At 43.5% G+C, this 144,179-nt stretch overlaps 4 protein-coding genes across 5 annotated transcripts; 2 read left to right on the top strand and 2 right to left on the bottom strand.

Annotated features, from left to right (window-relative positions):
- Positions 1 to 10,137: 10,137 nt before the first annotated feature.
- LOC307086700 (cytokine receptor common subunit gamma-like) lies at positions 10,138 to 13,331 on the bottom strand. Its single transcript, XM_079752001.1, has 8 exons — positions 13,247 to 13,331; positions 12,666 to 12,756; positions 12,268 to 12,437; positions 11,875 to 12,011; positions 11,404 to 11,572; positions 11,201 to 11,306; positions 10,825 to 10,903; positions 10,138 to 10,599 (listed from the first exon to the last, which is right to left on the bottom strand). Exons 1-8 carry the CDS (start codon positions 13,305 to 13,307, stop codon positions 10,423 to 10,425), a joined length of 990 nt encoding a protein of 329 aa, XP_079608127.1. The 5' UTR covers positions 13,308 to 13,331; the 3' UTR covers positions 10,138 to 10,422.
- Positions 13,332 to 36,668: 23,337 nt separating this feature from the next.
- On the top strand, positions 36,669 to 49,967 carry LOC307086956 (uncharacterized protein; the record flags this gene model as incomplete). The annotated part of the gene is made up of 10 exons (XM_079752302.1): positions 36,669 to 37,407; positions 37,531 to 37,693; positions 37,870 to 37,931; positions 38,213 to 38,302; positions 38,387 to 38,549; positions 38,651 to 38,686; positions 38,851 to 38,901; positions 39,126 to 39,193; positions 39,439 to 39,477; positions 49,809 to 49,967. The coding sequence occupies exons 1-10, from the start codon at positions 37,198 to 37,200 to the stop codon at positions 49,965 to 49,967; spliced, it is 1,041 nt and encodes a 346-aa protein (XP_079608428.1). The 5' UTR covers positions 36,669 to 37,197.
- Positions 49,968 to 72,013: 22,046 nt separating this feature from the next.
- On the bottom strand, positions 72,014 to 124,035 carry LOC307087346 (protein phosphatase 1 regulatory subunit 37). Of its 2 annotated transcripts, XM_079752887.1 has the most exons (11): positions 122,728 to 124,035; positions 121,048 to 121,148; positions 113,377 to 113,422; positions 111,669 to 111,769; positions 111,251 to 111,370; positions 108,479 to 108,626; positions 104,337 to 104,492; positions 103,111 to 103,223; positions 100,254 to 100,395; positions 97,194 to 97,360; positions 72,014 to 72,969 (listed from the first exon to the last, which is right to left on the bottom strand). In XM_079752887.1, the coding sequence occupies exons 1-11, from the start codon at positions 122,873 to 122,875 to the stop codon at positions 72,817 to 72,819; spliced, it is 1,395 nt and encodes a 464-aa protein (XP_079609013.1). In that variant the 5' UTR covers positions 122,876 to 124,035; the 3' UTR covers positions 72,014 to 72,816. The 2 variants fall into 2 exon arrangements, with proteins under 2 accessions (XP_079609013.1, XP_079609014.1); XM_079752888.1 differs by lacking the exons at positions 100,254 to 100,395; positions 103,111 to 103,223.
- On the top strand, positions 124,003 to 135,235 carry vrk1 (VRK serine/threonine kinase 1). Its single transcript, XM_079752889.1, has 14 exons — positions 124,003 to 124,017; positions 124,105 to 124,244; positions 124,981 to 125,140; positions 125,352 to 125,407; positions 126,202 to 126,271; positions 126,919 to 127,006; positions 127,487 to 127,595; positions 128,597 to 128,689; positions 130,220 to 130,352; positions 130,968 to 131,088; positions 131,366 to 131,424; positions 132,392 to 132,570; positions 134,527 to 134,620; positions 134,902 to 135,235. The coding sequence occupies exons 3-14, from the start codon at positions 124,981 to 124,983 to the stop codon at positions 135,006 to 135,008; spliced, it is 1,269 nt and encodes a 422-aa protein (XP_079609015.1). The 5' UTR covers positions 124,003 to 124,017; positions 124,105 to 124,244; the 3' UTR covers positions 135,009 to 135,235.
- The last annotated feature ends 8,944 nt before the right edge of the window (positions 135,236 to 144,179 follow it).

Raw genomic sequence — 144,179 nt, 5'->3', positions numbered from 1 at the left:
TTGGAGACAATTGAGGGCAGGCCAATACTTGAGGCCCTTGGGGCCCTTGGCAGCATTATCTCTCTAGCACAGAGAAGATGCATGGTGCGGATTTTGGTTTCCCACATGGTTAACCGATTTGGAGAAACGTAAGTATTACGTTGTGAGTGTTATGATTTTGGGATTTTTTGCTGGCCTCTAGTGGCTACTATGACCTTGTGTTTCATGCTTCTGTTTGGGTTCGGCCATCTTGGGTTTGCCACCTGAGGTTAATCTGTTGATTATCATGTGTCCAATTAAGTGTGGGTACTTAAACCTTGTTTTCAGTCCCTGCTGTGCTGAGTTTTTGTCCCAAACGCCCATAGTAAGCTTATGCTAAGAACTTTACTCTGTTTATCGTATATTCGCCTTTTTGGCGAATATATGGGCACTGAACTTCTCACCTTAATTCCTGGTCACCTGGTACTCCAAAGGAAGGCAACACCGCCCAGCTACCGGCTTCCTGGAGGAGCGCCTCCGAAATATTCGGAAACGAATGCGGTGACTGATTGATGCATGGCCTCGGAGAGTGGAGCAGCCACCACCCCAGCGAACCATCCCAGGTAGCTGCAACTATGAATGTTTACACTGGATTATTTCTTTCATTTAAAATTACTTAATAACAGCATTTTGAAACTCCTTTTTTTTAAGACTCATCCATGCCGCTGGAGCAGGTAATGGAGATGGCCGAGTGGCTGAAGCATAATGATCAGCCACTCATCAAGGTGGAGGAGTTCATGCGAGACACAGCCCTCTACAGAGCACGGTGGGTGAGGGAGAACTCTGGGAAGAGTGTCCATGATGTCCTCCAAGAGTTTCCGCAACTCATCACCCCCGGGATGGAATGAAGACCAATGTTTTCAACATTATAAAGAACAAAGTTCTGTAGAAATAGACAATTGTGCATCTACTGTCAAATTTACTAGATATTCTACTCAAACATTATCCTAACAAATTTCATGTCTCTATTACTTGGTATTATTTTACTTATTGAGCAGGGGCGGATGGTGTATAGGGGCATTTGGGCGACATACTACCAAATGGACGCACTACCAACAAATTCTATCACAACAAAAGTAGTTTTCAGTGTTCTAGACATATTATTTGTCATTGTCCAATCAGAATCGTTAGATTCAAGTCGCGTTTCAAATGGTACCCCCTCTCTGGGCGAATTCATTGATGTGGAAAATCGCCCAAGCATTCTCCCATTGACTGTCATGTTAAAACAGGTTGTTTTTTTTCAGAAAATAAGCCTTTAATGCATTCTCAATGGGGATTTGGGACTCGCCCTAACGTGCTTGCGTCATACGTAACTGAGCAAAGAGCGTGAAGGGATATCTTCGATCAAGTCACTTGCTAATTTCAACATGGCTGCTAATGTGTGCAATTCCGTTGTGTCTCTGAAAGAAGTTCCTTTTAGTCGACGATCCAATTCAGACAAATTGGCATTAAAACAATCAGGACCTCCAAGACCAAAATTAATAATTAAACAAATTTCTACAAAGGGGGGAAAGTCCTACAACCGAGGATTTTCAACAAATTGGTACGAGAAAAAAAGCTGGCTAGCAGGTTGTGAAGAAGCTAATGCAGTCTTCTGCTACCACTGCCTACTCTTCCACCCTGACACCCAGACGACAGACAGCACTGTTTGAGTATCGACTGGTGTGACAGATATGCACCATCTGTCTGAGAAAATTAAGAAGCATGAGATGTCAAAGATCCACATGGATAGCTGCTTGAGATTTGCGACTCTTGGGAGGGTGAACATTGCCACTCAACTGGACGAGGCATACCGGCTAGCTGTTTGTCGCCACAACGATGAGGTGAGCAAGAACCGACACATCCTCAACCGGCTCATCCATGTGTGAAGTTTTGCAGAGTGTTCGAGTTGGCTTTGCGAGGCAAGGATGAGACGCTCCACAAACCCAGGTATTTTTCTTGGATTGGTGGACTTCGTGGCACAGTTGGGTGAAGTTTTCGATGACCACCTGAAAAATGCCACGGTGTTCAAGGGCACATCCAAGACGGTGCAGAACAAGCTTTTGGAATGTATGCTAGCGGTCACACGGGAAAGGATTGTGGAGGTCAAGTCAGCTCGCTATCTGGCCATCCAAGCTGATGAAACTAAGAACGTCTCCATGCAGACACAGCTGGTGCTTGTGCTTAGATACATTGATGACAACCATGCAGTGCAGGAACGTTTTTTTTAGTTTATTCCCATCTCGGATTCAACGTCAGTTTCAATTGGCAGTGTACTTTTGGAGAGACTGGCCGACAAAATGTTGTCGGATAAAATGTAACTCACTTTATTTGTTAAAGTATTTCGGTATGGTAACTATGAAGCAAAAGGAGGGAATTGTATTTCACACGCGTGGAGAGAGATACCACAGAGCTATCTTCCAGCCCAGGGGGGCTTTCCCCTGGGCTCTCAACGGGTCTGCCATATGTCTCTGACCTCATCTGACTCCCGCTCCCCGTTTGTATCAAGTAGGCGTGGCCTATGTGAAGTAGGCGTGGCCTGTGACGTATTGCCTCCGGCTTCCTCACCTGTCTAAAGGTGCTGCCATCTGTGGCTGGAGTAGTTATTGCAGCTTATATGTTGGTCCTGCTCCCCTTGTGGCTATGTATAGTAATTACAGCTTATATGTTTGATCCTGCTTCCTTGTGGCTATGTGGAGATAATGCAGCTTGTGTGTTCGATCCTGCTTCCTTGTGGCTATGTGGGGGCAGCTTATGTGCTTAAAATACGTAACAGAGGTGGAACCAGACATGTCAGTTTAGACAGATACACTAAAGTCAGCGAAATTCAACTATTGACAGAATCACTTTTCCTTCCAAACGGTTTCTGCAAGTCACTAATGCTGGAAAGTCATCATCGCAGCATTCTTGATTTCTCACAAGGCGAAGTAGATCAAATTGCACCGTGGATGACTTGTATGAGAAAAATAAAGTCAAGCTCCTGAGACTGTATCTGTACACTAAGAATCATTATCATAGCAAAGATGAAGAAGCAACAACAACAAAGGTCACAGGAAATGCTGAACACAATTCACAGTCCCAGCAACAGAACCAGAAGTCATCACGTTTGACTTAAACTTCCTACAGGACTCAGGTGTCATACTTCTGGATGACCCCAACAGAGATGCAGGGGACAGACAAGTCCAAGGAGCCTTAGAGATGACAGGAGAGTATTTCAGGATAGAGCCAGGACAGGAAGACCAAGGTTCAACAGTGGCCAAAGATGTGGAGATGCTGCTTTACAATTCCCCTGATGGTGAAGTAACTGTTGGAGCATTACTTGGTGATATCTTTGAAATGGCACTTTGCGTTCGGAGGGATTAAGACAACACACAAGTTTCAAAACACAGGCTTTGGTAAACATGAGAACAAATGTAGCCCTGTTCAAAAACCATAAGTTACAGAGCATAAAAAATAATTAACAGTATAATAAAATGCTGTGTTTAAATGTTCATAAATAAATAGAGTTCATAATAATAAAATGGGTTAAAATGTGTGCGGGTTAAAAGCATAAATATGATACGTTTAATAAAACTATTTACAGTTAAAAGATAAATTAATATAAAGGTCTTTAAGTTATCAAGTCTAAAATATTTGTGAATTCAGGATATAAAAGAGAGGAAAAAGCCGTGTTAATGTTTAACTTAACCTGTTGCCTGTCACACGTAAATCATTAAATTTCTGTTTTGTCTTTGGTTGTATTAAAACCTCCCAAGCCAATCCGAATAAAGTCTCACCGTGTAACGGGCGGGACTGGTGCAGCAGGTTAGTGTGGGGAGTAGTGAGCACATGTAGAGAAAGAAACCTGACCTGACCCGAGAGCTAAGAGGAGGCATCGTAGTGTGGGAAGCAGTTAAGTTTTATCGTGAGGTCGACTACTCGTGGTCCTGATTTAAACTTCTTTGTGACCTGCAAAAGGTGAATACGATGTGTATGCCTCCATTGTGCTATATCTAACTGTTATAGTAACGAAGAGTACTGGATGTGTAACGCGGTTAGCGACGTGCTAGTTAGCGGTAGCATTCTGTGCTAATGTGCCCGCATATCGTAGTTTTGTATTGTAACTTAAGTTAACGCAAAGCTAATGCTAGTTCGATATGAAATAGTGTTTGATATTGTGGCTCATCGGATAATATGCTTAAAGGAGCTGGACGTTGGAGAGAGAGGGGTTTCCAGCAGATGGCCCTGCCGTTTCTGTGTTTTCTTCCTTGTGACTTCGCCACCGCAATTGCCCGCGTGTGTGTTTGAATTGCCACCGCCATTGCCATTATCTTCGTGAGAATATCATCCCCCAATCCCTTTCTGCCCCTACTAATTACACCCTGGATTTTGTGAGTACTGACCTACACATGCACGTGCTTTTATTTTGAGCTCAACGCTGAGTGAAGCGGCCAGTACAGTTTTTAGGCCCCACCGCACACAAGCTTCAAATAACAGGCCTGCAACGGGTTAACCTCATTTAAAGTGTGTTGTTAATTTGATTGTGTGTGGTACATTGAGTTTGCATTGTTGTAAATTGGAGAATCCCGTGCATCTGATTTTATTTGTTTCTTTTCCTAAAATACATTCAACTAGTATTTCATTTTGTGGATGAATATGTGAATGAATACTTTTACATTTAAAATACAGTTGTGGTGGTCATTTATTAAAATTATCTAACAGTAATATATGAATCAAAGTTGTAGTTTCCTACAACGAGCCCAGGCCCAGTCTTATTGTATTAACCACTCTAGATTTATTATTTAACTACATGGGACAAGGGTTACACAAAAATTAAGTGGTCAATGAAAAATATAAAAAGGTGACTTTATCCCATACAATAAAACAGAAATGCACTTAAGCGGCGATGACACATGCTGTTACTTTATGTGGTCCGAATGATCCTGATCTATTTCGCAAGCTATGACATCGTAAGTTTGTCATCCTCTCACCCTCTTGCTGACAAGAGCAGCCTTCTCAAGTTTTAAAGTAATGCTGTCTATCCAGTACACCGTCATTCCTAAGTAACTTTTGTTGTTGGCGGACCAAATGTCCGCGGTGGTGGACACATGATCCAGGGAGGACTCAAATTATTTTGAGCTTCCATTCCATGTCGGTATAACACTTGTTCAGGTAATGGGAAAATGTTTTCCCGATGGATGTTGGCTTGCGAGTTTGGGTATTTAATCTAGTATTTTTCTAAATCTGGGCGATTCATGGTGCATCTGATCAGAACTTTACACGCAGGTAAACACGGCTCTGGTAACACAGGAAGGCGCATAACCATAGTCTAGTAAAGTAGTGTAGTTACCGATGGTTTAAATGTAATGCGTTACTTTACTTCGTCACCCAAAAAAGTAATATTGTTACTGTAACACGTTACTTTGTAACGCGTTACCCCCAACACTTGCTCCTGCAGTTTGCAGACAACAGTCATCGGCCTCATCCAGGATGTGGACCAGTCTGCATACAGGCCAGAGGTTGAACTGTAACTGAACATGCTGAAAATGGACTTCTGGAAGAGCCCCCAACCCCGTCAACACCGTACTCAACAGAACTGTGCCTGCTGGGGAATCCTTCAGGCTCCTGGGATCCACCATCTCTCCCAGGACCTAAAGTGGGCGTCCAGCACATGCTGAAACAGACTCCAAATTGGTTTGAATACAGTCTTTACCGTATCGTTGAATATAAACATAAGCATGCTGTATACACTGTATATTATACATACATAAATACTGTCAATTCCACTTACCTCATGTATATAATCATCCCATATTTATGCCAAAATCTTTACAACATGCACCCTTGCAACAAACATATTTTTTATTATATTATAAAAATTATATATATATAGTGAAAACGAGCCTCTCGACTCACTCCCCTGAGGATATAGCGGTTATTCAGCCAGCAACTAAGGTTTACGTGGAAAATAGTGAATATTTATTTACCTTGCTTGAAAAGTGATAACAAACAGTCATCTTCCCGCATCCCAATCAGGCAATGAAGTGGTACATTTCCAGGCACTCGTGTTGCCCGGGGTTCGAAATGTTTGAGGACCCAGGAGGTGAGTGAGGGCTGTCAGTGTTTGTTTATGTCGTGCAAAATGTATGGATTAACGGCAGAGAATGGGTTATGGAGCAGATTGGTGCCCTGTACTATGAACCTCGCTGAACATACCCAGGCTTACTTGGGAAAGCCTGGCTCGACAGATATTCAACTCGCGATCAGAGTTTAATGGTACGACGAAGCTCACTTAAGATTCGATTAGTCGAGCCCGCCAGTGATGACGCTCACGCTTACACGTGTTCCCGACAGCGACCGTTCATGTGCACTTTGGAAACAGCCGGTTGGGAATCTAGAAGTTCTTCACAGCAGGGTTTTTTTATCTGATAAAAACCAGTCAGAACTAAACAGAACTTCGTAGGATCAGTTTCAAGTTTGCATGCCGTTATTTCCTTGATGCCTATCACCTACTATCCTTTTGCTTTTATTTATGAGAAGCACATACAGTATTGCCACTTGTGGCATCCCGACCCCCACCGGGAGGGTCCGGGGGCTTGTGGTGGAGGGCGTGTACCACCGCCATCCACCAGCCGGCGACAGAGAGCAGCACAACCCTCAACCCCATCAGCCGGATGAGGGACACCTGGCCAGAGGGAGGACACGTGGGTGCAGACCTCTAAAAGGGGAGCGGAGGACTGACTCGAAAAGAGCGGAGATAAGGACGACACAGAGGCGCCAGAGACTACGAGGCTCGCGGAGACCCTAGCTCAGCATTACCGTTCTTATTGTGTAGCACGACTTTGAATAAACGCCGGCAACGGCTTTCACCCTTGCTGTCTGCGCTGTTCTTACCACGTACCGGGCACTTGGGGAAACGGGCTGCAACACACTGTATGGAAGGCAACACTTCCCCTTATCTAGAGCTGGCTTACCAGTACACAACGTTTAAAACTGAGCAAAGTCATGCCAACAGACATTACAACGTCAATCAATAGTAAAGTATGTGATATGATGGTTGATACTTTTATATTGAGTAAGATGCTCATGTTCCGCCATTTTCATGGGCGTCACTAGTAAACCATACTTGACCAACTGGGCAACTCTGTTATAAAAATTTGGCCTGAGTTGCCAAACGGAAGTAGAATCATAACAGCGTCATGAGGTGTCGTTCCAAATGCAGAATTATTCGCCATTAATCCCAATAGAATGATGATTTCAAAATGCGTAAGTAACGTCCAACCTGCCTTATTCTATAATTTAGGGAATTCACTTTAAATACGCCCTACGTATGAAATGTATCGCATACATTCAACCGCTGAGAGGTAGCAGCGGTAGCGTAGTGGATTAGTATAAGACCTGAACGCCGGCAACCAGGGTTCAAATCTCGCCAGTCTATCATCATGACTTTCACCCCCTTAAATGTGGTGCCAGCACGGCCTTGAAAATATGGGTTCAAGTTTGAAATAAGAACAAAAATATAATTCCATAATCTTTAGTGAATAAGTATTCCATATGCATGAGAATTGGGACTTTTTAAAGGAGACATATGGCATTTTCACAACAAGTAAACATAGTATTTGAGTTCCAGAAAACATGTTTTTGAAGCTGTTTGCTGGAAATAGCTTTTAGGAAGAAAAATCTTGCCTACCGCTAATCCCCTCTGTTTCAGTCCCTTCAGAATGTGCTGTTTCTGGTGTCTGTGGCTTTAATGCAAATGAGCTGCTGCTCATTGACCAATGAGCTGTCAGACTGAACCACAGCATGGCGGAGAAGGGATTGTTGCCGTTTGCGGACTCCTGGGGTTTTATATCTATATAATATAATATATAATAATATTGTATATGGGTATTTATATGATATTATATCTAATATAACGGCCAAAAGCTATCTGCGCCTCGGATGATATTATGACAAGTAAAAGTAAAGACTCGTGGTGGATATCTAGGCCATGGTTGAGAAGAATTGGGGGAAAGGAACTTTGGCCTTGACTCACTAAAGTCCATGAACTGCGACATGGAGGAGAAAGGGATTGTACTCCGGGAGCTGAGCTGCCGAACCGCCGCTGAGCAACCGCGCCAATCGAGGGACCCGTCCACAGCCTGCTAAAACAGCTGCAACACCAGGCTTGGCCGCTGAGCCCTGGTGGATTGCGGAACAATGCACTGCTCCTGGGGGCCTGGCTCCGAGGTCCACGGGAACACCCAGTAATGGTGACACAATTGTCAAAGGAGCTGCTGCTCACGCCAATCTAACCCGATAGATTTAGCGGAAATCCTGCTCCCGACCAGGCCCCCAGGAGCAGTGCATACTTCCTAAATCCACCAATGCTCAGCGGACAGCCTGGTATTGCAGCTGTTTTAGCGGGCTGTGGACTTGTCCATCGATTCATGGCGTCCCAGAAGTAGATATCCCCATTCACTCCAATAAAAGTGGGGAACAGGAATGTGTCCCTGCCAAAAACATCAATCAATCAATCTAGGGCTCATTATTATCTTTATAAGTTTTCTCTTTTCAAAACGCCACCTCAAGCGTTTTATTTTATTGATGTATTTTTTGCAGGAGAAGGAAGGGTGGGCAGCTGAAAAGAGTAGTAGTGAAACAAATGTTGTATCGGTCCGGCATAATAATTGTTAAATAATAATTGTTGTCCAGATGGTAGGAGGGGTGTAATTTAAATATCACATATAGAGAATCATCGGGGGGGTTATTAAATTGTACTTCCATGGTCGGTAAACAATGTGACTGTGCTCGCTTAGACCTCTCGCTTATGATGCTACAATGCTAACAATGCTAGTTAACTAGAATATTTCTACATCCGGCACGTAATGCACTAGGGAGTGGCTAGGCGCCCATGATGCGGAAGCAAGTCTCTCCTTGATGTTGCCCTGTGCCATTGAGCAGTTGTCATAGGAATGAATGGGCGCCATTTTTTAATCCGCTGTCCTTTCTTTAATAGATCCATGCTCCCGACCAGGTTTGGTTGATAGCATAAGTCACCATGATGATACAGCGACGCTAAAAGATGCATGTGTGCGTGTTGATCAGTTAAATGTCGCGGGTAGTGTCAGATGTATACGTGAAAAGGAGGGGCTGCCTTTTCACATATTCATATTACATTTATATATTTTTACACATACTACTTTAGTGCCTGTTCAAAACGTTTCTGTTCAGAACGGACACCGCTTAGCCTGCCTGGGGCCTGCTTTAAATGAAACGTCCCACTGTTCAAGCGGGGTAGGCAAACACAGTAGCCCCTTTTATAAACCAGATAAACATTGTGTGATAATGGCGCACATGGTAAATGTATAATGTATGTATAAAGTACACATGTTTACATTAAAAAGGAGCACTTCTGAACTTTGTCTCTGGTCAGAACACAGTTCGGGTGAATAGTAGATGTAGCTGAGCTCATTGAGATAAAAAAGCCCAGCCCATTCTGCCGGCGATTTGAGTTCGCCCTGCACAAGGGTCTGGAGAAGAATAATACGTTTTTGCGGGAGCCAATCACCAAGCTGGCTTTTTCCCTTGGCGCGCTATTGGCTAGTTTAACACATTGACGACAGGGAAGCGACGGCAAGCAGCCAATCATGTACAGTCAGTTTAACTAGGCCCGTTGATCAAGCCTCTTGTGCTGAAGAAAATGACGGCACCTTCCCCAGACCAACGTGCAATCTACGATTGAGCTTGGTCTGGCAATAGCCAGACTACCAATTGTAAACACTGGGCTTCAATGTTACCTATAAAACCTTCAAATGGTCGCAAAAAAATATGTTCCATCTCACGCATACTGACCTCGCATAGTTACATGCATCACTCCAACGTCCCATGAGCCCATGCTAGTTTTAGGACGTTGGGATTGTTCACAGGGTCCACGCCTGTCATTATCAACACAAATTTGGATGACCAGTAGTGCCTCCAGAAAATATTTTGTGGGGGGCCACTCACTGAGGAAATACAGTAAAAGGATTTATTAACATGATGTGCTTTACTGTCAATGTAGTTGCTATAACGTGATTTAGTAGAAATTACATCAATTCGGACAGCATTGTCCGAATTAATAGTTTAGATGGGGCATTGGGAAAAAAAAGATGAAATGTAGAATTGTTTAATGGTTTTATATTGGAAGAAATTTTGAGATTGATCTAAAGACATACATCACTGAACAATGTTACATACATACATTTAAATTGTCCATGCCAGGGGATGTCATTATCAACACAAATATAAAAGTAACATATATTTTGCACCATACAACACAGTAAGCCTAACATGTATGACTTTAATGTAGGTTGATGTAACCAGTCCCCCCTGCGTTTCAACAGGAACAGTGGATGTGTATGCAGTATGGGAACAGAAAAAAGCTCCTGCAGGTTAATTACCCGGGAGCCGGGCCAAGGAGTGGATTCAATTGGTGGCAGCTAAAGATGCAGAGCTACCGGAGCTGTGGTCAGAAGAACTCTGGTCCGCAGAGCTCTCGCTGGTGCTCTGTGGATTACGGCTGTACTCCCCAACAGAACAGACGGGCTCAATGTAGTTCACCTTGAACCCCTCCTTGATGCCTTTGGAGATGGGTAGCCACTCCTTCAGAATTGAAAATGAAATTATACCTTAAATATACTCAAATGCATTTCTTGTTTGAACGTGGGGGGAATTTAGACATCCCCCCCTCTTAAATCATAATATTATTTGTCTTGGTCCAGTGATGCGATTACTTATACAATATAAAAATGTGCCTTTGCTTTTTTATTCAATTCATGTACATAGCAATATTCCCTTCATAGACAGAAGGCCTTTATTGTTACTAACCTCTACATTGTCTTCAGCCAGGATTTTCATCAGGTTCTTGCCTGGGTTTGGGAGAACGGGTATCAGAATAACTCTGATCCTGCACAGGAAACATTGACATGTTTAATCATCTTTGTTTTTTTTAGGTATGATTCACCTTTATTACTTACGTGTCAGTCTTTTACCACGTTGGAAAAAAAACTTATTTTTGATGCATTCCAAAACAGGGGAAAAGAAAGGCAATCAGATATAAATTGTTTAGGGTGTTAGTCAAACCAAAACTAATGTTTGCCTCGGTGAACAACGTCCAGGGCACAGAGCTATCACTCAAAATGCCACCATGCTCTGTCGGTTGCACAGTGTGACTAACATCAAATGTGAAGAGAGATCAACGCACCTTTCGTGGCGCACCAAGATGATGACCAATATGAAGAAGATGATTGTCCCGACAACATAAAGGATTGTTGTCTGCACGGGAGAGTAGAAACCCGGCTTATTTGTGACTGACAAACATACATAAAAAAAGATTAAACCTTTCTCAACCCATCCAGGGAACTGATGGCTATCAATTCTTTGGTTGTGGCCCACTTGTCTTCTTACCTGTGCCATGGGATTCTCTCATGGACCCCCAGAATACTGGTGGGCTCCAGTCACTCCAGAAGTCAGATTTTCCACAAGCTGCGTCTATTCTGCCCCTCACCTGCAGCTCATAGAGGTAGCTTTTGGAGGGCAGGTTGATGCAGTAACTATCTCTCTGGATAAGGATAGTCTGGCCAAGGTATGAGGAACAACAAGGCAAAGAAGAAAAAGAAAGGAGTAGCGGGGAAGACATTTTGGAGCAGGGAGATAAAAATATAAATGATTTGAGAAGGAACGAGATGCCTTTGTTGCACATGTACCATCGCTGGTAGTCGGACAGATGGTCATGAAAGTAATTTGTGTATTACAAAAAGGATGAATGTGTTTAATTATAAGATGGCCATGCACATTGCTGGACCCCAAGGTGAGTTCATGGTAACATCCCATCATCCCAATGTTTGTATGCATTCATTAAATATAATGAGTTTATACCTTCCACTCCTTTCCGTTGATCCTGTGGCGAACTTCGCACTCTATGCAGTTAGTATTGCAGGTATGATTCCAGTAGTACCACAGGTTCAAGTCGGAGCCGTTCTTTACACTTAAGTTGACGGGGGCGTTCAGTTTGACTGGTGTTGACACAGAAATATAGAATATATGGTTTAGGTTTTTATTAGGTCGTTTGTCGTAGCATTTCGTAAATCAAATGTGTCAGAGTTTGCATTTGCCAGTATTATGTATGGAATATTTTCTGACAAAGTAATGCCCCCCCCCCAATTGTAGCCCACATATATGTGATATGTGTCTTGTTTTGAGGTACCATCACATGGGAATCTATTTGGTCATAAACACATTCAAAACATTGAATGGGTGGGGGGGGCATACCTTTTGACTTAAGTTTATGGAACTGCTCAAAGCTCCTGTTCCCCAGCTTCAGTTTGGTGGTGAAGGTAGATAGCCTTCTTTCAATTAGGTTCTCATAGGGATGATCACAGCCCACGATAGTGCTGTTCTCCAAGACATAGCTGGCACACTCCTTAAAACCGTTTTCAAACCTGAGGATGGAACACAAATTCAACAGGGAACACAGTTGCAATATAAACATGTGAAAGACGTGGACGATGATGATGATGATGATGATGATGATGATGATGAATACATTAAAAGGCTAAAGTAGGTGTATGGGGAGGGTTTGTTTTATTTTTCAACATGCTGTGGGTCAAAATAAGAAGCTAATTTGACGTGTATTTTGTGTGCTGAGAATCCATCAGGGCTTAACCCACCTGCTATAGAAGGTGTAATTAACGGCTGGGGTGGCAGATCCATTCCACATGCATTGAACATAGTCCCCGTTAACCACCAGGCACTTCACATCTGACACAAGAGGGAATGAAGGGAAACAAGGGCTTGTTATGTTGTTTCTGTATGTGTGAACTGACCAATTCCATGAAAAGTGAAGTTATAAAATCTTTAGTATATAAATGCACAATCCACAACAGTAGGGCAATGCACTCAAACATTGCTTACAGAAGCAAACTAGGACAGGAATACCCATATAAGGAACACAGACTGGGGAAATGAGCATGAGATGATTTTAAGGGGAATTCAGTGGAAGCTGCAGTTGAAATGGTTACGGTATACATGGATTTGTTTTAATAATGGATATCTGATAGAATAGGTAACATGATATGTATTTTTTGGACTTAACTCACAGAGTATCCGATTCAATAAACCATCAGTATCGATGAGCAAAATGTAGACGTATAAAAAATACAAATAGGTGTGTGATGTGAACCTAAACAAGACAGGACTATTAAGCGGCTGGAAAGACAAACAGAACAAAACAAAAGTAAAAAAGACTTACCGGGTGGTTCTTCTGAATATACAAGGCCAGTAAGGCAGACAAGAAGCAGACCTACAGCCATACTGTTACCAGTGTTCTGTTTACAGGAAATGAGTTATGTAGTTTTGTCAAAAAAGAAAGGCCCATATCATCATTTCCTGTTTTAACGTCTCATGCTGTGGTTAGGTGGTTTTTGGTATCTGTGAGTGGAAAATGGAAATGCCAGTGTATATCTCCCTGAAAACATGGCAGTTGCCAGCTAGTCACGGTTCAGTACGTACCTCGGTTTTTAAGTCACGGTACGGTACGGTTCATAGTTAAGGGGAATTTTTTTAAAAAACTGCTTGTTTGTCAACAACGGAGAATTGCCGTACATCAGCAGCAATTAAAACACCAATAAACTTGGTTATGGCATTTGCATTTCTGAATTCCCAGACAGGGGTTGTTGAAATAGTGTCGTGAGCTGGGTTTGCACAGCTCGTTTTTTTCCCACAGCAACAGTGATAGAAACACCTGGATGGTGCCTTTTCAAATGCGTGTGCTAGGGATGTGCATTTCTGGCAAAAAATACTATTCGATATTCGCTGAGAAGTATTCGAGGGGAGACAACTGACCGACCAGCCAACCAACCATAAACTGTATAATAACCGACTGTATAATTAGCGAGAAACAACTTTGCTATCTTCACAATAAAAAAAATCTTTGGCCAAATGACTCGCGTTCCACGACCACCAATCATAATCAAGATAAACCACAGCGCGCGTCCGCCTCCCCCCCCACCCCCACCATCGTTCCAGTGGACTGCTACTGAGCAGTCAACTTGTCAGCGAGTTACAGATACAAGTTTTGAGGTATGTCTAGTAACCTGACAAAAAAATGTATGCTGGATAATTTTAACGTTACTTAGGTAAATTATTAGCCAGACCAGTTCTACGTCACCCAGTTAATGCGAAAATAATACGTTTGTGAAGGCTAATCTCCACAGCATCCGTATTGTTATCTGATATTACTGGCGGCTATGTCATTGTGGTCAGATATGAGAGGCATGAAAACGTACACGTAATGAAAAAATACACATCCGTGTGTGGTTTAATGAGTAGCTAGCAGTAATGGAAACACCAACTCTTACGGATCATTAAACCTGGACGGATGCAGTTGGGTTTAGCCTTAACAAACGTTTATGATAAAAAATTAGCCCTGACCCAAACGATAAATATTCTGATGATTATCTTTTCAGAATGAGAGAGCTTAAAGAGGATGAAGCATTGTATGTAGCACAGCTTGAATCAGGGCTTAAGTGCAGGTGGAGCTGGGCTTGGCTAAAGCTGGAGGTGAAGGAACAGCAGTACAGCTTCCGCTGTCACAATATTTTAAAAGAAATCGACAAAGCGGGCGATTCCAAGTGCAGCCTTTTCGCTAAGGAAATTAATTATGGCAAAAAGGGCTCCCATGCTCTCATGGCACACTGCCAAACAGAGGTGCACCGGCAAAAAGTGTGCACTATATTAACAACAGCCAGTGTTCTACCTCATCCTGGTCCAAGCCCAACACAAAGTGCTTCCAATGGGCCTGAAGCAATGAGGGATCGAGTTAGGGTGTCTGTACCTATATTCCAGCGTGTTGCAAATGCAGAGGTGTGTATATATTAAATAGGCTTGTAGTTTACTATGTAAAAAAAAAAAAGATAACTATTATTTCACTTTTTTCATTGTAGGCTCATGCCATAGCAGTAGGCTACATTACCAGGACAAATTGTACATGGTGTGAGTCAGTTTAGAGTTAGTTTAGATTAAATGTATTGAAAACACACTGGGCTAGCAATAACAGCTTTACAGTAGCAATGGCAATTTATGAATAATAGCCAAAGCCATGGTCACAGGGTTATAATAAAGGGCAGGGCAAGGTATTAGCAAAAGTTGTACTCACAGTGATGTGAGTACGACAGTGATGTGAGGTTCACCATCACTTACAGTGATGGTGAACCTGGCTCAAGAGCTGGCAGAAGACAAAGTAGCTCTGAGGCGGCTGAAGCTGTCAAGCACATCAGCAGCCTATAAAATGGTGCATGGGTTTGGGTTTACCTTTTCTGAGAGGATCTTCACCCATACAAGGAAGTATCCATTTTCAATCAACCTCGATGAGAGTACTGCCAACGGTGATAAGAAAGTGCTTACCATCCTGGTAAGCTACTTCAACCCAGACAGGAACACTGTTGAAGTGGAACACCTAGGCTCTTTGGAGGTACTTAAGGTTAATGCTGTCAAGCTTGAGCAGTTGCTGGTCAAGTTTTTTAGGGATAACAACATCTCATGGTCCAATCTTGTCAGTATGCTAATGGACTCCTGCGGTGTAATGCGAGACTGTAAGATGGGGTTGGAAGCAAGAGTTTGCAAAGACCACTGCCCAAATCTTCTCGATGTTGATGGTGACAGTTGTCACCACATTCACAACGCTGCAAAGGTTTTTTACAGCTCCTTTCAGTAGTCATCTTGAGAAGCTGTTCAGTGATCTACATTCCGATTATCAATGGCCCACAGACCAGGTTGGTTAATAATATTACATTTTTGATGCAATGCTACTGACTGCAATGCGTTCCTCTACACTAAACTAATTTCATCTTTACATTATACATATCTGCTGCTATACTTACCTGTTGGGAGTGTGTAGGGCTGGACGATATGACCAAAATATCATATCCCGATATAGGTCATTCATATCCCGATAACGATATATATCATGATATAGCACATTTTCTGTAAATTCAATGAAAAATAAATAGTTTATATAAAATGATCACATGGAATGGCCTATTTCGTATTACATTTTGAATTATATACTCTACAAATAAAGATAACTTACTCATGATTATTTTTCTCCTTTTATTTAGAAACTTTGTGCAAATTATGCATGCAACAAAATATAAAATATGAATGTATAAATATAAAAAGGTAAATAGAAAACACTTTTTTGGTTGGTTTTCAAAAATATTTAAACCAACCAAAAAGCTTGAGTCGCGGGGACTGCGTGAGGATCACCTCGACTGTGTCGCCACGGATAACGCCACAAACAACATCCTTGCACTTTGGCTGAATGACTGGACAGCTTACAATGTTTTGGTCACCATCTTCATCTAGCCATTGGTGAGTCTAAAACAATGTAAAAATATATTTCAGCAAGAATAAGAATTTTTATAGTAACAGCCATACATGGTAAACTATGTCTGCAATTGAGTTTCTGAGCATTTAAAAGCCAGTTTAAAAGCTTAAAATCCAGAATACTCCCCTGACTTTGTAAACAATCAACTCATGATTTTTCCCACCCCCTAGTGCACACCTCTATAAAATACAGTAACAACAAAATATAATTTTTAAATTAAAATAGTGGTTGGTTTGTGGCGTTATCCGTGGTGACACAGACTAGGTGATCCTCACGCAGTCCCCACGACTCAAGAGCTTCCCTGAGACCTCTGGCTATAATTTCTCCCGTGTGGTCATCTGGGAAATAGCTTGTCTGTAAACACCGACTGCAGAGTGTCCAGTCTCGATAAAAGTGTATCGTCAGGCTCATATAGGGATGTGTCGTTCGGCTCGACCACATATCTGTTATAGCGTAGTACAATACCTTGTGGATTTCCTCCTCTACTTTGGCCCAACACTCTTGATATAAATGAGGCAACTGGACTCGAGTGAAGTATTTTCGGCTTGGCATTGTGTACCTTGGGTCGAGTGTTCGCACCAACTCACGAAACCCCTGTTTCTCGACTGTGTAAATTGTGGCCATGTCTGCAGATGTAAATTGCAATGGCAGCCGTTATCTCCTTCCATCGTCGGGAATCTTTGTCATATGGTGTGCCGCAGGCAAAAGCTTCTTGCACGGTCTGGCGTTTGTTTTGAGCACTCGACGACTGTATTTTTTTGGATTTCATCCGTAGACTCTCTCCGTACTGTTTGTCGTGATTCTTTCGTAGGTGGTAAAATAGTTTGGTGGTGTTTGAGTCTGGTGTGGGGACCGGTTTGCGGCATACTTTACAAAGTACGTTTTTCTGAAATTAATTATGGCAAAAAGGGCTCCCATGCTCTCATGGCACACTGCCAAACAGAGGTGCACCGGCAAAAAGTGTGCACTATATTAACAACAGCCAGTGTTCTACCTCATCCTGGTCCAAGCCCAACACAAAGTGCTTCCAATGGGCCTGAAGCAATGAGGGATCGAGTTAGGGTGTCTGTACCTATATTCCAGCGTGTTGCAAATGCAGAGGTGTGTATATATTAAATAGGCTTGTAGTTTACTATGTAAAAAAAAAAAAGATAACTATTATTTCACTTTTTTCATTGTAGGCTCATGCCATAGCAGTAGGCTACATTACCAGGACAAATTGTACATGGTGTGAGTCAGTTTAGAGTTAGTTTAGATTAAATGTATTGAAAACACACTGGGCTAGCAATAACAGCTTTACAGTAGCAATGGCAATTTATGAATAATAGCCAAAGCCATGGTCACAGGGTTATAATAAAGGGCAGGGCAAGGTATTAGCAAAAGTTGTACTCACAGTGATGTGAGTACGACAGTGATGTGAGGTTCACCATCACTTACAGTGATGGTGAACCTGGCTCAAGAGCTGGCAGAAGACAAAGTAGCTCTGAGGCGGCTGAAGCTGTCAAGCACATCAGCAGCCTATAAAATGGTGCATGGGTTTGGGTTTACCTTTTCTGAGAGGATCTTCACCCATACAAGGAAGTATCCATTTTCAATCAACCTCGATGAGAGTACTGCCAACGGTGATAAGAAAGTGCTTACCATCCTGGTAAGCTACTTCAACCCAGACAGGAACACTGTTGAAGTGGAACACCTAGGCTCTTTGGAGGTACTTAAGGTTAATGCTGTCAAGCTTGAGCAGTTGCTGGTCAAGTTTTTTAGGGATAACAACATCTCATGGTCCAATCTTGTCAGTATGCTAATGGACTCCTGCGGTGTAATGCGAGACTGTAAGATGGGGTTGGAAGCAAGAGTTTGCAAAGACCACTGCCCAAATCTTCTCGATGTTGATGGTGACAGTTGTCACCACATTCACAACGCTGCAAAGGTTTTTTACAGCTCCTTTCAGTAGTCATCTTGAGAAGCTGTTCAGTGATCTACATTCCGATTATCAATGGCCCACAGACCAGGTTGGTTAATAATATTACATTTTTGATGCAATGCTACTGACTGCAATGCGTTCCTCTACACTAAACTAATTTCATCTTTACATTATACATATCTGCTGCTATACTTACCTGTTGGGAGTGTGTAGGGCTGGACGATATGACCAAAATATCATATCCCGATATAGGTCATTCATATCCCGATAACGATATATATCATGATATAGCACATTTTCTGTAAATTCAATGAAAAATAAATAGTTTATATAAAATGATCACATGGAATGGCCTATTTCGTATTACATTTTGAATTATATACTCTACAAATAAAGATAACTTACTCATGATTATTTTTCTCCTTTTATTTAGAAACTTTGTGCAAATTATGCATGCAACAAAATATAAAATATGAATGTATAAATATAAAAAGGTAAATAGAAAACACTTTTTTGGTTGGTTTTCAAAAATATTTAAACCAACCAAAAAGCTTGAGTCGCGGGGACTGCGTGAGGATCACCTCGACTGTGTCGCCACGGATAACGCCACAAACAACATCCTTGCACTTTGGCTGAATGACTGGACAGCTTACAATGTTTTGGTCACCATCTTCATCTAGCCATTGGTGAGTCTAAAACAATGTAAAAATATATTTCAGCAAGAATAAGAATTTTTATAGTAACAGCCATACATGGTAAACTATGTCTGCAATTGAGTTTCTGAGCATTTAAAAGCCAGTTTAAAAGCTTAAAATCCAGAATACTCCCCTGACTTTGTAAACAATCAACTCATGATTTTTCCCACCCCCTAGTGCACACCTCTATAAAATACAGTAACAACAAAATATAATTTTTAAATTAAAATAGTGGTTGGTTTGTGGCGTTATCCGTGGTGACACAGACTAGGTGATCCTCACGCAGTCCCCACGACTCAAGAGCTTCCCTGAGACCTCTGGCTATAATTTCTCCCGTGTGGTCATCTGGGAAATAGCTTGTCTGTAAACACCGACTGCAGAGTGTCCAGTCTCGATAAAAGTGTATCGTCAGGCTCATATAGGGATGTGTCGTTCGGCTCGACCACATATCTGTTATAGCGTAGTACAATACCTTGTGGATTTCCTCCTCTACTTTGGCCCAACACTCTTGATATAAATGAGGCAACTGGACTCGAGTGAAGTATTTTCGGCTTGGCATTGTGTACCTTGGGTCGAGTGTTCGCACCAACTCACGAAACCCCTGTTTCTCGACTGTGTAAATTGTGGCCATGTCTGCAGATGTAAATTGCAATGGCAGCCGTTATCTCCTTCCATCGTCGGGAATCTTTGTCATATGGTGTGCCGCAGGCAAAAGCTTCTTGCACGGTCTGGCGTTTGTTTTGAGCACTCGACGACTGTATTTTTTTGGATTTCATCCGTAGACTCTCTCCGTACTGTTTGTCGTGATTCTTTCGTAGGTGGTAAAATAGTTTGTAAAGTAAAATAGTGATTTGCGGCAAGACGATATAAACGATAGAACGTCATATGAAACGATAGACATTTTTATATCGTCACACGATATATATCGTCATATCGCCTAGCCCTAGGAGTGTGCATTTTCTAGATGTGTATTCTAGATCTAAAGGCATACGTTCTAATCTACATTATTAGCATTTTTTCATACCTAGCCTACTGTCATTGTATGTATGTATCTTTCTTAAGCCCTTTGGGTGGGGGAAATGATGTGCTCATTCTCTCTTTTCTCAGTTGGCATACCTAAATGAGATATGCAGAGATATGAGTTCATGAGAATTCCTAGTACAGCTCCCAAAAGATTTGTTATGCATCGCTGGCTATCGGCTTATGATGTTGCCATTAGCACCAAGAGGCTTCTCCCTGCATACAAGGTTCTCTACTACGGCTTCATGGACAAGGAAGACAAGGCCCTCTACAAGGACCCTCTGGAGCAGCTATTTGCCGCTTTCAACATGAACGTGCAGAAAAAAGCGCAGAAACGGATTCCGTACTTTCACGAGGACCTCAGAAAAAAAGGTAACTTATCGCAGTTGTTTCTCCTTGGTTCTGTGATTGCCTACCTGCACTAGGTTACCTAAGGAGGTTAGGTTTTGTACAGAACCTTGTTATGCCTTTGATTTTCCAGCAATGACGCAGTTGGGAAAAGACCGGAAGAAGAGGGTGATTCGGAAGATGTGGCATGAAGCAACCATAACTGAGCTGCACCTCAGTGTTTACACATTAGTGCTGTCAATACTGAAGGAATATGTCATGGTGTTCCAGGTGAGTTGAACATTGAATGTTCCATTTATCATCAGGTTCTTCAAAAAGAGTTATGAGACTTGGATTATGATAGGACCTGGGTCTAGAAAAATAAATTATGCCAACACGAAGTCTAATAATTCATGATATTTTCTTTGAGCACAGGGTATCTGCAGTTCCTTATTATGTTGTTATGCTTTTTCATAGCAAAGTGATCCTAGTGAATCCTAATGTTTTTCCTGAGATATAACTGGCATGCATTCCTTGTGTGCTTTTTTGTGCATTGAACCACAATGTTATTTTCTTTATATGGCAGACAGACACTTGTCCATACACTGCATGACAAACGGCTGCAAGTTTTCATGAACTTCCTGGCCTGTTTTATCAAATCTGAACACCTGAATCTGATGCTCAAATCCCTGGCTACTCTTGAACTTGACAACAAGCTGCTACCTTTGAGGGAGATGTATGTGGGACGGGAGGCTAGTAGATTCAGATCAGAACATCCACAACATCCTGTGAGTACATAAAAATGAATGATTAAAAAATTGGTATCGATACTCAGTATGGTGTATCTCCATTTTAGGGGAGATACACATATACATATACATATACATATATATATATATATATATATATATATATACATATACATATACATATACATATACATATATATATATACACATATACATATACATATATATATATATATATATATATATATATATATATACACATATACATATACATATATATATATATATATCTTTATCCCTAGTGATTGTAGTCTTTAGCTGTGTTTTTACCTTTGTTTATTATATGTTGTTCTCAAATATATCTGCTCCAGTTGGAGTCAAACTTCATTTCGATTGTATGATTTTTTTTGACTGGGAAAATGTATAGAGGTCTGGGTGAATTTTCAAAACAATTCAAAACTGTTGAATTTGGATGGAATGAATACTTAAAGTCAGTGAAATAAAATTAGTTTTACAGTCTGGTACCTTAGAAAGGCCAAGAGGCACCATTTAGTCCGCCTGGACCTACCTGTACTAAAACCTCTCTAAAACCACTTTATTAGCATTTATCCTGGAACAGGGTACTCATCAGATGTTCTTATATGTTTCCCTAAAGGTTCTGGGCTACTATCCCATAGTTTCAAGGTGGTATTCACTCTAAATAATGTGTTTTCTCTAGGCGAAAATTGAAAATTGACATTTCTTACTATGTTCTAGCTGAATTTACTCTGACACAGTAACATCTATATTGATTCTGACACTTCTGCAGCCACCTCACAGGTGTTACCTTCTTTTTGAAACCAACTTTATTCATATAGCCCTTGTAGTTGTGGAGGCATACTCTATTCATTTTGGGCATGTCATTTCGGGCAGGAGGGAGACCGGATGTGCTTTGCCGTGTGAAGACGTGCGTGCGGAGGCTCCGTGTAAAAGTTGTCAAAAAAGATTAATATCGCCATACTGTTATCAGTTTGGGGGAGTGAACGGATACTGTTTTGTTCGGGTACTAGCAAGTGCGCTTTCAGTACATTTTTAGACCGAAAAATTACGACTCGAACGAGTCGAACAGGTGGAGAGAAGCAGCAGGTGGCTAGCGGCGTAGCCTCCTTAGCTAGCAGGGACAGTGTTAGCCCATCACAAGCCGACGGAATACCTCAGTGGGCTCAGGACATGATGTCCGAGATTAAAAAAGACAACGTTGCGGTTACGAAATACAGAGAGGAGACAAAGACTGAGATCGCAAAGTGTAAGGAAGAGAGAAAAAGGAAGAAAAGTGATGACAACCGAGTTGGAAAAATGGACCAAAAGTTTGGAAGAGAGCATGAGAGCCCAATCTGAGTTGCTACGCGGGGAGGTGAAGCTGGTTGCTGATAAAACTAGAAGTCTGGCTGATAGGATGGACAAACGAAAAAATGAGGTAGGTGAAACGTTAAATGATCAGTCCGACACCATAACCGACATGGGGACAAGACTGAAAGAAATGGAGAGGGAGATACTGAAGCTGAGAGGACGCAGTGAGGATCTCGAGGCGCGATCACGGCGCAACAACATACGTGTCGTGGGGGTAAAAGAAGGGGCCGAGGCAGGCAAAAAGCCGTCTGAGTTTATGGCGGGCTTACTGAAAGAAAAGTTGGGTCTAGCGGCGGCACCGACGCTGGACCGTGCACACCGGGCACTCGGCGCGAGACGAGACGGGAACGGAGGCCCACCGAGAGCATTTGTAGTGAGATGTCATTACTACACAGAGAGAGAGGAGATACTGAAGAGGGCGAGGGAAATGGAGAGAACACCCGAGGGTCGGAGCGGAGGGATTCACATCTTCCCGGACTTCACCCAGGACGTAAACAGTAAGAGAGCAGCCTTCAGGGAAGCAAGAAGCCTCCTGCGGAACTGCACGGGGGTCAGATACGGGCTACGTTACCCGGCAACACTGGTGATTACGCCAGAAGGAGGACAGACGAAAAGCTTCGAGAACCCAAAAGACGCCGTGGATCAAGAAGAAATTGAGCCCCGGGTGAGACCTATGGATGGATCTGATTCTGGCTGAGTAGATATTATACATGCTTACACTGTTGAATTGGTTGGGGGATTAATGTAGGCAGGATATTGTTCACCAGTCCTGACAACATTAACAAAATATTCGGCTTCAGTGTATATTTAAAGAGAAGTTATGTATACATATTTATAATCCTCATCTTTCTACAAGCTACTGTTGTCCTCCCTCATATTACTGTTTTACTCTATTCAAGGTTGAGGGTTGAATGTTCCCCCTTGACTATTGTTGCCTACCCTTTATGGTATTGTTTTTTGTTTTAATTTCACTGCTTTACCCTATTCAAGACCTCATTGTGGAGAGCTCCCCCTTTTTGTTTTTCCCATTAGGTGAATAAGTTAAAAGGATGATATTATACTTTTCAGACTAAGAGCGATATGCACGGAGCTGCACACGGTAGGCTTGGTGTGCAGGAGATGGTGGACCGGTTGGCCACGAGAGAGCTCGCTAAAGAGCATTATATTTGGGTTAGTGTTTATATATGTTATGTGTTATGTATTGGCTGTGTCTGCGTGTGTGATGCCCCCCCCCCCCCTTCCTTTCCAGACCCCCTCTTTTTAACTTTTTTGCTTTTGTTGCCAAAGGCCACAGTCTTCTGACATGGCACCAAACATGGATTCGAGCAGAATGGCCACAAAACTGATGGGCTGGAATGTAAGGGCGATCAATAATCCAGCTAAACGGAGTAAGGTATTTTCACATTTGAGAGACCAGGGAGTAGAGATAGTATATCTACAGGAGACACATTTGTTGAACAGGGACCACCTCAAGCTCTGTAGGGGGGGATTTTATCAGGTTTATCACTCGGATTTCAATAGTAAGGGTCGGGGAGTGGTCATCCTCATACACAGGAATGTACAATTTGTAGAAACAACCACTATAAAAGATAAACATGGTCGGTATGTTATTGTAGTTGGAAAATTATTCAATATGCCAGTGGTTCTGGCAAACATATATGCACCCAATTGGGATAATGTTCAATTTTTTAAGGACCTATTCTCATTATTACCAAATTTGGATACTCATAATCTGATTTTAGGGGGAGACTTGAATTGTGTGCTAGATTCAACTCTGGACCGCTCTAGTCCAAAACCCAGTGTACTGAGCAAATCAGCGCAATGCATTAACTCCTTCTGTAAGGTACATGGTATATTTGATCCATGGAGATACGTAAACCCAACCTCCAGGCAGTACTCTTTTTATTCCCCACCACATCGGACGTATACTAGGATTGACTACTTCTTATTAGACAATAAACTGACCCCTATAGTAACAGGTATAGAATACTCTGGTATAGTAATATCCGACCACAGCCCAGTCATATTGAAACTTCAGTTTCCAGAGAACACGCCACCTCAGAGAATGTGGCGCCTTAATAACAGGCTATTGGCAGATGATAATTTTACCAAATTTATAAACTCGCAAATAGTTTTTTTCTTAGAGCTTAATGACACCCCCGACATAAGCAGTGCCATTTTGTGGGAATCCTTAAAAGCTTATATTCGAGGACAAATAATTTCATACAATGCTGGTGAAAGGAAAAGAAAGATGAAACGTACCACAGAATTAACAAAGGCAATAAAAGAAGTTGACCTGGCAAATTCTAGGGCTCCCTCTGAGGAGCTACACAAAAAAACGTATTTTGTTCCACACTGAATATGATATCTTAATAAATCAGCGTGAGGAGGATCTATATCTTAGGTCGAGACAGGATTTCTATGAACATGGTGAGCGTGCAGGTAAGCTCCTCAGCCACCAGCTGAAGCAGTCAGCAGCCGCTGGTATGATAGTGGAGATAGGGGATAACCTGGGGAATAAGATTATAGATCAGAAAGGTATTAACAACCAATTTAAGTCTTTTTATAAGGATCTTTATACTTCAGAAGTAAATGACAGGGGGCGAGTGAAGGATTTTTTTGGTAATCTGGAAATGCCATCCTTAGAGAGGGCAGATAGGGATAGATTAGAGGGTCCCCTGACTGCAAGGGAGATAGAGAATGCGATTCGAAACATGAAGACAGGCAAAGCGCCGGGCCCTGATGGGTTCCTGAGTGAATTTTATAAAACATTTGCCTCTAAACTGATACCCCTGCTCTGTAGAGTATATGAGAAGGTCCTTGACAGAAAAACTTTACCTCAAACAATGTCACAGGCTATGATCTCTGTGCTCCTTAAGAAAAATAAAGATCCACTTAAGTGTGGATCATACCGCCCGGTGAGTCTACTTGGATGTGATTATAAGATATTGACCAAGGTACTGGCAGCTAGGATTGGGCCTGTTATAAGTAAGATAATACATCCTGACCAGACAGGGTTTGTTGCTGGCAGACAACTTTCCAGTAATCTTCGTCGCCTTTTTAATGTGATATACACGGCCGAGGATAACATTGAGCCCGAGATTGTGATATCCTTAGATGCCCACAAAGCCTTTGATAGAATAGAGTATCTCTATTTGTTCACGGCCCTTGAGAGATTCGGATTTGGTCCTAATTTTCGTTTGTGGATTGAGATAATATATGCAAACCCCCAGGCTATGGTAAGATCAAATAGTATAATATCTGATCCTTTTCCTCTGTTTCGGGGAACAAGACAGGGGTGCCCCTTGTCACCCCTGCTCTTTGATGTGGCAATTGAGCCCCTTGCAATAATGCTGAGGAATGCTGCTGGACTGGGGGGAATACGCAGGGGGATGCAAAACCATAAACTTTCTCTATACGCTGACGACCTCCTCCTTTTCCTGTCGAACCCTGTCACAAGCATCCCGGTGGCTCTGGATATTATCAAAGACTTTGGGAGGGTTTCGGGTTATAAAATTAACCTGGAAAAAAAGTGTTATTTTCCCAATTAATAAACAGGTGAGGAGACTATCATTCCAGGCCTATCCTTTTACAACAAACAAAGATAAATTCACCTATTTAGGTGTTACTGTAACAAGTAAATACAAAGACTTATTTAATTATAACTTTAAAGTAACATTGGACGAGGCAAAATTAGATATGGAAAGGTGGTCATCTCTCCCAATATCATTAGCAGGGAAGATAAATTCTGTTAAAATGACTGTAATGCCACGGTTCCTGTTTTTATTCCAGGCAATACCAATTTTCATTCCTAAATCTTTTTTTAAAGAACTGAATAAATGTACATCTACCTTTATTTGGAAAAAAACAGTCCCCCGGATAAGAAGAGAGTTCCTAGAGAGGCAGAGAGAAGAGGGCGGCCTGGCCCTACCAAATTATATGCATTATTATTGGGCGGCTAACCTGCATAAGATGTTGTTTTGGGTCTCACAGTTAAATGATGATGAAACCCCAGTGTGGGTACATATGGAAAGATATGCATCTAGCCCGGTATCCCTACGCTCCCTGGTCTGTGCTCCTCTGCCCTTAAGCAAACACCTTTACACAAACAACCCTGTTGTACGTGACTCTATCAATATCTGGGTCCAATTCAGAACTCATTTTAAAAACAGAAACGCCCTCCTGTCTGCTCCCGTTTATGGCAATCACTTGTTTTCTCCGGCCCTTGGGAGAGCAGCGTTTAGGGAATGGTATAGAGCTGGGGTGGAATGTGTTAAAAATCTGTTTAAAGATGGTGTATTTATGTCTGCTGCTCAGCTGGAGAAGGAATATGGAATCCCCTTAAGGACTAACTACTTCAGATACTTTCAGATTCGAGATTTTGTGAAAAAGACATTCTCCTCATCCCTTGAATTACCACAGAGTGGGTGGATAGATGGGCTATTGGACATGGACCCGACTCTTAAAGGGACAGTTTCTATGCTTTATGTGAATATCCAGAGGGTGGTTCCCCATCCCTTGATTACATAAAAAGGAAATGGGAGGAAGAATTAGAGTTGGACATATCGGATGATGAATGGAGATGGGCAGTAGAACTAATACATTCTTCTTCTATATGTGTTAGACATGGATTAATACAGTTTAAGGTGCTACACAGACTTCATTTCACGAGGGACAAACTGGCAAGAATTTACCAGGGAGCTGATCCGACTTGCCCTAGATGTAAACAGGTGCCAGCCAACATATGCCATATGTTCTGGTCTTGTCCCAGGCTCAAAGAGTTTTGGACCAACATTTTTGAAACCTTCTCATCCATCTACGACAAAAATATAGAGCCCAGCCCTCTGGCAGCCATTTTTGGTGTGGCACCAGGGGAAACACAATTGACGATTGCTCAAAGGAAAGCAATAGCATTCTCTTCATTGTTGGCCAGGGGACTGATCTTATTTAACTGGATAAAGGCAGCACCGCCAACACACAAACGGTGGGTAGAGGAGGTGATGGCACACCTAAAATTAGAACATCTTAGATTTACTTTGCAGGGCAACACTAAGAGATATTCTAAGGTCTGGCAGCCTTTTACTTCCTATTTTGAACGTGAGTTTTCATCTGCTCCAACATAATTGGCAGCTTCTGAACCCCCCCCCCCCCCCCCTTTTTTTTATTTTTATTTTATTTTATTTTATTTATTTATTTATTTTTGGTGGTGGGTATGTCTGATGTCTAGTATTAGGATCTGTCTTGTTATTGTTCTGTCTGTGTACTGTCCTGTACTTGCGCTGTATGTTTTGAGTCCTACTATTTTGTTTTGTATGGGATGTCTGATGTTTGAATATGAAAATCCATAAAAACACTTTGATTATTATTTCGGGCAGGAGGCCTGTGAAATAGGCCTAGGGCTTAACAGGTTAAGGGACAGGTAGCGTACTGCAGATGGGGTTGCGAGGGGTATGGTTAGTGGATGCGCACAGTGCTATATTAATTTGGGATATTAAAAACGATAAATGTAGCTCCAATGCTTCGATGAGGAGGGCCAGAGCATATTCATCTGAATTCATATGTTCTCCCTTTCTTGCTTCATTCCAGACTTCATATATCAATAACATTGTGGATATTTTGGATGAAAGCAGTTTTTGCATTGATGAATGGTTAGAGCTCGAGGCTTGCAGTAGCGCAGGGTTAAATGAAAAGTGTCTGATGTGCAAATCTTACTATGCAAAATCAAAAATGTGATCCAAGTTAATCCAAGTTAACCCTTGAAGGCTTCACATGTATTTTACTGCAGTCAACAGCCAGAAAGTCCTTCAAAGGTAACAATGCATGATATTTTTTATTCTAGGGGTATATACTGCAGTTACATGCACATAATACAACAATAGCGCACACTCAAGCACGTAGCGTTTGTGCTTGAATGCAATGGCGAAGCAAGAACAAAATGATATGCAAGGGTAGGGTAATTACTTGTCCTCAATTACTGTCCTGCCATCTTCCCGCAACCTTATCTGTGTGTGTTTCTTTGTGTGTGTGTGTGTGTGTGTGTGTGTGTGTGTGTGTGTGTGTGTGTGTGTGTGTGTGTGTGTGTGTGTGTGTGTGTGTGTGTGTGTCATGAAAAAATGAGAAGGGGGGCTTGGGGTCCCCAACATCGAATGGATTTATACAACCACGAGGATAGGTCATCTATTGCGCATGCTAAATAACGACGACCCGACAGTTCGAGCAATGGCCCGGGGCTCATTGTTGCTGGACCTACGCAAACGCAAGATCCCCCTTGCCCCTCATGGAGACCAAGTTTCCTGGGCTTCAGAAAGAAACCCAGCGTGAAGCTGGACAATTACAATTAGGGCATTTAGCAGACGCTTTTATCCAAAGCGATTTACATCGGTTAATACACACATTGACACACTGACAGCAGAGTCAACCATGCAAGGCGACAGCCAGCTTGTCAGGAGCAGTTAGGGTTAAGTGTCTTGCTTGGACACCAGGGCAACAGGTTTTGGAGTGCACTCAGATTGGCCTGATCTGAATGATTTGTGTAATAACAATAACATACAGCTAAATTAGATACACACAAGCGGAGAACAGGTAAGCGTCAGCAAGGAGTTAATCATGGACTTAAATGTGCATGCTGAAGCGACTCTACATCATGACAATTCCAGCAAAAAAGCTGGACAGCCGGACATACAGGTATGAAATCCTACAACACCTTCACTCACAGCAGCGCGATTACTGGGTGAACTCCCGTGCCTACAGTGCGCGAACCCAGCAGTTTATTGAACGGACGCCCCGCATTCAAAGGACTATACATTGCCCGTCACGATCGCATTGTTAACATTACAGCGAATGAACTACACAAAGCACATGGACTAAGCACAATACATACAATCAAAAAAAATTAGGGCTGTCAAATTAACGCGTTCATTTCGATTAATTTATCACAGAAAAAATAACGTGTTAAAAAAATGAACGCTGAATAATCGCGCTTCTATAGTGCCCTTTGACCTGGTGCGTCATTTGCGTTTAAACAAAATGGAGGCAGCCGAGAAGACGCTGCTCTGCCCCGTGAACAGAAAATTCAAATTTAAACAACTCCCAGACGAAACTGTAGATAGGAACACCGTAATCTGCAATCTTTGTAGTAAAGAATTTTCCTATCACCGGAGTTTATCAACCGTTAAATATCACCTCAACGCAAAACATTTGGTAGCAAGCTCGCAGGTACGAGCTTCCACAGCCCCTGAAGCTGGCGCTAGCAGACAGCCTCGTCAAGCCACACTCGACCAGGAGTTCAAGCGAGTGAGATAGAAATGTTATTAATTTGATCTTAAAATGCACCGTATGTTAATGAAAGACATGTTTTAAATAAGAGACATTGAACTTTAAAGTCTATTATGTCAATTATTCATTGAATCACTCATCTGCCATAATTTTTTTGAATTAAATTATTTTGAAATTCTTTCTCGGAAAAATGTAAGCATGCGATTCATTTAGATTAATTAATCACAGAGCCTGTAATTAATTAGATTATTTTTTTTAATCTCTTGACAGCCCTAAAAAAAATACAACTGGTTCAGACATTTAAATGTTACCTCCCTAGAAAGTGTTCTTAGAGACTCTCCAAATACTCCTGACAATGTTGTTGTTGATGATCTTTTAAAAACAATTGTGATTCTGGAAGTGGGTTGTTGACATGTATATGGACCAGAGATGGAAATAAACTTTTTTGCCCGCCAGCCACTCATCTTTCTCACCAGCCACTTTTTATATGGTATATATTTTTTTAATATATGCGGACATTTTAAACAATATAATAGTAACAATAGATAAGAAAGGTGTTTTTCATACAGATCATTTTTTCAATCAGAAGTGATTTTAACTGTAAGTAGGTGCTGAGTTGAAAATGTTACACTCTTACCGCATATGATAAACAATACACAGGTATCTGCCATGTTGAGTCATGTTTATTTCAAAGGTGTTACGATGCCAAGTTTGGGGATAATTCATCTATACAAAGTATTTTCAATAAAAAAAAATTGACATATTAACAATGAAACAACATGCATGGCTACACCATCATAAGTCAATAGGAACATTTGTTTTTTCAGTGCACTGGCCTTCTAATTTCTTCAATTCAACCTGATGTATAATGAAATCTGCCCCTATAATGCAACAGATGTATCCTCTCAGTATAGGAAGACTCATACTCTGCCTATGCATTCAAAATTAAACATTTGAAAACAGACCATGAAGAAATAAGAATAAGAAACAATGACTTAATAAGTGCAAGACACATTGAAAAACGTCAGAATACATTAAACTATATATTTATATAGGAACTCGTTAGCGTATCTGTTTGTGTACGTTCGCCATCCAGCCCTGCTATTGCGCATTCACAGACTGGCTTTTTTCAAAGGAATACCTGGTCAATGATGGATTTAATATAGACACAAACGACTAAACATTGGATCTTTGCATGGATTTATATGCACGTTACAGGATGAATTGATAAGCTCCTGTAAGGGCTACGATGGCACAAATGACAGCTGATATGGAACGGAACAACAGCAAAGTAAGGAACTCCGACTTTTTTATTGTTCAATTATTAATGTTTTTGAACGAGTATTGGAATACGCGCTCGGAATATCCAACGAGTATTCAAAGCCTGTAAAATGATATTCGGGACAGCCCTACGTCTTAGCACACACTTGACATCTGTTTTGACCAGACTGACAGAAAGCTGCAGCTGTTTGCCAAACAAGTGAGCAGAGCTCTAAGGTTACCCAACCTGCTAGTTTTTCAACAGCAACAAACTATTGCATTAGGCCTAATAGAAAATAAAAAAATTACTTACGTGCATTGCCATTCCAAGTCTTGAAATGGCCTTCCCTTTTTGGAAATAGAGGTTTAAAAAATGAGTTTTCTTTCTATTAACACTCTGTTTTGGTCGGCTATAGGCCTTTTATAGATGCTTGCGCGTTGCGCTCATTACGTTCTCACCTGAACAGTTTTCTGTCAATCAAACTTCCTGTCGGGTTTTAATTAGGCTCCTGCCCATAATACGGTCCGATAATGAACACGGGGCTCATGTATAGGCTAGTGGATAATCCACTATATGAACCCTGTGTTCACGATCTGATAGATCTGATCATTTATTGAGCCCAAAAGAATACACAGCGCTGTGACGCCACACTGACTGCGCTCCTAGAGAAAATGTAGCAATAATGTAAGGGGAGACAGCCGCTTCCCTCCGCGAGAATCTGTCAAACAAAGGCCCCGTTTACACGAGGACGCTTGCGGGTAAAAACGACAAAAAATATTTTATCGGAAGTGCCTTTCGTTTAGACGGTGACGGCGTTTTTGGGGCTTAAAAACGCAAAAATCTGAAACCACCCTCCAGAGTGGAAAACTTGAATACGCTCCGCCGTAGCGTTTGCGTCTACACTGCCAAGACGCAAAACTCTGCTCAGATCTGCTCACGTTGCGTACGCGCCAGTACAGGGAAATAAACAAACATGTTGTATTATTTCCATGCGTCGGACCGTCAAGCTGCTCTGGCAGCTCTAATAAACTTACAGGAGTCTTTCCACGAAATGTACAGGATATGTACAGATAGTATTACTGAACAGAGAAGGATCTGTAATTATGTTTTGGTTTTCGCGGCGCAGATAAGAAGGAAGATTCTACACATGCGCTCAGACATGGTGGTGTTGTGTGATGGTGTATCACAGCACCACCTAGCCGCCTGCATACCCAATCGAAATCCACACACTTTTGCGTCACCGTATGCACGCAGATTTCCTCCCGAAAACGCTCGTCTAAACGCGGAATAAAAAGTGAAGACGCGACGCCACTTTTGCGTCTTCTGTTCAGACCGTCATCATGTAAACGTAGCCAAAGTTACAATGAATCAATCGCCACAGTGACATGGACAGTGTCTAAATAAAGCCTCTCTTTATTATTATCATTAGAGCTATTAATGCACACCACTCAATGACGATAAAAATAAAATAAAAAAAATAAAATAAAGGAAGACGGCGGGAAACCCCGCAGTCGACTCAGATTCTCTGAGTTGATTGCGGGGTTTCCCGACTGATGATTCAAATCATCGACTTTCAGGGGACAGCCCTAGTGGCTACACACAGCACTACAAATGTCAAGATTGAAAAAGGAAAAAATATTTATAGCTGAACGCAGGGGCGTAGGAATGAGTTTAACATTGGGGGGGACACATATCGGAAACCTGACAGATCCGACATAATTTTTAGGTGGGACAAATGCGCCTGTCTCCGATATTGGAGGGGACACGTCCCCTCCGTCCCCTCCGGTTCCTACGCCCTTGGCTGAACGCTATATATCACATCATGAGCTGGCTGTTCTCAATTCACAACACACATCCATCCAATCTACATAAGGCATTCTGACCAAAACCAATGCACTCCCCCCCCACAATTATTCCAGAATTCAAGCAAAGCAAGAATAACCAAGTCACTTTTTGTCAACAAGAAACTGACTCCACCGACTCCACTATCGTAAACTCCACTATTCTATACCTGTCGTGTTCTTGAAGGAAATAGTTGAATCCGGGTCGCTTTTAACTGACTTTATTTGTCAAAGTATTTCGATATGGTAACTATGAAGCAAAAGGTGGGAATTGTATTTAACACGCGTGGAGAGAAATACCGCAGCGCTATCTTCCGGGTCTCAACGGGTCTGCCATATGTCTCTGACCTCATCTGACTCCCGCTCCCCGTTTGTATCAAGTAGGCGTGGCCTATGTGACGTTTTGGTTCCGACTTCCTCACCTGTCTAAAGGTGCTGCCATCTGTGGCTGGAGTAGTTATTGCAGCTTATTTGTTGGTCCTGTTCCTTGTGGCTTTGTGGAGCTAATGAAGCTTGTGTATTCGATCCTGCTTCCTTGTGGCTATGTGGGGGCAGCTTATGTGATTAAAATACGTAACAATCCCTCCTCGGTCATCTCAGGTGACTATTCTATACGATTTTAAGCCATAAGCACCATTTACCACACCATTTTTTGACCGACAGTCAAAATCGGAAAAAAATTATCAACACCACCGACCGAGGTGGAAAAACTCTATAGGGGAGATAAAACCACAACGCGTCTCCCTAATTCTGAAACGGCATTACAAGGCAATACAGGTCACTGTCAACAATACAACAATAAGCATATTACCTGGTTGTCATACAGTAATATAGTCATAAGGGCACATATAAATGCATAGATAAATGCATTCATAGAAATCCAAAGTAATACTTCTGGTTATATGTGACAAAGTTATCCATTTTCAGCACGCATTAAAGTGAAAGGTGCAAAAATAAGTGACAATTATAAATTTACAGCATGCATTAAAAGTGAAAAATACCAAAATAAAAAAATAAACGATAAAAATGTTAACGTTTAGGATTGTCTGTAGGCTCGCATGGATTTGATTCGCTCAGGTGATCTTCATGTGTTGGTGCACTGGTGCATGTGGGGGGTTTTGGACACTAGAATGGCTCAGGTGATCTTTATATATTGGTGCGCTGGTACAAGTGGGGGGTTTTGGACATTGTTGTAGTCGCAGCTCTTGTTTCCTCTGTCGTCATCGGGACCTGTAATTCCTGAACCCAACGTTCGTCCCTCCTTGTCAAGGGCGCGGCTCACATAGAGAGGTTACTAGCACATCATGTGAGCTTCCTTCCGCCGTTCAGTCGTCTACTCATTCGTGTCAGTAGCAAGAAACATGTAAACAACTGGCTCAAAGAAATTCAACAGTCCCATTATCAGTGCAGTGATACAGAAATAACAGGTTGCACTCGCAACCAAAAAATACTACACAATAACAAACATAACCCGCATGGGTCGTTTAACCCAACCCGGTATCACGCCATTGCGTGCTCCTGCGCACGAACGTTAATCTATTGAAGCGTGTTCCCGAGCACGATAGTCCGACTTTTTGCGTGTTACACAAAACGAAATGTAAACCAATGCATTCTGAATGGGAGTGTTCTAAGATAATTAACGTTCTCCACAAAACGCTACGAGAGAGAGAGAAAGAGAGAGCGGGAGGGACAGAGAGAGAGCGAGAGAGAGGCTTCAGAAAGGGTGTGCGCAGATAGTACAGTGCACCCTAGTTATGTTTATGCCAAAACCTATATATATAATTAGGCTATAATTATATTATTTAGCGTGTAATGAGACAATCTATAGCCAAATTGTCGAAGATGCCCGAGAATCTTTCGGGATATCAGCATGGGAAATCGGCGAATCAGACCCATGAATCTATTGTAGCGACCCTGGGACAGTTAAATAGTTTGTGTGTTATGTGTTACATTATATTTCGTTGTCCGTTATGCCAGTTGTTCTATGTGCATGTATTGTAATGTTATTCTTGTCAAACAGCGTGTGGGGCGAATCATTAGGTCAGCTGGGGGAGGGCCTTGGAAGAACAGGAGGGTGGGGGCCTGCACGCGAGTGAGACCGTGTTGCCGGGGTAACCGGGGTTTGTTTGGGTCCGGTTTTCAGCTGTTGGTTTCAATGTTGTTACAATGTTACGGGTTTCAGTGACCTGGTTTTTGGTCCATTAAAACTACCTTCAACTAATGACTCGACATGATTATGTCACCGGTGAGGTCGTTACACTATAAAGAAACACGTCATCTCAAGCGGGAGAGAAAGTTTGCGGTGCTGGTTTGTGTCACCAACCCAGCAACCCAGTCGCCAAGAAAAAACGTTGACAGTGCACGTTTCCATGAACACTGGATACGTAGCATTTCAACGTAAAAAATAGCGTGTTATACCTACAGTATCCACGTGTGCCGCTGTGGAGGCGGGTTTCGGGGTTTGGGACACGATTGTTTAGGGGGGGGGGGGGGAGACTGTTGTTGACCGGGGAGGGGGGGGGGGGGGGAGACACGTTTGTTGAGGGGGGGGGGGACACACGATTGTAGGGGGGGGGGGGGGGGGGACACACCAACCCAGCAACCCAGTCGCCAAGAAAAAACGTTGACGGTGCACGTTTCCATGAACACTGGATACGTAGCATTTCAACGTAAAAAATAGCGTGTTATACCTACAGTATCCACGTGTGCCGCTGTGGAGGCGGGTTTCGGGGTTTGGGACACGATTGTTTAGGGGGGGGGGGGGGGGGAGACTGTTGTTGACCGGGGAGGGGGGGGGGGGGGGGGGGAGACACGTTTGTTGAGGGGGACGACGACACACGATTGTAGGGGGGGGGACACACGTTAGTTGAAGGGGGGGGGGGGGGGGGGACACGTTTGTTGAGGGGGGGAGACACGTTTGTATCCTAACAACAAAACAAGTTAACAAAAGCCCCATTTGTCAACTGAGAACCCCAATTCCCAGAATCCCCCGCGGCTCCGGAACACGGCGTAGCTTATATTAATCTTTATTATCTGAATGGGAAATGCAATATTTTAGGACAGATACACCATTAAACGCGTTTCTAATGACATTTCTAGCGAGAAATGTACATTTTCCTTACATAATCTTCAGTCAGTGAATGTGTATGATCTTTATTAATCTTTATTATCTGAATGGGAAATGCAATATTTTAGGACAGATACACCATTAAACGCGTTTCTAATGACTTTTCTAGCGAGAAATGTACATTTTCCTTACATAATCTTCAGTCAGTGAATGTGTATGATCTTTATTAATCTTTATTATCTGAATGGGAAATGCAATATTTTAGGACCGATTCACCGTTAAACGTGTTTCTAATAACATTTCTAGCGAGAAATATACTTTTTACTTGCATAATCTTTAGTTTTATAGTTATTAGGATTTGATCGGCTCGCTCGCATGTTTCAACGACGTCAGGTTGCTTTCGCTAAACTAGCAGCTCACGTGCTTCCTGCGTTTGTGTTATTAAACTGTTACTTTATGTAACTTTTAATGATATCATCTTGTTAGAAACACGTATATCTAAGAGCCAACCCAGTCGCCAAAAGCATACGTTGACAGTGTACTTTTCGTGAACACTGGATTACGTCGCATTTCAACATAAAATAGCGTGTTATACACACACACACACACACACACGCACGCACACGCACAGACACACACACGCACATGCACACGCACGCACGCACACGGTCGTGCGCAGGAGCACGCAATCGCGTGACACCGGGTTGAAAGAAAGACGTCAACTCTGGAGTGACCGAAAATTTGCGGTGCTGGTTTGTGTGACGTAAGTTCAACTATGATTGACTGCTATTTAAAAACGGTTGAATGCTTGAAATACTAAGATTATGGAGTTGATAGTGCAAATAATTATATTGCCGTTGTCAAAGAATATTAACAGGTATTAACAGCTAATAACAGATAACAAAAGCGTTGCTTCATAGGCTAATGTAGGCCTACGTCGCCACCTGTCCCTCGGGTAGGCTAGCTAGTTCGTTAGTAATTGAAATTGAACAATGAGAAAGGCTTAGATAAGTACCATACACAGCATCATGTTAGAAGGTAATTTACACAATGTAGTCGGCTGTTTGTAAAAAATAGTTTGTTTTTAGTGATTTACTTTTTTCTCCCTGCAGCTTCAAATAAGCATCATACATCTTAACTATCTCTCTGCCAATGCTAATATTTTATATCTATAATCTTTCTTATCTATCTACTATCTGTGTATCTAATCTGTTTTGTTTATCTGTCTATTCGGTTTGTCTGTGTCTTTGTAAATTAGGTAATCTTTCAATATGCCAGGCAGCACATGTAAAACATGCCCCTCCTGCAAAACCATTCTGCCTTGCGCTAAAAAGGTTTGCAGCCACTGCAAAATGGTCCAGCCTGTAAAGGAACGCCTCAAAATTGCCTTGAGAAAATTTGAGGCTAAGCGGGAAGAGTGGGCGTCTTCCCGCAAGAAGAACCACAACATGGCTGTTGTCAAGCAGGAAATGTTCCTCCTGGTATGTAAACAATTCAGATTAATTATGTTCTACCTTTAACTGTCTGAATCACTATTGCTTTGAATAGTAGGTCTTTTTTGATTACTACAGGCAAAACATTAACATGCTGTGATTTCCTTACAGCTCGAAAAGCTTCAAGCAGCAGGATATAAACCTGTCCTGCTGCTTGGAAAAGCCACTAAAAAGAGCCATGTGGTCAAGGTGTTCACACCTCGTTGCACCTTGGCCACATTTGCGGAGGAGTCCCTCAAAAAAATGGGCTCCATCCATGAGTACATTTGTCAAGGTATGATTCTTTATTTTTATAAATTCCACACACCCTCTGCTTTGTTTACCAAAATACTAACTGCATCTTGTTATTTGTCCACCACATTCATTTTTATCATGGAACTATTGCTACAATTTTTTTGGTTGCCATTTGCAATTTAATAACCCTTTGCAACACTTTTCAAACTTGCACAGGATGGACCCCTTTTGCAAGTGGGACTGCAGAGGGGCCAGAAGAGGGCAGGGGGACCACTCAGGTGAAGACATACAGGAATATCTATGACAATTAAAGAGGCTAATCCTATATATTGTTATATACTGCATATATACTCCAATATATTATGCTACAAATTACAATATACTAAGTCAGCTGTATAAGTGCTAACCTCTTTTCATGTTTGTTTATGGTTATTTATGTGTATAGATGTGTATAGATCTGTATGGTCTTAATTTCATATTTTTTAAAACTGAATTTACACTTGCACTGTTGAAGTTCCACTGTTGGACTTTGAGTGAGTGTTATCTTATGTCATCTTAGATGGACATGGACATGGGAGAGGTGGAGGACAGGGCCGTGCAGGTGGAGGAGGGGGAGGAGGTGGCCCTGCAGGTGGAGGAGGGGGAGGAGGTGGCCCTGCAGTTGGAGGAGGTGGCCCTGCAGGTGGAGGAGGGGGAGGAGGTGGCCCTGCAGTTGGAGGAGGTGGCCCTGCAGGTGGAGGAGGTGGCCCTGCAGGTGGAGGAGGTGTCCCTGCAGGTGGAGGAGGGGGCCCTGCAGGTGGAGGAGGGGGCCCTGCAGGTGGAGGAGGGGGCCCTGCAGGTGGAGGAGGGGGCCCTGCAGGTAGAGGAGGTGGCCCACCCGGACACGGAAGGACCAGGTATGGATTTTTCAATTAAAGCATGCATGAGAAGGTACTAAGTGTCATACAAATAAACATCATTGCCTGAATGAGTAATATTTTATTTTCCATTCCAACAGCGGTCTCTACTGTGCAGAGGAAGCGGAGGAGAAAAGGTATGTTCAGAATGTCTGTATAGATCGAATTGCTAATTGACTACTATTCTTTTCACCATAGCATTACATTTATTGTAGTTATTTTGGAAAAAGGACTGTAATAAGAATGTTGGTTATGACCATTTGAGTCTTTGTTTGAATACCTCAACATTTCTTTCCTACAGAGCATCACAGCCAGAAGGGGCTTGAAAAAAGGAACAAGACTTTACCGAAGAGTAAGATGAAATAGTTTGTAACGATCAGAGCACTGACAAACCCTTTACACAATTTATAATTATGGAATTGTAAATTATTCTCCTGTGTATTCATAGCAGCGATTACAGCATTAATACAGTATTAATAATTACTGTTATTGATTTTATATTTGCGGTATTTTATATTTGCCAGTGGATAAGCATAGATGGTTTTGTTGTGAAAAACATGTTTTTTATATTTTCAGATTGCCCCTACCATATTGGTCGTGACTCCTTCGAAATAAGGAGTTACGGGAAGGAGAGGATGAGAAAGGTTTGACAGACCCATAAAGACCCAGCAAAAACACATGCGTGATTAACTGTAGGAATTACATTCTCGCTGATTGATCATGAGCATGCATATTAAGTGCATACTGTAAATGTAATTTACTCATGTATACAAGTAATTTGCATAAATATTTTGGAATAGTACCGTCAATGCATTTTGTCTATCAAACTCATAGGCTAACACTGAATTTATTATCTTACTAATGAATTTATGGTTCCTTTCCTTGATAGGGCATTAAAGAAGTCCTTGTTGATTGGCAGCCTTGCCCAGTTTGGTATGTATTTAATTTGGTTTCTTTCTGTTTCACTGGGTTTTTTTAAACCACTTCATTGCTTTTCCGAGTATTCTATATTATACCATATTATTTTGCACCATCTTGGTGCAAAATAGCTGCTGCTATTTTAACGTTTAACAGTAGTTCTTCCACCAAACACACTTGCCAACCAGATTTCCTATCAAGTGGTTTCATCATTCCCTTTCTTATGTGTCATACACTATTACATTATTAGATCTTGAATTATTAGAAAATGACTTGAAAGTGTGGTATTGCTCAAGAACAAAAATGTGCAAAGATTGGGCTTGATTTGTAATTGCCTTTATAGATGAGAATCAATATAAAGTAGGTATATACTGTGTGTTATGTAAGTGGAGTTCGACCAATCATCACAAAACGGTTCATTGATATATTATTTGTTCTCTTTTCAGTGGGAAGGAGTGGGCCAGGTCCTGGCAGCCAAAATATTTGAATTAGTCCCCCTGCCCTCTTCAAATAAAAACATATTTTCAGTCTTTCTAGAATGTGGTGCTACTCCTGATACATGATTGCCCTGCCATTCAAATGTGGTCACTAAGAGCTTAATGACACACACACACACATATATATATATATATATATATATATATATATATATATATATATATATATATATATATATATGGACACAACAGTTAATATAAATATGAATTCCAGTCTGTAGGCAGTACATGGTGGGTAAAGTTAAAGTAACTCAAAAGTTGTGGGCTGAAGGGTCTCTAGCTAATAGAGCAGTAGCAGCAATTAATTGAGTATTTAATCCATTCAATGTATTTAAGATATGCATCCAGGTATAATTGCAAATGGCTATATTGTATAGAAAATATTGATTTTAAACATACAAGTGCAAGCAGGGCCTACTGAATGTCAATTTAGTCACAACAGATTATTAAAATATTGTGCTGATAGATCTTTATTCAACACCAAAACACCAGATTCTCTTGGATGATTAAGTTAGCTGCTACGTCAAACCAACCATGGTGTGGTGGTGGTTTCATATATGTGAAAGGGCATTCAAACATAGCCTACTACAATAATAATAATAATACATTTTATTTGTAAATCACTTTTCATAAAAATAATCTCAAAGTGCTACAACAAAACACGAAGGGCAATAACACAATAAAATAAATAATAATCTAAGGACCATAGGTGTTATAGGGTGTACCGATGAGAAGGCTGTTACAGTAATCAAGCCTGGAGGGGATTAAGGCGTGGACGAGTTTCTCTGCGTCAGAGAAGGTGAGGATTGGGCAGAGTTTTGATCAATGATCAATTAGGAGGCCGAAGCCCTAAAGGACAACCCTGTCTCATGAAAATTACGTTCCCAGAGAACTATTCGGCATTCTCAATTACGTTTGTCTGAAAACGTATTTTGTCTCGACAGAAAAACATGGTGGCTAAGCCTATGATGGTTGCTATGGACGCTGAAACTAGCAGCCCGAATGCCGTTTAAAGCATGGAAATAAAACCATTGTCTTTGCTGATTATGTTATTTTATGGAACCGTGTAATGATGTTATTTTTCCACACATAAACACAGAACAGTCTGTTCAACCCGGTATCACGCCAAGGCGTGAAATAGATACATTGGTCCACCTCGCAAGGAGTGTTCAGTGTCACGCTATGCCTGACCAAAGCGTGAAGAGATACACGTTTCTTCCGCCCATCTAAATGAATGGAGGAATAGCACCAATAGGGGTCGATACGTTCTCCCAGCATTTGGGGGAAATGGTTACGTATATATATATATATATATATATATATATATATATATATATATATATATATATATATATATATATATATATATATATTAGATTAGATTAGATTAGAAAACTTTATTTATCCCAAAATGGGCAATTTCGTTCACAGTTTCCAGTCTCACATAATAGATTACTTAATAAATACAATAAATAGCAATAGGAGGTAGACAAAAACATATATCAAAGGCAGTCCAACACACACATTTAACTCACAATTCATTTCAGCCCGTCAGTAACAACCACCCTGCCCCCGGAAACACCCAGCAACACTGGTGTGCTCTCATTTGAGTTGTGTATTTTCAAAATCTGCTGGCGTTTCGCAAATCCCATACCCAACCTTTAACGGTCCAAATGTTACAAATCGACTTTGACCCACGGGAACGAAAAATCGAATAATAGAAAATTCTGACCCATCCCTAATTGCCATGGGTAATTGTTTGTCACCAAATTAAACTAATCTGAATTTGCACATAAACAAACCTGTAGTTAGGCCACTCCATCGGTCTGCACGGCCTGTATGGCCCGCACGGCCTCCAAGTCTCCCTCTGGCCTTGCCGCGTCCGCTCCGTTTGGTTGAGCTCCGTGGTGAATCCCCTCCAGATCTTGCCCGATTGACATTCTCCGCAGCCTCCTGTGTGTTTAAGTCCAACATCTTGTTAGACGGAGTTTCTGAGGTACTGAAACATTCATTTCATGTACAAGTTCAAGTTCAGTTAATGTACAAAAGGTTGTTACCATGGCTTCTGCAAGGAATTGGTCATGCATCAACCCAACGGCAAGGTGTCTTCCTTCTGTGCGGGGGTCACGGAGATCCAGGTCAAACAACTTGTCCATAGCAACACGAGAGACAAGTTACAGCGATAGAATGAATAGAACTACTGCCGACAATCGATCTTGAGAATGCTTGTAAGATTAGCAGTCCTATCTATATGTCGCTCGAGAGCAGCGTCATAGAGCTCGTAAGTTCGCCCCTTCCGGTAGGCCCCTCATGGGACCTCTGAGATCGAAAAATATGAATGGGTTTCAATGGAGAGAAAGTAATTATTTTCTGGTCCCCGTCTTTATATGTGCTGGATTACACACAGAGGTTAAATTGGGCCGGGTCTGGAGTTCTGCGCAGCAGATCAGCTCCAGCCGATTTTGGCAGTCTGCCTAGTCCATCACGAGCAATGTTGTCCTACTCATTTACAACTTTTCCATTGCAAATCTATGTTGTTTTAAAACACAATTCTAAATAATGGAGTAGGGATAGGCTGGCCTAGACATCTGGAGCAAGTTTGAGAAGTAGGCAGATCGCGCACGAAACTTGCGCAGCAGCTCCTCCTCCCCCCAGATCAGACAACACAACGTCAAATCATTCTAACGGTCATCATCAGACATAATTATCGTAGTAGACAGGTGAATGGCGAGGTAAGAGAAACGAAATTAAACCAATAGGCTAATATCATTAGATATGGGCTTGCATTTTCATTAAGCAGGAAAAATTAACCTTATGCCTGCCACACACATAAAGATAATCGGGCTGATTTTGCCCCGATTTTCCCCCTTCCGACCACGGACAGACATCGCCCGATTATCTTAAACTCTTAAGATTATTTTATAAGATTCTCTTGTAGTGTGTGATGTGTTAAGAGTGAAATTCGGCCGACAATCGGCTCCGAAATCAGTCGGCGCCGATAATCGTAAGTATTAAACATGTTCAATACTTACGATTGTCGGCGGAGAACGTTGTGGTGTCAAATCGTCTTGTGTGGGGGGGAAGCCGACAATCGGGACAAATCCTAATGTGTGTGGTGTGCTGTGTTTGGAATATCGCAGGACACCACACACAATACGATCAAAACTGTTAAATCACAGATTTTTTATCTTCATGTGTGGGGTCTCTCACAGATAAAAAATCGGTTGAGATTTATAAAATCTTTATGTGTGTGGCAGGCTGACATGCAGGGATAGCCTGCTACTGGTATGTCAAATGGCAAGCGCTAGTTAAAAAGAACAATGCTGCTAATTCTAAATGATTTAGCAAGTAGTCTATGCGATCTCCGAATCACATTTCTCATTCCTAGCTGGATGAATTTCAAACTTATTTGTATCTATGAATTGCAGTGCATTGCCTAGGCTATTTATTTGTGAGTACAGTAGGTCCTGTGATTTAATGTTTGCATATAGGCTACACAGCAGGTTAGATTTAAAAGCCACCAAACATGATGGTGACGTAGCCTATCGGGTAGCCTTTAAGAAAAAGATAGCTTCATTCATTCATTAATTCAAAAGTGTTTTATTTAAAGAACGTTTGATTACATCATTATATAATATGAACCATTTTAAAAGACATTCTATCTACTTCTTAACTTAGGGTGAAAGTCAACAAGTGAACATTTCAGAGATAAAAGGTAAACATGAGTGGAACAAAAAGGAGGAAGCTTACAGATTTCTTCAAAAGGTGGGCAGCTGCTATCCAAGACATAATTTTGAAATAATTAAGCTAGGCCTGTGTGCAGAAGTCACTGTAACCAAGCTGTGATTTGTTGCTAGATCTTTTCATCCTGATAGTGTGTCTGTCATGTCTTAAGTGCTGTCTCTTCCTCCACTAAACTAAAAATGCAGAGTTGAACAGAACAGGGATGAGGATGGAGCTGAGGGCAGAGGAGATGAGGCTGGACAGGGCAGAGGAGCTGAGGATGGACCGGGCAGAGGAGCTGAGGATGGACAGGGCAGAGGAGCTGAGGATGGACAGGGCAGAAATGAGGACACTGAGGGCAGAGGAGGTGAGGCGGGACAGGGCAGAGGAGCTGAGGATGGACCGGGCAGAGGAGCTGAGGATGGACAGGGCAGAGGAGCTGAGGATGGACCGGGAGGGACAGGTGCAGATGAGCATGTAGGTGCAACTGACAACTTCCCTGACTGCTGGAAGAGACAGCAATATGATTATTTTAAAAAAACCTACCCATTTCTTGTGGCAAAAAATAAAAAATTGGGATGTGAAACATGCAGTGCGGCATCATCACTTGGGGCAGAGAGAACAGGTAAACTCAGACACACATTTTCCAGTGAATGGCAAAACTGCAGAGTAGGTCCATATGGCAGTAGTACAGAGAAGCAAATGAAATCTTTAAGAAAAAAAATAAATGAACATAGTGCCTCCCAAAGTCACAAAATTGCAGAAGATATACTGAAAAAACAAGGTGAGCAAGCTCTTGAGTCAAGTTTTTTGAAAACACAAGGTGAAATTTTAGCATCAACTCACAATGTCTTTAGAACAGCGTACTACCTGGCAAAGGGCAACAGGCCTTACTCTGATCATCCTAACCTAGTAGAGCTACAGAGGATGAATGGTGCAAATGTTGGCCGTGTACTCCATTCCAATGTCACATGTGCAGACATAGTGCATTTCATATCTGTAGAGATGAGACAGGCATTACTGAATAGTATTAAACAGACTCAGCCAAAGCTCACAGTTATTGTGGATGAAAGCACCTCATTCAGTAAGAAATCGTGTCTCATTGTGTACCTCAGAACATCTGTCCATGATTCTGAGCCTCTTACGTTCTTCTTAGATTTGCTTGAATTAGAAAGTACAACAGCAGATGGAATCACTGGTGAATTACTCAAATGCCTCTTAAAACATGGTCTTCATGAGGATTTTCTAAAAGAATGTCTGGTGGGTTTCTGCTCTGATGGAGCTGCCGTAATGGTGGGGAAAAAGAATGGAGTGTACACACAACTTAAAACTAAGTTCCCAGGTCTCATTGGTTGGCACTGTCTGAACCACAGGTTGGAGTTGTCCGTGTCAGATGCTGTGAAGACATGCACTGAGACCAACCACTTTACAGCTTTCCTTGACAAGTTGTACTGCCTATACCATCAGTCACCCAAGAACCTTAGAGAACTTGATGCTGCAGCTTCTGAGGTTGGTGTGTGTCTTAGGAGAATCGGTAGAGTCTTAGGGGTAAGGTGGGTGGCTTCATCTTTCCGAACAGTGAAAGCCATTTGGATGATGTATGCTGCACTCCACAGTCATCTCACAGCTGCAGGTCAAGATGTTAACAGAACATCAAGTGAGAGATCTATGTATTCGGGCCTAGCTGTTAAATTGAGTTCGGATGCATTTCTGAGGAACCTGGGACTAATGATGGATGCACTGGAGGAACTCAAAGACCTGTCTGAGGCCCTGCAGGCCAGAGACATTAGACTGTCTCAAGCAGTGAACCTCATTAAAAGACAGACTGATGTGTTTACCGCCATGAGTGAGGATCCAGAAAATGGCCCCTTCTATAGAAAGGCATGTGAGGCAGTGCAGCAAGGGTCTTTCAATGGCATAGCACTTCATGGTGATAGAGGGCAGAAGGTCATCAACCCAACCAAGTTTTATGAGGCCTTATGCCAGAGCATGAAGGAAAGAATGGTGAGGAGTGAAGAGGAGTCTCTCTTCACCAAGATTAACATCTTGAATCCCGAAACATGGCCGAGCCCTCTACCTGTGATGTATGGGGAAAGTGAGTTGAGGGAACTCTGTGACCAGGTAAAAGTTGGTTTCACTGGAGTGAAACAAGCTTACCGTGAGTACAAAAACAAACCAGACACAATGCAAAAGGCCCTTCTCACACTTAGACATTCCGTTAATACCATTTCTGTCAGCAGTGCAGAGTGTGAGAGGGGGTTTTCAGAGATGAATAATGTTGTGACTCCATTGAGATCCAGATTGAATGTGGAGAATATGTCGGCTTTGATGTTCATTAAGCTGGTTGGCCCTCCTCTCAAATCTTGGAAGCCTACCAGGTTTGTCAGAAAGTGGGTGGCAACCAGAAGGTCAGCTGATCACTTGGCCTGTAGGAAAAGGGAAAGTAATGATGTGGTATCTCCATATCAGACCATATGGGAGGTGATGAATTAGATGCACATGATGCAGTGTAAATAGAAAATGTAGTAACAAAGGGATTACCATGGCCATTATTTGTTCAAATGTTTGTTTTCATCCATGTCAATGTACCTTAAAGACATATTGTTTTTGTTGTTTGTTTTTGTGAAAATAAAATCAGCTCTTAATGTGACCTCATCAAACACACTCAAAATCTACAGTGTACATATTAAGCAACATATAAAAAATGCTAATTTCTTTAATGTACTAATATAACGACTATCATGGATTTTTTTTTTGCAACCTTAATTTTGGCTCTGCGTACTCTGCGTATGGGGAGCGGCGGCCCCTCTGGATCAGAGCCCCCCCACATATAAAATCCCAATTGAACCACTGATTACACATATGTATACGTAGCGGAAGAGTCGGAGCCAGGCTGAGCCAAAGTCGGCGCATTTTCCACATAGCCTGCATTAATAGAGTCATTTTTTAGTTTTTATAGTTTTTTATAGCTGCTAGGCGTAAAGAGTTCACCTTTCAAAGCGGGATGTTTATTGCGGGGGAGGAGCCACGGCGGCAGTCGTGATCGTAATTTCCGGTTAGTGCACCACGGAGTACTCGATTTGGAACAGCACTCACATCTGAAAAATTAACGTAGTAGATAGTACGGATAGTATACTTCCTTTAAGTATACTCATGGAAGTACAGGTATTGGAACACGGCAGCCTTAACAGCATAGCCTATTTGTATAATAAGGGAAATAATTACTTTTCCAAAGCCAAAACTTACTTTATTTTTCAAGTTTTACAAAGAAGAAATCTAAAAATCATTGTACAAGATACTGTGTGTGTGTGTGTGTGTGTGTATGTGTGTGTGTGTGTGTGTGTGTGTGTGTGTGTCTGTGCGTGTGCGTGCGTGTGTGTGTGTATAACACGCTATTTTATGTTGAAATGCGACGTAATCCAGTGTTCACGAAAAGTACACTGTCAACGTATGCTTTTGGCGACTGGGTTGGCTCTCAGATATACGTGTTTCTAACAAGATGATATCATTAAAAGTTACATAAAGTAACAGTTTAATAACACAAACGCAGGAAGCACGTGAGCTGCTAGTTTAGCGAAAGCAACCTGACGTCGTTGAAACATGCGAGCGAGCCGATCAAATCCTAATAACTATAAAACTAAAGATCAGACACAATCACTGACTAAAGATTATGCAAGTAAAAAGTATATTTCTCGCTAGAAATGTTATTAGAAACACGTTTAACGGTGAATCGGTCCTAAAATATTGCATTTCCCATTCAGATAATAAAGATTAATAAAGATCATACACATTCACTGACTGAAGATTACGTAAGGAAAATGTACATTTCTCGCTAGAAAAGTCATTAGAAACGCGTTTAATGGTGTATCTGTCCTAAAATATTGCATTTCCCATTCAGATAATAAAGATTAATAAAGATCATACACATTCACTGACTGAAGATTATGTAAGGAAAATGTACATTTCTCGCTAGAAATGTCATTAGAAACGCGTTTAATGGTGTATCTGTCCTAAACTATTGCATTTCCTATTCAGATAATAAAGATTAATATAAGCTACGCCGTGTTCCGGAGCCGCGGGGGATTCTGGGAATTGGGGTTCTCAGTTGACAAATGGGGCTTTTGTTAACTTGTTTTGTTGTTAGGATACAAACGTGTCTCCCCCCCTCAACAAACGTGTCCCCCCCCCCCCCCCCCCCCCCCCTTCAACTAACGTGTGTCCCCCCCCCTACAATCGTGTGTCGTCGTCCCCCTCAACAAACGTGTCTCCCCCCCCCCCCCCCCCCCTCCCCGGTCAACAACAGTCTCCCCCCCCCCCCCCCCCCCCTAAACAATCGTGTCCCAAACCCCGAAACCCGCCTCCACAGCGGCACACGTGGATACTGTAGGTATAACACGCTATTTTTTACGTTGAAATGCTACGTATCCAGTGTTCATGGAAACGTGCACCGTCAACGTTTTTTCTTGGCGACTGGGTTGCTGGGTTGGTGTGTCCCCCCCCCCCCCCCCCCTACAATCGTGTGTCCCCCCCCCCCTCAACAAACGTGTCTCCCCCCCTCCCCGGTCAGCAACAGTCTCCCCCCCCCCCCCTAAACAATCGTGTCCCAAACCCCGAAACCCGCCTCCACAGCGGCACACGTGGATACTGTAGGTATAACACGCTATTTTTTACGTTGAAATGCTACGTATCCAGTGTTCATGGAAACGTGCACTGTCAACGTTTTTTCTTGGCGACTGGGTTGCTGGGTTGGTGACACAAACCAGCACCGCAAACTTTCTCTCCCGCTTGAGATGACGTGTTTCTTTATAGTGTAACGACCTCGCCGGTGACATAATCATGTCGAGTCATTAGTTGAAGGTAGTTTTAATGGACCAAAAACCAGGTCACTGAAACCCGTAACATTGTAACAACATTGAAACCAACAGCTGAAAACCGGACCCAAACAAACCCCGGTTACCCCGGCAACACGGTCTCACTCGCGTGCAGGCCCCCACCCTCCTGTTCTTCCAAGGCCCTCCCCCAGCTGACCTAATGATTCGCCCCACACGCTGTTTGACAAGAATAACATTACAATACATGCACATAGAACAACTGGCATAACGGACAACGAAATATAATGTAACACATAACACACAAACTATTTAACTGTCCCAGGGTCGCTACAATAGATTCATGGGTCTGATTCGCCGATTTCCCATGCTGATATCCCGAAAGATTCTCGGGCATCTTCGACAATTTGGCTATAGATTGTCTCATTACACGCTAAATAATATAATTATAGCCTAATTATATATATAGGTTTTGGCATAAACATAACTAGGGTGCACTGTACTATCTGCGCACACCCTTTCTGAAGCCTCTCTCTCGCTCTCTCTCTGTCCCTCCCGCTCTCTCTTTCTCTCTCTCTCGTAGCGTTTTGTGGAGAACGTTAATTGTCTTAGAACACTCCCATTCAGAATGCATTGGTTTACATTTCGTTTTGTGTAACACGCAAAAAGTCGGACTATCGTGCTCGGGAACACGCTTCAATAGATTAACGTTCGTGCGCAGGAGCACGCAATGGCGTGATACCGGGTTGTTTAACCAAAGAGATGTAAAAAGAAAAATCACAATATTGTAATTTGCTTGTTCAATAACACATCTATGTTAACCGTTTCTGATAATAACAATTTCCTTCATTATTCTACCCGATTGTCCTACACTAACTATTTAAATTGGATGACTTAATCTTCTTTTATTCAACCTATTGCCCGCATTTGATGGTGTCCACACTTTGATTCACTCCTATGTACCCAACACGTCCCTCCGTGTTGTCCTTATTCGCTCTACCTTTTGCATACCACATCAAACGTGAACACGACTTGTTCTAGTAAAGTAAAACCCAGTTTTATCTTTACGTATCCATAGCTATACATGTCCCATATTCATTACTATTTCCAAAACTGCTTCTTTAGCTATGCATGTCCCTGACCTGCCTATACCAATACATAAACAGTATTTATTATTATATTTACCTAATTTTTTGTTGGTCAACATCAAATCGATACATTATTTCCATTTTCTAATCATGACTGACTTGAATTCTCACCGAATGAACCTGTGATCGCCCATTCTCCCGGAGCCCCCCACGAGCCCCACCGTCACCTCTCCAGAACCCGCAGGAACGATCAGTCAGTCGTCGTGTGGCTCGGAGGCTCCCGAGGAGAGCCGCAATCCTACTTCTGACACCAAGTTTGTGGGGGGAATTCTGATCCAGGTCAATCAAAACTGTCTACACTAGGTAGAATAAAGAGTCATCCAAACTCACAACAATTATGCTCATACATCTGGGTATTAAAGGTACGGTGATATACAATAAACAAAACAAAAACTGAACCTAAAGAAAAAAAAATCACATGTTAGTCATTGATCGACACAAATGTTATCGTAATCAATTATAATAAAGACTATTTCCTAATTAACCTTATTGTTTTATCTGAAGTATGCTTTCAATATCCCCTCGTGTATTCCACCAGGGGAGTCACCTCCATTGTCTCGGTGGCCCTGACACACACGAGAAGACATGCACACATGGTATATTTATCTTCCATTTGCTTTGTATTTTATTTTTATCTTATTGATTTTTTTTTTTTGATTTTTAATATATATATGTAACTGATGTGTACCCGCCCCGCCAAGAACCCACACACAGGCTGGATAGGATGATGTGATCCTTTATAGCTGTAATGAGTGGTAGACACACATATACACAATTTGTAGTTTAGCACCTCCACTGGTTTAGTCCTAGCAGAGAACTACAAGACTACTAAAGTACATTACATATTTTTACAATTACATGACATACATGACAAATACATTTTAAGATGTGACTTAAAATGTTTTTTAACAGAATACTTTTTAACATGTGATCGTATAGTGGTTTTAACTGGGTTTTAACGTTACTGCTTTTACAATGAATTCAATCCAATATATTCTGAATGAGTTTTTTAACAAACATCATTCTTTTTTATATATTTATGAAATCATCAATAGAAAAATACTAAATGCAAGACGCAACATCAAATAAATGATTAAACTGTAACAGCACCCACTAGTGGTGACCATCAAATCACAAAGGCCACGTTGTCCCTTTTTCAAACATGGCGGACAACATGCTGGCCGACAAAACCCGAAACGCAAACGTCCTGACACTTTAAACACACAATTACAACACAATTATTACCTGTAATGAGTGGTAGACACACATATACACAATTTGTAGTTTAGCACCTCCACTGGTTTAGTCTACGGGGGAAATAACATTGACCTCAGTGCGAAACAATATCACTACCAACGTGAGCAACAATCAATGTAAAACGAAAATGATAACATGAATAAATCTCACGTTAGCTTCGATAATAATAATACATAACACTTTTCACTTTTCATAACACTTTTCAAAGCAACATCGGAACGTGACTTACCCTAGCAGAGAACTACAAGACTACTAAGAGCACTCGGGTTGCGGTCATATATGTAGACTTCCAGGTACCAGCAGATGGCGCAATTGAACCCCTCATTACAAGGCAATATACAGGCGATATACATATTTTTGCAGGGATTTCAATAAAATAATCAGAGTATTTCTTATACCCGTTACATATATATTTGTAATAAAAGTACGAACAAAGATACATCACAACATGCATCAACTAACAACAAAACAGGCATACTGTACAATAATCTGAGGTCTCAGGTGGGAGTTCGCCCTGCGTCTCACTTCATTCTCTAAAGGTTTGCATGGAGAAGTCCGCTGAGTGGCTGGTTCTTATATTTGTTTTGGGTTCTTGAGGGTAGCTGTCCCCCAATAAACCAAAACCGTGTCAACCAGATGGTAATCTATCAATTTAAGTTCCTTAGGATGTCATAAATAAGTGGTCGCAGCCGTTCCTTATCACATGCGTCTCTGCGCTCCCCAGGGGAAAGGAAAACAGGCCCAAACCAACAGAAGATAACACAGGAACAGAGTGAGAACAGATTGCATCACCAACCACAAAGGCTTACCTTTTAAACGACCCGGAATAACAGGGTGACAAGACCATACACGGAATAGTATACAAAACCTAAGTTCATAAAGAAAAACATAACATGTAGATTCTCCATCACACTCAGGATGGATTTTGGATAGCATTTTACCATACTTATTTAGTCTAATTTTATATTGCCGATTATTATCTCTAGATTATACGATCACTTTTAATAAAATGACTGTTATTACAGTTATCCCTCAGGAAATATCTAATTTGTGTTGTCATATTGGTACTCAAACCTCGTCAGGTCTGTTGAACTGTGCATATCTACCGCGCATCCTCAGAGTCCCCTAAAGGGGGGGGGGGGGGGGGTTCTTCCGGTCCCTCTTTTGTGAGGTGGGATTACCCCAGAATTCTTTAACAAGAATCCCCAGCGCTGGTTACCCCTGGACTTCTGTGGACGAGAGGTATGCATGCTATGGACAACTTTTTTTTTTTCATATGTATTTTTATTGGGAAACATGAGAAAAAACAACAATGATGTAGCAGCCGTCAAACATGCATGAAATCCCCCCCTTTTTTTTTTATTTTTAGGAACAGGATAAGGGAATGATAATGAAAACACAAAGGAAATAAAATACAAATAATAACCCACCCAAAACTGGACAAGAGTCATTTAGAAAAAATAAATAAATAAAAAGACTTAGCACAGATACAATTGTTTGATGCTCGACACACACAGCTCAACATACAATATCGTTGATAGGACTATCAGTTACATTCCAGGGAGGTGAGAGAGTCAATGTAAGTGAGTACCGGATTCCACCTTTTAAGGAAATTATCAGACGAGCCTCGTAGTGTATATTTGATTTTCTCTAGATGGAGAAAAGACAACAAATCCACAAACCAGGAAGATGCGGAGGGTGGGTTTGGGTCTTTCCACTGAAGCAATATACGTCTACGGGCTATAAGAGAGGCGAAAGCTATAACATCACTCTGGTTTCTAGTCAGCATGGTCAAATCTTCAGGTACACCAAAAATAGCAATGTGAGGACTGGGTGACAATGAAATATTGAGAGCCTTAGATACAGTGTCGAAAAACACAGACCAAAATGCAGCCAATTTCGAGCAGGAGTAGAGCATGTGAGTATGATCGGCAATTGACGAAGAACATCTATCACAGAAATCACTTGAGCCTGGAAATAATTTGGAAAGTTTTGCTTTGGTGAAATGTATTCGATGCAAAACCTTGAACTGAATCAGAGTCAGTCGGGCACAAGAGGAAGTAGAATTTACTCTTTTAAAAGCAATTTCCCACCATTCATCTGTGAGGTCAAGCCCAAGTTCCCTCTCCCACTTGCCCACAGCCCCAGTAAGTGGAGAGGTCCCAGCCGATATAATGAGGTCATATAGTACAGTTATACTACCACTTAACTTATTAAGTGAGAGGATGTCATCCATCAAGGAATTAGCAGTCAATAGTGGGAATGAAGCAAAGTGAGTACGGGCATAGTCTCGTGCTTGGATATATCGAAACAGACTAGAATGTGGCAGATCAAACTTATTGCGAATATTCTCAAAAGTTGCAAATGTCCCGTCAATGTATAGGTTAGAAAAAACTACTATGCCCTTCCTTTTCCACAATGCAAAGGTTGTGTCAAAATTGGATGGGGTAAACAAGTGATTATTAAGGATGGGGCTATGGGGAGAGGGAGAGGAGAGTTTAAAGTGCTGCCTGAATTGTTTCCAAATTTTTAAAGACGATATAACAATTGGGTTTGAGGTATATTTGGAGGGGCAAGATGCAAGGGGGGCACAAAGCAGAGCAGACAGAGAGGTTGCATGACAACTAAGAGCTTCCATTAGGCACCAATCAGCATCAGAGGAACTATGCCAAAGACGTAATTTCTGGATGTTGGCTGCCCAATAATAAAATAGGAGGTTCGGTAGAGATAAGCCACCATCTTTGTTACGTCTCTGAAGAGTAGTCCTGCGTGCCCTTGGAGTCTTACCAGCCCAGATAAAAACAGAGATCATCCCATCTAGCTTATTGAAAAACTGTTTTGGTAAAAAAATTGGCAGACATTGGAAAAGAAAAAGAAATCTTGGTAAAATGTTCATCTTAATAGATTGAATCCTACCAAACAAAGAAAGAGGGAGGGTACCCCATCGTTGTAAATCCGCCTTTATATCTGTGACTAGCTTAGAGAAGTTTGTTTCATGAAGGGAGGCAAGACTGCGAGTTATAGTTACACCCAAATACCGGAAACTCGTAGGAGCCAGGTGGAAAGGTAGGGCATGAGCTGGGATGCGAGTAGCTACTTCATTTACAGGGAAACACTCACTCTTGTCAAAATTTACCTTATAGCCTGAAAATGACCCAAAACTATTTAGGAGTTGCAGAATGTCACCAATACAGTTGACTGGATCTGAGATATAGAGTAAAAGGTCATCAGCATATAGCGAGACCCGGTGATCCAACCCAGCCCTGCGCATGCCTGTGAAAAGTGGAGATGACCTCAGAGCAATGGCAAGGGGCTCTATTGCCAAGGCAAATAATAAGGGGGAAATCGGACAGCCCTGCCGGGTGCCCCTCGTCAAGGGGAAGAATTTAGACAGTTGAGAATTTGTTTTTACGCTAGCAGTAGGGTTAGTATACAAAAGCCTAATCCATGACACAAACCGAGATCCAAAACCAAATTTATGAAGTGTAAAGAATAAATAGTCCCACTCCACCCGATCAAAAGCCTTCTCTGCGTCTAATGAGACAATCATCTCAGCATCTGGTGAGACTGCAGGGGAAAGTACAATATTAAGTAACCGTCTGATGTTAGAAGATAATTGACGACCCCTGATAAAGCCAGTCTGGTCTTCAGAGACAATACCTGGTAAACACGGGTCCAGGCGGTTCGCCAGTACCTTAGCAAGAAGTTTGACATCCGCGTTCAAGAGACTTATAGGTCTCCAGCTACTACAATCTTCTGCTTTTTTGCCTTTTTTGAGAATAAGGGAGATTGAGGCTTGTCTTAGTGTTGGGGGTAGAGTACCATTTTTCAGGGAATCATTAAACATATCTAATAAAAGGGGAGCTAACTGGGCCGAGAACTTTTTATAAAAATCTACAGGAAAACCATCCGGGCCTGGGGCCTTGTTATTTTGCATCTTCCTAAGACTGCCAGTTATCTCCTCTAGAGACAGAGGGTCGTCCAAGCTATCACGTGTGAGAGTATCAATATTAGAGATATCCAGACTTTCAAAAAAATGCTCTATATTTGTATTGTCTATAGGGGGTTCAGATGTGTACAGCTTGGAGTAAAATGTGGTAAAGGCATCGTTTATTTCAGTAGGATTCGTAGTGAGGGAATGTGGGGAGTCATAGACCTGAGTAATAAACTGAGAAACTGACTGGTGTTTAAGCTGCGATGCTAAGAGGCGACTAGCCTTATCACCGTATTCATAATACGTACCCCTTGTCCGTCTAAGAAGATACTCAGCCCTGCCAGTGGAAAGCAAATCAAATTTGGATTGAAGCTTACGCCTCTCAGCATACAATTCAGGAGTGGGAGAACTCGAGTACTGTCTGTCTAATTTACTAATAGCGTCAACCAAATCCTGCTGTTCTTTTGTCTTTTGTTTTCTAGAGTGAGCATTATACGAAATAATCTCTCCTCGCATCACTGCTTTAAAAGTTTCCCAAAGAAGGGAGGGGGAGGTGGATTCAGATTTATTATTATCAATAAAAAAGTCTATTTGCTTTGAAATATGCTCACAAAATGTTTTGGTAGCTAACAGGCCTATATTAAATCTCCAGGGCCCACACCTTGGACTAGGGGAGAGAGATAGCTCTAGAACAAGAGGAGCATGATCAGAGATGAAAATAGCAGAGTATTCAGTCAGTCCAACAGAAGACAGAAGGGCTTTATCTACAAAAAAATAATCAATGCGTGAGTAAACACGGTGAACTAGAGAGAAGTATGAAAAATCCCTTTTAGTCGGGTGGAGAAACCGCCATGGGTCAATACAACCCACCTGGTTCATAAATGTGGATAGTGCTCGAGCCATACAAGAAGGGGTAAATCTTTTGGGACATGACCTGTCTAACTGTGGATCAACTACAAGGTTCAAATCACCCCCGAAGATGAGGCGGTGTGTGTCCATATTTGGTAAAGAGGAGAAAATTGAGGTCATAAAATTTGGATTATCAAAATTTGGGGCATATACATTAACCAAAATCACTGGGGTCTGATATAGCACACCTTTGACTATAATATAACGCCCTCCGGGATCTGAAATAGTTTGTTCAGCTGAAAACTGAACACGTTTGTGTATTATGATGGCTGTGCCCCTGGCTTTAGAATTGAGATTTGAATGAAAAACCTGCCCCACCCAAGGCTTACGAAGCCTAGCATGGTCATTCACACAAAGGTGCGTTTCCTGGAGAAAAGCAATATCAGTATTGAGACTTTTTAGGTGTGAAAACACTCTCGACCTCTTAATTGGTCCTCCCAGTCCCCTGACATTCCAGCTAGTAAATCTAACAGAGCCTACAGACCCTCTCTGACCTGTATTCTGGTTAGTCATTAATTAAAATCATCAACCATATGTAACATAACAAGCGTTGTGGACAAGCATCACACACATCAGTAACAGTAGATATTAAAAACAAAGACCCTCCCCTAGACAAACACCCAACCTTTTCCCAAAATAACCCTCTACTAAAAAAGAAAAAACACATATCTTTGAGGACAAATGAAAACAAAGAAAACCTTAAGCTCAACAATGCGGTTAGCAAAGTGAGTAGCAGGATAAACCTTTGCTAAACAACCAGTTGACCACGCAGTGGTATCCCCTCCTACAATATCAAATTAAATTAAACACCACTAGAACGATTCTGTTTTTAGAACAGACAAATTAGCAACGATCTACAGTCCAACAGAACAAATGCTGGCAGGTGACTAATCACCAGCAGAGGACAGTGCTGCACTCACCCGGAAAAAATGATGAGTCCAAACAGAAAAACACGGGCTTGGTGAGCAGGCTAAACGTAATTAGCCTAGCCTAGCAAAAACACACCCGTAGGCAACAACGGAGTTATCAAAAAAAAAAGTAAAATCAACCCGTAGCGAAATGGAAACACGGCAGCTTAAGTCTTATGAATGTGTTCTTGATAGAAGCGATCAGCCAGCTCGGGAGTGTCAAACAAGTGGACCACACCGTTGAAGGTGACTCTCAGCCGGGCGGGGTAAATCATGCCGAATCGCACTCCTTTTTTGTAAAGCTGGGACTTCACATTATTGAAAGCGGCTCTCTTCTTAGCAACAGTGGCGCTGAAATCCTCGTAGAATTTGATCCTGTGCCCTCGGTAGGACGTCTCCCGGTGTTCCTTGGCCCATTTCAAAACCTGCTCCTTCTCAACGTAGCGATGGAAACGGACAATTATGGGCCGAGAGCCCTGGCTGGGTCTGGGTCTCACACTGGACATCTCCAGCCACCTCCTTGAATAACTGAGACATAAACTGCCTAGCGTTTGCACCTTCCATATCTTCAGGAATACCCACGACTCTGAGGTTCTGACGCTTGGAGCGCGATATCAAGTCCTCCACTGTAGCGTGTAGCGCTGAGTTATCATCCGACACGGAGGCTAGCTGGTTCTTCAAGGTCGCCACGTCTTGCTGCAGGCTAACGATGTCATCTGAGTGGGAAGACAGTGTGCTCTCGATCTGTGATATGGTGGCGGTGTGAGTCGCCACAGTGTTGGTTATAGATTCGAGTGTTGGGAGTATCGGGGCCATGGCTTCCGACAAGGCAGCGTTGAAATCTTCCTTAAGACTTTCGCTCAATTTCTGGAGCTCAATGACTAGCATCTCAGCCGTTAACTGTGTAGGCCCCGTCGACGACATTTTCTGCTTGTCCTCGAGTCCCGGGAATGAATCAGTCATTCGCTGCTGGGTTTTACCGATCCGTCCACTCTTGCTCATCGTAACGGTGTGCAATATTGTTCCGTTTAACTCTATCAATGTAGTCTGTACCAAAGTTTAAATAAAATTCGGCGTTATCTTAGTAATTATTATGAAAAATGCGGAGCTGATAGCAACTGCGTCCTCCTTCTACATGCTCAAACCGGAAGCCCCGCTATGGACAACTTTAAAGGCTAATTGTTGATGTTATGGAGTCTAGATAATTGTCCCTAAATCCTGTGATCACCATGTAACTCTAATACTCCAATACAGGGATCTCCCTTGATTACCCCTGGGTCGGTCCCTCCCTTGGTAGGTCCTCTGCCAGTTCTGGAATCCGGATGTTCTGATTATTGAATACAAGATCATGCATGCATATTGGTGGTACGATATTGTATCTATTGCAATCGCTCCAACGGAGGCAATAGTTGACCCGTGAACATGTCATCCAGTGTTATTCTGATGTTTGTATGTAGCAGCTGAATAGTGCAGAAATTTGCCCAATTAGATTAAATATTTTCAAAAAATGTATTATAATTGAATTATAGTAGTTGAGCTCCTAACTCCCTCCTTGTGCACCGGTGAAAACCATTCACATTATTTATTAATTGAACTTATTATTTTAGTAGTTAATCCCGGTGTCTATTTTAACCATCCTGGTTCTCTAATAGTAATGATCATAACATAACCAGTGTCTAGTGCACTCCTGTCATGATACACAAAACACACGAAAACAGACAGACGGGCCCAGCAATCTGGAAGGAAGTAATGTTTGTGGGTGTTCACTGCTTATATTGCCACTTCCTGAAGAGAAAATAGAATACATTTAGAAAAAAAAAAATTGCAAACTTTTGCAGATTGTTAAAAGAATTAATGTTGGTGAATCAAAACACAGTAATTATGGTATATTCAAAATACATGCGTGTTCTGCAGATATTAACTAGGGAATGGCTCCCCTTATCTCAGCACTCACACACACACACACTCAAACAAATACTAAAACGGACAATCTGGTCCTTACACGTAGCTAGGTGTTTAGGGTGGAAGGGAGTGAGGGGAAGAGAGAACAATAAGAAAAAACCTTCAACTTGACTAACAATAGAAAGGGGTTCGGCCTCCTTCTTTCAACTAAATGAATACTACTATCATCAAGAGAGAGTGTTTGAGGGTACAAACTAGGTGTGTAAGGGTGGTGCTCCCTAAGTCGCAGGCCAGCGTGATCTGCAGGGAACCCATCAGGTCCCTGCCTAATAGGTTGATGGGGAATAGGGGGTGTATAGGAACGAATGAGATCCTATCTGTTCCAGTATGTACAAGTCAAGTGGGGTTCTGAACGGCTGTTCCATGGGTTACCCTATTGTAAGGCAAACTCGGGCTCGCCTGGTGGGGGCAGACACTTAAGGGGATTCTGGGGCAGGGTGTGGGGAAAGCAGTAGTAGTACACTTCTTGGAAAGCAGGGAGTCGCCTAGTTGGGACTTATAATAGTCCTCTTCTTGTGGTACAGGGGGAGATGTTGAGATAGAACTGGGAATAGTTCTCTTATCAACCAGTGGTGGGAGGTGTTGAGAGGGGGTGGGCTTGGCTACAGAGACTATGAAGAACTCCAATTATGGTGGTGGGGGACCGCAAATGCATCGAATGGGAGGACTACACATATGGGGGACGGGGACTACAAATATGGAAGAACTGCAAATAAGGCAGACGGGGACCGCAAATATATCGAATGGGAGGACTACAAATACGGGGGGAAAATCTCGGGGCCTGACAACTATACGGAGTCCCTGTCCGTGGTTCTGAAGCAACCGTCCACTCTCAGAAGAACACGCTGTCTATCGCTACCTCTAACAGACTAGAAGGGGGGAAATGGTCCCTCTCGCTCGTCCTACCTTTTAGCTCTCCTTGTCTATCTCTCTCGCTCTCTCTCTCACACAACCACTCTCACCAAAACACACGTTGACACATACACGCTGACACGCACGTACACACTGACGCACACAGCTTCTCTCACTCTCTTGCACAAACACACACACACACACACAAACGCATGTTGACACATACACGCTGACACGCACGTTCACACTAACGCACACAGCTTCTCTCACTCGCACAAACGCACACACAAGCGCACGTTGAGACATACACGCACGTTCACGCACTTTCACACTGACGCACACACAGCTTCTCTAACTTGCACAAAGGCACACACAAGCACACGTTGAGACATACACACTGAAACGCACGTTCACAATGACGCACACAGCTTCTCTCGTACACACAACGATACACAAACATTAATATGAGCAGATCATAAAGTCAGACGCCCACACTCCACTGGCAGCCAGGAGACTTGCTCCTCTATCTGCTAAAGTGCACCTCTCACACACACACATACACAGCCTCTCATACACACGCACCCTGTCGCTCTGATTCTCTCTCTCTATTACTCACACGTACACACACTGCACTGCTATTTGAATCAGGTTCAGGAATATCATGTAATTATATTGTTGTATTAAACATGAACATTTACTATTTTCTCATTGTGTTTAAGTACAAAATAAATCAACAATAATACATTTCAGATGACCCACTCGCACACACACACACACACACCCACACTCATACAAACACACAGACCCACACTGTCTGCTAAGAGATGTGCGGCCAGCTGCCACACCTCAATATCTAGAGGCCAGTCCCTTCTGTGAAGGTGGGGGCGAGAGGTCTCTTTCTATCCCTGTCTACGTCGGTCACTGTATTTGTCCGTCCGCTACCGCAAATACCCTCGTCTCTTCCTGCCTATTCCACGTCGCGCGGGCTCACCTCGTTCGTGTTTTTATTATGATTCTTATTAATAAAATATTATTATTATTATTATTATTATCTATTTATTTATTTTGATTATTATTACCTTTTAGTATTTTAGGTCTCCTTATACAGACCTTTTAGTGTTAGTGATAATGTTAGTATTTGTTCTCTAGGTCTCCTTATAAGGACCTTTTAGATCTCCTTATACGGATCTTTTAGAGTTACTTTTAATGTTAGTATTTGTTCTCTAGGTCTCCTTATAAGGACCTTTTAGAACTCCTTATAAGGATCTTTTAGAGTTACTTTTAATGTTAGTATTTGTTCTCTAGGTCTCCTTATAAGGACCTTTTAGATCTCCTTATAAGGATCTTTTGGAGTTACTTTTAATGTTAGTATTTGTTCTCTAGGTCTCCTTATAAGGACCCTTTAGATCTCCTTATAAGGATCTTTTAGAGTTACTTTTAATGTTAGTATTTTAGACCTTAAGGGCCGCTACGCTCTTTACCTGGTCAAGGGAGTTTCCCGCCTCCCAAGACGAGTCGATCTGTTACGCTTTTCTGGTAGGGTGGGGCTTTGGCAGGTTAACACTACGTTGCAGTTAGATTTCTCCCTGTGGGATGTCCCGTAGCAGACCGTTCTTAGAGTCTCACCTCCTAATGTGGTTCCTATATAATTATGCAGAGTTTGGCTTTATCAACAGGTTCTGCCTACCTTTTGTTTGGGCCCGAGGTGAGACTACAGGAATCGGTCCGGCGCTCCGTGCTCCTGGGGTGTCCTCCTCTACGTCCTCAGTGGTTTTCCCAGTCACGGTCCAAATCTTAAAGTATCACGTTGGGGTCACCATTTTGTTGGGAAAAATAGTCTGCCTAGTTACTTGAACAGATAAACTGAGACGGAGAGGAGATAAAATTGTCGGCACGAGGGCCTCGGATTTATTTAGTAAGGTGAAAAAGGTTATACTGAGCTATAGAGCGTAAGAGATCGATCGAGCGAAAATGTCTAAGTCCCTAACAGCGCTGAGGTCGTCAGGAGCTTCGCCTCCGTAGAGGCTCTGCTTCGAATGAGCGTAATGTCCTTCAGAGTGTATCAGTCTTATGTGTTTTCTTCTAGCGAATTGTGTGTTGCGAGTTGTGTGTGTCAAGGCTTGTGTGGGGGTTTCTCGAGAACACCTGCCTGGCCTTGAGCACCCCGGGCTGTGGCCGAGTGTTATCAGCAGATAGATTTGAATGAGTGTGTGCATTGTGTGAGCATCTGAAGGCCGCTAACGTTGGGACATGTCTTCACCATGGGCCTTAACGTGTGCCTATATCTGTACTGTATATGTGGTATGTTTGTTAGGTTATTTTGGCCATCACTAACAACGCCCATGGGTCAGAGGCAGCCGACTGACGCACCCTCAGCATGCATTACTGTACTCTAAGGACATCCAATCTGGCACAGCTGCAAGTTATTGTAAAGTGACAGAACCATTTCTCAAAACAGCTATGTGGGTAGACCTATCAAGACCGATTTGTTGTTTTCCTCATTGAGCCTGTGGCTCTATGTGTGCGCTTCCATTGCGGCCATTACTCCAAAAAGCTGGATGAAAGTGTATGTGAAGCCATGGCTTCACATACACTTTCATCCAGCTAATTCATCCACTGTCAAAAGCTAATTAGTGAGTTAATTTGCGTAATGATCTTGGGGTTCGCTTGGTAAACTCAACACAACATGCGGTCAAAATTGCTTTGATTTGGCTAGGTGATTTCCAGAAAGGATAAATCGTACAAATGGCGTCTTCTTTGTGTGTGTGTGTGTGTGTGTGTGTGTGTGTGTGTGTGTGTGTGTGTGTGTGTGTGTGTGTGTGTGTGTGTGTGTGTGTGTGTGTGTGTGTGTGTGTGTGTGTGTGTGTCTCTATTTCTCTTTTCTTGCTCTCCTATGTTTCCACTCGCAACTCCAAAGTGTGAATAATTGGTTGTGACCAAACAACAACATTATTTCCGTAGGCTTAATCACCACATTGGGAAATTAGGCGAGTTTGTTTTGCAACATTGTGACACGACCCACTGTAGGACAATTTTGAACAATACTGTCACAAATTAATAAACAGAAGCTTTTCTCAAAGCAGAACAGGTAATGCTTCACTGTTGTATTGTATCCAAAAGAAATGGAGGCTTCAATAAGGCATTACGAAAATATAATATTGTAACTACATTTATTGGATGGCTTATTCCTTACAATAATAAGGTTACGTTTTTTTTTGGTTCTTGTTATGCTTAGTTTCCTGTCTTTTGTATATTTTCTGCTAGCTGGATGTGCTAGAGACACAAAACTTGGCAGGCATGTATTTATATCAATAATTACTACTTAGTTTTAGTAAGTCTTATTTTGAACATTTTCTTTAAAACCCAGTTGGGAATGGACTATAGCCTGAAACAGTAAAGTGGCTTCAAGACCACCATGTGGACCCTGGCAAGATACAAAACTTTAAATATGAATTGCCGTTGACTCAACCTTTGCTGCACTACTTGTCTTCTAAAGGAGTACATAATGTGATAAGATGCCCCTCATGGCCGACAAATTGACCGGCCTACCAGGCCTAGTTTTGCGTTGTTAAGTATGTGTTTGTTTATAAGGTATTCTAATGCTACATAGGTCATATACAGATGGTTGCATGTCACACGATGCTTGCTTGCTTAATTTTGTATTTTCTATATTTACCCCTTGTTATTTCTACCTGTCATTCTGTGACGGGTCCTCTCAGGGATCAATAAAGTCCCTTTATTTTCTTTCAGGTGAAGATGGAAGAGAAGAGGATCACGCAGTGACACAGGGCCATGGTGCAGAGTATGAATGAACGAATGAATGAATAATCTTAATTGTCATTGTACAAAACAACAAAATTGTATTGGAGCAGTCCTCCAGCTACACATTTATATAAATATAAAATATAAATATATAATATAAAACAACAATATCCACAATATAAAAACAAAATGTTTTCAAAAGGTTAAATTCCTTGAGTGTCGGTAGTGCAATGTGTGTATGAGATGGGGACGATCAGTGTGGGAGAGGGTAGAGTTCAGTAGTGTCACAGCTCTTTGGTAGAAGCTGTTTTGCAGTCTTGTGTGCCAAGAGACAAGAGAACCAGCTGATAACTGTGATAGATATCAAATTCCATCTCTTCAAAACCAAATGTATCAAAACTGTTACATAATGCCTAACTCTTCATTTCTTGGACCATTAACTGACTAGAGTACTCGGTTATAACCCTAGTATTTATGTCAGGAAACACCTATGAAGTCATTAGAAATTGTTTTAATTCCCATTGCTGCTATTTTTTTTTACTTTGTCATGAAGAACTTTATGTAGGTTCTGTAATATTGATTTAATGCCTTCAGCTTCACCTGATGGACTATAAAATCATCTGCCAAATGACTCAACGTAATGACCTTAGTTCAACCCATCAAACGTTGTCACTAATGAAAAATCCTCTCCCTCCAGTTGGCGGTAGTACGGGGAGGGCATTCCCTGGGCTGGAGGAAGAGGTCTCCTTGCAGATCCCCAGGTTGGCCTGGTCATCTTGGAGCCACGATTGGGAGTAGACGTGCCTTCACCCCAGGTCAGTACTTCAGTAATCAGCTGGCAATAACTGGAGGCAGGGCTGCCATAATGGCTGTCGATCATTGTATTCACAATGATGAGCAGCTTTATAGTCTGAACTGTAGGACTTGCGGTTTGAAATATTTTTGCTTGAAATTGTCAGTACACTTTTCAATAAATATAATCTTACATCTCAACTATCTAACCTTTTACCTTAACTCTTTAACCTTATACTTTACCTTTATACCTTAACCACCTGACCTTAACTCAGTCTCATCTAATACATAAACATCTCTAAAATATTTCACTTAAAATTTAAAAAAAATGAAGCAATACTTTATGCTTCATAAATACACTGGATTATTTTAGTTTATTTGGTCTTTGCTAGAACTCCAGGGAAATTTCATAAAGAAACTACGTTCAGTTGTGACATTTTAAGAAGCCCTAAATAATAGAGCCGAGGTTGTGCAGCGCTATTTAATATGAGTACATGCAATTTTTTGTTAATATGTATTGGATATATAAGAACCTAGCTTGACATCCCAAACCAATTCACCGATGCAAACTAGTATCAAACCTCTTTCGGTTCCGATTTCGAAGGGGTGTTACAAACACACATCAACAAATCGGGAACTCTTGCCAGAACAAACAGAACACGAGCTCGCAGATTCGTTCATTAGTTCCCAGGCTAACAAGAAGCTGAAGTTGAACAAAACTCAACACCATTTGTAGAGTGGTTTGCACTTATCAAGACTATCTCTTTAGTTAGGCGCTTTTGAACACACAACCTCTGATTGGCTAATGTAGTTAGCAGGTCACCTGCTAATTCATTGTCACTGGGCCGGCCCTGCCCAATCTGGTCCCCTAGGTGATATATTTGATGGAGCACCTACCAACGCAGCCCAAGGGCGTACTGTCGGAGCGAGTGTGACATTGTTGAGCACTTCATTGCCTGCATTCCGGTGAATTTCTCACAGAAAACAATTAGTTCCCACGCCATTTCAAAGCCAATTTCACCAGCAATCGGTGTGTTCATACACTCACACATAAACTGCATAGCTTTATGTCTTTGAGATTACTTATGTATATTAGAAACACTAAAACAAAATAAACAGTATTAAAGAAACAAGTGAAAAAAACTAATTTATTCAATATGATTAAGGTATTGCACTAAATACGATATTAACAAAAAATCCAATGCATTTGGCAACCATGTAAATAGGGCCAATTGAATAGGCTAATGTTGTGGACTTTTTTGTAATATTTCGAAATAATATTATTACATAAGTATTAGTAGGTATTAGTATTAGTATTGGTAAAAATTGTATAACATTCACCCATACTATTCCATGGGCCGTGCCTGAACACCCCTGCCCTCCGGTTATTCAAACCTAATTCAACATTTTCACAGAGGTGTCATCGTAGGACGAACACATAACGCTCATTTTGTGTGTGCTATATGCTTTAACAAGGGCACAGGTAGAGGACGTATCTTTGCTATAGTTTAGTCCAGGGGTCAGCAACCTTTTCAACATGCAATGCCAGTTTGACATTTTCTCTTTAATGAGTGTGCCTTAAGCAACAATATATTAAATGTTAAGCTGAATTATGACACAGCAACCAAAAACATTTCCAGAAGCCCTGGAATTGTATTATTTCCATATAGTCCACAATCATGCATCAACATTTAAATTTTTTTTTTTGTTGTTAAATTTGCAACATGGGCTTACAAATTATGACATATGTCCAATCTTAAAACACCACTTTCAGAAACTCATTCAAAAACATATTTGCACTGTGAGAAATGTAAAAAACAGGAATATATGAGAATGTTGGAACCACCCACATCAATATCTTTAAGACTTGTACAGCTTTTCAAAACCATGTGAAGGCGATGCATACAGGCCACTTGCAACAATATTTTAAATATCTTGTCTATTACTCACGACATAGGTTTAAAAACTATTAATTGATCCCATTTCAGAACACTGCTTTCAGTAACGCATTTAAACATATTTGCATTGGGAGGAAACGCCCAAAACAGAATAAAGTGCAAAAAAACTCTAGTAATGATTATGCTGCCGCATTGTGCGTCAAAACTTAATAATAAAATGAAAAATATGATTTTTTTTTGTGTGCCAATGATTATGCTGCCACGTGCATGGTGGCACGCTTGCCTAGGGTTGCCGACCCCTGGTTTAGTCTACTAACCGTGGACTGGTATAAATACAAATGAGCGGACCCTTGTGTTATCAGCAACACTGTGCTTGCCCTAGGATTACACCGCTGTTAAAAGGTTTATAGGGGACCAAGTCTGACAAATGCCTGGGTCCAGAAACTGGGTCAGGGTGTATCCTTTAAAGAGCAGGTTGGCACTGCCAGCTAACTGAAGTAGCTGAGATGTAAGGGGGTGTCTTTTGTTAGAAATGCCATACCATTAGTCGACTGCTTGTTGTAATGGGTGTGAGGTTGGACCCAAGAACAGCACAGACTGAGACCAGCGTTGGAACAGTTCAACAGTTTATTGTCCAAACAAGGGAGGAAATCCAAGTAAACTGGAGACAGACAAGGTGCGAGCAGGCAGAGGGGTCAGGGACAGAAGGCTGTTCAGGTTTCCAGGGTAGGGACAACGAGGACGGGTCAGGGACAAGCAGGGTCGAAACCAAGGACGCAATCCGGGAAATAATACTAGAGAGCTTTGCATGCTGCTAAAGACAATCTGGCAGAGACTGAGTGGAAAGAGTGGGCTTAAATCAGGTGGGGGAACACAGGTGAAGGTGGTTGCACTGATGAGGAGGGAGTGGCAGACAGTTGATCAGGAAAAGTACTGGCAGAGCTGGCAGTAGGATGGAAAGCCAGGAGCGGATCATGACAGTACAGAGCCGGCGGTAGGATGGAAAGCCAGGAGCGAATCATGACAGTACAGAGCCGGCGGTAGGATGGAATGCCAGGAGCGGATCATGACAGCTTGCATGCCTTTGTATGAGACAAACTTTTAGACCGATTATTTAATTTCACCATTCATGTCTTCTCTTCCCTGATTGGTTCAGGGGATCCATCTTGCCTGTCAATCACGTGTGGCACACAGCATCAGTCCATCGCCGCACACTATGGTCTAATTTAGACCATAGTCATTGGCGATCAAGATCAAGGGAATGCTGTGATCATGTTATATATTGTAAATATATGCAATTATATCACACACATTGAACAATGTATGTTAATTATCCAATTATATCACAAAAATATTCTTTTTCAATCTCAATCAAACTAAAAAAATATTTAAACAGTGTGGATCACAATACGAAAAGACATTTAGCCTACCCTAATTACATCTTGACAGATTGTGTTTTGTTAAGGTTTTGGATTGTCACTTCACGTTCCAGTCCAACAAAAAAGCAAACTATGAAATGTATGCCTTTATGCCTCAGAGTAATTTTGAAGCAATGCAATTGGAACATGGGTCTTTATCCACACAAAACGTGTTAATTGTATTCATGTTAGTATTGTCACCGAGAGAACATGAACATTATCACTATTTCACCAAAGGGATCGCAGGAATGCATTGAGGGATCGTTTTGCATTCACATATGTCTGAGGTAATGTTGTATGAGCGTTTTAGAAAATCTTGACGGTGAAAACGACCGTGGTAAATGGACGGAGACGCCATTCAACGGGCCCCGCTTCTCCCGTGTGTCATGCCACAAGTGCGCCACTAGGTGGCAGCCTCAGCCTGCTGATCAGCACGGGTCGACTGGGTGATTGCTGGATTTGCAAGGTATTCCTGAGGCTTAGTGTGATCCCAGGGAAGTCGTCTATATCGTAAAGCAAACACACAGCATATTAGCAGCGGTAAGCCAGGTATGGCTGTTCAAGGTGTCGCCGGGTCTGGGAGGGAAGACTCGGGAAGCTCAGGCCCGTGGAATCCACTCGTACAGATGCTGGTCACTGTTCTGCAAAGCTCCCTAAGCTAGATACACACACGCACACACACACACACGCACACACACACACACACACACACACACACACACACACACACACACACACACACACACACACACACACACACACACACACACACACACACACACACACGTAGGGAAAATAGGCAGGCATAAAGAGGTGTGCAACACGTACTCCTAAGACACATGTGAAAGACAAACGGATATCTCTTAGCCCATCGAACACACGTATAAATACACATGTGTGGGCATAAAGTATAAAGCGTTTTAACCCCGTTTTTTTTGGACCTTGAAAACTGTGCCTCTTTAAAAAAAAAAGAAAGCCTCAACCTCTGTCTGAGAGTGCACACGTGGAAGGAAAATGTGTTTTGTTGCTTAGGAACAGTTTGGCTTCCGTCTCAGCGGGGTGTCTGTTTGTGAACATCATTATGTCCCCCCACCCCTCAACGACGACAACATTTTATCCTCCATTCTGCCAATATTCATCCTCGGCTCGCCTCTCTTGCGTGCTATAGGCCCCAGAGGAACGTTTTCATTGATTAAAAATGAAGAAGGGGGGGGGGGAGGAGTAGTTTCACTTTATTTCATGTAACATGTGTCATGAAATAGTACATTGGTCTGACCCTCCCCGTTCCCCCTTCCTTCTCTCACCCCTCTGGCAGTTGTAGAGGCCTGTGTACATCCAACGCACACTTTTTGTGTTCTGTTTCAAATGCGCAGTTTGAGCCTCCCTTGCATTGCTCCACTCATTGCTACTAATTGAACAATTAGTAGCATCTCTAACGAGAAAACCACCACCGTAAAAACGATCACACTTCAACGATTCGATCCCCCTCTGTTCTCACAGGTTCCCCCTTTGGTTCTTCTGTGTACACAGTTCACACAGCCAGACACACGAGAACACACATGCACTTGAACCTCAACAATCAACTGGCTACGTGCGTACGTGTGTGTCTTACTGCCTGAGGATTGAATGGGAGCCACATACCGCACATCCTCCCTCTCTGCTCATGCTCAGTTGGGGCGGGAACACATACACACACACACACACACACACACACAACCCCACCCTGACATGTTCCCTGTTCCCAAACTTTTATTCTTCTTCTATTTTTTATTTTTCCGCTGCATATATTGTCTCCCAGAATTAGCATGGGCCCATTCAATACTCTGTGTGTGTGTGTGTGTGAGTGTGTGTTGTCTAGGGTGAAACAGATATGTTTCTGTGGGGGGGGGACAGTGTATCTGGTGCCAGCCAGCGTGGTTGGTGCATGGTGATGCACCAGAAGTTGAAGTTGTGTGTGAGTGTGCATACTGTGAGCTTAGATGTGTGGGTGTGGGTGTGTGTGAGTGTGCAGAGAGTGGGGTTTAGGTGTGCATTCGGATGTTTGTGGCAGTGGTGGTGTTGGCAGCTGGGTTTGTGTGTGTGTGTGTGTGTGTGTGTAGGGTTTTGCAGGGGGGCCGCGAGTGCCAAGAGGATGCAGCGTGGGGCGGAGCGGGGCCCGCTGGGGCCGCGGCGGGCTCCTCAGGACAGATCGACGAAGGGATCGTGTTGACAAGGGGGAAGAAAAAAACACGGGAGGGAGGGAGGGGGGACTGATGTGGAGCCGGTCTGGGCCAGGAATTTATCACACCAGAGGGTAGACGTCACCTCCAAGAGCCTCTGCAGCGCTGCATGTGTGTGTGTGAGTCTGTGTGTGTGCGTGGGTGTGTGTGTAAGAGTCTGTGTGTTTGAGTCTGTGTGTGTGTTTGGTTCAGCATCAGCGGCAGGAGCTAGAGAAGGTTGCAAAGTGGGGGTTCTCTTGGTATCTCCCTTTATTCTTCGCCTCCCCTCAGTAGAAGAAGTTGGGCTGCGTGTGCGTGTGTGTGTGTGTGTGTGTGTGTGTGTGCGTGTGTGTGTGTGTGCGTGCGTATGAGATCGGGATGGGTAGAGGGTGGGTTTTCCCGGGGGTGATGGATGGGCGCGCTGAAGGCGGCCCGCGTTGTTGCGTTGTTCATTACTTAAGTACACAACCGTCCCGCCTAATTGCTCAGCCGTAACGTCAGGCCTACAGGATGAATGATGATAACGGCCGGTTCCCCCCCCCCCCCAACCGCTCTATCCTGTACAACTAAACAGCTCAAATTAATTCCGTTTTTTTTTTGTCTGGTAACACACTCCGCCGCAGAGCGTGGAGACTACAACACTAAACTCTCTCTGAACACCTGCTCGACCACACATCGCAAGACCCCGACTTGTTACACAACATCAACAACCACGTGTGGGCGAGCTAATGGCAGCAGTGTGGCTTTAATATGGACACACAGCCACACCACAATAACATGGGGGGTGCCATGCTCCGCATCTTGCTCATTATAAGGAGACCGAACTCTATCAATGCATTCGCATCACACTACAGGTTTCAACATGATGGGAGTTGTGTTTAATGAGAAAGACCATTATGTGCTTATCCTTTTTTAGGCGTCATTTTTATTTTTATCACATTCAAAAATGTATTTTAGAAGTGACATTGTATCACTACAGCTGTCATTAGATATCCTTCATAGATATCAATCATTTGTCCTAAGACCTCCTTGCAGTTTCTGGCCTCAAAATGTGAACACAACCCTCGAAGGAAGCAAAGCTAACTTTTTCACTGCTTTGTTTCTGTGTGTGTGTGTTTGTGTGTGTATGAGCGCATGGTTCGTGCATGTATGTGTGTACGCTGCATCCTTCCGCCTTTGCGCCCCCTGCCCGTCTTAACTATGACAGAGTGGAGTGGGAATTCTCTGGTGGATCCGATCCTACTCCCACTGCCCACGCATCTGCCACTCTCCCTGGCTGAGCCAGCGCCACCGCGGCTTGGCAGTCCGCAGTCGACATTGCTGCTCCTGCCTCAGCTCCTCCAGGGGGGATCCGAGGGGGAAACTTTTTCACATCACGAAAGAGGCCACTGGATTTGACTTTGGACACATTTTTGTCTTAAAGGCCAAAACCGGTCTGGGTGCTTGCTGAGAACCGTACCAGGTCGAGGGCCAGGCTGGGGAGAGGGGGCCAGGTTGGGGTTAGGGTACCAGGTTGAGGGCCAGGCTGGGGTGAGGGGCCAGGCTGGGGTTAGGGTAACAGGTTGAGGGCCAGGTTGGGGTTAGGGTACCAGGTTGAGGGCCAGGCTGGGGTGAGGGGCCAGGTTGAGGGCCAGGTTGGGGTTAGGGTACCAGGTTGAGGGCCAGGCTGGGGTTAGGGTACCAGGTTGAGGGCCAGACTGGGGTGAGGGGCCAGGCTGGGGTTAGGGTACCAGGTTGAGGGCCAGGTTGGGGTTAGGGTACCAGGTTGAGGGCCAGGCTGGGGTGAGGGGCCAGGTTGAGGGCCAGGTTGGGGTTAGGGTACCAGGTTGAGGGCCAGGCTGGGGTGAGGGGCCAGGTTGGGGTTAGGGTACCAGGTTGAGGGCCAGGCTGGGGTGAGGGGCCAGGCTGGGGTTAGGGTACCAGGTTGAGGGCCAGGCTGGGGGGAGGGGGTCAGACTGGGACTTGGGGGTGGAGGAGATCTCCATTTATCTGCCAGACAGATACTGCCCTGGCTGAACAAACCCCCCCTTGGGCTCTGGGCCTAGCCTGGCAGGGCTACGGTAGACTGGGAAGCCAGTCGCCCTGCCCCATCTGGTGGACATCATGAAGGAGGACAAGGAGGTGGGTGGTGGTGGTGGTGGTGGTGGGACTAAGTGGCATTAGGGGACTAGTGGGTGGAAACTATGGTGTTGATGATGATGATGATGATGATGAAGGTGTTGTCAGCATGAAGCTTACCAAGGTGTGGGAAAGGCTACATGGTATTCTGTGGTCTGCATGCCGCACCGTACATACACAGACAAAAACATGCATAAAGGAACGTAAGGAATCATGAATGCCAAGGTGGGAGAGACTAGTGGAAAAATGATCCGTTATCAAACAAAGAATCACATTTTATTTGTATTGGATAAAACAAGGTGAGGACCCAAAATAATACATAATATCATGGATGTCACTGAGTGAGACTTCATCGAATGTTTAACATGAACCAATACTAAACACATTTGGGAAAACACTTCTTACAACTGCGATGTGGTACCCTGCAACAACCTTTCTCGTCAGACTTCAACAGACTAAACAAAAGCTGAACTACAAACTCTGCATCCTCAAGGAGTTTTCATGTGCTAAAGAGAGACCGTAATAGAGATATCCCGGGTTTGAACAAACTCTAAGAGCATATGATGCTGATGCACACTAAAACATGTACACACCCTTGTTGTCTAAGGACCAGTCAATGTCAATGTTGTGTTGGGGAGCTGTGAAACTGTTTTTGAAGGCTATGGCTGACAAGTACAAGTGGATGTTGCGTGTTCTACGTCGTCACCATCGCATGCTACAAAGTTAATACTTTTTTTGAAGGTGGTACTTCATGCAACCTACACACATGACCCCCCCTCCTCCCAGACACCATCTCCTACCGTGGCGAGGTGGTAGAGGAAGAGGGTTAGGGTAGTTCTTAATTCTGAGGTGATTCCCACTCGAAGTGGGCTTGCAAAATTGCTTGACGGTAAAATTGCGCAAGGGGCCCTCAGCAGGGACATTAAGCGAGGAGGAGTGTGTGTGTGTGTGAAGGGGGGCGTAGCTTCATTAGGGAGCTGTGGTCTGTCTTTTATAGCCCGGATTTGGAGTTTTATGGTTATCATTATCTGCAATGGAATTATTATTATTTTCCACATAGACCTGCTCCTCAGCTGCTTAGGGCCGGGGGGGGCACTGGGACCGGGGTGTGTGCCTGTGTGTGGGTCCTTCTGTTTCATCCCCGTCACGATACGACATCCTCAACAGGCCCCTCGGGAGGCTCCCCCGGTGGTGACTCTGCGGTTTCCGTGGCGACTGCGGCTCGGCTGCCATTGGCCAGGCATAGTTCACCAATCTCCGAGCGCAGCCGTTTCTGAGTCTGCACCAGGAACTCGTCCTGAGGATTCAAAAGAAAAACACACGCAAATGAAAACCGGATAATTGAATAATAAAAAACTACACTTTGCTTCATCCCTTCTTAGCAGCATCTCTTCTTCGTTTTGGAACAAAGTTAACTCCCGCCCCTAGTTACCTCACATTAATAATATACGGGAGCACCTCTGTGATGAATTAGATGGAGGGCCTATTTTGAAGTTGTTTATGGAGAGACTTGTGGCGCGTTCGCTGTAGGCCTTGGTAACAAGGTCAGTGTGTTTCTCTCACGGGACATGGATGCAGAATAAGAATATGGAGGAATATCAAGCCCACCTTTTATTGAATCTAATAATTGGCTTATGATTAACTCCAACATCATAACTGTCATTTCCTTATCATTGTCACCTGAAATGTTTCTTAAGAATGTTGAATGTTTTATTTATTATATTTATTTGTGACCCATGTGGATGACATTTAATACAACCTGACATTTAAAGCGAATTATTTCAGAGTAAAGACTTATTTCTTAAAATGGTAGTTCGGAATTTTGGAGATAGGGCCTGATTCCAAAGTTAGCCTTGGAGTTCATTATCATTGGAGACAGTTTTCAACACATTTTCATTCAGTCCTTCTAGTTGCAGAGTTTGCTCGTGCTAGGCTAGCGCACGGCAACGGGCAATACTAGACTGCTAATAAAACCCACTTACCCACTCCACAGTACACCCGAGGCAAATCAACTATAACGCCAGACGGTCGATGTAAATTTCTATGTTGATAGACTAATGTTAGAAATAAAACCAACCTTGCATTGCATTGCATTTTGAGGGACTTGCTGTGTCTCAGCAGCAGTGTTATATTCCTGGTAGTAGACTACGGCAGCGGCGGACTGATACCTAGGTTAAATTCCGCTGCTGCTGAGAAAGTAGTCCCTCAAAATGCGATGATTCATGCGATGCGAGGTTAGATTTATTTCTAACATTATTCTATTTACATCTATAGTCTGGCATTATAATTGATTTACCTCGGGTGTAATGTGGAGTGGGTAAGACTTTTTATTAGCGTTTTATTAGCAGGCTAGTATTGCCCGTTGCCGTGCACTAGCCTAGCACAAGCGTACTCTGCAACTAGATGGACTGAATGAAATGTGTTGAAAACTGTCTCCAATGATAAAGAACACCAAGGCTAACTTTGGAATAAGGCCCTATGTCCCAAATTCCAAACTACCCCTTTAAGTAACCACTATGTGATAAACACACAATTTCTAGTTAGTTTAGGATTTGCACCCAACAAACTTGGGCTTTATATTTTTGGTAATATAATATAAAAAATTAAAAAACAGTTTTAGAAGCTAGAAACGTTTAATAAATCAAACAAAACAGCAACTATTCAGGTCTTAATTAACAATAGAGTGATTGAATTGGTGCGCATGACCTACATAAGGAATTTACTTAAGATTCAGAGTGAGTCCTGTGACGCTGAATCTAGAACTGGAACGGGCATACAGCCTGACGCACAACGCACAATAAGGAACCCACGTGACTGAGAGAGGGGTGCGATGGATGGAACCAAAAAGTCAACACGGATAAAGTCTGGAACGCAAACTGAGCGGGAGACCAGAGTGAAGAAGCAGATGCAGTAAAGCCAAAGACAGGAGCGAGTCAAAGGCCCTGCTGAGTCCCGAGGGCGGCCGACCCTATAGTCTCCAGCAGGGCCCGATGCCGGCCCAGCCAAAACCGCAGCTCGCTGGCCCACCAGCCAGCAATAGCGATGCACTTTACCGCCTCATAAATTATCACCGCCAACACCGTCACCTCCACGGCGGTGGGGTGACGCACGACACCCCGGCCCGCCCCCGCCCCTCTGTTGTACGCCCGGTGTGATACTGTCACCGAAACGAAGGACCGTGCCTCATTCCTTCCCCTCCACTGCCCCCCCCGCCTCTTCGCCTCCACCTTTCCCGGCAGCGACCTCCGACCCATCCACCTCGGCGTAGCAAGAGCGTAGGGACAGAGGGGGGGTCACTTAAACACACACTGCAGAGGCGGCAGGGACACTGACGATAAAGGCTTTTTAGGGGAAACGTTGAGTGATCCAGTCTATTATAAGCAATGAAGGTGTTTGTGGGGGGACAGCCCTCCTTACCAACACACAGCTGAAACTCTTCTCTGACAATACCACACCACTGCGACACCGAAGGACTGACAGTAACAGATGCAACAAAGTTGGTTCATTACCAGGACAGATACAAACGCGACAACTCTCTCCCTCTCTCTCTTTTTCTCTCTGTCCCTCTCTCCCTCTTTCTCTGTCCCTCTCTCTTTTTCTCGCTGTCCCTCTCTCTCTCTCTCCCTCTCTCTGTCCCTCTCTCTTTTTCTCTCTGTCTCTGTCTCTCTCTCTCTCTCTCTCTGCTGGGCGGTCGGCAGCAGAGCAGTTAATAAAGAGATTGATTATGGGCCTGTCAGGAAGTGACAGTTGCACAGGGCCGCCCTGCGTGAGTGACAGAGGGCGAGCTCGCCCCGCGCAGCAGCCAGCCCCCGGGCCTCCTCTCACACACACACACACACACACACACACACACACACACACACACACACGTGCACACTCACGTCCAAGATGCCTGTGCCAACACTAGGGGGGTTAGGTGAGGGGGTGGGAGGTGTGTGGGGTGGCATGGAGAGAACAGAGCTCCAACCTTCTGGTGGAAGTGTGTGTGGGGGCAGGGGGGAGATGGAGTGGACCAGGATGGAGAAGGGCATGTTACAGTGTGGGTGTGTGTGTGTGTGTGTGTGTGTGTGTGTGTGTGTGTGTGTTAAAGAAAAAGGAGAGTGGGCTGGTGGTGGGGGCTTGCCACCCCTGCCAGAGTTTACAAGGAGATCAGGGTTCACAGCCACAGCCTTCTGGAGTGTGTGTGTGTGTGTGTGTGTGTGTGTATGCGTGTAGGATGTGTAAGTTGCCAGTGACAACATACTGGAGCCAATGGGGTTACGGAAGGCCTGTCAACACACTTGTACAGAGAGACATGTCACATGCTGCTGCATATGTGTGTGTGCGTGTGTGTGTGAGTCTGTCAGTACACCTGGATATTCTCGCACGCACGCACATACTCAAACACGCACACACACACACACACACACACACACACACACACACACACACACACACACACACACATACCCACAAGAGATAAACTGATAAGATATTCTAAATCTTCTCTAAACTTAAATCCTGATGCATGTTTTTGAACCATGTAGAGGAAACTCAAACACCTGACACAAATGCACGTACACACACGCAGTACTATGTGTCCACCTCCGGCCTTAAAGTTCTTTGAAGCTTTTGCTCTTGTTTTTCTGTCATCTTTTCACTGAGCAGTGCCTACCTTGTCTTATGTAGTACACACATGTGCACACACAAACGTGTGCACGAGCCCAAGACACAGACGTATACACATGTAGTCGCACACGTAAACACACCAAAAATATATATTTTATAACTTATCCTTTTGCACTGCACCGTCCCTATACAATAAGGGAACAACCGGTATTGGGTGTAACATTCCAAGGAGAATGGTACAGTCCAAGGGGAATTTACCTTTTGTTGGCGGGGGGGACCATTATTGGGTAATACTTTAAATATGCAGAATAACATCGTGAGCTCTGAACTTGTTTTTAACAAAAACATAATGTCCCTAAAATTAGAGTGGCAATCTCGAAGACCTCCAATGATTTTCATTGAAATAAATGTCAATTGGGATATCATCTATCGCCGAATGAGTTGACACATTGGGGATTTAGGATATGGCCCTCTGATGAAAAAGCAGGGATTTTGCCTATTTAAATAAAACAGTGGGCTTACATGCCAAATGTACCAAAGGACATTGAATGTTATTTTTTGATTACTGGATTTAAATGTCGCTTCAAAATCTAAAAGAACTCTTACTATTGTGGCAATTGAAATTCCATTTATTATTCAAATCCCCCTTATCAGCACATGGTAACGGCAAGTAACCAAAGTCCTTTTTTAAATTATTATTATTATTAGTGTTATTATGCATTCCTAAATCAAACAAATAAAAGTAAAGCAAATTGCACATAGTGGTATCGAACTGCATCCAACTGAAACACATGGATTTTCAACTTGAACTGTATCGTATTGGAGCCCAGGTATCGAGATGAATCGAATCGCGCTCACTCCCCTAATAGATGGACGTGGAATACGTTTTGTGTATTGCAATGCAAGCTGTCACAAATACATTTTGCATGCCTACTAGGCAAAACCCGCGTAATACAGTGTCTTTATTTTATTTTATTCATAGTTTGTAATTTGCATGGCTTAAAAATGTTAGGTTATAATAGGGATTTTTTTTTCACAAATTAACAATCGTTCGTTTGTAATCAAATGGGTATTTTGTTTTAAAATAGTTGGAGTCTATCATGCCTTAAATTGGTTAGGGAAACCATTTCACAGATGAAGTGCATCAGAGAGAAAATAAAAAAAGAATCTCATTGTACTTAAGAGACCTGAGTTTGAATTCCAAACAAAGATAGAGATAGTTTTACTTTTATATTAAAAACCAATAAAAATAGTAATAAAAAGCACATAAAAACAAATGGTGAAACATATTTTTACCACATAATTTTGGATGAACATTGATACATTTGTTGATTCAACAGTTCCTTTGGTGTGTTTATTTTGGTTCAAAGAAATCTTCAAGTCTTTAATGTGACATGTTATTTTTTCAGTAGGAAATACAATTTAAATGAACTCCTGAAAACAATATATAACTACAAAATTATGTCATAACGGACCCATTGTGCAGATGAGTGTGTGTGTGCATGTGGATTCAAGGCTTAAGATAAATGATTGCAAAGTATTCAATGTTTGACTATGTAGTAACCTTAATAGTAGCGTAGTAACTAGGATCTCTTACGGCCTGGAGCTGTAGTATATGTGGAAGTGTATTCAACTCTGGTTGGATAAATGAAAGGCCACCTGGTCATACACACACCCTAAACATACACACACACACACACACACACACACACACACACACTTACACACACACACACACACACACACACACACACACACACACACACACACACACACACACACACACACACTCACACACACACAACCACACACACACACACACACACACCCACACCCACACACACACACCCTAAACACACCCAAACCCCAAAACACAAACCCACACACTCTCTCTCTCTCTCGCTCTCTCTACCACCAACAACCTTTTTTTCCACACTCGATCAGCGAGTAGAGCAATCAATACATCTCTGATTAAGTAATTGTGACTGCTGAGCGGGCGAATGGAGATGTTTTCCCTTCTTCCTCTGCTCTTCTAACACTGACAATGGCAGAGGATGGCGTTTCACACCCAAGGAAGAGAGAGGGTGGAGGAGTGGAGGAGGAGGAGGAGGAGAAGGAGGAGGAGAGAGAGAGAGGAGGAGAGAGCGAGAGACGCAGATGGACAAGTGCTTTTTACGGCTGAGTCCGCCTGGCTGCGTGCCATGGGCACAGACTCTCTTTGTTTGCCAGGCTACTAAACTAATAGAGATAAAGGCAGGTTCCTGCTGGCCCTGAATTAGAAAGTCATTAAGGAATATAAACACACATGGGAGTGTGTGCACGCATGCATGCACAGGCATACACATGGAAACGCATGCGCACAAACACACACCACACACACACACACACACACACACAAACACACACACAAACACACATATATACATACACACACGCACACCTAAGCAGACACAGAAAATCACAGTTATAGGTTCATCATGTGTGCATAATTGTCCAATGTCCAAAAAACCCTGTAGAAGAAGGGAAAACAGTGGTGTGAAGAGCTGAGGGAGTTCATGAGATGCAGGGCTGCTGAGTGACTAAAACAAACTCCTAGTATAGCATGTGATTACTATTTGGTTCAGTTGTTTGGATCAGTTTGGTTCAGGGCCTTCACACTCTGAGCCAAAGGGACATGCAGACACACACACACACTCACACACACACACACACACACACACAGACAAAGTATCCCTTCTCTCTAAAGCAACGCTGCGTTTTATGTCATGGCCATTGTTATTTGTGTATTCAGACCTTACCATATAAACTATGTCAGGGTTTGAGAATGTGTGTGTGGGTGTGAGAGAGAAAATGTGCGTGAGTATGCCATGCATAGGACACCCCCCCAATCCAGATCCACTTGATTCTTTCCCGCCTAAAATCGTCATCAAACAGCCATCCGAATAGATTGGATAATTGAACGTCACGTAACACCATGACAACGGGCGATAAACAAGGTGGACGACTGATGGATGGCACCCTGCAGAGGGCTGACTTGGGTTCTTTCTGGATTTGATGGGCTTTTGATGGGTTATTGACAGTACAAACGGCATAAGCACTGTGTTCCTCGTTGTCAAATAACAAATAGAAGGGTAAGAAGCACAAGGGTATCTTTACGTCACTTTTTTCCCATTTTTAATGTGGAGCTGGGAATGTTAAAAAAATATGGATAATTATATACATGTATTTTCACAGAAGGTATATGGCTGCACTGGGGAACTGCAAAATCAATCCGTAGCAGCAGGGGTTGGCAATGCACGATAATGCACAATGCACACACCGAAGAATAAAATAAAAAACATATACAACATAAACGCAAAAATACCGGAGTTGAGCGCTAACTTTCTTCTGCGGCCGCAGGAGACAACGGAAATGATAGAAGCTGTTGTGGAGCTCGGCGCCGTGATGCGTGGGGCAGGGGGTGTGCGGTTGGAGGTGTGTGTGTGTGTGTGTGTGTGTGTGTGTGTGTCGGGGTGTGGGGGGGAGGGAGGGTTCCTCGGTGCTTGGTGTGGCAGGCTAAACTAACTACCTCATTTGTTAGCGGTGCATTCCCAAAGACAAGCCTTTTACAAACGGAGCCACTTTACAATTATTACGGCGGGAGCGAAACCTGAGCCACCGCAAGTCCCCGCTCCAATCTATTATCCCACGGACGCTCGCTACGGGCCCCCAGCCTCTCGCTCTGCTGCTGCCTTTGTGTGTGTGTGTGTGTGTGTGTGTGTGTGTGTGAAGAGAGTCAATAACGGCCAAAGCATTGTTGTATATCAGGTGGTGATCAGCCCAAAGTAGCATGGGAGGGGTGGGGGGGCGGGGTTGTATTGTATTTGCAATAAGTGGTTAAAGGGTGCGGGATTATGCAGAACTTCGGAAATCGGCAACGCAACGCAGAGATGGAGATAGGGGGGAGGACGAAATAATATTAAAGCAGGGCTTTTTACCTCCTTCCCTTGCCGCCCCCAACACACACACACACATGCAATCAAACCTGTGCCTGTATATCAAAGCTCAGGGTGCTCTAAGATGGGGAGGGGGGGGGGGGCAAAAAAACAACTGCATTTGAAATTCCTGCAATGACAGAGAATGTGCAAGAATGCATCGTTTCTTCTTATCTCTGGTCCCAAACAAAAGGTGCTTCTGGTATCGAGAGAAGAAGCGAGACGAAAGGGAAAGTTGAAGCTGCGGTGTGGTCTGATTTCAAAGGCAGAGCTTGAAAGACAACAGACAGCTATTTACAATATTTATACATGTAGAATACTGATACCACGCATATCTCCTTGTCTGTCTCTGCAGGGGTGGGGGTAGGTGTGTGTGTGTGTTTGTGTGTGTGTGTGTGTGTGTGTGTGTGTGTGTGTGTGTGTGTGGTGCACTTGCAAGCAAGCCAAAAGCAACACTAGAATGAATAAAAAAAACGCTGATGAAAAAAAGGCGGTTACTTTAGAAAATTCACTGATAATTGGCGCCTTGAAAGGAGCTCATTTTTAACTGTGTCACCACGACTGCTTGATGACAATTAATCTGTTTGCGGCTGCTTCCTTGGCATCTGTGCCAATTACTTTATATGCTAATATATGTAAATGACATTTCAGATGCCAGTTTCAAGTATTATGCGAGTGTGGTATTGTATTTTTTATTTATTTTTTCATAAGTCATATTGTTGCAACTGATCCACAATGAAATCGCTTTTAACTGCGCTGTACGTGTATGTGTGCGTCTTACGTTAATTCAGCAACATAAAGACATAAATAACAACCTTCGACATGAACATCAGCCAGAGGCATAACAGATATGGGGCATTGTGAGGAATCATTAGGGCATATCTAAGCATACAAGGACAGAATCACAACAAAAAGTGACGGCCCAAACTAATACCACACACATTGCACCGATAACTATGCATGGCTTCCTTTTTGTTTTCCAAACCATAAGCATCTGGTATAAAGGTTTAAGAAAGATTGTGAACTTCACTCTGACCACTGAAAGCTCACTGTTGTGATCTTATAGCAACATCATCTTCCCACAGCCCAAAGATCAGGTCAGAGCTCCACATTGTGACCAGGGCACACACACACGCACATTCACACACACACACACACACACACACACGCACACACACGCACAAACTCACTCACAAGCCAACCTATGAAGGAGGCAGCCAGACTTGCCAGTGAACGGAATATCAACAGTGTGTGGGATGAGGATAGAACTTGATAATTGTCCGATATGGACAATAAATCCCACCTCTCTGTTCAATTATTTGACAATATGCCACAGAAAAAAACAAACACAAAAAACAATCCATTCCTAAGTGTTTTAATGTACTTTGTGTTACGGCTCACACCCCGAATTATGAATTATAACATTCAGCAGATTAAAAGAAACAATGCATTAACCTTATTGCGTCACGCATTGCCATGGAATGCCAGGGAAAGGTTCCTCGGGCCGGGGGAACAACCTGCTGGAATAGCGGAGGTATTTTGTGTTGGTGGCAGCAGCGCTAAGTAAATGTTAATGAATGCACTTTGTGGGTATTACCAAAGCCCCCTTTTCAACCTCTTAAAATAAAATGGCAGTAATTACCAGAAAAAAAAATCTTCTCTTGCACACGCTCATCGAGAGGAAGTGCTTTCCACGTTTTTTATATTCTTCTTCTGTTCTTTTCACACGTCTGTTATTTTACTCTTTTTTTTAGCCCCATACAGGGTAGGTAGTCGGTGTAAATGTTCCATCCATACAGTTCATAGGCAGGTTATAGAAACACTAAAGCCCAGGGTAGACCGCGGTGTGTCAACCAGCAGTCGCACTGTCTGGGCTCAAGATGTCACTGTTGTATGCAGAATAAGCAGCCTTTCCACGCTTCCTCTGTGTGTGGTGTGTGCATATGCATGTGTGTCTCTCTTGAGATGAGTGCGTGTCTTTGTGTTGATGTGTGCGTGTGTGTATGCGGGGTGAGAAACACAAATAAAAATAAATAAGAAAAAAATAGAGATGAGAGATAATATGTTGTGAGCGGTGATGGTTTTACAAACAAAAGCGACGGTGCACCATTTAAAGCGCTTGGCCTACAGAGTTTGCCAATAAGATGTTTTGGATGAAAAATAAAGAAAATCCAAAAAGCTGTCAGTTACTTCAAACCGGCCACAAGAAATGTAGAGATTGTGCTATTGGGATTAAGAATAAAATGTTCACAATATAATAAAATAAATACTACAAGTTTAATGGAATTACCAATTACATTTAATAATTCTGTAAGCAAATACTAATTATTGTAATGTATATCGTTATTATTATCATAAATAATATTGTTAGAATAGCAAAAAGTATCTCCCAATTTGTGGCACGAGTTCAGCAATGGTGACATCCTTTTTAATATACACTTAGTATTATTTTCTAGGCTCCTGTGAGTGTCCTCGGCGTAGATTATTATTATAAATATTATTTTTATTGTTATTATTTTCTGGCAGTAATTGCAACATCAAAATATTCTGCATGTTCTAATGTGATCATTACACTGAGATTAATCTGCGAGAGAGGCAGGCAAAGGGGAAGGCAACGTCAAAATATAACGTTGGCAAAGGAAAACATGGAGCGCCGATATATGATATTATCCTGCGAGCATTAACTCCTCATTCCCTACTGAGAAGCAGACGTTTTGAAACGAAGAAATTAAAATAAAAAAATATGTACTGTTTAATAATTGTATAATATATGTAATTAAAAGGGTAAAAATACACGTGCAGGGTAAAGAACTACAAGCAAAGCATAAAAAATAAAACAGTTTTTAGTTAGTAGTAAACCCAATGCCTCTTATTCTGCCACACCTACTCTTTCACTCTCACTTCCCGTCTATGTCTCTCTCCCTCCTGCTCTCTCTCTCTCCACTTCTCTCCCTCTAATGTACCCTACATTCATCAGCCCCTGCGACTTTCCTAATCCCTCTCTTTAGCGACGGCACGTGAAGCTAGCGGGCTCCTCCACGTGAGCGCCACAGAAGATGGAGCTGGGCTGTGTGTGTCTGTGTCAGTCTGAGAGTGTGTGTGTGTCTGTGTGTTTGTGTTTTGCGTTTCCGGGGCGATAACATGGAGCGGCCGCTACTAGACTGATGTCCTGGCGAAGCGGGGTATGGGGTTTGTCATGCACGTGCACACCCACCTACACACAGACACACAAACACGCGCACACACACACACACACACATACACACACACACACACACACACACACACACACACACCACTGTATCGTTGTGTGTGACACCACAGGCCGACTTGAGAGCCGTGAACTGTTTTTTTCTTCCTTTGCAGTAACTTTTTGTTCCAGCGAGATAAGCGTTGAACTCTGGGGTGTTTGCAGCTTTTAGCCGAGTTTGGTGGACTTCCCTCAGAAATTAGTTCTAACCGGTGTATCCTTACATTGTAAGTATCTCTCTTTCTCTCTCTGCCAGCTCCTAAAGCTAAGGTACCATGCTTTGATAAAATTGTAATGTCTTAAATTATTATTTTTTTTGCTTGTTGATATAAGTGTGAGAATTCAACCCCGTAATTTTTCCGTTACTTTTTTGCTGCAGGGGATGTGAGTTAAAAATTGCCAGGCATGGACAGGCTATTGAGACTATGTGAGATTAGGTACAGTTCAGTATCACTCACGTAATATCTCCTTTCCTAACATCCAGAGTCCAATATGTTTTGATTCCCTGTTTTATTATATTTCTTTCAAAAACCAAAGCTTGACCCAGAAGCAACCTCTGTGACCTTTCCTAAAATGTAGTTTCCCTGGTGGGGTACAAAAAAACATCTTGCCACTAGTTGTACCCTTCACCCCTTCCCATATTCCTGGCGCTTAATCTTGTGGAAACAAAGGGAAGGTTAGGAAATATTAAACAGCACGTTCATCCTCGAGTCCTTCTTTAGTTCGGCAGAGCGCAAGTTAACAGAGGGTTTTACAGTCAGTGGATTTGTAGGCCGACTCTATAATAATATCTAATCGACGTGGTTATCAATGAATCCACCCGGTACGTATGTGTTATTATGCACATACGTGTATATGTTTACATGTCCATGTTAAATGTTTTTTATTTTTTATTTTTTTGTTTAATCTATTATATTGTCTTTGCACCCTTTTGGACAGAAAGATGTTTGAAGGTATAAATTATGTATATTATGTTCTATATATAGTTACATATGTACATATTTAAAAAAAGAACAACTGACAACGACGGACAGTGGCAGTGCACCGGGGTGTGTGAGAAGAGAGAAACAAACGAGATAAAAAGGAACACGCAAGAGATTGAAGTAAAGAGAGACTGCGGCTTCCGTGATATTCTGCTCTCCCGGTGGTGTTGGTGGGAGGATGAGAGAACCGGTAGTTCTGATCACAGGAGATCAGGTGTGTGTGTCTGTGTGTGTGTGTGTCGTTGTGTGTGTGTGTTCAATTCTGTGAGTTGTACGCAAAACCTGTCTCTGATGGTTCCGCCATGATAGGAGGTACTATTTTCTGGTGATGCCGTTTCAATAGAGTGTGTGTGTGCTTATACGTGAGTGTGTAATCTATGTCGTGTGTAGGTTTTAAATTGTGTGTCGATCGATCCATCAATCTCTCTCTCTTTATATGTATGCATGTATGTATGTATGTTTGTATGTTTGAACGAATGAATGAAGGAATGTGTATATCCCATTCTCCAGCTCTCTCTCTCTCTCTCTCTCTATATATATATATATACATCCATCCATCCTTCTTTTCTTATGCTAAAAACATCAGCTATTGTGTGCACATAACTAGGGTCAAACACAAGGTCAGAACTTAGTAGCCCCACTTAAGAACTCCAACCCCCAGCCTGCTTTGAGGTGCACAGTGGTCTCCAGGAGTGTGGGGGGATGACTGTTATTTCATCAAATAGCTGACTTCTTTGCCTGGCATTATGGTCATTTTTAGGCTGTCTTAGTTTAAGCCACAGGTAGTAAGTTATGTACGGTGGGATCACTTCCACTTAAGAGGAGAAAAAAAAACACTTAAGCTTGTGGAGAGAGCAGAGGCACAGTGGGGGGCCACAAGAGAGAGGCCACATTAGCAGCCTGGTTGGCATATGTAGAAAACAAAAAAAGATGTCTCACATCTGTGTGTAACCTTTCAGAATTCTGTCCATCGCTAATATTTTAAATTTTTATATTTGTTGGAGTGAAATTTGTTAACACTTTTCAGGGCACTCTCTAGAACAGGATAATTCTTTTGTTAAGACAACAAGTCATAATTACACCAGCGTGGTCCTTCTAAGTTCTCACTAAATGGGCTTTCGGCGTTACTTGTGTGTTTTGTTTAAGGAAGATTGCATTGGGGGCTTTCATTTTTTTTTTACTTCCCTTCTTTGTTCCCTCCCCTTCACAATTGTTCCCTCTCCGTTTGATTTGTATAATTATCCACCGAGGTAACGTACAGAGCAGGAGACCCTGGCAAAGCCACTCATGTGGCTTGTTATGACCTGTGATAATTAAAGGTTGTGTTCAAATTGGCCGGAAAAAGATCTCCTACGGCACACAAGGATGTTTCCCTGTGTCTGAGTTGTGTGCCTGCGAAACATCATGTCTCATTTGAAGTTTTAAAACCATAATAAAAATGCAGGTACTTTTTTTAGTTTCTTTTTTTTACGTACTGTTGCAGACAGATTTGGGTGATATGAAATGCTGCCTGTTTCATATTGCCCACAACATGAACACAAGTCTATATTCACTTTTGCAAAAAAAACCTAGAAGCAGTTACAGTGACAACAACAAAAAAAAAGATATATCAAGGATTTCCGAGGCGGTGAAATGCGATAAAGCCTTTGATATCAACTAAGATTGCATTATTCGGCAGGCTATTGCACAACTGTGACGTTGAAATCCTACTTTTAGAATGCTAGTGGGGTAGTTGCTTTCATCACGACTCGAGTCACAAACACGGCTAAATCACAAATTCGATCTACTAACGATTCATTAAAACTCATTCATAATGAATGTAATAGATATTGGAATGCCTCCAAATCATGGAAATTATTTAAATATTATACTCAGGGAAGGGGGTCAGCTAATCAACTTAATTAAAACATGGTAAGTAGTTGATTTAAGATGAAAGATGCTAGAAAATGAACTGCATGGGAACAAATAGTCTATTCAAATCTTAGTGAGCTCAACAAAAACACCTCGTCTTCCTCTGTCTCTTGTTATCTAACCCTGAAACCATCGGCTGTGGGGCTGAGGATCTCGGAGAGCAGGCATCGGACTAGGGTCTCGAGGGGGGATGGTTCGCCTAACGACTATGACTAGCTCCACCACTAGTGACCTGCCTGTTGGTGGTTTGTTACCATAGCCACTGCAGTCAAACTCCTCTGCCTGCAAACCAAGCCGTTGTGATGATGCTTGGGCAGCACCAGCCATGAGGGTGGAGGGGGCACTGTGAACCAGGTGGTAGGCTATATAAGCCCCTGTGAACACACACCTACCAGGGTGTTTTTCTCACCAACATATATTTTAAATGTGCTCGGGTGTGACATTGCTTGAATGCCCCATAATGCATGTATCGTTCTTAGAAGAATAAAATACACCATCTAAAGGGCCAGATCAAATTTATTCGATATATCGACATTATCACCTCAACAACTCTCCGTATCTTTAAATATTGAGATGTATCGAGAATGCCCCTGAACCACAATTTGTAACGTTCAGAATGTTTTCAGTATTGACAAATACAAAGCTAGGATTATTAACAATTTCCAATCACTTTTTGTTGCACTCTGCTTGTTTATTTCGTTTCTAACATGTGTTCTGTAGTAGATCATTTCAGGTTACTTCTTTTGACCCATACTATACAGAGGAGGCTCGATTTTTAAAGTATCCCACCGAAAAAGTCCCACCCCTCCCTTCAGGCCGCCCTCCAAAGCCACTCCCCCAAAACACGGGACTAGCTCACTGCTTCAGCAAGAAGTATGCCTCCAGTCATGTGCAATGAGAGTACGGGCCAATAGTGCAGCCGGGAAGGTAGGAAGACAGACAGGTCAGCTATCCAATCATTTAATTAGGGCCGAATTAGATGATTGGTGAGGTTTATTACACCCCGCAACAGATACCAGATTGTTTTTTGTCTCAACATTTGATTAAATTATTGCTGTAAATTCTGTAAATTTAAAAAAATAAGACCAAAAATGCTTCTAAAACAAATGGCCCCCCCAAGCTTTAACGGAACATGTAAATCTGTACAAGCCATAAGTGTTTATTGAACCTTTGGGCACATGGTTACCGACTGTGGGCAGGGTTGAGCCAGGGGACAGGACATACAGATGACTCCCCTCTAGGCCGGCCTGTGGCTGTCACAGCTTTATTAAGACTTCTGACCGGGCTTTGGGACCGGGGCCGTCCAGGACGGGGTGTCCTCAGCCAACACGGCCCCCACAACCGCGGGAAGAATGTGTGTGTGTGTGTGTGTGTGTGTGTGTGTGTGTGTGTGTGTGAGAGTGTGTGAGAGAGAGAGAGAGAGAGAGAGAGAGAGAGAGAGAGAGAGAGAGAGATGATGGTGTTCTTGACCTGCCTGACAGAGTAGGGCCAATGCAATTTGATTGTGTGTGTGTGTGTGTGTGTGTGTGTGTATTAAAGAGAGGTGGGGGGGGGGGGATGTTGGCTGGCATCTGGTTTAATAAGGCTGCCCGTGCTCCCCTCGCCCCACCCCGCCACCCTGCGGGCTCCCAGGAGCTCTGGCGAGGGGGCCAACGGTGTTGGCACCGGCGGAGGTGGGAGCAGGAGCAGCAGTAACAGCTGGTGCCAGCCATGCCTGCCGCGGCCGTGGCACGGACGCCAAGCCAGCCCCCACAACCCCCGCCTTTTTATTTTGCACCGGCCCGGCCAGGGCACCAGCTGATCATCCCGCCGTGGGTTCACTGTCACGGTGATGTCTTCATCGCTAAGCCGTGCTGACAGGCCGGCGTCCCGGCGGCCAACGAAAGGTGACAACAAATCCAATTACCCGCCCACCATGGGTCCCCCCGTACCCCAGTCTGGAATGAGGGCGCACGGGCGCTGGGTGTGGGGGTGTTGGGGATGGTCGGTGGAGAAGAGGGCAGGACAGGAAATGGGCAGGACGGAGGGTGAAGGACGAGGATGTGGGTCTACTCACTCTCAGTTGTGAAGCCATGTTAGTGGCTCTCGCCTGCCCTGAGGGACGCCACAACTAGATCAGCCGCGCCGAGAAAGACAAAACCGTTTGAATGTAATGAACAGTTGAATGTAATGAACGATTGACAGTGATATATGGTAAGAGACAAAGTTCCAAAAAGCACCATTATACAATACATCCTCTTCACATCCCATTTCTGGGGGAAAAAAGCTCTCTGTAGGCGATTGGCGATGTGTCCCTGATGTGGGGGAGAAGATGATAAAGTTGATAAGAAAGAAGGAGTAAACCAAGAACAATTTCCCCATCCAACAGGTGGAGTCACTTCAATGATGTCCCTGCCTTGAGAGGCAGGGACGTGTTAGCAGTGCACCAATGTTTCCCACCCCACCACGTACAACAGGGTTCTCATAGACATGTGCACAGAGGGTCTTTCCCACAGATCCATGCTCCTTTTGATGAATAACGGCCAGCAAGGACACTCTTCTAGTTTCCAATGCGATCCATATGGAGCAGCAGGTGAGGGCGAGTGGGCCGGATCCTACAGCCCATCAGCCCGGCCGCGGCCCCTGGGAGCGTGCCGGGCTGCGCTTTACCCAGTTTATCGGTCAACACATTTCCATAGCGAGCAGTAAGTGATGCAAGGCTTGAAAAATAACACCACCACAAACACAATTAGGCAAAACAGGGCCCCTTTGCTTTCAGACCTTGCCTTCTGTTGACCTGCTTTTCACATTAACCTGATTAAATCCCCATAAACAAATTGCTCCCCTCACGGACAGAGCGAGGACAATACTTTACTTTGCTTTTAGCCCCCCCCCCCCCATGGCCCCCGAGTATTGATCTGTGATCGGGCTTGGGTCACCCATAGCCCCTCCTAAAGAGCCGAAGGTGGAGGACGAGAGGGTGATGGGAACACTGTGGGGTGGAGCCAGCAGGGGACACCAGGCAGGGGAAGGCCCTTTGATTAAACGGAACAATGGAGGTAATCCATCTCTCATCCATCATCCATCAAAACCGCCACCCAACAACGGCGACCCTTCTATCACTTTCACTCTCTCCAGCTCCTCTAGAGGGAGTCACGTCCCGGAGTGTCTTGCCTTATCACCCAAGGAGGTCTTTACCCGGTGGTCTGCGACTCCCGTACCCAAACCCCCGAAAACAAAAAAAGCAAGGGGAAAAAAAGGAGGATTTGCCATTTCTGTTCCCTCTGCCTCCAAAAAAGACATTGCATCAGGGCAGGTGGATGGAAGTAGGACAATCATCTGGCCACTGGGGGGTGTGTGTGTTTGTCTGTCTGTCTGTCTGTCTGGGCACAGCAGTCAGAGGAGAAGGCACTTGCCCGGGTCCAGCGATTCGTAGGAAGAGATTCCGAAATAAATAAATAAAAAATAAAGGAGAGCTTCTCCCATCTGACGGTGGTTGAAGGCTCGGAGCCAAGACGTTTCATATTCATAGTGAAAATATGCAGCGCGCATGGTGGACCGGGGGGGCAGGGTGGGGCGCTGGTGGTGGGCGGGGTGTGGGGATGTGGAAGAAGAGGGGGTGTCATGGGGGGGGGGCTTTTGACAGTGAGATGACTGCAATTTCTGCAGTCAAGCCCGCCATTCAAAAGCGAAAAACGGAATGAGGCTTGGGTGGATGAAGGCTGCCTCCGATCGGATTGAAAGTGAGGACAAAAGAGAGAGGGGGAGAGAGACAGTGGGGGAGAGAGAGAGAGAGAGAGGCATGAAGAAGGGCTTCATGGAAGTCAGATGAAGTGCCCGATGGGTGTGCTGGGGCCGTTTGAGCGTGGCGCCTCAGGACATGCCCGTCGAAAAAAGGCGACACGATCCAATACCCCCACTTACGCCCAGCTCATATATATATGCTCCCCCCTCCGACACCCTTACCCCTCCACACACTTATGCAGAGCCCCCATATCAATTGGGAAACTTTGCATGTTTTGGTCATTATGCTGAGTTTGTTTGAGCAGCCGTCTCGCGTGTCTGAATGCAGGACGGGGGGATTTGCTGGCCAATAGACACAAATACCACTCTCGTCTGGAGGAGGGAGAAACGGTGCTTCAATTCATTCATTTGAATTGTTGGTTGAATGCGCCGCCTCTTCCTATACTCACCGGCAAGACAAATATTTAACACATATTTAACAAAACAAGTCAAAGCCTTTGGAGAAGACTGAAGTTTGATTGGGGGTTGTGTATTTCCACTTTTCCCTCTTAGAAGACTGTTTAAGATTCACCCAAAGGTGTCTAGGGAAGCGAGCCAGCAGCGATGACTTTTCGTCCAAAGCATAATTTCTCATGCCATCTCAAGGCTAATCAGTTAATCCCTGCTAATGAAACCTCCTGGAGTAATGTACTGGTGCACGTGTGTGGTTGTATGTGTGTGTGCGTGTTGGCACGCGTGGTTATAAGTAGATGCAAGTGTTGTCATCCACAAACATAGGGTATACTTTGGGGTATACACTTGCTTTAGAGAACACAGCAGCGTCACTGGGAAAGTCTTTCCCCTGGGGCTACACACACACACACACACAAACACACACACACCCCTTCTACCCCCCTGACCTTCATCAGAACCACAAAACACAGACGACTACACGACCAACGATTACTACAGTAACCCACCACCCCACCACCCTGCGCCCCCACCATATCCTCCCCCGTGTTGCCTCGTAACACGCAAATCAGATAAAAACACACACTCACACAATCACACACACGTGCGTGTGCTCACGCGTAGTCGCGCTCAGAGGGGCTAATTAATGCTTTAATATGCAAATGCCATCCGCAGTAAATTACACAGCTGGCAAATATGCCCGTTTCTGCCTGAAAATACATCAGCCGTGCAGCGCGGAGTGTGTTGCTGCGTCGCCGTTGTTGTTGTGTTTTTGCTACAAGACATGGGATTTTCTTCACTACACATCCCCTCCCCGCCGCCCAACGCATACACACACACACCACCATCCCCCCTCGTCGCCCTCGCATCTACTACAGACACTCATGTTGTCCCTTCTGAGAGGTATCAGGATCATAAGGCGCTTCTTGTTGGAAGTAAAATGGAGCAGTGGGTGGGTAAAACATCGGTGTTGCCGTGGTATCAGTGACTCTAAATGCATTTACATTTTTTTGTAAGAATGAGGTGTCGTGGCGTGAAGAGAGTTCCATGTACAGGCCCCGAGGTGTGCTGGGAAAAAAGAGAAAAAGAAGGTGTTGGTTTCTGAAACCCAACACCTATAAGGGGTTCCGGGGGCCGCTCTCCGCATGAGGAGACAGAGCGTGTGGATGAGGCACCCCTGCTAGTAAAGACATATACCAATGACCTCCTGCCTTGTGGTTTTACGCAAAAGTAAAAAAAGTAAAAAAAACTTTTTCTCCCCTTTTGTACAAAGATTTATTCTTGATAATATTAAGAAATATATGTAGTTTAAATTAAACTCTAAACAAATTTCAGTTATAACAAAAATATCATATTTGACGCAAATCAGAGAGTGCTAAGGATTTTCCCATTAGTCTAGCAAGGCAATGGAAACTATATCTCACTTTACTTAGTTGGTCAGGAAGAAAGAAACATATGATAACTTGTATATTAAATGTATAAAAACAACAGCAACTCAAGCCAAGTCATCCACTCTGTTAAACAGTAAGACCTGACCTAAAAACCGACAAAAGTGTAAGGTTATGAGCTATCACAAACAAAACTGAATTAAAATGTGATCTTGCTTATTCCTCAAGTTATAAAGGATTGAATCAAGAAGCCTCTACTAGTACATGCATTATTTACAATTCATATTGTGAATGTAAAAGCAAATAAGGGAGACAATATTAAATGCCTGTTTTTATTGTGTGGAATCCTCAAACACTGATTTAAAACTGGCCTCTAACCGGTGAGCCTATGAAAACTGATATACAGAGCAAGCCCTACAATAAAACATGAAAAAGGTTAGTTGTAATAATTGCATTATTATCAAATGAATATAAATGTCTTGTAGTAGTGGGTGTGAAATAAGTATGAAGCACTAACAATCACCATGAAATTGTTTAGGTATTCCTCGGTCAGCAATTAAAGGCTCTTGCCATTTTAATTGTATTGTTGAATATAGAGCTGGCTAGTTTCAACTGAATTCTATAAATAACTATAGGCATCGAAACAATTCTGTCAATATTAAAATTGACTTTGTTAACTGTGGACCCTGACCACACAATGACCCAAAGGCTTCTGGCCAAGGAGTCACAGCATTATTTAGTCATGCCTCACTGTTCCATAATCAACTAAAACATTGCCAAAGTTAAGGTCTGTGGAGGACAGCAAGCACGGCCGGCTCTAAAGGTTGTTGTCCAACATCGTGGTATGCCATAATGGTATGCCATACTCAGTCAAAATATTGCTAGTAACCACTTCAGAATGATGAAACATTTCCACCATATCTCATCAAGGGACTCATCCGCTTGCATACATTTCCGGCAGTGAAATGATTTTGTTTTGGTTGCAAAAATCCCAATAATTTACACTGGCAAAACGTCAATCTATCAATTCAAACATCGTTTGAATCCAAATACTGTTTGATTATGACTAGCCAAGGCAGTTCGCTTCATGTTCCCTCTAATCTTCCAATCTTAGAAACATGCGGTTCCTGTCTTTAAGGATGATGCCCAAATAAATACACCAGGTAAATACACCAAGTCCAGGTATAACGGTTAACGTGTACTAGGTATATATACCGCAGGGTACCTACCGGGGGGTATGCCGTATACATAAATATATAAAAAAGCCTCCACAATATATCCACACTGTTAAGGGACTGGCAGCCTCCTATCCCAGGAGGACCCCCGTCCCAGTGGCACCCTGGCTGCACTCCCCTCTCCCCCAGCTGCTCTGAGCCCCCCCCCCGGCCCCCTTCCGAGGCGCAGCGGTGAGCGAGGTGTGTTCCGGGTGGTTGCTGGTGTCTGCCGCGCAGTTCCGTCGGGGGTTTCCCCGAGGGGCACCAAGCACCGATGATTATGCCAACCATCCCCCTATCCATCCCCCGCCCCCCCAGAGCCGAAGAACTGCCTGAGTGTCGACTTACTTGCATGGCCGGCCCGGTCCCGACACCCACCGGGACCGACCCCCCCGAAAGATCAAGGTGCCAGAAATAGGCCCTTCTTTCTCCGGAGACCTCCCCCCCCCCCCCCGCGCGGCGTACCCTCATACACAGCTACATCGTGACCCCAGAGTTTCCTTTCCCTTCACGATGTCACCTGTTCTCCTGATACAAGAAGCCTTCACCTGCACTTTATTTTGTATCTCCTGGAGAGGATTGCATTACTTGCATTACCTGATGTTTGTGCTTTGTCCACCACCTATGGTTTCCGATACTGTTGCTTCCTGTGTGTTTTCAGGTGCCTCAGTCCCTATATATATATAAATATATATGAATATATATATTGCCTATATTCCCTGGTCATGTCCGCCACAGTGCTGACCCTTCTCTCTGTTGATACCAAAGGCAACATTAACACTGCTTTGCTTTCTTGTGTGCCACGCTGTCTGTAGCATCGGTCGGAGAGTTAACCCACGGGAAGCGTTCGTTTGGAAGTTAGCACTTTCTTATAAAAATGCTACGCTAAAACATGCTAAAAACGCACAATAGGGATCAGATGTTGTGTGTTGGTTGGTGTCCATCGTGCGACTCCCGTCTGCGTCTCAGAGATGTTTACGAAAGCAGCCTTCAAGATCGGGACAAATAGATAAGAGCTATATATTATATATGTTTAATATATATATTACCGATACGTCTCCCAGCACGGCCCCACGCAGATACAATACGGCGAGGGAAGGCCCCACATAGCGACTCACAGGGGCCGGCACTCTCTCTTGCGTTTCTTAATTATCACCCAGTGGGGAGAGCGCCCCCGACAGATACACCCCGCTATTGGGCTGACCACGTGATCGTCGGGCCATCTCCGGTGTCGTCCCGTTCACAGGAAAAAAACAAATGAAACCACTTTTTTAATAGCATCTGAACCCAAAAGAGCTCATGATTGACCATTCGTGAGGTACAAGAGTACACAGAGACACACACATACACACAAACATACACACACACACAAACACATACAAACACACATGCAAATACACTTATAGTGCATGTTCACATAAACAACCCCCCGCCCACACACACACACACATACACATAAACGTATGGTGCATGCACATACGCACACAAACACTTGCAAGCCTGGTGAGTAGGAAGGTCAGCGTTGTAAACAGCTTTACCTACTGAAGAGCTGCAGAGGACTTAGAGAATCTTGTCTGAATCTATTCATATTTTAGATGCGTAAATACTTAATAATTAACAGCCAACCAGCCGGTGATAAAACAGAGCAGTGTGACATAAAAAAAGAAGAATTCAGACAGAAAAAAGAGAGGACCCCCATTTGCTTTACCACCTTCCTCCCCTTTCATGCCTTGTAAATATGCGCATCTGCAATGGCCCCCTGTGCAGCTGTAAAGCCCGCCACACGTACGTAAGCACACACACACACACACATAATTATCAAGAACACGCAGACCTGTATATAGACGGTGACAAACTCCGTCAACCAGCCACACATCGGAGGACCCCCCCTTCTCCCTCTCTCTGCCACTCACTCACATGTACACCCACACTGTTCCTTACTAAGAATATGAGATTTGCGCGTCTCCCTTGGCGACCCGGGGATATGCGGGCTGAGCAGCAAGCGAGAACACTGCTCTGGCCCCCCCGCTGTGTTCGGATGGAAAGATCTGCAGCTTTTTTATACAAATGCAATCGTCACCGCTCCCACCTGGATACGCCACGCCAAGACAAATCCCAGCTGTGTGTGAGTCCAAAACCTGACAGAGCTTTTAAAAGAGAGAGATCCACCCCACCCCCAACACACACACACACACGCACACACACACACACACACACACACACACACACACACACACTCACACAATAACAACCATATAGCATTCTATTAAAACGACCATGCACGCTGACTCCCGACAATGGTGGAAAATGATATTCATGTCTCATGGCGGCTTAAGAAAGCATCAAATGACAGCAAAGCCGCCAATATGGAGGCGCTGGAGCATGGGGGCGGGGGGGCGGGGGTGTAGAAGAGCCCGGCGCTTTAATGGCATACGTACGCGGAATGGGCTGGTTCCTTAAAGGCTGTTCCCCAGGAAAAAAGCTACATCCCCTACGTTTGACTTTACCCAAAGGAAGGCGGACGTTTAATAACGTCTGAGCAGGGAAACAGCAGGCAGACAAACAAAGGGATAAAAAGTGGACTGGAAAAAAAAGTACAAAACACACAAAAAAAACGGTGAGGGCTGTTCACAGATCGCCTTTAGAGTTAATTTTTAAGTAAGTATTCTGTTCCTTGGAGATTTTAATTAATGCTTTAATATGCAAATAAGTTAGCACAGACAAAATCATGACAAACAGATGGCAAGTGTGGGTAATTATTTTGTGAATCCAGCAAGGGCATGTATTAAAGTTATGGCATCACTTTCCTCAGGCCTTTGCAAGCTTATGGAAGGTAGAAAGAATAAATGGCATCGGTGATGAACTCGGAACGGCAATGACTTATTTGTGTTAAGTGACAAATCTGTGACCACATGGGCTCTGAATGCATAGCAGAAGACAAAATGTTGGGGATAAACAGTGCCGCGATCATTCCTAACCTTTCATTTCTAATTAGAGGAATGATTTTAATGAAAGAATTTTCAACAGTCATTTAAATGTGTGCAGCCCAGAGATGCATAATTCCACAACATTACCAGCCAAACAGAAAGAAAACATTTCCAAACATAATCTGTGCACCGAGGCAAACGCAGTCATCTCCTGCCAAGTGTTTCACAACACACAGTAGATCTCATCTTGTTTCCCTACGGCTACTATCGATTAGCCTATGTAATAATTGAAGTCCCGGTTTAGAATGGATTCATCCACAAATAGACAGTATAGTTTATGCATTGGCAGCCACTCTATCATCGACATCATTCAAATTCAATGCCGCAAAATGTTTGGAAAAAAACATTCAAAGTTAACACTAATACACAGATAGTACTTGTATTTACTATACCCCCATATGTCATTAAAGGTATTGGGATATGCAGAATGAATTAACATTGCATAAAACCAAGGGATGGAGCTTCCTAGTTCCTATGGGTTAACAAGAGGATACCAAACTGCATCAACTGGTGAAAGTATAGTCCAGTGAAACATAACATTAGAAGAGCTAATGTTAGGTAAACCTTGGTTTCTTAAGACACCATTTTTCAGCCTACAGTCTGAACTTTAGGTCGCCAAATTTTGATTCACTGGAACCAGAAATCCAGAACCGGATCCAAAGTATTTCAACCAATCATGACACTCGATCCGATGCAAGCCACTCGTCTGTCTTGAGGCTGAGCCGAGTAAAATCTTAATTTAGGATCCAGCTGTTCTCGGCTATAGCAGAACTTCCGATGGGAGACATCCAAGACACTGGGCCGAGGGCTTTGTGTTTTTGAGTTTACAGATCCCGTCCTCCAGCAAAATGATTGGTCAAAAGATGGAACGAAAGAAAGAGAAGCGTGCTGTTCTGCTGTCAGATTGAATACCATTGATATATTTGTCTTTAGATGATTCATCTAAAGTTGTATTAAAGATTTGATAAATAATATAAAGACAGATTTTATGAAACTAGTGAAAGCCTTAATGCCCGGCCGTCACAGGGCTCACCTGTTCTTGGTTGGGCGTGCCGTCCAGGTCCAGCGTGGCCAGAGACAGGTTGATCCTCAGGGCCAGACAGAGGGCCATGAGGCCCCCCAGCCTCACCGCGTTGCCCTGCAGATCCAGTTGCTTGATCTGGGGGCTCTCCGCTAGGTACTCAGCCAAGACCACGGCACCTGTGTAGGGGCCAGTAAGCAAACACTGATGACATATTGTAGACGAAACCTCTAAAACAATCTTACTTTTATTTTACTTTCATCTTTAGTTTCCTCCCATAAAGTCTCTTACTGTTATCTGTTTGGATACTTTATTAAAGACACTCATCAACTTGTGTCCACGTAGCTGGGCTTTCTGGCAGAAATGCACTGGGAAGCAATGGGATGAAGTGTATCTCTTTGCTTTGTTGAACTACTACTATGTTTCTATGACAACAAGCCATGTTAGCGCCTTGGTTATCACTACGACGTTAAGCTAGGACAACATCGTAGCGATAACTAATTGTTACACCCCCATGAGTGATTAGCAGCGTATGCAGACACAAACATTGCAGTTATGATGACGGTGGCGTCTATCATAAACAGGGTGATTGGGTGACTGGGGAAAATTTACAGTGAAGACAAAGTCTTCACCCTTTTCTGAAAGTTCAGAGATTAACAACCTGTTATTCTACTTTATTTAAGATGCTTGATTCTGATTGGCTGGGAGGAGGGCATTAACCCGGCAGGTTGCCCGCTGACTTGTCGGTTCTACTTGCTGCTGACTGAGCACAGCGTCATCAAATAGTAGATCAATACGCCGCTTGTATTGTTTGGAATACTTGATTCTGATTGACTGCAGGGTGTCCATTAATCCCTGATATATGGACACCTGTTAAGTAGTTCCAGTCAAATTGTCTGTTCAGCCTTCAAAACGAGAGCTGGTAAATTGTGAAAAATGCATTAAACTGTATTCAGAAAATGCGGTTATATGCTATAGACCCTATAGTATCTGTGGTATAAAGGTTGGGACGAATTTCAAATAATAAATATGTACACTTTATGTTGAAAGTATAGACCGTCGCGATTCCCATTGAAACGAATGGTGCGGTGATTTGTCTTCAAAACGAGAGCTGGTAAATTGCGAAAAATGAATTAAACTGTAATCAGGCAACGCAGTTATATGCTAGAGACCCTAGAGTATCTGTGGTATAAAGGCTGGGACGAATTTCAAATTATAAATATGTACACTTTATGTTGAAAGTATAGGCCGTCGCAATTCCCATTGAAACAAATGGTGCGGTAATTATTCTTCAAAACGAGAGCTGGTAAATTGTGAAAAATGAATTAAACTGTGATAAGACATTGCGGTTATATGCTATAGACCCTAGTGTATCTGTGGTATAAAGGCTGGGACGAATTTCGAATTATAAATATGTACAATCCATAACGTTAGCTCTCTGGCTTATAGCTCAGCAGACTAGAATACCTCCCGTTGCCCAGTCGTAGCTAAGGTCTGTCCTATTTACTGGAGGAGTGAATAACGTTTCCGTTGCATAAGAACCTTACGAGAGGGTAATGATTGTTCCAGGTATTAGTCAACTCTCAGGCGTTACCAGGGAAACTAAATTATGGCATGTGAAAAACTTTATATTTGGATTGTAAAACGCATGAAAATAGAAATGAATGATCTTAATTTCTTTTCTTTGGCAAGTGACCATGGTATAAGCGGGACAATGCCCTTAAGGTGTCCAAAACATGTTTGGTAGATCGTAATTAAAGGGGACTACTTTTTGAGGGAGATGAACTCAAACAGAGTATACATTTAAAAGCATGCAATACGAATAAGAAAAAGCATAATTATTAAAGTATTTGAATTGTTTTATTATGTTGGCAAGCAAGAAGTAGAATAAACGGGATTATCACCTCAAGGCAGGGCAATCAACAGTTCGATATGCCCGGCTCATGGAAGATAAGCCGTCCGCGAGCCAGGCATATCAAACTGTTTATTGCACTGCCTCTCGGTGATTATCCTTTACATGCTTACTCCTCTACCTCCTCATTGGAAACATTTGAAGAAAGACGCATTCGCAAAACGCTATGTTGAAATGTGTCCTCAGTCATGAAAAATAACTAGAGAAGGATTTGCAGTTATAGATTGAAATAACTGAAGTGGTTTTGGTAAAAGCTACAACGTGGGGGTAGCATTAACTTGGTTTCAAAAAGTCCTATTTGTAGGAGGTTTTGGTTTTCTTTGACCCAACTTCTGTAATTCAGTTGTTCCCACATTTGCATGTCGGATTAAAGGCCAGTGTTGGCTTTGTTTTACGATCTGTCATGTCACATGGAATTAGCAAGTCTTTCGTTCAAAAAACAACTGGTCTCTTTTAAATGATAAGGTGCAATTTAGAGTCTGACGTGTAGTGCAGGTGAGGTTGATTTTTAATGTTGGAGTATTCATTATGGGAATTGGCTCATGCAGATGCCATTGTTGGTCCGGTTCTCCGATAAGCCACTAATGGAACCTAATTCAAGGCCAAATACACTGAAATACGTGATGAGTATGCAAATGGTATCACTTTGAATGTCACTGATCTAAAGGGGCCCAAATTTTAGGACTAAAAAAGACATGGTTTGAACTTGAAATAGGAAAGAGGTCAAAGCAAAGGCACAAGGTTTGACCTAGAGCGAGAACAGAGGAGGATGTGGAAAATTAAATAAAGATAGGAGGTTAGACCTTGTGTCAAATCAAATATTGGTGTAGATTATGGTGCTGTGCTGTCTGGGGAGGTCTCTAAATGGATTTCATTAAATATTATAATTAGTTTACTCAAATAAAGCACACACACACACATTATCATGATAGTGGCATTTTTACTGCAAAAGCAAAATGGGACGTGCAAAATGTTTTAAAGATGGCTCCGTTATTTAATATAATTCATACCATGGATAAAATTCAGCATATGTAATGACAACTCAAATAGTGTTTCTAATCGATTTGACCTGTCGGCTCTAACAGACGGATTCATGGCAATCCATGCGTCCAAACACACTGCCTTAGGTAGGCCTTTCTGTGAGTGGTGTGTGGGCCTACCCTCGCAGGTGATCTGGGTGCAGGCCACGCCTAGGTGCAGCAGGGAGCGGTTGGCCATCAGAGCCTCTTTCAGTGTTTGTAGCCCTCTGTTTCCCAGGCTGTTGTTCCCCATATCCAACACCTCCAGGGTCTTAAGCACAGGCTACATGGACAAGGATCCGTTGTAATCACAAAAATGATACTCATATTCACATATCGCTGCGTATTGAGAATGAGACCCCATGCGTCGATGTCTTCTGTTTACAACAAATGCTCGTACAATATATCCTTTCTACGCTCCGATACTTTGATCTGCCGAGTTCAGTTCTTAATTTAGAAACGGGTACTTAGGGGGAGACTGCTGCTTCACTTTAAGTGTTCCTCTTCCTCCGTTCTTTGTGTGTTCTTTGCAGCACCCCCCACCGCCCGGCCTCTATTTCCTTAATGTTTCATCTCATGTTAAATGTTCTGAACTCCTGTTTTGACTCTCTAGAGCCACATTAGCATTAAAGCCTGATTAGCTGGCGTGTAAATCCGTGGGTGTGTGGGAGCATGCAAGGGGGGGGGGGGGGGGGGGGGGAGACTCGACGTTGCCCAGCGGTGCGAAGACGAGCGCATCATGCAACTCCCCTGCAACCCGCCCACCGAACCGCGACCCCCCCCCCCTTCCCACCTCCCTCGCGACCCACCCCGTGCACTCCCTCTCGCCGCCCTCGTCAAAACCTCCACAGTGTCACCACTTTAAAAGAATAAGAGGATGGGTGAATGTGTGTGTGTGTGAGAGGTGGGGACGGAGAGGGAAGAGGTGGGAGAGCTTGGGGAGGAAAGGGGGGGGAGGGGGGGGTTGCTTCTTCAGGAGTTAATTTGCACCACGGCAGCAACAAACACACACGGAGAAGCCCATGAACGCCAGCACAGAGTCATGGCACGTGGGCACGTTGCCGTTTGGGTGCTGATAACTTCTTTCTTGCGGTTGGGGATGGGAGGGGGTGGGGGGCAGGGAGATGGGGGAGGGGGCATGGGGGAGAGGGAGGGGGCAAGCATCCCGAATGGATATGCGCCGGGGATAATAGCAGACAATTAAAGAGGCGACTGAGCACCCGAGAGTGAGTGTGCGCGTGTGTGTGCGCGTGTGTCTGTGTGTGTGTGTGTGTGTGTGTGTGTGTGTGTGTGTGTGTGTGTGTGTGTGTGTGTCAGAGTTAGGCATGGTTGAAACCTGTCAAACGTAAAACCACAGGAGGGTTGGATTTAGAAGTTTGCCAGGGGCTGCAGGGTGGAATGGGGGGGTGCAGGGAAGACGCTATGACAAAACAAGATGAGAGAAGGCAACCCTCACACGGATATGGACAGCCTTCCTTCCACCATGGTAATGCGTGATGCACGTATGTAGTTGTATTAACTAATTAATTATTTTTTGTGCGAGTATTACAAATACCACCAAATACTTGAAACTGCAATGTATATGAGTGCACGGAAGCAATCGTGGTAACCGATCAAAATCAGACAATCAACGTAAACAAGGATCAACACGATTAACCAATGCCTATATGAACACTATCTCTCTAGTCTCGGCCTTATGACCCTAAACCCCAACCCAAAACAGAAAAGAAATGGTCGGGCTGTCCCTTCATCCTTCCATCAATCGATGGCCTGTAAATCCAATCAAATATACAACCAATATCCTCGGCCATCTGGCCACCATTATACGTCTCTCCCTCCCTCTCCTCCTAGTCCTCCAGAGGGTACACAACCAGTCAGGGGGACAGCCAGATACACCAAGCAGCAAGGTTAATAACAGCTCTACCCATCGTCATATTTGACACGACCAGCCACGGGCCTAATTATCATCATTATGGCCTGGCAAGGACGTCTACTTATCCCCTGTTGAATGGCAGGTCGGCATGAGCCCCCCTCCTCTAACACAGATCTATTATTTAATCAAACTGTTCCTCCATTTTGGTAGCAACGCCAGCGGATATGGGGGGGGGGGGAAGTGTTTGTGTGTGTGTGTGTGTGTGTGTGTGTGAGGCATGTGTAAACGTGCCACCACATCCGTGTATGTTACTCTCAGAAGGCAGGCCCTTTAATTTCTAGCCTTTTGACTTCCCCAATCGCCCCTCACATGACAGAAAGGTGCAGTTTACCCCGCCAATCAGGCGACAGGAATGCATGTTATTAGGGACTGCAATGCGTGGAGGCGGGGCTTTTTCTTTTTTCAAGGGAATGTATTTTGAGTGAAGCCCTGATGATTTCTCCTCTGTTTGTGTGTATTGTTTGTGTTTGTATTTGTGTGAAGCAGGTATTGGTTTAGCAAAAACAAAGCTGTGTCATGTCTTTGGCACTAAGCCGACATTTTATCTAGATGATTATTAACTCCCGTTAACTCCTATTCTAACAGTGCAGCCATCGCACACCAAGGTCAGATGAAAAGTTTATTAGCCACTTTTACTGTATCGATTGTTCTATTCTGTTTTTCTGAAAAAGCGTATGGGTTTCATGAGTGCCTTGGAAGCAAACAAAAATAACTATTATTATTTGCTGTGGTATATTGTTGCATCCATAAGCTAGAGGTCCCAATTCCCAAACACTACCTGTTGGTAGAGTTGTGATTAACCAATCTAAGATGCTGTCATTTCAAATTATAGCAAAATGCTGGCTGCTATGTGTGCTTTTTTTTAAATGCCAGTATTGCCTGGCATGATACTCACCAAAGCACATTCATCAGATCTATTTTGAATTGTTTGATGTGTATACTTTAAATTACATCGATAAACTAAATAAAAACTGTTTTCGACCCAAACTAACTAACTTTTTCTCCAATCGTTTAGCCATGCCTAGTCGTCCAGCTATCTAGCCTAGCACCTACGACCTGTCTTACCAGGGCCTTGGCCAGATGGAGCATGCCATGAGCGGTGATCTGGTTGTTTTTAAGCAGCAACACCTTCAGACCGCCCGTCTGCAACCTCAGGCCCTCGCACACCTCCTCCAGACCTTGGATAGCGCGCACAGAGACAGAGGGGAGGGGGGTTATAATGGTTGAAGCAATTTTTTATTTTGAACCAGTTAAAAAATATATTAAACGTGTTTAATATAAATGTAAAAAAGAATGCAGCTGACTTGTGGTGGACACTCACATTTGCTACATTCAGAAATTTTTTTGGGGGGATGTAGCCCGAATGAATGATAGATCTGAGACGCTCAAACTAACAGCAACAATAACACATGCAATATCATGCATTTAACCTATAGAGGGCAATTGGATTCCAAACTAACACTTTGTGGATTTGAGTCAAGATTTGGACCACGATCACCTCTCATCTAAAGTATAATTTCGACACATACACATTTGCCTTGAATGTGTATGTGTTCTCTGTGGTTATGTGTATGTAGGGTTCAGTGCGCAGACATGCAAGTACGGAATGGATGAGTATATAGTACAGCAGAGGAAAAAAAACTATCTTTTGATGATTTGATGCAAACTTTGGAGTAACATCCATATCATTATTATAAACAGTGATACTTAATATGAGCAGGACTTTACTATACTTTACCATATACACAGCCCGTAACACATTAGTGATCACCAGTCAGTAGAGACCATAGATAAGGGCAAGTCGTTGTAAAATCCCAGATAGCAGGACATCACTGAGGGCTTGGGAGTGCTTTTAGCAATAACAGCCATATTCCACAGTTTAAGACGCAGGATTTAATACATGGTTACGATTAATGTCATTTAGCGGCCTGCTTTTTTTGTTTGGAATTTTATTTAAAGGGAAGATATACAATAGTATAAATAAAGTACCAAACGTAGTCTACTCGTTCCTATTAGGGCATGGAAAAGGAATGCAGCATTTGATTCCATAGAGAGCCTACCATGGGTTGATCAGGGTAAAAACAAATAATATAGTACCAAAGCGAAATCCATGACCAAAAACTGGGACAAGAACACAACCTGTGAACCGTTACACCCCTAGTGTAAGTGAGCTAAATATATATTGATGCACCTTGCAATTTTATCTCCCAGCACATGTACTCAGGTTTAAAACTGTGCGTATACATAGACGTAATATGTACAATTGGGCAGTTATACACGCAAGCCCCTACCGGCATCTGCTATGGCGTTGTCGCTGAGCACCAGTGTCTGCAGTGTATGGTTGTATCTGAGAAGATCCCCCAGCTGCATGGCGTCCTGGTAGCTGTTGAGCATGTTGTTGGAGAGATGGAGCTCCAGCAGGGCTCGGTTTGACTTCAACGCGCCCACTACAACACAGACAAACAGGTGGAAAAAAAAGCCAGGGAATAACTCAAAACAGGTACAAAATAGATGCTGCATCTAAGAGGGGAGGCCTTTTAAAGGCCACCTCATTCTGGAAATATAACGGCCTAGCATGATCCAATGGTAATCTCTTTTGTCACTACTGCATTAGTCTCACAAACCAGACTATATTCGAAAGACTGAGAGCAGACAAGCTCAAATCCGGGTGAGCTGGACAGGTTTGAGCTGGCCTGCTTCACTTCCTTTCGCTTCACATTTGTTTCGACCAATAATGTTGTTGTAGGTGTGGATCTGTAAGTGTGTAATTGGGTGACGGCGAAAACAAACTCGGCAGCACTAGTAAAGCTTTTTTCTGGGGGAACATAGGATGAAACATCCTTTCCTGGCTACCCACATTCTTAAAAAAAGTGTCTGTAAACGTTTCAAATCAACACAGTTTGGGCTTCACGACTGCAGAAATACACCTATCAAAACTCTCTTCTGAAAGCCTCATCCACTCGTACCAGTGAATCTATCTTCGGTAGAATATCTTCGGAAGAACAAAAAACAAGGAGTAACTCCGTCCCTTTCAGTTGCTGATTTTCATCCAGGGTTACTGGACGGATTCACCCCCATCAGTTACTATGTACCATTGTAGCATGTACCATGAAATGTACCCATTGACAACAAGCAAAACAAAGTGATTGATGAATGTTGAAGAATGATCCTCTGGTACCTCTGGTGTGTCTAATGTAAATTATGTTGGCCCTTAAACGCTGTGTGCGGTGTTCGATTAAACAATCCCATTTAATTTCAACTTATTCTCCCTGAAATGTCATTGTTTGTCCTTTGATTGTTGTGACCTTAATCATAACCTTTTGCGTGTGTGTGTGTGTGTGTGTGTGCGTATGTGTGTGTGGTTTGCTGGGGCTGTTGGGATGGGATTGGCTGGGAGGGGGCTATATATGGAGTGGGGAGAACAAGAGAAAGGTCTTCATTTGGTGCAAATGGGTATTGGCTGTGTTTTGCCTTGTGTACTTGCTTGTGTACTGTATGTTCTGTCTGTCTGTGTGTGTGTGTGTGTGTGCACATGTGTCTACTCTGCCTGGGCGCCCACGGAACCCCCCCCCCCCCCCCCCCCCCCCCTCATGCGGATCGAAGGCGTAGATTTGATCAGGCCCCGTCGGGCTGCATGTGGAATGCCAACATTGTCATCAAGCACAGTGGGAGCCAAATGGTGGAATCGGTGGCATTGATCCGGACGACTCCACCGCGAGCACCGTCCTCGGCCCAAGCCCCCCCCTCACTCCCCCCCCCCGCGTCCTCGCCCACCACTCCGGCAATCAGACACCCCTACCGATCGAAGGCAATGATCTGCAGCTGGGACCTCCTGCTAGGACGGGAAGGGGACGGGTGGTGGTGAGGGGTAGGGGGTTGGTAGAGGGGGTTTGGGTGGGGAGGGGGCTGAAATGAGGTTGGTTGATGGACTAGTAAGGGATTGGATGCAGGGTTGGAAGTTGGGATGTGGGGAGGAGGGGGGTTTGGGGGGGGGGGGGGGGGGGGGGGGTCAGAGAGGACACCCGCACCCTGAACATGGAAGGGATTCAGAAGTCTTGGGGTTCTTCGCTGGATGGGAAGGAGCCTCCATTTTGGGTCTAGCTTATCAGCATTGGCATGAAAATGTTATGGAATAATTTGTTTTTGTTCATGCCCTCTGTGGTTTGAGACTCTGGCTCTGTGTGGGGTAGATTTGTTGCTGATAGCACTAGGCACTGGCCTAACCAATCGTATTTCTGTTCGTATTATTGTGCTCTGGTGTAGATACCTCTCCTAAGTGAACCTGTTTGTGTGCATGCTTTTATGCATATGCGTGTGGAGGTGCCCATCCATATACATCCCGGTGGCCTTCCATCTGAGTCCTGGTGTGTTGTGTACGGACGCACACAGGCCTGCTTGCACACACACACACCCGCGATATCGTCGAGATGTATGTGTGTGTGTGTATCTATGTACGTGTGCATGTGTGCCTCTGTCTGCATCAGACTCATTTTACGGGTCACTCTCTGCCCTCCCTTCTCCACTAACCAACCCGTGCACCCCTCCCCCGGTATCGCTCCTGCCTGTCCATAAGCACTGCCAAACCCCCCCGCTGGCTCGCAAGAGGGACACCTCCGTCACCACGGATACCGCTCGGAGATAAAACACCAGCCAATCGATCAAGGTCACAGGGAAGAGACGTGACACTGGCAGTCTCCGTGTTATTTATATATATATTTAACACGCACACAACAACCCATGGACAGAATGAAACGCTTCACTATAAAATGAGCCAGAAAAGTGCTCTGCTAAGAAGTTCTCATCCCCGATTTGAGCCAACCCCTATTATCCATATTTATGTTGTCATGCATGTATGTCACAAAAGTAGAACACATTTATTCTGTCCATTTTAAGCTCTAACTACAAATTCCTTAGAAGTTCAAGTTAAACACTACATATGTGCCCGACATTGTATGAAGGCGAGAGTGTTGGTGTGTACATAAAAATGCATAAACTGTAAGTTTCCGTCCTAATGTTCTTTGTAAATGCTAATATTCCTGTGTGTGTGTGTGTGTGTGTGGGTGCGTGTGTTTGTGTTGGACAACAGCGGTACGGTCAGTGTGAATGTGTGTGTGTTTTGTCGGACTATGATGCGGTCAGTGTGATCGACTGTGTGTTTTGTTGCACTACGGTACGGTCAGTGTGTTTTGTTGCACTACGGTACGGTCAGTGTGATAGTGTGTGTGTTTTGTTGCACTACGGTACGGTCAGTATGATAGTGTGTGTGTTTTGTTGCACTACGGTACGGTCAGTGTGTTTTGTTGACGATGGTGCGGTCAGTGTGATAGTGTGTGTGTTTTGTTGCACTACGGTACGGTCAGTGTGTTTTGTTGACGATGGTGCGGTCAGTGTGAGAGTGTGTGTGTTTTGTTGCACTACGGTACGGCCAGTGTGTTTTGTTGACGATGGTGCGGTCAGTGTGATAGTGTGTGTGTTTTGTTGCACTACGGTACGGTCAGTGTGTTTTGTTGACGATGGTGCGGTCAGTGTGATAGTGTGTGTTTTGTTGCACTACGGTACGGTCAGTGTGTTTTGTTGACGATGGTGCGGTCAGTGTGAAAGTCTGTGTGTTTTGTTGGACTGTGCGTCCGCCTCTCTGGTCCCCGGTCAGCCGAGCGGCGGTGGATGTGTGCGACGGTGTGTAAAGTGACAGGCGGGAGATTAGGCCTTCTAATCCGGGGCCAGGCCTACTGCGAGGGTCAGGGGGCCAAAATCTGCCGCCTCCGTCCTCTCCCCACTCGCTCTGTCCTCTGGCAGCTGCTCCCGCTGTCCACTTGGGCACGGGCATCCACACACACACACACACACACACACACACACACACACACACACACACACACACACACACAACCACACAAACACACACACACACATGCTCGTGCACACGGACATATGCGAACATACCCGCAAACACAAATGCGTGCACACACACACACGTGGAAATATACGTACACACATATGCACATGCATATACACATATGCACTTAACACACACACACATACATGTGTGTGTTTTTCTGTGTGCATGCATATGCACACATGCACACACATGCCCAAAAAACACATGAACACATATATGTTAACACACACATGCACGAAAGCAAACAAAGACTCAAATTCAAAAGCACGTGAACTCAAACCACAAACTAAACAGAAGGATACATGATTGACAAACACACATTTACAAGGTATCCCAATCCAAACTGAATGTGTACAACAAATGCATATTCACACAAACCACGGCATGTGTGTGGGTTTGCATGTGTGCGTAAATGTGTGTGGCTGTCTGTGACGCCTGTGTGTGTGTGTCTGTGTGTGTGTATCTGTGTGTGTGTTTATGGGAAGGTTTGTGTGTGTGTGTGCGTGGGTGTGTGTGTGTGTGTTCAGTCCATACCCAGGGAGAAGAGGGGAGTCCCGCTGAGCTGGGAGTTGTCGAGGTGCAGGACGGCCAGGTGGCTGGTCTGCAGAGCTTTAGACAGCGTCCTGGCCCCGTAGGCCACCATGGACACGCTGCACAGGTCCAGCCTGGACAAACACACACTCTGACACACACACACACACACACTCCCATTATGCACACATGCAGGGCTGCACTCAGAAGAAGGTGCTACATAAAACACATGCAATGTCACACAAGAACAAAACACACACACACACATACACACACAAGTGTGTTTGTGTTCACATTAACAGATGCTCAAATATATTTGTGTTTCCTCTTAGGTTCACTTAGGCCTGGTGAATAGAGTCAGACCCCAAAAAAGGCTGGAGGAAGTTTCAAGGGGAAAGGGGTTAAAGGTGACATATTATACCACCAGGTGGGAGTGTGATTAGCCTTTACAAGCTATTTTGAAAATCTGCCTCTTCTGACATTTCACAAGTGGGCGTGTCCACCTAGTTGTGTGACGGATAGATGAGCAACGTTTGCTACAGTCCACTGGGACATCTGGTAGACTGATCCATCCAGCATACATCAAGGTGGACACACCCACTTGTGATGTCACTAAAACACAGGAAGAGGCAGATTTTTAAAATGGCTTGTAATGGCTAATCACACTCACAACTGGTGGTATAATAAGGGACCTTTAAGAGGAGGAGAAAAAGAGGACGGGGAAAGGTCTTGGAGAAAGGCCTTTCTTCTTTTTTCTCCTGGGTTTTCTGGCACGTATGGAGGTTTAACAAGAGGCAGTGGCATCCTTAGGGACGTGTCTGGTCCACCGGGTTTGGTCCACCTTAGGGACGTGTCTGGTCCACCACACTCTTTCTTGTGATTCAATGATCATCGTCACATGCTTGGTTTGGAGAGCATGTGCTCAGCCACCTCGCTGACATACAGTGGAGATGTGGAGCAGGGAGCAGATGAACAGAATGCACAGACGCATGCCTGCTGCCGGAAACATGTACACATTCTCACTCACAAATGCACGCACGCTCATATAGATTCATAGATACAGAACAGTCCATGTTCCTGTGTTTTGGCCTGTTGTTCTCAAACCGACGAGTGTAGGAAAAAAGCACATTTCAGGGAAAGAAAAGGAAAAGAAAACTTGACTGCGACACTTTCTGAAATTCCTAACCTGTGTTTTTTTTATCCCTCCATCCCTTTTCTTGGCTGTTTAATTTTGTCTTTAAATGACCGGTCACTTTTACCGTTATCTGGGGATAACGGATGCCTGAGTGGGGTTTGTGCCCTCTGTGCAATTTCCATCCAGTCTATCTGTCAGGAATGCCCAACGATGTCTAGACTTAACCCATCATTGCATGCAATGGTAATACTATTTAGTTTAGCAGTATGGTTCAACTCTTTTCTGGTGCTCCTTGCTGTAGGATTTAGAGGATCCTAAAGCAAGGATACAGATGTCAGAAACGGAAAACCAACAGCATACCAACATTTAACCACAGGGAGCACTATACAACCCCCCATGAGTGACATCAAATATCTCAACCCATACAATACAGAGCAGAACCAAAGAAGGGGCGAAATTCTGCTCAGCACACTTCGCTGAGTGTGTCTTTGAGGTCGCCTATCAGTGTGCGTCTGATTGGTTCATCAGCTGATAGGGGGCACATGACGAGATTGTCCCGCCAGAACTAGCTACGCCTATTTTCTAAAATGGCCATGACCCTATCATCAATGCTTGTGGTGGCTGATTCTGCTCGTACACAGAGGAGATTTTGCAGTCTGAAGGGGAGTATATTAGCAGAGCGCCTGTATATGGTTTCCTTTCGGAGAAAGCTATTTGCCCGTCTAAACTGCTTTGCTCAACGGGCAGCCTGCTCAACGGGCAGGCTGAACATTTTATTCCATTTAATATATTTCTCCTCTGCCTGCCATTTCTTTCTTCTCAGCTGATCCATTGAAATGACCTCGATGGCGAGTCCACGTCGAATTGAATATACCTTAGGTGGGAAGACAAGGGTGCAAGAAAGTTCAGCTTCTGCTTGCGAACTTTGATTACAATACTTTGTTTACTTGTGCATTCAAATACATTTTAAGATAAGGACAAGGTTGATGTTTATAATCTGGGTCACATAAAACTGACCCTGTGAAAACGGGGGTCACGTTTACCCACCTGTCGGTGAGGTGAACGTACCCGGGTGAAAGAAAAGTAAAAGTGGTTATTTTTTACATTTTATATTAATTTTCAGACACACTTCAGTCCGGAAAGGTGTCTAGGGAAGTCAGTCACCAGCGATGACTTTTGGGAAAATCCGAGCCATAATTTCTCATGCCATTTCATGGCTAATCAGTTAATTCCAGCTAATGACATCTTCTTAATGAAGTATGCACTGATATATGTGTATGTGGTGCGTGTGAATGCTTGCATATACATAAAGATGTTTGTGCAGTGATCCACAAATACTTTCGCTGCAATTTTCATGGAAAATGGCAGGAAAGCAGGGAAAACTCAAAAGGAACACACATACACATAAACACTCGCTGTTTGAGTGTAGTATAGATATAGTATATATATATATATATATATATATATATATATATATATATATATCACAAGCCACCTTTATTTTAAATTCATGTTGCGCCACAGCAAACTCACTTCCTTTAATGTAAACCCGCCCCGTGGAGGAGAGGAAAACTCAAGTTATTGAAAGTCCACCAGAGAAGGAGAAGACGAAGGAGATGAAGAACCCCCAGCTCCCCCACCTGCTTTATCAAATGAGCGAGGGCCCTCCAGGCGGACGTCCCCACATGGGTGTTGTCAGACAGGTCAAGGTACGCCGTGGATTCATAGTATGAAATCATATCCAACAAGGATGATGCTCCCTGCAAGAGGAACAGGGAAGGGAAAAAATATATATACACACAGACCCACACAAACACACACACACGAATGAAAGAAAATCAAAGGGGCCTTAAATTTGACAGAGATGTTATGAAGTTCTTTTTGGAAGAGGCAGGGAGGGATGAGGGGGGTGGGGGGGCTTCGTAATCTGATAAGAAGGTGAGGTGGTGGGGAAGAGAAGGCGACTGAATATGAAACTGCATTTGAGTCGCAGCGGAAGATTGAGAAAAGAGAGAGTGAGTGAGGAGGGGAAAAAGTTTGGGGGCTCATAAAACTCACATTTTCCTCTAGTCGGGCCGCGCGGAGATTGATGAAATCAAAGCATAGCGATTTGAGAACGACTTCCAGTGCCTCGCAGGAACCCAGGTCTAATCGCTCACCTTGATAGAGGAAAGCAATCAAACACAAGATAATTTGGAGCAGAGGGGTGTGGGTGTGTGTGTGTGTGTGTGTGTGTGTGAGAGAGAGGGGGGAGAGGGGTTGCTAACAGGTAAAATGGCATGGCTTCAAACACTTTCTCATCACTTCTTATTAAATGTGTTTTTTAGACAAAATATTCTAGGGCAAAAAGTTGCATGTTTCTGGGAACTTAAAGCACAATCTAAGATGTCATCGGAAGTACTTAAATAACATCCCACAGGTCTTCCTCTTTTAACCTGATGTGAAGTCTGGTTTGGATTTGATTTGTTGCCCCAAACAACTTGAGAATGTCTTCATTTATTTAATGTAACTGCAAGTATAATCTTTTAATCCTGTGATTTTCTTCTAGGATTTGTGAAATGCATAACGCAGGGTCCGATGGCATGCAACGTCGGAAAATGTTTTTATTTAAGCATGATGCATTATCTGCCCTTAAAAAACAATAAAACAATTAAAAGTCGTAAGACCTGTGACTAATGCTCTGTTTTCATTAGTGTCTGTTGAGAGTAGAGCCTTTCTCGTCGTCATTAAGAAATGGCGGTGGGAGGCCACGGTAGAAACGATTGGTGGGAGACACAGATCTTTTTCAATATCTATGATTTTTTGGGGGGGGGGGGATTTCGCCTCTCCTGTTCGCAAAGACAGTGGTGGCGGTCCCAGCACAACATGTTGAGATAAATGATGAGGCGAACAAAGGATCTGCACGCAGAGTCAAGCCTGGATATCAAAGAGTGTCAGATCATTTAATTCCAGATTACTTTTATAAACAAAGCACATTTGGGCGTAAAGCATCTTTGATGATCGCTATGCACGCCCTTTGTCTCTCTGTCTCTCTCTCTCCAACAGCAAGCTTCTGCCTCCGTGGGTGAAATTGTATCTTCTTGGACAAGAAGGGCAAAGGAATCTGTATCGCTCCCAGGACCACAAGAGATGTAAGCGGTGTGTGTGTCGGGAGTGTGTTTGCCGATAATTTATTAATGTAATATGTCATTAGCATAATTACTTGCAAAAAAAGATTTCTGCATGATTTGAAAAAAAAGAAACCTCCCTAAGCGTCCTTTTTCTTCTTCTTCTACCATAACAATAATCACTTAACTGTAGGGTTGGAGTGGGGTGTGTGATGTAAAATCCCATTTTGATAATCCGCTCTGTGCTGGCAAGATAATGAGGGCAGAGCTTCACCCCCAGTCAGATGTCATCAGCGCGTGACAATGTGGGAACGACGATGGGGTGGGGGGGAGAACAGACCCTCCCACCCCCATCCCCCCATCAATCTTAACAATCACACAACTTGTGTGTGTTCGTGTGTGTGTGTGTTTGTGTGTGTGTGTTTGTGCGTGCGCTACAAGTTCTATTTCGTTTTTTTGGGGACATTAAGGCATTAAGGCATTATTAGTTAGTTTAATGTAGGTAACGTTCGTAGCACATTTTGAAGTATGCATCATTGTTTTATTTTAACCTCTAAGTCTTCTGCATCAAACAATTAAGGTATAAAGTATGTGTGTGTGTGTGTGTTTGTGTATGTTTGTGTGCGTGCGTTGAAGATGGCAGCCCTTCTTGCGCTTACCTCCCAGATCCAGACGTTTCATCCTTCCTCTTACACAAGTCCCCATCTGACGGATTGAAAGAGAGAGAGAACGACAAGAGAGACGGAATGAAGACGGCAAACAGAGAGAGAGACGAGGAGGTGGGCTGGGGGGGAGGCGGGGGACACAGGAGGTGTGAGAGATTGACAACGACAGCCGTACACATGCGTGCACACACGACTTTGACACATCCACTACAGCCATTTATTTTTTATTTTCTTACTTTACCTAGCCTTTCTTACACCCCCCCCTCACTTCCCCCCTCCCCCCTCCCCCCCACCACACCAGTCATCTCAGCATGTTTGATGGTGCGAGGGGTAGGGGTTGTTCTGGTGGTTGGGGAGGGGGGGGTGGCTAGCTGCAAGCATGAATTATGAATTTCACACAGTTTACCGCCTCCGTTGCTGGTGACACCGTGTCCTAATTAACCAGTGTATAATAATTAGAAACAGCTGGTCATCAGTTGATGTGCTCATTTGCCAGAGCCGACGTTCCACATACATCTAATTTGACTGCATCAATCACCGGCGGAGGCACGACTGCACGGATGGTGGCGACCAAAAAAAACAAAACAATCAATAAATAAACAACTGAGTGAGCGGCCGCCTTGTCATTTGTTGGTGTCGGCGCTGTTGTCCTTAACACTCCGCTTACGATTAGAATGGTGAGAAGGACCGGAGAACAAGGGAAGGGGGGGCGGCAGTACCCCCTAACAAGCCCGACGACAGACCGCAAACAAGAAAAAACAGGCGTGTCTGAGATGAAACGAGGAATGGCAAGAGTGGGGGTCCGTGGCGGCAAATGCTCATCGGTGCGTCCCTGTAGACGTTGCACCGTTGCAAGTTGTGTTTTCCACATGAGTTCCGCCTGCATCTCGCCACTCGGTGGGTTTTTATTGTCTTCAAAGGAACTTTGCGAAGAGAGCGCTCTCCTTCTCTCGGGCCTCGGAGAGCAAAGGAAGTCAAGAAGAGAGAAGGTAGAACAGGAGGAGAGGACACAAAAGGACACACATGAATGTTTTATATCCTTCCGGTTGAAGGAATTAGGGAGAGAGATCAATGGGAAGTAAATTGCACTGTTTATGTATACAAGAGGCTGCATTGTGTGTAATTGGAACACACACACACACACACACAGAGACTATCGCAATGTATAAACGCAAACACACGCTCACATTGAACTCAAACAAATGTTTGAGTTGAGATTTATCCAACCATGTAGGTGTAAAAAATGCACTTCAAGGGCAATGCATCACAGTAATTATACAGAATATAGTAGAAAATGCCAAAACTCAGGATGACAAAATGATAGCCTTAAGACGACTGTGCTTTCTCTGTGCTTTGGTTGTTTACCTTCTGATGAATAGTGTTCAGTTCGCACAATCTATATGTTTACACTCAGGTGCACGAACACATATGCAGAGCCGTTTCCTCAAATACATGTCAACTGGCGCACACACATACACGCAGGCACGTACGCGCACACACACACACAACCCTCCTCCCCCAAACACACACACACACACATTGTGTGATGGGCCAACATACTGAGGGGTAGCACAAATGAGGCTGAGACACACTGCTTCACAAGTATGCATGCATGCACACATACACACACGAAACAACGGGGGACACACACACCCAAAGAAAGAGAGAAGATAGAGACAAACTTCACAGACTTACACACACAATCATGAAAAGATGGGAGGGACATGTACACACACCAAAGGAAATAGAGATAGGAGACAAACGTCAGTACACAGAAACACAAACTCGCACACACACACACAAAGAAGCACTTCTCCCTCACCGCATAAAAACACAGAAGCGGCAGTTTTTTCATCCTAATGAATTTCCGAACTTGCGAATTTTGTGCCCCCTCTCTCCGCCCGCTTGCTGACGCGCAGGTGGGGGGGGGGGGGGAGAGACGCACGGCGCAGCCTCACGTAGAAGACGACAGACGAAGGAGCCCGAGCGCTGCATCTATTGATGTGTCAGGAGGGAGAGGGAGGACAAAATGTAACCATAGAAAAAAGGCTATGCTTACTCTCTCTCTGTCTCTCTCTCTCTCTCTCTCTCTCTCTCCCCCTCTCATTCTCAACCAGCAGAAAGAGAGGGAATAAAAAGGGAGGCAGAGGATGTGGTTTTAAACTTGACTTCTACAGAAGTCCTCTCTGGTGTGTTCCCCTCCTCAGCCGTCCAGGGCTCCAGAACCTCCCTCACACTGCCGCTCTGGGTGGCTTTGTATTAAAAAGTGAAGCTTTTCCTTTTCCCAGCCCATTAAATTAATTGTAGGAAATACTCCACACACATATATAGAATATATATATTTATATATATTTATATATATATATATATATATATATATATATATATATATATATATATATATATACATATGCATACATATATATTTATTTATTTTTTATACATCTGCAACAGATAAAGCTCTTAGCACTCACATTTTTCCATTCAGCATCTTTTACGCAATGAAAGGATAAATTATTTAAAATAACACAACCTTTTTATCTCACACCCTTTGAAGGCGGCAAATTAAAAATGTAAATTGGGAGCTAATTAATATGCAAATATATTTGTTCCCTGTTAACAATTAGCAATTAAAGCGGCAGTCCCTACAAAAAGCGGGGACAAAATAAGAAACTTTAATTTTAATTGACTGACAATATTTCCAACTGTCATTCTGATTGTTTGTACATGGCGACACAATTAATAAAATATCATATGTTTTTTCCTGACATAACTATATAAAATATATTGTACATTTCTAAATGTCAGTTTGCTGCAATGAAACAGATTTCTTGCAGTCAGACGCTTCCTTTTTGTGTCGCCAAAAAAACAAACATCTTGAAGCGAAATTTTACCCACTATTGTACAGTATCAACTTACTGCAACCAAGGCTGTATTACTCATACATTAGAATACTTATATTCTGAGCTTACTCTGCAAAATCCATTACAGGCTTCTTGTAAAACCACCCAACTGTGCAAATTCAATTCACCCTAATTGTCCACTTTAAGTGCACTATGAGTACAGCTGTTCAGCTCACCACTAGTTTGTGAAAACTAAAGCAGGACAAAACAGAGGCCTTTCTCCTAATTTTAGTTTTTTTACATGCTTTTTGAGAAAGCTAAATGAATGACGTCGAAGAGCGAGGGGCTCCTGTTCTCAAACTCTCCGTCTCGCCCTTGTCTCTGTCGCCTGCACGGAGCATGTGTTGTCGTGGTGATGACACAATGCTTGACAGAGCTTGACTAAAATGGCGCCGGTGAGTGTGGGGAGCGGGTACACCGGGTCCCTGCGGTGATCCTCATCCCAGCTAACGACGCCTTCAGACCCTCCCTCCCTCCCTTCCTTCCTCTCTCTTTCCCTGAGCGTGATCGAAGCGGTTGCCTCGGCGTATATATAAACGCCATTTCAAAATGTGCCACTAACCACCCCTGTTCTCGTTGCCTCGGCCTGTAATGAGAGGAGCGACATATGTCCGGTCCCCCCTGCTGTGTTCTGATAAGCTCGGCATTCAGCCGGCGCGCGGGAAACCACTCTGGCGCACTCCGCCTCCGTCCCCTCCTCTGCCGACACTCTCCTCCTGGCACTTTTATTTTGTATGCGGAACTCGCTAATAACCAGTGGAGGAAAATAGTGTGCCACTTACTTAGTGACATTTACCTCGCTGACGACTTCTCCGAGACACATGCGGCGCGGCAATAACAATCAGCATGTATTTAATTTGAAAGAAAGGAGAAGGAAGGGAAAAAAAGTTCCTTTAAAATTACACAGGCAAGGCGAGATGCGAGCCAATCTTAGGGTGTGTGTGTGTGTGTGTGTTTCTGTGTGTGGGCCTGTGTGTATATGTGTGTGTGTGTGTGTGTGTGTGTGTGTGTGTGTGCGTGTGTGTGTGTGAGTGTATGCTTGTGTTTGTGTGTCACTGTGTGTGTATGTGTGTGTGTGGGCCTGTGTGTATGTGTGGGTGTGTGTGTGTGTATGTATGCTTGTGTTTGTGTGTCACTGTGTGTGTGTCACTGTGTGTGTGTGTGTGTGTGTGTGTGTGTGTGTGCGTGTGTGTGTGTGTGTGTGTGTTTGTGTGTCACTGTGTGTGTGTGCGTGTATGTGTGTGTGTGTGAGAGGAGCTGGTAGTCAGGGATGGGGTTTGTCACTGTGGCGTCAGCAGGCTACAGCCGTGCAACATTACTGCTAATCAAAGGGGCTCTGCAAGCAGCGGTGGTCTACAAAAACAGATTTTCTCTTGTCTTTTCCAATTTCTTGAGTTATTTCTTTTTTCCTCCCCTCCCCGCCAAGGGATTTACAGCCCCACAATATGATTTACTAGAATAGGAATTGGGACTCTTTGAATTTAAGAGCATAGGGTTGTCATGTTGGGGGCATTTTTTTACATACACATTTTTTAAACTAGAAAATTATGAAAGACATCTCAGTAATTGATTTCTCTACAGTTCACTCTAAGGTCAAACTTGCGAAGCAAACAATCCCCTTACTACTGTACTTTAATCTAATACAGGCACCAGTTAATGCAAACAATCGTCTTTGCAGCTTCAGCTTGATTTCAGACATATAGGGCAACTAAACAATCCCAGCTGTGTTCCCCTTAGGGATGTCTATTTCCAAAAACATTGCAATACATTCACACAGTTTAACATAATTGGTTCATATCATGTAGGAATCGATCTAATTATCAATCCATTGATCTATTTAAGAAGAGATTCATACCCGATTGTCAATCAGACGATGGGGTCTTAAATAAGAAATGCATTGTGGAGGATGGCCGTGCTTTGTTCACGCACTGAGCGGAGGAGAAGTGGCAGATAGCGGGGCCGTACAGGCTCCCACCGCCGCCGCGTGGAGCCTGGGCGCCAACGTGCCCCTTAATCCTAATCGCAGCTTGAATTTGATCATGAAAACATGGTTCAGAGACATAGACTTCAGACATCCGTACAGTGGATGAGCTTCAAGACCCCCCCTACCCCCCCATACCCCACAGAACAACACTGTTCACCCCGCCTATGAAGATGTCACCAAAAAGCAGAGCAATTTTATGAGACACGTTTTCAAAGCCCCATGGGTCCGATATTAATAATAATAATAATAATGATTATCATTGTTATTAGTATATTTAACTAACTCCAACGCTTTAAATAGTATTGAGTGGTCGGCCTCTGGGAGAATTGCCTTTGCCTGGAAATACCTAATTTAATAAATATGCTCTTACGATTTTTTTCTTCTTGTGCACAGACTTATTATAGATTAATTTGCATGCAGGCTTCTTTTTGAAGCTCTTAATATCAGCCCTCTTAGCTACTGTTTAACCGTACATGTTTTAATCTTTCAGGAGGACCACCTACATTCGTTTTCAAATGCAATTGGGTTCATTAGCACCTCGGAGATAATACGCCGGCGCTATAGTTAATGTAAGCACTGCTAACTCTCTAATTTCCACACAAATAATTCCCCTTGATCTCTGCCAAAATGTATGCAGAGAGGAGGGGGACCTCGAAAAAAAGGGTTGTTCTTTAACATGGCCGGTCCAAGTAAAGTCGGTAAGTACATAAAATGAATTATAAATGGTGCAGTATGGGTTTCAAGTGCAAGCATGCTGTGGGGGGTGTGAGTACGTGTTTGTATGTGTGTTAGCGTGCGTGTGTGTGTTTATGTCTGAGGGGTGGAGCGAGGGGAAAAAGAGAGGGAGAGGAAGAGAGGGAGAGCGAAGGAGTTTATGTGCACAAGCGTTTTATCCTTTAAGCGTCCGAGTGTGCGTTTGATGTGTGTGTGTCTCTAAGCGCGTCCTGGGTTTAGCCTACGTAAACTATAAACCGCAAAATATGTTATATTCTCTGTGTGTGTAAGTCTGTGTACTGCGCTCCCCCCAATCCCCCCCCCTACACACACACACAACTTTGTATTTGTTTTCATTTACAGCTGTACTATTATTTGCAAACCCATTGACTTAAACCCATTGCAGTCAACAACCCTCTCAGCCCCCCCCCCCCCCCCCCCCCCGTTTGGGCGAGAGATGCCTAAGCCTGATTGATGCTGATTGAATGAAATGATTTAAATTGCCAAAAGATTTTAATATGCACACGCACATACTGACTGTGTCGTGTGTGTCCATGTGTGTATGTGTGCGCATGTGTAAGACATTCTTTTGGCTTTTTCAGGAAACTGTGTGTGTGTGTGTGTGTGTGTGTATGTGTGCGTGTGCATGTTCGGCACACACACATCGCATGTGTGTGAGTGTGAGGCACATCACGATGAAGGATATGTGTCTGTCACACCCTGACTGTGTCATCACTGGAGAGTCAGGGAGGTTTTCAAAGTAAAACCATTCCAGTTGATATTTATTTCTCTGTTGCCGTGGAATGAATTCAGTGTGATTTATTGTTCGCCGCTTTACCCTCATTAAGTATGCTTTTTAATTTTTTCAAGGTGCCATGTGTGTGTGAGTATGTGCGCTTGAGAGGGTGTGAACGTGTAGGGCGGTAGCATATTTAATTTATTGTTGTCTTTGTTGTCTTTGCACGGGCGTTTCTATCGACGCTAGAGAGTCATTTTATGAGCACGCCCGCTGACACTGCACAACCGACACTCAAGCGTTCGATACAATTGTTTTAAGACCAATAGTATGAACATTTCTCCATTTCTCACTGTGGGGGCTGGGGTCTGAGGCTTTATCCATAGCTTTCTATGTTTTACTGTCAGATTAAACAGGTTGGATATACACTGAATCCTGAAGTCAACCACATAAGATATAGGTATTTGTACTACTGGGTATAATGGGTATTATTGAGTTGGGAGTACATGGGACTTTTTATTATGGGATTTATATTATGTGTATGACAGTGTATAACTGACAATTAGCAATTCTTAAGAAATTATCATCATCTTTAGTGAAGTTCCAAACCTATGGCAGTTGCCTCCCAGAACCTAGCTAAGAGTGCATGTTTATTCAGCCTATCATCAAACCTCAGAGTAATATCACAACACATTTGAGAAATTACATTCGCCCACAGGCCCACAATCTGGACCAGATGAGATACAAATAAAATGTGAATTGAAAGTGTTTTACATGAGGATAAAGACCATTAGACTAACCACATGAAGAACCTGATGGGATGTTTAGAGCAGTTTCAAATTGTGATCAGCTTGACGTTCCACCAAAGTGCAATATAATGAACAGCAACTCAACACTAAAAGGCTTTTTGGTGTTTAGGTCACACTATCAGTAACATGCGTACAACAACGTTGATGCCAAGATTCACCTTGACACAATCTGGTTCAATTTGCCATACAATGGTTTAATTAGCATAAGGTGTTCACTCTGAGATGTTTACATATATCAACACCTGATGACCTAAGCTGAGCGGTTTGGTAAAAAAAAACTATTAAATATGACTTATTCAAGATGTGTTTATGGGTGTCAAGAGTCATAGTAATAACATTTTTTTTTTTTATTCTGTTCCTGTTAAAAAATAAAATAGTCAGATTTTGACCTGACCTAAGCATGAAGCACCTGATAGCACATCACCCTCAAACTCCCAAACAGCCATTGATAATTCAAAAGAGGTATGCAAATGTGATGGGTAAAAAAAAGAAAAAAAAGAAAAGTTCAAACAAGTCTACCTTGAGCTGCTCCAGAATGCACACTCTGGGCTCCACCTGGTGTCTGTCACAGCTCCTGCGGTAGGCCAGGCTTACCTCTGTCAAGGTGAGGCAGCTGTCAACTAAAATGGAAAAATACACTCATTTACTGCCTTAATGTCTCCGCGTCCCAGTGAGCCACCGGCATCGTATTGAAGTGAAAAAGCGCTTAGGGGAGCTTCGAAGAGTGCCATACGGTAAACTGTGCAGCCTGTGTGTGTGTGTGTGTGTATTTCTGTGTGTGTGTGTGTGTGTGTCTGTGTGTGTACGGCTGGGTAGGCACTCGTGCAGACTAGAAAAGAGGGAAGATGGCCGTCGATGAGAAGTAAGGAAGGGCAGACGACTGGATGAATGACGTGTCTGCGTTATAAATCAGCCAATCAGGCGGCCCTATTTATCAACCATTGCCTTATGGGATCAGCTTCCAGAAGCATAAAAAAGTAGGTTGATTTTTTAAGATAAAAACACTTCTTTTTGAATCTTTGAATGTTCTACAAAGTGTCTTTACTTCTTAGATTACACAAACCAAGAGATGCAGTCTTTTGATAGCAATATTCCCTCCTCCTTCCGTCAAACATCATGCAATAACATGTACTAACAATGGGATCCTCTTCTATTTGAGGAAATCTTATTTCAGGTGTTAATGTTAGAGGTGCAGTGTGTAGACTGTTGTGGCCTTAAGTGGAAAGGACTAGGCAGAAATATAGTATAATATTCATAAGTATCTTTAAATAAGTGTATAATCCAATGAAAATAAGAAGTGTTGTGTTTACATTAATTGATATCTTCATAGGGAACGGGTCGTCTTATATGGAGCCCGCCATAATGCACAGATATATTTCTACAGTAGCCCAGAGTGGCCTCTGCAAAAAACTGCAAGAAGCCACTAAATTCTGCACACTGGTAATGAATAGTAAATAGATAATGGTAAAATATGCAAGATTAAAATTAGCAGAGATGGTTTTCCATTCCTACGGCCCATTCAAGATGTGACCGTTAAACCCGCATCACCCAGCCATCCTGCCACAGACATATGAGTCCAAACATATATGTAACCTTTTCATTGCAGTTTGTGCAAAAGTGTATGAAATATAAAAACCCAGCCATCCACAGTTCAGTCCACTCTGTTAGTGTAGAACACTAAACATTTGTATTTGTCTGCAGAAAAAGGTTACACAATGCAGGCTTAAACTGTTTTTCAAAACATATTCTATCCTTGACATGTGTTGGAATGGATGATGATTATGCAACACAGTTTGCTTGCATATTTGATCTACCTGTACATCAAACAGACGAGCAAAGCAAAAACATCTTAAAGCTGCTGTAGGGGAGATTTGAGTTGCAAATAGAGAGAGCTGAACGCAGCATGGTTTCGAAAATAAACCCCCCCAAACGAGTTCTCTCTCTCTGCTCCCTCTCTCCGTACCGTTCTCTGCCATTGAGAACTGTTGCATTCACGCATCCATAATTAACATGAAAGACAGAGTCCCTCAACAAATAACGAGAAGTGTGTACCTGATTGTTCAGAAAGGAGCAGGGACTGGTCTCAACTGTACATATACATAGATTTTAAATACAAAATGCATCCGAGTGAATCACAATCTTAATTTGAAAGAATGACAATAAAAAACATAAATTAAAAATGAGCAACAAAATGCCTACCATGTCTGTCTGTGTATTCCGCGAAGCCGGACACCATCATTTCATCCGGCGGGAAAGATACGTGCCTTTCACCTTTGGTACTCTTTGTTTCTGGCCCATCGTAGTTCTCCTCCTCCTCAGCCTTCTCCTTGTCGCTACACCTGGCCATCCTTCTCCTACAACTCCACTGCCAAGCTGTAGAGTTGTTTTTCTCAAAGCAACAGGGTCAGTTCACATTACACACATGGTATGCTAACAATCACCAATCTAATTCCAAGGTACTATGGGTACGAGAAGTTGAAAAAGAACTTGAGGGCCAGGGTAAATGTCTGCTGCAACTCGCAGACAAGCTAAAGGCCTTGAGTCTGAGGCTCTGTGAGAATACACTTTGTGGAAAGACAAGACAACAAAGCAAGTATATCTTATTCATGAGGGGGTGCACAGCGCTGCAACTGAAATCCAATATGCTTCTATCAAGTGACAGATTAAGAACAAGCTAAGGCTATATGTTTATCTACCTATTTACATTTAGTATGTGCAGCCATACCCTGGCAAAGTTTTAAATTCGTACTGGAGACATGAGATGTTTTTTCACCCCAGTAAGATTAAGTCGATGAACGAATTATAAGAAGATTTAATAAATTTAAAGTCAAGTTGTGAAGCTAGGATGACCTATGATCAATTACAATTACTTTCTTTGTTTAATAAACAATACAACATTAAAATAACATGGCTTGAATGTATAGGCTAAGTTGCAGAGGGTAACCTAGTCATATAAATACAGTCCTAAAATATTATTTTTTATTTTAGAACAGATTAGCTAGTTTAGCTAGCTTAATTCATGCACATAAAATATTTACCTTAACTTATTTACCTTCATGTTGGACCATGCTCCACAACTTGCTCAGAACATAATTTCTTCAAGAGTTAAATAACTGCATTTAACATATAATTTTATTATATTTATTATCGACTCAACAGCCAGACTCACGTTGTCAAATTCAATGTACCTGTACATTGAATTGATGTACATTGTTGTACAGTTTTTTGTACCTCCAACATGAAGGTAAATAAATTAAGGCAAATTTGTATGTGCAAGAACTAAGATAGCTAATCTGTTTTTAAATGAAAACATAAACATCTGACCTCTAATTTGGCAAGATTTTTTTTTAATCCTTGCCACTTTTCTTGGCGTTTAAAGAGGACCTAAACGGTAACGTTAAGTACGGTACGTTTCAAATAATTAAAAGAGTTCCGCGTTCAGCTTTGTCCAGATGACGTCACACTACCGTCATGCTCGTCTGACCAAAGGTATGGACAAGAAAGGAAGAGCCGGATGGCTACCAGGTTTCTTCCTGATAATTGACGATAACTCGTTTTGCTTTCTGTTTTGTCCAGATGACGTCGCACCACCCTGACCAATCGGAGAGCCGGAGGGTGGTCACGTTTCTTCCTGATTACTAGTTTTGCGGGAAGTTTGGTCCAGCAGTGTTTCAGCAAACGCGAGGGACCCGACACTCCGACAAAACAACGCGAAGGTTTGTTGTGTTCCTGCCCTATGACATCCACCAGATCTTGCGAAAACCTCTCTTTGCCTGAGCTCGATTTATACTTTCCTTAGTCTCCTAAAAATGACAGAAAATAGCGCAAACAAAGTGGTTAGCAGGTTAGCGACGTTAGCAAAACACCGCCGGCCGGCCACACATCCATGATGTTCGGATTGATAATAATGTGTCTGTGTAATAATATAATGTGTCTCTTGAGCTCTTGGCGTCAGAACATACCCTGGCATTGCGATATAACCCGTGTTTGATTTTGTGGTCAGAGCTAGTGTAATGAATTGGAGTTGTAGCTGGTGTGGCTATGAGAAGCTAACTTGTGGTGTTTGGGATTTGGTTGAGAGCTCTCCGGTCTCCGAACTGGAGTCACGTTATTGTTATAATGTCATAATGATGATGTAGCTGGATCACGTTTACAGATGAACACATCATGCCATAGTTGCGTTCAGCAGCAGCTCTCCAAACATTTCCTAAGACACACGTGTGAGTTACTCACTCCTGGGTACACTCATACGTGTATTGTTCGATACGACGTTGTACTTACGACATCAATATATTTTAGAATAAACTATTAAACTATTTACGCACATTGTACATATATAACATTACACTGTAGACTCTTGGCTAGTGTCTAAACGTCATGGGGATGACTACACACAATGGCAATAGGTGTCTGTAAACAACCTGAATCAAATGTTGCCCTTGTGTGTTACAGATGCCGCCTAAAGCCAAAACAGCAGGGAAAGCAAGAGGTCCAGCGAAGCGAAAGCTGGCAGAGGAGTTTCCACCAGGAGAAGTACTGATGGATAATGTAAAGAAATCATGGAAGCTTGGCTCACCAATTGGTCAGGGGGGCTTTGGCCTAATTTATTTGGGTAAGAGGATACATAAGGTCCCTTCTTTATGTTGATATGAAATGTATTCCTTAAAAATAGCTGGGTAAAACAACAGTTGGCATCGACTTCTCACACAATCGTATTGTTTTGAACAGCATGTAGAACTTTCTATTCACCCCAAACACATACAATGCAGATTGTTATCTTAATATCATTGGAATAATACAGTATGTATTCTCATTCTTTCCAGCAAATGAAAACTCTGCAGATACTGTCGGTGCAGAAGCTAAATATGTTATCAAAGTGGTAAGTCTCACGCTTGATACTCACTTCAGGCTAATTAGCCTGATTTTTTTTTTTTATGGGTAAATTGCCATATTTCCCCCTCAAACTCTGGAAAGCAAAGCCCAGATTTTTTATAACGTTTTTTATTCGATTATCCTTTGTAGTGGGGTATTTTATGATGAGTTTTTTTGCATCCCAAAATCCAAACGTGGCAAACCATTTTGAAATCACAATTATTAAACATCTTTCTGATATCCTGTAGTGTGGGAGAGCCCATGAACAGCCGAGTACGCTATGTAGGGATTGTCACGAGGGAAGATGATTGTGCCTGGCAATCATTCTGCAACTTGTACAGCACATTTTCATGCTGTTTCCATGACTTGGGTATGGAGATCCCAGGGTGCAGTTGTAAGCGAACCCCAGACATCTAGCGTTATTCTCCTGGGATGCTTTGCGGCGTTTGACACACAGACAGTGTGGACAGCTGCATTGGTTAACATGGGTTCAGAAATGATGTAAGTGCTCTTCACAGTAGCAGTTAGGGGACATTAATGCCTGATCTATTGTCTATTGACAGCAAGGCTGTAACAGATTCTTAACAAAATTATGTATTAGAAATAACGGCCATGACATCCCAATTTGCGAATCTTGTGATGTCTGGATCACGCTTTGACAGGATTCTGGGGTCTTATCAAATCACCTGACTGTTTGTGATTAACAACTGGGCTTTGGAAGCTGGACAGCTTTGGAAACGTCTAAGTGCTTTAATGTAAAGTTATTTCAACAATAGGGAATTTTTTGTTTTTCAACTTTAGGAGCCGAGTGAGAATGGGCCCCTGTTCTCCGAGCTCCATTTCTACATGAGAGCGGCCAAATTTGACCTCAGTAAGCCTCACCACACACACATCACCTCGTCATTCATGTATACATAGATATGATCATCTCCAACCACCCGGACAAACAAACAAAGCAGACGGGCAACTTTCTTAATTAAAAAACAATATCATCGCGTTGCTCTGCCTCGTCGGGGGCCAACGCACATAGGAGGGGGGGGGGGGGGGTGCTCTTGGTGCCTGCTCCAGTCGCCCCCAGGCCACAACTTTGCATTTTATATAATAACAATCCAAATGTCAATCTCCCCTGACAATTAACTGTTTTATTACAAGGGAACCAAAGGCTCATATTTTATTCATGTCAGAATCGTCTCATGTTGTTGGTAAATATTTGTCCCGGCAGCAGATTAGCTCGGGGGCCACAACCCCCTCCGCCCCCTCTCCTCAGAGGAATTAAACACGTATTACTCCGAGCGCCGTGGCCTCACTCGATGTCTCCTGCCATCCTGCCAACTTGTTGATGGCCACCACAAGTTTTAGCCATACTTACTAATTCCAACTGCTCAACACAATTTGTTTACACGTTATTCCTTATTGATATAGAGTGTTATCCACACCCTTATTGATTGTCAGTTATTACAGATTTGTTTTGCTTATGGGTGTTTATTTTTTTTTTTCAATCTCCCCATGGTACTGCAGTCCAGAGCTGGACGAAGTCTCACAAGATGAAGTATCTGGGGGTCCCAAAGTACTTGGGCTCCGGGCTGCATGAAAGAGGAGGGAAAAAGTAAGTCACAAAAGCCAAAGTCCATGTATAATCTCTGGATCAAACCCTCAATCACCATCAGCTCTGCTGCAGATACATCCTGCTCTTGATTTAGGTGTAACAGGCTGGTACAGAATGGTAAATGGACAGCATTTATACAGCGCTTTTCTAACCAGTGGCCACTCAAAGCGAAGTACAATATTGACTAACATTCACCCATTAATGCACACATTCACACACCAACGGCGGTGTCAGCCGTGCAAGGCGACAGCCAGCTCATCAGGAGCAGTCAGGGTGAGGCATCTTGCTCAGGGACACCCTGACACTCTAGGATGACACTCTAGCTAGGAGGAGCCGGGATCAAACTAGCAACCTCCCGGTTACAGCCATCCCGCACTACCTCCTGATCCACATGCCGCCCCAGAACTAGCCTCTTATGAACTAGCTCTATGTTCCAGGCTCAATAAATCCTTGAGCTCACCCTGCCTCCCTCTGTTTCAGGTATAGGTTCATGGTGATGGATAGATTTGGCACGGATCTGCAGAAGAAGTTTGAAGAGGGCGGAAAGAAGTTCCCCAGAAAAGTGGTCCTACAGCTCGGCCTTCGACTGGTTTGTGATTAAAACATTATATATGTAATATCATGTTACACTTTTCTTTCGTTCTGCTTTTAAATGTTAGAGACATTGACATTTGAATCCTTTCATAATTATTTGTTTAATCCTTTACATTTCTATGTATGTATAGACAAAACAAAAAGCCAACATGTTTTTCGTTGTAGTTAGATTTAAGGAGTATGTAGTAGTGATTAAGCGCTGTGTGCGCTGCATAAATCACAATCATAATAAACCAGCTAAATTGCTAAGCTTGTTGTGTAGTAGTAAGTACGCCGTCCTCATTTGATCTTTTTACTCGTACTGCAATTCCCCTCATGGTATCATAATTTATACATGCAAACACTATATAACTTTTTCACTGCCTACAAATTGTTAAAAATTATGAGTGTTTTAAAGAATAAAACCCATCCGCCCATGGCTTCATCAACCCCAGGGTTTTATTCACTTTAAATCAATTTGCTCTCTGGAGGCCCACGGCGGACATGGCTTGATGGGAGGCGTGTCGCCGAGACTCGTGCATTAGAGGAAGTGGCGTGAGTCGGCCATTTACCTTTTTTAAATGACCAAGCGCTTCGAAGCAGCGACTGGTTTTTACTATTGCACATAAATTCAAATCATTCTGAACAGAAGTGATTGCTCCAGAGAAAGATTTACACAGTGCATGTTTAATACTGACTGAAGCGTTTTCCCGACTCACTACTATACCTGCGCGGCTGCAGCATAATGTACCATGTCAGTATGGATCGTTCTTACGGAGTTTGTTAACCCCGCTCTTAGGCCATTACAGCCACATGGCACTCATGCATGAGTTTTTGAGTGTCGTTAATTTAATTTAATTTATTTATTTATTTAAAGGACAGTGCACATTAATCAACATTTCTGTACATGTGTTAGCCAGCAGGCAAATTTTCAACTGTAATCCTTTGGCAAAGATGTTAAGCTAATGGCTCTGAATAAGACAAACTAAATGTTGTTTATCCTGTCACTTGAACTAGTTGGACATTTTGGAGTACATCCATGAGCACGAGTACGTCCACGCTGACATCAAGGCGTCCAACCTGCTTCTCAGCCATCAAGACCCGCACCAGGTGAGGCGCTTTCACCCGGTACCCCCCCAGCCCAGGGCTTCTGGGCTGAGGGCTGGGACTGAACCACTATCTAGTCTTCAGTCACAATGCAGGCTGTCCTGGCCCACGTCGGAATCTGATCTCCGACTACACCCCCCCTCCCTCCCGGTTTCTGAACACTTAAGGCAAAAGACAGATCTTGATTCATCGGAATTGAGAAAATACTAAAAGAAATCCAACCCATAAAAAAGGTAATGAAGAACTATATTACAATCATATCAATGATGATATCATATTTGAAATGGACCTGGATTTTAAGAACAAAGAATGAGCTGTTGTCTATTACACTACAATTTTATGAGTTTTTCGAATTGGCAAGAGCTCGGCAACAATGAAGGAACAGACTTAAAGCCAAAAGCTGTGCTTTGCTTTTCTGGCACTGCATTTGGTTGTGCTTTGCAGTGCAGCCAGTGTCTTAGTATGGATGCAGAAATAAAGCACTTCATATGGTGCTCTACACCACGTCCAATTCTGGTGTACTCCTCGTTTGGAGATGGAACTTTTGTGCTGGTGCTCATCGGTACCAGAACCAGCAGCCACTGTGGTAACCCACTAGTTTCTTCGCTGTAGTGATAACCTAACTTATTTTTTTCTTTTTATATAGAATTAAAAAGTAAAGCATTAATCAATTAATGTTTGGTTGCATGTAGACATTAGGAGAAACAATAAATATACAGTATTAAAACAATGTTATTCAAGGGGGGCGGAGTAAATGGATCAATTCATTTAATTGATTATTATTGTTTAATATAAATATATATTGATATATTATGGAACATAAACAGCTATTTTTACAAAATAATAGCAACTGAATTAATGATTCATCATGGTTCCCTTGAGGAACATCTTGGGGTGCAGGTTAATTATGGAGAAATGTTGGGGTGATGCATGTAGTTCTGTTTATGTATACGTTTGTGTGTACCACAGGTTATAATCTTTTTCAACCCATTTAGAATTCAGGGATTATTACGTTTCAGAAGAAAATAGCTTCTTCTTTCTCCGAAGCAGACAAGGTGGAGGCAGGAGCAAATATTTAATTTGGAGATTAATAATGTATCATTGGTGGCATTATTAAAAGGCTATTTTTAAACATCAATTAGCATGTCGGATCTGCTCCCGTGGGATTTTCAACACGGGAGGCTGATAGCTTCTTCAGTACTTGTTGGAAATGTTTAGTAGTAATTGGTAATTTATTTTGGTCTGTGTTCCTCTCATTTCCTTCCATTTGTGTCTGTCAAAGGCAGTAGCCAAATGTGTTAAGTGAGCATGCTGTTGACAGTGGCTAAGCTTCTGTAAATAGCAATACGGGTTTGATTGCGCAAACGAGACTCCCACCATATTACAACACAAGAGTCCGGCGCTTAAAAGATGATTTAATCTGGAATTGGAACTCATTAGCTAGTGAAGTTATTGGCCTCTTTTAAAGGGCCTGGCTTGCCTCCGAAAGATGCTGGGTTTTATTTCATTAAAACTGTTCGTGTGCGTGCGCAGGTGTACCTGGTGGATTACGGGCTGGCCTATAGGTACAGCCCCGAGGGCGTGCTCAAGGAATACAAGGAAGACCCCAAGAGGTGTCACGACGGCACTATCGAGTTCACCAGCATCGACGCACACAAAGGAGTCGGTATGCCCCCCCCGCCTGCTTATTTTAACCCCCTTTGTATTTCTTAAATAGTTGATTTTGCCTTTTATTTTGGCTTCATCGTCCAGGTTTTTGGATCCTGTGGCCATGCATAATTTTCAAATTTCGTCCAAAAACTGTAGTAATAATATACTATCCCCTACTTTGGTCTGACTTGCCCTAAGGAAGATTATGGCGTGATGGAATCAAGTCGGAAATTGCCGTTCTTCATTCACCTATTTTTTCCGCAAATAACTGCCTCCACTCTGTACAGGCGTGCATGTTTGTTTTGATGGTTCAATGTAGGGACGTATTCATGATTGGACGGGAAAAATATTGTTGTTTGTCAGACAGCGCATCCTTGGCTTTTCCCTTCTGTATGCTGCTAATTATTCCATTAGTTGTGGTCTTTTTCAGGATATACAATGGCACGTTAAGAATCATTAAAATGCAGGATTCCATCCCCCCCCCCTTCCCCAAAAAATATATCCAGCATGTTTTTCTGTTGGTCTCGTTTGATCATGTTTGCCATAACAATGCATCATTTTTCTCATCGGTAAACCCTTATGCACATGCAATTGTAGTGGCTTGGCTAAGACGTTGTGCTTGGTCTACCAGCGCCTTGCAGGAGGAGTGACCTGGAGATCCTAGCCTACTGCATGATCCAGTGGCTGTGTGGTCACCTGCCCTGGGAGGACAACCTACAGGACCCTATCTACGTCAGGGACGCCAAACTCAGGTGAGCGTCTCTCTGAGTGGGATTCAACCTAGACAGCCGTCGTCCGCTGTACTCCCCTGGTGAGCCTGACCTACAGACAGATTCAAATATAGCTAGGGATGGGTCACTTACAAGAGATTCAAGCTAAAATATGTTTCATACAATAACTTTGTATCATTGTGTGACGATGATGGTTCAAAACTATTTTTTGTTAGTTTCATAAACAAACTTAATAATCAGGTACTGAACCTCTACCCTTTTCAGACAGACTTAAACCTAAACTCTGCTTTTCTCCCAGATGTCGAGAAGACATTCCAGGCTTCATGTCCAAATGTTTCCCATCACAAGACAAGCCAGGTAGCTGACTCACTCACTCACTCCCTCACTCACTCACTCACTCACTATCTCAAACACCCACCATCACTGTAATAATCCAGCATTAGTCTTTCTAAAGAAAAAGCAGTTAAATATTGTTTGGCTAAACAATATTGTCTTATAAAATGTTACATTGTTGTTATAGGCGTAATGATTTCCAAAGGTCTTAGGAAGTTGATCTATACTTAAACAGTTTTGTACAGTAAACGCACACGAGTGTGACCCTGCCAGCAGAGGTGGCCTCTGAGGTTTGTTTATTTTTGAGTCTGCTTTTCTCAGTGCATTTCTTTTACCCTTGACATGCTGATTGCTGTTTTATCATGGCGCTTTGACTCTCGGGCAACATTGATGTGTCTTCAGGGCTCACAAGAGCCGCGAAGAGAGCATGAAAGAGACATGGGAGAGAGAGAGATCGTAGTTGGTAGTGGCAAGAGTCGTCACTCCTGCTTTTCAGCTCCAATGCTCGGGACCAAACAGTCATTTAACACTATTTGTGTGCGTGAGAGGCAAAGACAATCACAGCAAACCGAATAAGACAGGCAGCCGGGTCCTCGGGAGGATAGACCAGTGATAATGAGTGTTTGAGTGTGTCTGTCAATGTTTGCTTTTTATTTGGTTGGGCACAAATTTTTCTGAAGATAAGACGAAGTCGTTGCATTCTGGACTAATTGCTCACAATGGAGAAGGCAAGAGGTTATTCTGGCCTATTTACACACGACTCCCAACCAGGGGTCTGCAACTTTAGTCTATTATGGGAACTATACACACCATGTTGGCTTGAACGACGGACATTGACTTCACTAGGGAAAGCCAAGGGTGGGGATTAAAGGCCAGTTTCCTCCAATCTTTTCAATTGGCTCGTTTGCACAAAGACCTATTCTAACCGCCCCTCGTTCTCCTCTCACCCCGTGTCCTTCCTTCCCGCTCGCCTGCCGCTGTGCTCCTGCAGATGAGATGGAGAAGTTCCTGGAGAAGATCAAGCTCCTGGGCTACACGGACAGACCTGAGTACGACGTCCTGCGCTCCATCCTGAAGGCCGGCCTTGAGGCCGTCGGAGCCAAAGACGATGGCAAGCTGGTGTTCACTGCCGCGGCCAACGGAGACGCCCCCCGCACCTCACCCGTCAAGGTCAGCCTCACACACACACACACACACGAAGGCACGCACGCATGCACGCCGTGTTGCCCATAGTATCGTATGATATAACCCCCCAGCAAATGTACATGAATTGACACTGGTACTTGCAAGCACACTACCTGTGTGTTCATCACCTCTAACGTGACCAACAAATGTGCTGACACACTAATCCCTGGGGGCTTAGAGGTCCGTGGTGACAATCAACACTTAATCTGTCTCTTGTTTTCTTTTTCTTGCTTTATTTCATTCTTCCCATAATCACCCCCCACCCCCTTCCTGCTATCCTTTCCCATTGCGTCTTGGGGCTTTTTTCTATCACTTTCCCTCTTTTCGTTTCTCTCGCTGTGAGCCATCTTTTGTCTCAGAACCCTTACTCTAGTGTGTGTGTGTGTGTGTGTGTGCGTGTGTGCGCGTGCACACCTGCCTGTGTTCACGTGCCTGCCTGTGTGTTTTTGTGTGCGCATGTGTGTGCCCGTGTGTGCACGTGCGTGCCTGCGTAAGCAGCACAGCGGTGCTGCCGGGCCCGCTGCATATGGCCGCGTGCCCCGGGGGGAGCGGGCGGTGCCAGCCGAGGGGTTACCTGGCCCCACCGCCGCTTATTGTGTGTAATTATCCCGCCAATCTGTTCACCTCGGCACGGCGCCGCCTCGCCGTCGCCAGTCAGCAATTGTCAAAAATGGAAGGCAAGGATGAGGAGGGCGTGAGGGGTGAATGATAGTTCAGGTTTAAGGGGGCGTGGGCAGGGGGGAGGGTTGGGTCTGGTGGTGGTGCGATTGGGGATGGGGGGGAGGAGGGATTTGATTGCTATCCTTAAGTGCTTGCCTTTTTTTTTTTTGTAGGTGGATCGCTCTCGCTCATTTCCTATTTTTTTTTTTTTAATCTTTTTTGGAAGATAAACAGTTAGGCAGTTTGCCGAGGCAGTTCACGAAACTCTGCACTTTGACCGATTACCGTTATTTTTGATGACGGGGGTCTCGATTTGATGCAAGCAGATCCTTAATCTTTGCACACCTCCCCCCCCCCCCCCCCCCCCTCTCTCCCAGTATTGCGTCTTAAGACCATGAGAGGGAGGGGATGGAAGCAGCAGCACTGTTCTGTGTTGTGGGCCAAGCAGCATAATGTGTGAACAGGTCTGCCCAGGTCGGCCTAGGAGGATAGTGTGACAGCAGAGTGATAATTAGGTATGCTCAAGCTTCACAATCGCAGCGCTCCAAGCAAAGGGCAAAGGGCATCGTGGCTTTGGTGATACTGCAGTAAGAGGCATAAAACAAAGCAAAGGGACTGCATCGCCTTTGATGAAACACAGTTCCAGCAATTGCCATTTGTATGCTTTATGTCTAATAATAATAATAATAATAATAAAGGTCTTGGGTCAACAGACCGGTACAAACAAACAGTTATGTTGCTAGGACGATGAAATAATGAGGACACATCGACAAAGATGGAACAAGAAAAAGGATTTGTCCGCTCATATCCCTTGAAACTATCAAATTTGAACAACAATGAATATGCTGCTTGATTTTGGGCTTTCCCAACAAGAATACACCAAGAATCTGTGGCTATAACCATGTTTATTACGAACTGTAAGTATGATTCATATTTAAATTCACACGAGGATTTCCAACCCACCTAACCCCAGGCTAAGGCGTTCTCATCTCACAGCAGTACTCCCTGAGCAGGGGTCGCCTGTTTCAAGTGTGTGGTGAGAGGGAGAGAGAGGGCGGGTCTTCGCCGGGAACAAAATCCGTTTCAGTCACATGGGTTGAGGGGAAAGAGAGAGGGAGGGACTTAGAAGGACTTCTGTTGGAAGAACGTGTGTCTCTGTTACTTTCGGACATAGCTTTGGCAAATTATTATCCCGGTAAACCGGGATAACGCCACAACTCACCCCAGTCCGTGTGCCGTGCGCCCTCCCCTAACGTTGTGTCGCTGTCTCCCTCCGAGAAGAGGGCCGGGAAGAGGATGAGGCCAATGGTGAAAACGGAAGACTCTGAGGAAGATGAAGGCAGCCCTGTTAAACGGCCAGCCCCCAAAAGGAAAAGTGAGGTTTTCTTTATGTGCAATTAAAACATTTCATGCACTACTTTTCTGTGATTCTTGTGTCCAATTTCCTGTGGGGAAAAACATCTACATGACCTTTTGGATCATGAATAAAAATGCATATTGAATAATCCTAGCAATACATGTTGTTGTAAAAAATGCTTGCATCTGGGGGTCTAAAATAAAATGGATTTCTTCAGATTTTATTAAACAATAAACCCAATTCGATGTATGGGTTCAGGGGCTCTTTCTAATTAAAATGTGGTCTGATATCCCCCACAGCTCCCAAAGCAAAGAGGGCCACGACCAGGTCTGTGGACACGCAGACGACGCCAGGCCTAGCGGAGGTCAAGAAGACCCGACAAAGTACCAAGAAATCCACAGACTGACCAGCGACTTCACATCGCCGTCTGCATCCTCTGTTTCTAATCCCTTCCCAGCTGCCTGGTTAATCATCTTTTAGCCTTTATGTTCATAAAGGATTTGTTACATGATGGTTTGGTTCTGTCATGCACTGCTTGTGTGATCTGTCGATGATGAATTGTTTGTAGGTTGTTATTTTTGTGAGTTTTAAAACAATATATATTGTTATTAATTAAAGTGCAACTTTATTGTTCTGGTTTGGCAGTATTTTGGCTTTAAACTTCCAAAGCATATGATGTTGGGTTTTGGCTACTGAGAGAGAAGCAACACTATTATATTATTCTGCCACACTATTCATAACGTACACTGTGCTTGGATCACCTCTTTGTAGTTTTGTGATAATATTGGGTTTGATCACATTTAAGAGAAACCAAATTTGCCTTTTATATTTGTCTATATTAAAATAAATAGCTAAAGTTTATCAATTTTTAATGTTCAATTTTATTCTAAAATAGTTGTATATGTTAATATGTAATATGTAATTGTATATGTTGATCAAAAATTATCAACTCCCCACCTTACTTGAATCAAAAAAATGCCCATTCCTTTTTCATAATTCCCTTTGCCATTTTTGCGTGTGTGTGTGAATGTGTGTGTGAGAGAGTGTGATGGCCTCTTGCCAGGACCCGGTGGGCTCTTGCCAAATCACTCATTCTTCCTTCACTTTGAGGGTCTGTGGCCTGCTGGCCACAACTAGCAGGGGGTAATTATAACTAATGTGCATGACTGCAAAAATTAACCTCAAACTCATTTCACCCATCGGTTAAGATGATCGATCAACCTGGTCTTCAGCCATGGTGAACTGAATGGATACATTATGCTACAGATACACCAATATACCACATGCCTACAGGCCATACAGTTCAACCCTGGCCTCCACTCACAGAATGTGCTCCAATGCTCTCTCACGCCTCAACCCAATCCTGTCTCGACTCTGAGATCTGATATAAAGACCCTGAATGTAAACAATAGGTTTTGTTTTCAAAATACTCATCAGTATTTTATAATCAACCATCAATGTAAGCTTATTAGCACAAATGTGGATTGTGATTCAGGGGGTGTGCCATCGTTGAAACAGACTTGAATTCCCATTTGGAACTTTTAATAAATCACACCTCCCTCGTCTCTGTTGGAGAACTCTGCTCGGCGGCCATTTTTTAATTTGTATTTATTCACTTTATATCACTTTTCCTCCACTTTTGAGCTACTGTTATAACAAGTGAATTCCCCCGGTGTGCAATAAATAAAGTTAATCTTATCTCATTAACTAACAGGTTGTCCTCCAACAAGGGTCAGTCGGAGGTGGGTCGGTTGTCCGCGATGGTCATGGTGTGTGTGTGTGTGTCGTGTTCATGACTCATCATTTCCTGTATTGATCGTTCATTCCGGCCCTGAAGGAGAGGCAGACCCCCCTCCAGTCCCACATCCTGCACCCCCCCCACAACCACCCCCTCCCCCATCTCCTCTGTTGCCCTCTCCCAGGCGCTGACCTTCCAGGCCTGCAGCAGGGGGCAGCAGTGCATAGCAGCATCTCTGCAGGGGGGTCATCCCCTGCAGGAGGAGGGAGGGAGGCGGACCAGGCCCTTGCTGCATTGTATTTATTGCACCATCGTCGAGCAAGTTGCACATTTGATATCGTTGTTTTCTCCCCAAAGCGAGGGGCCCTCTCTCATTTGAAGATAGACCCAAACAGGAGCCATTGGCCCCTCTAACTGGTACCTATTCACTTTTGGGGTTTTCATGTTTTTCTTCATCTATATGCCCCCACTTTCCACTCTCCAATCCTGCCCCCCCCCCCCCAGACCAGACCAGACCATGCTATGATACATATACCAACCCCACCCCTCCCATGAAGGCCCCCACATGCCGGCATAACTCGATAAAGGTTCCTTCTGCGAGGCGGGACGCCGGTGTTTGTGACAATTGTCACTATTTTAGGATGGGGGGTCTTGAATTGGGTTGTTGTTGTTGCCTCAAAGCGGTTCCAAAGTCTAATCTGTCCGGGAGACGAAGCTCAGCGACAACGTCTCGTGCCGCAGGCCTCAGAAGGAGTCCTGGCTGTGGGAGCGGAATGTGGAGGTGTGTGGAGGCAGAAGCCAGAGTATTAGTGTCCATAGCGGTGTGGATTTGCATGTATTTTTCACGAATGCATTTACCACTATAGTTCAGCAACATCTGCTACAGTGGGTTTGTTTCTTTTTGCATTTCCGTTTGTGTGAGTGTGTGTGTGTCAATGGGCACATGATGGGGGTGTGTAGGTGTTTGCAGCCATGTTATGTGTGTTTATGGATATGGGAGGTGTGTGTCTCCATACAGCCTTCCTGCTGCTGGGGGTCTCAGGGGTCACTCACGGCCACAGCTTGTTGTCATTTTGTATTTGGGAATATTCTGTTGTTTTATTCGACTTTACCAGTACATTTTACTTATGCTAAATGTTGTTTTTCGTTTTATTGCACGGCCCTGCCTGGCTGGGTTCATAGAACTGTGCTTTTCTCTTGTTTCCTATACGTATTTACATCCCGCTGACCGGGGTGCAAACTCCTATCCATCAACGAACCTCGCCGCCAGGCTTGTTTACCAAGAATTCATAGAGTGCATTCTGGTTGCCTGATTTTTACCCGGGATAATGGACACTTCAGAATTTACCATCTATAGCAAAGTGGTGTTACCTTTATTTGCTGTGTTTTCCTTCCACTCTGCTTTATTCTATTCTATATGCTTTGAACAGCATGTCTGCAATCCATTCATCTATGAATGGATTGCACAATGTCTCCAAAAAACGACAACATTCACCCGTTTCCATACACAAACGCACACAACTCTACCTCCCAGCAAAAAGAACAAACTCACAGACACACTGGTAAGACACATTTTACGCTTTCCAAATTCCAGGTGTGTTGAGGGAGGGTGCGGGCCCAGGGTGGGGAGGTATGTGTGCGTTCGGGGATGTGTGTGTGTGGGGGGGGGGGGGGCTCCAATGCAGTTACGGTACATTTGCTATTCTAGTTGTGTGTAAATATTAGAAAGCAGCGAGTTGCTGGCTGAGAGAGAAAGAGACAGAGAGAGAGAGAGAGAGAGAGGGGCGAGAGAGAGAGAGAATGTGTGTGTGTGTTAGAGGCAGGAGCCGCAATGGTGTGCGCTAAGACACGTGTCCTTATCGGCATTGTGTTCAGACTACACCGCCCCCCCGCTGCTAGTAATCTGCCGCCGCTGCTGTGAGCCAAACTGGACAGGCATTTATTGGCCCAGCAGGGGTTGGTGCAGGGGGGGAGGGGGCTTCACAAGAGAATGTTAAACACTCAGCTACCTGCAACTCTCCAAAAAAAGGAAGATAAAAAGGTAAAAAGAAGGGCTATATGCCAGACGTGATAAAAAATATGCAAGCATTTAATATGTGTGTGTGTGTGTGTGTGTGGGGGGGGGGGGAGGGCGGGGGGTGCGTGCGTGTGTGCGTAAGAGTGGAGGTAGGCCGACTGGCATTTGGATCGAAGAGGCAACTTTGGAAAGAGATAAACAATTATCACATTTAGATTCTGTGTAATTTATTCAGTCTGGTTGTATTTATCGTACGGCCGCTCGAGTGTGTGTGACGGTGCGTTGGTACACAGTCCACAGGCCAAACGGAGGGAATCTGTAATTAGATGTATCTTTGTTGTGACAGATAGACACTCAACATCAACACACATGGTAAGAGAGGTTACACACACACACACACACACACACACACTCTTTTCATATGAGCTCCACATTAGCCTAGCCCGTCAGCAAACATCCACAATTCTTCCTCCTAGACAACTGATTAATTAATAACCCAAGCTTCTAAATGAGATCTGTGTGTTTGTGTCAGGTTGGGACAGGGTATTTAAATGGTAGGAGGGGGGCTGTAGGGTGTAGAGGGTCTTCAGTTTGAGTCAGACGTCATTGCGTTGTGGATAAAGCTGGCCTTAATTGAGACGACAACCCACGCCACTTTTGTTTGCAAGTGCATTTGTGCGTGCATGAGTGTCTCACCATCTTAAGCCTTGTGCCTTACCGCAGCCTAGAGGTCGACGTTAGGTGGGACGGGGCCAGAGGTTCAACTGTAGGTAGGGCTGGGACACAAAGGTTTACTTTTGCCTCCCCCTAACCTTCATGCTGGAACCAGTGTTCATGTGCCCAGTAGTACCATAGAACATTTTAGAATCAGATTTTCACCTAAATACACGGTAGCCTCCAGTTCGTATTGCTAAGGCGATTTCATCACAACGCAAATCCCGTTCCGAATCGGAGACAGATTAGTTTACCTGCTTGAGGTTTTAAGTTGTGGTATTAACAGAGCCCTGGTCGTGACATCACAAATGGCCCCGACGCAAAGTGTTTCATTTGGCAGCACAGCAATGCGAACAAATTTGCCGCATTCATTCCAGACAGCGACAATCAATGACAAAACGAGGCGAAGCCATGGCATCCTATAATACCCCAATTTAAATAAGCAACGAGAGGGGTTCAGTGTGAGAGCGCGCTGAGCGATGGCTTTTAAATTGGGTCATAGCGACTAATGGACACCACGCTGGGAGCACCATTAAGACCAAATAAACCTATGCGGCCATATTTATTAAGCAATTTGCATCTCAGGGGCCTAAAGAACCATCTATTAGAGGCTAATCAGGGGAGGCCTTTTGTCTGCACAGTCTGACGGTTCTGGTCTCCCGTCGGCCGCCCGCTCTCGCATGCGCATCTCGCTGTGCATGCAGGTTTCAACGTTTTTTATTTCTAATGCAATCTCATGTCTTCTGCCCCCCCCACCCACCCACCAAGCACCCTATGTTGCCCGCCTACCCATCGAAGAGGAGGGCGTTCCCCAATCCTTACGAAGCGTCTTATCAAGGTTTAATTTTTCTCCCACAGGCTTTTCTCAACTTTTTGTTCAGAAATGAAGTCTTTTCAGGGTTCCGTTGAGGTCATTCGTTCATTATATGTCATTTAAAACATCGGGGGCCTGGGAAAGGCTTTTGCCATAATGAATTTGTATTAAACAGTTTAATTGAAATGTTGTGTCACCATAGCAGCAACAACATAATTTGCACTGATAAGCAAAATACGCGTGTGTGTGCGTTTTACTTTCCAGGATTTTGAAGCGTCAGCACTGTGGGTTTGTTGGTAAAGTGTGTCACGCGCACACTGCTGTGACACTGAAGGGATCCTGTCATCTACAGGAGAGCGTAATCCAATCAGAGGAGGCAGGCTCATATTGCCATTCGGCATAATAATGCAATCATTGGGATATTTGTCCGTGCAAGAACAGTAGGCTCCCATCTCATATTCCTCCCTTACTGTACACAGGTTATTAACAGTTTCACTCAAATACACACACACACATGCATACGCATGCACACACACACACACACACGCACGCACGCACACACACATATGAATGCGCATTCATACAAAAAGCCACACACACGTTCTCCCACACTCACACACACACATGCTTACGCATACACACACCCACACACACATTCTCAAACACACACTCACACACATTTATTTTTAATGTATCACCCTAGAGCTGACTCCAAGCATTTCATGCAGCTGTGTTTAACCCTATAGTCGTCCAGACAGAGCCCCCCCCCCCCCCCCTCTGATCATGCCCTCTTCAGCCAGGTGGACTTTGGAGGAGGAGTGTGTGTGTGTCTGTGGGGAGGGGGGAGGGCAAGCCAAGGCCTTTGGGGCCCCCAAAGGCAAGGCAAGGCCTTTTGTGGGTGTGTTTGTGGGTGTTGGACCCCGGAACACTGTTTGTGCGGTAAAGCCGGGTCTGATGCGTAGAACCGGCGGTCAGCTCTGACAGAGCCTGTACATGAGGATATGGGGGGGGGGTCCTTCAATGGAGAACGTATGGTAAACTACACCATCCAGGATGCAAGATTCCCAGCAATTTTTTACCTATCCTCAAAGGAATAATGTCACCTTTCCATTATTAAGATAACAGATTGACAGATTTTATTTAGATCTTTCTAAATAGCAAAACAAATAATAAAAGTAATATTTTCATTGAAAGATAAAAAAAATGAGATATTCCCATGCGATTATCAGGACGCACAAAACAACAAAATGAAACTTGCACAAGGAAGAAAAAAAAAAAAAAAAGTCCAATCCTAAACTAAATATTCAGACTAAAACATCTAAACATCGAACTAAAAAGTTTCAAATCTATCAGCGAAGAAGTTATCAGCTGGGCGTGCCTCGCTCCCATGCCCTCAGAGCAGAGTGTGTGAGTTGTCCCACTTCCCCCGTTTCCAACTGGTAGCTACATATTTGAATGCAGATGATAGGTGGTAATTAAACGAGCTCTGGCTGGTTCTTGCCCTGTAAACTGCCTCTCTTGGGCCCGCTACTACATGGAAATTCAGCTCTGAGGATCCGCGTTTTTTAGATGTCTGCCTGACAAACACACGGCTGCACATAGCCCTCGGATGTTCTGTGTGTGGGTGTGTGTCTGTGTGTGTGTGTGCGCACGCGTTTGTGTGTTTGTTTGTGTGTGTGTGTGTGTGTGTGTGTGTGTGCGTGCAGCAAGCACTGGGTCGGGGGGAATAAACTTAATGAATCTTTTAACCCCAATGTTTTCTCTGCTTGAGGAAAACGTATGCATATCATGAGCGCGTGTTTGAAGCGCTGGCCCGACCATCATGACTTATTTATTTCCAAAAGGGTGGGAAGAAGAAATGAAAAAAAAGTGGAAATGCGGGCACTCTCGTGGGATCCTTACATGAGGCGATCAAAATAAAAGTCTAAGTGACTTTCAAAATCCACTCTCTTGGGAATGAGTAGTTCAGATACACACACACACACACACACACACACACAGACGCACACACACACACACAAAAAGACCACAATCAGGTTATAACCCAAAGCATCACTGCCGACTCCTCTTTTTTACCCCTTTCCTTTGGTCTTTCCATATCCAACCACTCCATCCTCCTCCTCCTCATCCTCTTTGTAGGAAGAGGATGTCTTCATCTGTCGCCTCATCTCCCAAGGGTGGAGGGTGTGTGTGCGTGCGTGTGTGTGTGTGTGTGTGTGTGGGGGGGGGGGGCAGTTCTGCTGCACCTTCAAAACACCACTCTGCTTTCCGGGACCGAATGACAGCGAGAGAGAGGATGGGTGAAGAGTTGAAAGGTGTATGTGAGTGTGTGTGTGTGTGTGTGTGTGTGTGTATGTGAGTGTGTGTGCGACCGAGCTCAGGTTTCACAGGGAGACACCGCTTCCCTTTCACCCCGGCCCTCTGAACTCTCCCCCCTTTTCTCCCAGGGACCGTGCGAGCCCATAACTCCAGCGACCCCTCCCGCCCCCGCTGGCCTTTCTCACCCTCTCTCCCCGTTTATGTCCTCACCCTTCCCCTCACCTTCCCCGCCCTGGCCCCTCTGAGACGGAGCTTTTGCGCAGGAATGGACGGTGGGTGTGATGTGAGAGAGCGAGAGAGTGATAGAGAGAGATGGGATGTGACTGGGGAACCCTCCTACCCCTCTCTCGAACCCCCCCCCCCCCCCCCCCCCCCCCCCCCCCTCTTCCATCTGTCGGGACTCTGGGATCAAGTAATAGGATTCTGTCCCGGGCAAAGGAAGATAATTGTGGGTCTGTATTCCACTCCCTAAGTGTGTGATATTAACCTCCCTCCCTGGCCATTAGTGGCCGTTGGGGTCCAGATGGCCCTGTTTTTGATATCCGATGCCGTGGCGGTGGGGTGGGGGGAGGGAGGGGGTAGGGTTAAAGGGTCAAGTTGAAGTTCAGGTCCAGAGGAACGGTTCCCCCGCACCAGTCCCACGTTCTGAAAGAAAAGAAGATATGGATGTCTTTCAGATAGGGAGAGACATTCCCCAGGACTTCTGACATTCAGCTGACCGCACTCCCCGCATCTCCCACACACACACACACACACACAGACACACACACACACACACACAGACACACACTGTATACACACACACACACACACACACACACTATCTACCAATAGGCAAAAGGCAGGTGGAGGGAGTAGAGTTGCAGATAACCCGTTTATGAAGGCGACAAGCGGGGTATTAAGGTTGTCTCAAGAGGTCAGAGGGCAACAGATTCAGTAGTCCCGTCTGCATACCGCATATCCTGCTGGAACACAGGTCAGAGTTCAGCCGGGGAAGGAATAGGAAAAAGGGTGGTAGGGCAATTCAAATAGATGTATATATATACTTTTGTTTTTTTGAATTGGTATATCTTTTACTATCATGTCCATGTCATTGGCCGGACATCCAGAGGGCGTCGGACGCCTTGAGGTACTCCATGCCGAGAACACGTGACCATTTGTTGGTATGGCTTTTAGATCTGTTACCTTTTAACCCTGTAACAATTTACTGCAGATCTCATTCGTGTGTAATTCAGAGGTCAGTGTTGGTATAGCGGTGGCTACAATGTCATAGTGGTCTTTAAATAGATAATAGTTACATAGAGATACAAATACACAATGGGCGGTCTACCCTGTGCGCCTGCACAACATGACTGACATCGCAACAACTTACACAAATGGTGCTTACATCAAAAGGACAAAAGTTCACACATAAAATATGTGTTTGCACACACACACACACACACGTAATGCACACACAGAGGCTTTTAGTCTTGTCCCTAATGCCCAGTTGGTATGACCTCACCATATACCTCCTCTCAGGGGAAGAACGCTAACTTCACATTGAATGAAACAAAGGAAACATGGATCCTGCTAATCATCTATATCTGTAGCTACACATACATGGTTTCAATACCGTCAAACATATTGTTCTCGTCTCATCAAGTTGCAATTGTAAGTCACTGTTTTTATGAAAAACTAAAAAATATAACTATGTCTTTATTTATACAGGTGTTCCATGATATCCAGGTGATATCCTAGATATTCATAGTAATGACGAGTAACTGTATGCCAAGGCGGAGTTGTCCCTGTCCCTATGTTTACCAGTGTGTAACACATGATTGCATTCAGTATTTCATATCAAGTGGTATAGATACAATGTACATGAATAGCCTCGGTTGTGTGTTTATCGCAGCCACTGGATAAAAAGTGTTCGCAATTTTTTTGTTTTAAAAAAAGCATTCCTTCCTTTCCTCCGCCTCTCTCTTCCCTCACC

The sequence above is a fragment of the Pollachius pollachius genome, assembly GCF_949987615.1.
Source record: "Pollachius pollachius genome assembly, chromosome: 15".
NCBI classification, from domain to species: Eukaryota; Metazoa; Chordata; class Actinopteri; order Gadiformes; family Gadidae; genus Pollachius; species Pollachius pollachius.
This window is presented reverse-complemented; position numbering and strand designations above follow the sequence as displayed.

Excerpts from the sequence above, each read along its gene's own strand:
- LOC307086700 (XM_079752001.1), bottom strand. The coding sequence starts at position 13,307 with ATGGCTGTAGGTCTGCTTCTTGTCTGCCTTACTGGCCTTGTATATTCA. Across the intron at positions 12,438-12,665 it reads AATTACACCTTCTATAGCAG|GTTTGAAAACGGTTTTAAGG; the intron begins GTGGGTTAAGCC and ends TTCCATCCTCAG. Across the intron at positions 10,904-11,200 it reads ATCTTGGTGCGCCACGAAAG|GATCAGAGTTATTCTGATAC; the intron begins GTGCGTTGATCT and ends TTTCCTGTGCAG.
- LOC307087346 (XM_079752887.1), bottom strand. The coding sequence starts at position 122,875 with ATGGCCAGGTGTAGCGACAAGGAGAAGGCTGAGGAGGAGGAGAACTAC. Across the intron at positions 111,770-113,376 it reads GAAACGTCTGGATCTGGGAG|GTGAGCGATTAGACCTGGGT; the intron begins GTAAGCGCAAGA and ends TCCTCTATCAAG. Across the intron at positions 108,627-111,250 it reads TCGCTCATTTGATAAAGCAG|AGTGTGTGTTTGTCCAGGCT; the intron begins GTGGGGGAGCTG and ends TGTGTGTGTCAG.
- vrk1 (XM_079752889.1), top strand. The coding sequence starts at position 124,981 with ATGCCGCCTAAAGCCAAAACAGCAGGGAAAGCAAGAGGTCCAGCGAAG. Across the intron at positions 127,007-127,486 it reads CATGAAAGAGGAGGGAAAAA|GTATAGGTTCATGGTGATGG; the intron begins GTAAGTCACAAA and ends CCTCTGTTTCAG. Across the intron at positions 132,571-134,526 it reads CCCGCACCTCACCCGTCAAG|AGGGCCGGGAAGAGGATGAG; the intron begins GTCAGCCTCACA and ends CCCTCCGAGAAG.